Source organism: Eulemur rufifrons, chromosome 19 (assembly GCF_041146395.1).
Source record: "Eulemur rufifrons isolate Redbay chromosome 19, OSU_ERuf_1, whole genome shotgun sequence".
Lineage (NCBI taxonomy): Eukaryota > Metazoa > Chordata > Mammalia > Primates > Lemuridae > Eulemur > Eulemur rufifrons.
In genome coordinates, this window is record NC_091001.1 from 99,823,968 (window position 1) to 99,968,146 (window position 144,179).

The following is a 144,179-nucleotide window of genomic DNA, read 5'->3' on the forward strand; positions in this document are numbered from 1 at the left end:
TTGTTATTTCTCTATGCCTTATAGTTTTTTATTCCTTATTTCTTATGTTACTCTTGTCCCTTTTCTTTTGTGTTTAGCTGATGTTTTGCAGGGAAATATTTTAATTCTTTTCTCATTTCCTTTTGGGTGTATTTTTATAGCTATTTCCTTTGTAGTTACTATGGGTACGACACTTAATATTTTAAAGTTATAACACTTTAATTTGAATTTATACCACCTTACCATATACAAACTCTTTACAGCTCTGTCCCCACACTTTTTGGTTGTTGATAACACAGCGTTGCATCTTTATATATTACATTTCTATAAATAAATTGAAAATTGCAACTTTATAAACACTTATTTTTTAATGCATTAATCTCCTAAATTATGTGGAAAACAAAATGTGGAGTTATAAGCCCAAGGTACCATAGTACTAGCTTTTATAATTACCCATGTATTTGCCTTTACTGAGATCTTTACTTATTCATACAGTACTATCTCGTGTCCTTTCATTTCACCCTGAAGAACTCCCATGACAATACTTTACAGAGTAGGACAAGTGGTAACAAACTCTCTCAGCTTTTGTTTACCTGGGAATATCTCAATTTCTCCCTCAGTTTTGAAGGATGGTTTTGCCTTGGGTTTTTCTTTTTCTCTTTCCTTTTAGCACTTTGAATATATGATTCCACTCCCTTCTGGCAACCTTCAAAATTTCTGAGGAGAAATCTGTTAATAATCTTAATGTGGATCCCCTGTATGTGATGAGTCATTTCTCTCTTGGTGCTTTCAAGATACCCTTTTGGTCTCTGCCTTTGACAATTTGACTATACTGTGTCTAAGTGTAAGTTGCTGTGATTTCATCTTAGCTGAAGTTTGTTGAGCTTGATATTTACATTCGTATCGTTCAATAAATTTGGGAAATTTGGGGTCATTATTTCATTAAATATTCTATCTACTCCTTTCTCTTTTTGTTCTCCTTCTGAGGTTCCCACAATGCTTATGTTGGTTGGCTTGATTCTCCCATGGGTCTGTTAGGCTCTGTTCACTTTTCACCAATCTTTTTTATTTTTTTCCTGTTCCTCAACTTGATAATTTCCATTATCCTCTCTTGACATTTACTGATTAGTTCTTCTTCCTGATCAAATTTCCCTTTGAGAACCTCTAGTGATTTTTTAAAATTTCTGTTATTATACTTTATAGCTTGAGAAACTTTTTTTTTTTTTTTAGGTTTTCTCTGTATATTTCTTCTTTTTGTTCACATATTGCTTCTTTTTGTTCATTTTTTTCACACATTGCTTTATTAACTTTCTCTATGTATTTCCTTAGTTCTATGAACATCTTTAAGACAGTTTTTTTAATGTCTTTGTCTACTAGATCTGCCATCAGTTCTTTCTCAGGGACAGTTTGTTTGTTTACTTTTGAATGGGACATACTTTTCTGTTTCTTTGTATGTCTTGTGATTTTTTTTTTGTTGAAACTGGAATTTTGATTTAATAATGTGTTAACGCTGGAAATAAGATTCTTCCCCTTCCCGGGGGTTTGCTGGGTTTTTTTTGTTTTTTTTTTTAATTTTTGTTTGCTTGATTTAGGCTGGTTTTGATTGATGTGGGATGTATCTGAGCCAAGAATAAACTGTAGGTGTAAACTCAAGGTCTTTTCAGGCATTTTCTGACCCTGCACTAGTCCTTGGATATGCATGGTAGCTTTTTAATGTGCCCCATATATTCAGTTGCTTTGAATAGCTTAGTCTTTAATGTCTGACTCCAAAAAGGGAAAACATAAATAAATGAAGGGGGGATAACAAAAGGTGGCCATCCTTCAAATTTCTTGGAATTTACATCAACTGTAGGGAGAGGCTTGCAACAATGGGAGGAAGTGTATCAACAGTGTCTCCCCAACTCTGTGTCTGTGTCTGTAACTATGATTAGAGGCAAAAGGTGATCAGAACATACATCCCCCATGTTGCTCACTCTGGCTACCACAGGCTATGTGCAAACTGCTCTGGGAACACATGCACAACTGCCTGTCACAATGCTGGGGAGTGAGGGATCAGTAGGCACTACCTAGCTAAGAACTGAAATTGACTAAGCATAACCACAATTTACCAAGCCTTTCTCCTAGAAATTGTAAGACTTCTAATAGTCTCCAACATTCCAGAAGAGTACATCAGATAGATTCTGCCAACATTATTGTTGTCTGGTTGAAGAGACAGACGATTCCTAGTGCTTTCTGCTTTGCCATTTTCCCAGAATGTTCCTGAAATGACCTTTTGAAAACTTAGGGTACCAGCTGGGGTAATGGCCTCCAGAATGCAGTATAGAACCAAATCAGTGAGCAATAAATGGTGTGTTTCTCTCATTGCCGGTATGTACAGGTTCCAGAATCAAGGTGTAGAAATTAAAGTTTTTCACTATTATTCCTAGTGATGTACAGTAAAAAAGTTTTTCTTCCTTTCCTCACAACATTGGGTTCTGCTATTCTAGATGTCTAGAAGTCTTTGAAATGGTGATTATTTCCAAGAGGGAGATTCGAAGTCTTTTTATTAAACTGGAAATTAACGTTGCCATCTGGCCCTTATGGGGTCCCCATTCTAGTGAGTCAGTAGGCAAAGAAGGGAGTTATATATAACCCTGAATGATTAATCCTATCAAGAGGACAGTGAATAACTACTCCACAATGGGGTGAGGGAAGACTATGTACAGAATGCAGACTGGGGTCCTCTTAGTACTTTCATGTCCTTTGATTAAAGTAAAAGAAAAGTATTGTTAAAAAAAAATCTTCAATAGGCAGAACTACTAATGACCCAGGCTCTTTAGTTACGAATATTTGGGTCACCTCACTAGGCAAAGAATGAAAAATAGCCAAGGAGCTTCCTGAAGGCAAAATGAATATGCCATAGGTAGGAGAGGAAGGTAATTATAAATACTATGATCATGTGATGAATTGTAGTAATGAGACTTGCAACAGTTATGGTTAATTTATTCTGTGTTTTGATATCAATATATTTGTTTTTGTGTCCTATATTGCCTTTCCTTCTCCCATTTTTCTACCATTTAACATGATATATGTTAATAGCAGCCAATAAGAAATAACTGTGCTTTTTCCTTTTACTCACACTCAATGCAGAACAGTTCTGTGACAAGAGTTGTGGGATTTTTTTTTTTTTTGCCACACATTCTTCAACACTAGCTGGATGTCACAATTCAATTCTGGTTGTTATCAAGTTAGCATAGACCCCAGCGGTTAAGGGATCAGTCACACAGGACTGTTCCCCATTTCAGATGCCAATTGTCAATAGTAGGTCCCCCCAGGTAACCCCCAGCATCTGTCTGACTTCACTACAAATTCTCTTCTCAGGCTCAACAATATGCTAGAAGGACTCACAGAACCCAGGAAAACAGTTTATTTACTACTGTCAATGTATTACAAAGGATACAAATGAACGGTCACATAAAAAGACACATAGGGCAAGGTTCAGAAGGTTCCCAAGGAGAGGATTTTCTGTTCCCATGGAGATGGAGCTGGAACATTCCTACCTCCTGGCCTGTGGATATGTTTATTCACCAACCCATACCCTGTACTTTAGGGATTTTTATGGGGACTTCATCATGTAAGTATGATTGATTATAGACACATTATCCAGCTCCCCTCCCCTTCCTAGAGGGTGCCTGAAAGTGCCAAGCTTCTAATCAGAGCTTGGTCTTTCTGATGATCAGCCCCCATCCAGAAGTCCATTCATAGTCACCTTGTCAGAAAAAAATAAATGTGTTCCTATCACCTGGAAAATTCCAAGGAGTTAGTTGTGTGCTCCGTGTAGAAACCAAGGTCAAAGACCAAAGATTAGAACACTGATGCACCCAGCACAAGGGTTTTAGAGGTCTGTGCCAGGAATTGGGGACAGAGACCAAATTCATATTTTTTTGTTATGTCACAAGTAGTAAACCTTATATCTCACTATTTAAGCTAGAGGATTGCAAAAGTGTAATTACGACTAAGTTAAAACATGAATATATTACAGATTTTGTATCCTCCTTTGGGGGAAAGAATCAGCTTGTTTTAGGTTGTACAAAATGTATTTGTGTCTTGATCAGTGGAAACATGATTTTGTTATTGTATTTATTTGTAAATTATATATACATTTCCTAGAATTCCCTACCCTGCATAAGTCTATGACAGTATATGCAACTAGAGATATTTTGCATTAGGTTTGGAAACCAGAAATGGAGCGGCTGTCATATTCTTCTCAGTTTCCAAAGGTCAGTGCAGGGCACCTGTTGCCAGGTAGGCACTTTCCTGCTGGGCTCACCTGGTTGACATAGAATAATAGCCAGACTTGCTGCTCTTCCAGCTTCTGATCATGCCTTCCTTCAACTACTCTGACTTCTGGGCCATGTGTGCTTAACATCATAATTCAGGGGCCAGCTTCCCCTGTAGGACACCCACATCACTGAAATTAAAGGTTTGGAGATAGCGAGAGCCTTGTATGGGTTCCAGTTTGTCTTCATGAGTTCTGGTTCATCCTCACAGGCTTCAGTTTTTTCTTGCTCTGCTGTACTTTATATCAATCTTTCCTTTTTAACTTTCTGCCATGCTGATTTCAGACCCCTTTGCTAGACACGGGAGCAATAACCTTTCGAATACTGTTCAACTAGCTTCTATAATTGTAGAAGGTCAAAACCCCCTAATAAATCCCTTTTTATGTATTGCTCCTATTGGTTCTGCACTTCTCTGATCAAGCCCAACTGATACATCTATACTGCAACTATGGCACTGAGAGCAGAGCCCACACCACTGGACTCCTGACCTCCACCTGGACATCAGTGAGCTCAAAGGGCTCACGGGAAGAAAGGGACTGGGCCTGTGGATAAGACTTCCTATTAACCTCAAAAGGTAAGGATTACAGCCTTGATTCTGCTATTGAAAGAAGCATAAAGTACCCCCAAACTGGAAGGAAAGATAACCCAGTTACATTTAGAATTGCTTTATCATGACCTTTATAATCAATACCTAAGAATGAAAAGGTGAGAGGAACTCCTCTATCAATCCATCTGTTACTCCAAACTGTAGGAATCCATCTTGGATAGATGAATATTAAGGTCCATGCAACCAGGCTTCAGGTCAGAGGGCCCTAAAGACAAAGCACAAAGACAAACAGTATTAGCTGGGAGTAATTTGAAACTGCGTGTTGGGCTCACTGCCTCTGAACCAGCTACAACTCCCTGGGAATGGGAGTTCTGTTCCAGGCCTACAGCTATTCCGCACTGTGAGCCACAGGTAGCTTCTTCCAGCAGTTTTCTGGTAGCTGAAGAACATGTTGAGGATAACACAGGCTGGCTAAATCTGTGAAAGGCTCCTGATGCATCCATTAAGGGAGAATCCTGGGATGGTGTCCTGGCCACCTTTTCTAGATTCCATACTGTGTATTTCTCTGGCAGAGAAGTCGTTCACCTCCAATGGCTGTGAATGTAAGAGGGGCCCACAGAACATGCTAAGTGCCTCTTGTTTGAGATCACTATGAGAGGGCTGAGATGATTTACTGAAGCCAGACTCCTAGAAACCACAGAAGGTTGTTTGTGCCAGTCTACCCTGGTATCATGCAGTCTGGCTGCAAAAGCCTGAAGGTACAAGACAGGGCTAAATGGTGCAGGGGAGACCCTGGCAAATTCAAGGGCAAACGGTCCTGGCTAAAGTTCAAGAATAGACAGATTTATAGCCAGCGAGAATAAACAGGCAGAATAACCAGCACTAAATGCTAATACCTCTGCACAAACATTTTCTATTTTAAAAGGCCCTTCCAATATTAATTGAGCCCTAATAATGCAGACACAGTTCTATACACTAGAGTATGATAGCGAGGGAAAAAGATAAAGACCCTCCTTTCATAAAACTCACTTTCTTCCTGTGACAGACAGACAATAAACAGATAAACAAACAGACAATCAGTATTATGGGCTATGAAATACAGGACAAAGGAGTACAGGGTATTGATGGGAGTTCTGTTTCATAGAAGAGGCTCAGGTGAGGGCTGTCTCATAAAGCGGCATTTCTGCTAGATCCTGAAAGAAATGAGAGTTAACTATGCAACTCTCTGTGGAAGAAGAGGGAAAAGTTTTTATAAGAAACATGTGGCAGAGTTGAGATTTGGTCTCAAGGTATTTGATTTATAAACTTAGTTTTTGTTCTTTCTGGTACTTTTGTTGACATGCTTATTCTTCATTGATTCAACTAATGGCAGATATTTCCAGTACATTAAATTAGTATTTGGTGATATGGACAAAGCTACACATTATGTTTATGCTTCCTCCCTGCTAGCCCTCAAGGTAACTAAGATTCCTTTTAAAGAGTCCAGGGGTAGCAGATGCAGTGGGTCTCAACACAGGTCCCCTGGACATAAACCAGTGTATGAAAGGCTATGAAGCATTCTGTAACAGGGCCTTTCACACATTAAATTGTCTCTGGAACCCTTTTGTCTGTGGCATCTATTGTCATCCTATGGCACTAGTGTTTTAAGAAAAACACACTTTTGAAAACACGGAAGTAAAGGATAGAAGCCACTTCTGAACTGAGTGAGTGACCTTGGCCTAATGTCTTTTTGCAAATCCAAACTTTCTAGGTTTCCAGAAGATGGACACAGAAATACTGTCCTGGAATCCTGGGCACTGCAAGGGACCTCTGAGTGCTGTCTTGGTTGCCGGATGTTTGAACACACTCCAGTAAGCAGCCTTTTGATTGTTAGTGTATGTAAAAGAGTAATAGTGTAGCAAAATTCCAGTCCTTTCTTCGTTTTGTCAGAGCCTACCTGCTTGGAGAATGCACTTGCAGAAACTTATAGGGGAGGGAGAAAGATGCTAGTGAGGATAAAGATACACATCTGCTCCTATGTCCTACTCAGTGAAATCACTGGCTTTTCTAGAACTTGGAGCAGAGGTTTGGGTGTGGTCTTTTCCAAGTAAGTTTTTGGTAAACTCTTTATTGAAATATAGTCTTCATAAAGAAAAGTGAAAAAAATAATTGTAAATGTTTGGCTTGATGAAATTTTAAATCATGGTTATAGAAAAATAAAAATCATCACCAATGCCCCAGATTCCTACTGGGATCCCATGGATACCCACTGCACAAATGTAGCTATCCTTCTGGCTTAACCACCATATTTTTGCTTTTTATAGATGGAACTGTACATTTTGTGGCTGGCTTCTTTTGTTCAACATTATTTCTTGAGACTCATCCACATTGTTACATATAGCAACAGTTCATTCTCACTGTCATGAAATAGTATATTGTGTGGATTTCCTGCCAATTCTCAAACCAACCTGCTATGTTTTACAGAGTAATGCCTTGACATAGTTTTAAATGCAAAGACCTCAAGTTCTAATGATTTGGTTTATTTGTGGAAATGAGATATTAGAAATCCACTCTAGGTTATCCTTGACACAAAAAACCAGGATGATTTTTTTACTGACATGAGGGAGCAATCATTTCAGTAGAATATTCCGCTGTCTACTGAATATGGGCCATCTGACACACTGCCTTGAAATTGCCATTTCAATTGAAACTAGTCATGGACACTAAACAACCTTTCATTAAGGAGGAAATCAAGATGGAATCAAAAGATTCTTTGAACTAAAGGACAAAGGAAACAGAAGTTATCAAAATCTGTGGGACACAGCTAAAGCAGTCCTGAGAGGAAAATTTATATCCCTAAATGCCTACACCTAAAAAACAGAAAGATCACAAAGAATCTAATGAATCACCTCAAAGAACTGGAAAAGGAGAAGAAAACCCACCCCAAACCCAGCAGAAGAAAAGAAATAGCAAAAATCAGAGTAGAAGTAAATGAAATTGATAATCAAAAAAAACTATACAGAAGATTAATAAAACAAAAAGTTGATTCTTTAAAAAAATAAAATTGACACACCTCTGGCTAGATTAACAAGAAGCAGAAAAGAAAGAACTCTAATACTCTCCATCAGGAATGAAAAAGGAGAAATTACAACTGATGCCATGAAAATAAAAATTACCATCTATAAATACTATAAAAACCTCTATGCACATCAACTAGAAAATGTGGAGGAAATGGACAAATTCTTAGAAACACGCAGCCTTACTAGGCTCAATCAGGAAGAAATAGAATTCCTGAACAGACCAATATCAAGTACCAAAATTGAAATAGCAATAAAAACCTTCCTAAAAAGAAAAGTCCCACACCAGATAGGCCTGAAACTAACAAAGAACTGGTGCTTATCCTACAGAAATTATTCCAAAACATTGAGAAGGAAGGAATTCTCCCCAACACATTTTATGAAGCAAACATCACCCTGATACCAAAACCAGAAAAGAATGCAACAAAAAAAAGAAAACTATAGACCAATATTCCTTATGAATATAGATGCAAAAATTCTCAACAAAATCCTAGCAAACAGAATTCAGGTGCTTATCAAAAAATAATCCATCATAACCAAGTGGGCTTCATCCCAGAGATGCAGGGATGGTTCAACATATGCAAATCTATAAATGTAATTCACCACATAAATAGAAGCAAAAACAAAGATCATATGATCCTCTCAATAGACTCAGAAAAAGCATTCAACAAAATTCAACACTGTTTTATGATAAGAATGCTAATAAAATAGGCATAGACCAGACTTACCTAAAAATGATACAAGCCATATATGACAACCTCAGGAAACATCATACTGAATGGGGAAAACTTGAAAGCATTCCCACTTAGAACTGCAATCAGACAAGGTTGTCTGCTATTACCACTTCTGTTCAACATAGTGCTGGAAGTCCAAGCCAGAGCAATCAGCCAAGGGAATCCAAATGAGGGCAGAAGAGGTTAAACTATCACTTTTTCCTGATGATATGATCTTATATCTAGAAAACCCCAAAGATTCTGCCATGAGACTACTGGAATTGATAAACAAATTCAGCAAAGTCTCAGGTTACAAAATCAATGTACAGAAATCAGTAGCAATCCTATATGCCAACAGTAGTTAAACTGAGAACCAAATCAAAGACTCAATACTCTTCACAATAGCAACAAAGAAAATAAAGTATCTAGGAATATATTTAACTAAGGAGTTAAAAGACCTCTACATCCTTTGCTATTTCCTTCCTCAGTGTTTCATAGTTCCCCCTGTAAACAGGTGGAAAACCATAACATGCTTGTGGGTTGGCAGAATCAACATTGTTAAAATGTGTATAGTACCCAAAGTGATCTACATATTAAATGCAATCCCTATTAAAATACCAACATAATTTTTCACAGATCTAGAAAAAATAATTCTACTCTTTGGATGGAACCAGAGAAGACCCCATATAGCAAAAACAATCTTAAGCAAAAAGAATCAACTGGGAGGCATAAATTTACCAGACTTCAAACTATACTACAAGGCTACAGTAACTAAAACAGCATGGTGTACTGGCACAAGGACAGAGACATAGACCCATGGAACAGAACTGAGTATCCAGATATAAAACCATCCTCATATAGCCATCTAATCTTTGACAAAGCAGACAAAACCATACACTGGGGAAAAGAATCATTATTCAATAAATGGTTCTGGGAAAATTGGATACCCACAGGTAGAGACTGAAAGAGGCTCCGCACCTTTCACCTCTCACCAAAATCCACTCACGGTGGATAAAAGGCTTAAACCTACAGTGTGAAACCATAAGAATTCTAGAATAAAATGTTGGGAAAACTCTTACAGACATTGGCCTTGGGAAAAAATTTATGAGGAAGATCCCAAAGGCAATCACAGCCACAACAAAACTAAGTAAATGGGACCTGATCAAATTAAAAAGTTTCTGCACAACCAAGGAAACTATTATGAAAACAAACAGACAACCTACAGAATGGGAGAAAAATATTCGCATCTTACACATGTGATAAAGGCCTGATAACTAGAATCTACATAGAGCTCAGGAAAATCAGCAAGAAAAAAATCAAACAACCCTATCAAAAAAGTGGGCAAAGGACATTAACAGAAACTTTTCAAAAGAAGATAGACTAATGGCTAACAAACATATGAAATAATGCACAGCATCTCTAATCATCAAATCAAAACCACAATGATATATCACTTATCTCCAATGAGAATGCCCTTTATCAAAAAGTCCCAAAACAATAAATGTTGGCATGGATGCGGAGATATAGGAACACTCATACACTGCTGGTGGGATTGCAAACTAGTACAACCTTGGTGGAAAGCAATATGGAGATACCTCAAAGAGATACAAGTAGAACTACCATTTGACTCAGCAATACCATTACTGGACATCTATCCAAAAGAACAGAAGACATTCTATAAAAGAGACATTTGCACACCAATGTTTATAGCAGCACAATTCATAATTTCATAGATATGGAAACAACCCAAGTACCCATCAATCCATGAGTGGATTAATAAAATGTGGTATATGTATACCATGGAGTTCTATTCAGCCACAAAAACAATGGTGATATAGCACCTCCTGTATTATCCTGGATAGAGCTAGAACCCATTCTACTAAGTGAAGTATCCCAAGAATGGAAAAGCAAGTACCACATGTACTCACTTTCAAATTGGTATTAACTGATCTACATTTAAGTGCACATATTGTAGTAACATTCATCAGATGTCAGGCAGGTGGGAGGGTGGAGGAGGGGATAGTATACACACACCTAATGTGTGCAGTGCACACCATCTAGGGGATGGACACGCTTGAAGCTCTGACTCATGTGGGACAATGGCAATATACATAACCTAAACATTTGTACCCCCATAATAAAGAAAAATAAAGAAACTGGTCAAATTTGTAATTCTGTGGGTGCTTCTATTGGCCCAGACCAGCAGCTGAGATATTGAGGGTCTCAGCAGGAATTGAGACCAAGGAACCACTGGATCAAGAGAATGATTGGGAAGGAAAGCTAAGACTAAAACTGTGAATCCCAACATCTGGAATGTGTACACCTGAGAAGCCATTCCTACAGATGGAGACATGTCACATATTGCTTTATGCAGTAAATTTTCACATTCTTTTTATCAAAGAAACATTTCATCCTTTCACTGCGGTAGTATTTATGCCTTGTTCTCTAAGATTTAGTTTCTTCATCTTTAAAATGAAGATAATACCTATTTTCCATGATATTGTTGAGGGGATTAAATAGTCAATTTATACACAATGACTGGTATTGTAAATACTTATTTAAAAAATAGCCGTTTACATCTTTAGACAACTTTTCCAGCAGTCATTGTTCATTTGATATGCAAACATTAAAGTAAAAATTATCAATGAGAGCATGAGCTACTGATTTTCTACTTGATTAATTTGTGCACAGACTTAAACATTGACATTTCTGCATCAGACAGAAACTAGAAAGGCATTGAGATGTCATCTCTGCCATCATTCATGTCCTGAGAGACCCAGGCAGAGCCCCTTTCACTCTGAGTTATGGAGTGTTTGGTCTGGCAGCTCTGTGGTCCACTGAGCAGGCTGAGGGTCACCATAGTCCTGGCTTCTTTATGAAATTTCAAACCCCGCAGGCTGTGAGGGACTTTACAGGACATGTGACCCAATAGCCTCCCAGGGCCCATGTCTATGGCGTCCTTGACAGGGGTCTTTCACCTTCTGTTTAAACACCCTCAGTGACAGGGAGTGCTGTGCCCTACAAGGCAGCCTACCCTGTTGTCGGGTTTCCCCGATTGTCACCTGCTTCCTTCTCACAATAAACTGAAATCATGTCTCCTATACGTTCCATCTATTTGTCTAGATTGTGCCTTTTGGAGGCCACACAGTCTGTACCCTCTTACACATGACAGCCCTTCAGAAAGATTTCCTTCCTGTTTGGAAACACATCACTTACCAAAAAGATGCCTGGCAAGTGATCTTCAATCAACCCCCAGGGAAGTTATATAGTGTCTCTTGAATAGTTTATAGAGTAAGAGTGTGTGTGTGCATGTGCGTGCACGTGGTTTTGAATTTTATATGTACTTGAGGTGAGATATTCTCTAATGAGCTCCACCAAAAAAACTTTCATTTATATGAATACAGCTTAATAAGGGAACAGTCCAAAATTCGAATTCATCAACATGTTGAGTCCCTACTGCTAGAAAGTCTGGATGTAGTGAGAGTTTTGTAAGAAATGGGGAAAAGGTAATTAAGAATATGGTCTATGGAGTCAAACTACCTGAGTGAAAACAGTGATTTTCTCTACCCTTGAAAAACTGTCATCCTGGGCAAACTTCTTATCTCTTGGAGCTTAAGTTTCCTTACCTATAAATTATTTTTGAGAATTACATGATAAAATTATTATGAATATTTTAGCTCAGTTTAGCACATAATAGACATTCAATAAAAATAAATTTTATAACAGTTATTTTGTAATGAGTATCACCATTCTTGAACATTTATGACCTCATTTTAGCACAATAACCTGAAATCCATTTCCCCCCCAAGTCAGTCACTTGTCCAAGGCCATATAAGTGGCATGAGTCAGGGCAAGAAATCAAGTTTAAATCATTTGACTTTAAAATTTGTTCTTTTATTACTAAGCCCATGCTGCCTCCATGTCACAGGCCTGATTAAATAAGCAAGCCAGTTCATCAGCAAAAATTGAGAGCCATTCTTCCAAACAGTCCCAACAGGTGATAATACATATGTCTCAAAGATGTTGCCTGCCCAGAATATATCTGAATTCCTCTTTAAGCATGAATTTCAGAGCTGGTGAACTTTTTTGTTGTTTAATTCTCAGTGATAGAAAATTGTGTCTTTTGTTGCCAAAAATAAAATTCACCCTCATCAGAAGTCATTCACAGTCAAGTCTGATGAATAAGCTGGGTGATGAAGGTAAGAGTTCATTTGTGTCACACACAGCCATGTGCCTATGAAACTGAGCCCAATTTCCTTGCAAGACTTGTATGTAAATGGGATCCAAAAGCTGTCCCCAAAGAGGAGTTTCCATGAAGTTTTGGATTTTCTCACTAGATGCACCCTACACTTCCAAGAAAATGCTCTCAGAAAAGACAACATTTATTTGAAGTCATGAGTTCCCATTTATTTGTTAAAAACATAAGTCAACCTCATTAATTTGCCTAAAGACATCAATTTGGTAAAAGAAGTCCTACAGACATGTTAAATCCTGAGGATGCAAACACAGCCTCTTCCCACAAGGAATTTTAAATGCAGCCAGAGAAAAAGAAAGGAAAGTACTGATGTCTTCAGGATTGGCGTATACATAGGGCATTGAAAATGCTAAGGGAAGAATGTAGTCTCAGGGAAGATGTTAGTGGCCTTGCCGGAAATGATGACAACTGATCACTTTGGATTGACAACTGGGAGTTAACCAGCAAAACAGTGAAAAGGAAGGAATTCCAGACAAATGAAATAGAGTGAACGGAAGTCCAGAAACACGAAACACAATGGAGCATTTGAGCAACTACAAGATTATAGCAAAGGCTGAAGGGGGGGTGTGTCTATAGGGCTGTGTTGCCAAACAGCTTTGCAGAACTAGGCAAGAGCAGCATCACAGAAGTTTGTGTTTGAAATACTTAGAAGTTTAGCTTTAACCTTAGAAAAGTAAATAGGAATATAAAAGCCTGATTTTACAGAATAGAAAAATTATTCTGACAGCAGCAACGGAGAGACTTGGAGTTAGACTGTAGCAGAAATTCACTTGAGAAGTCTGAGGATCTGGATGGAGGTGATGATAGGATGAAGATAGGGTATGGATTTCAGGTAGGATGGATAAGAGGATCAATTAAGAGGACTTGGTAAACAACTCCAAGTGGCAAATCAAGGAAAAAAGGGAGACAAAGGCATTTTTGTTACAATTTGGCTCACTGAGGGGACCTTGCATTTTTGCAAAGCCTCAGTATTATCAAAGGGGATATCCATGCACTAACATTTGGAAGAGTCTGAGAAACACACATACACACACAAACTCTGCATAATGAATACATTTCATTATTTTTAGTCAATCTCAGGGCCATTACAACCTAAGTGATGCATGAGGCCAGAAATAATTTTAGACCTCTGTGTTTGGCATTTATTTAAGGTTTATTATCAAGAGATAATAGACTATGTGCTCCTTATAATAGAGCTGTAGAGTTTTTAGAAATTAAAGTAGCAAATCGTGAAATGCCTTGTGCATGGCAATGATATTTAGCTGCTGCTTCTTTTAGTTTCTTTCTGAGACACAGGGTCCAAGGTGATTTTAAAAAGAGTCCTTGGAGGCTGCTGTGAGTTTTCCATTGATTTCATATGCACACAGGCTTCAGGTGTGCTCTTAGTGCTGCCTATTGTTAACCAATTTTAAAAGAGGAATGCTTTACTGGGAAAAAAAAAAAAAAGGCATTGAGATGAATTTCAGGCCAAGGGAAAAAAGCAACCACCAAAGTCCTATGTTTTGTCACTTTTACAACCACCTTATTGCAGGCAGAAATGTCTTAGACAAAGACCCCTATGTACCAAAAAAACAACAACAAAAAAATCATTTGGAATGTTTGAGCTACTTCCCTAAACCCCTTTGGTAAAAACAATAAGGATCAGCCCCTTCCCATAAAAGATAATCCATAGAGAGAAGAGCCCAAGTAGGGTTGAGAGGTGATCTGGGAGCAAGTCTGGCTGGGCTGGAGGTGAGATCACTGGGGCACCAGTCACTGCAGAGGGAAGAAAAAGTACCACGAAGAGCTGCCTCCTTCCTAAGTTCAAGGCCTGGCCTCACAGAAGGCTCTGGCACTGAGCACCCCGAGAGAACATCCGTGCAAGTGGTCTCCTCTCCAAACAAGCTACACTGGCCACTGACTTTAGCAAAGTTATGTTTGACCCTTCATTGCTTCAGGCAATTTGCTAAGAAATTTGGAAAATCAATGGGAATTGGGCACGTTCCTTGCCCAAACTCATCATTTAGTAATGAGTTCCTGCCATATCTCTAACCCATTACATTTTCAAGATAGGCCTAAGTCTCACAAAATCAGTACCAGTAATAAGCTGAAGGAACCAAAAAGAGAGAACCAGTGTGGGCTTCCTGAAAGAGGGAGCATTTGTTCAGGACCTTGAAGGCTATTCACAAGTTTCATAGGCAGACACAGGGCAGAGTATTTCACCCAAGTGGGCATTGTGCTGAGAGAGGTGTATATAGCACTTGCTTTTGCCCACAGTGAAGACATCATTCTTTGCCTTCATAATCAAGTGGTCTCCTATGTGTCATAACTGAGTAAGCAACAAGACCTCCAGCACTCTTAAAATATCTCTCCATCTGCTGAAAGAACATCACTGAATCTAGCCTTAGAAAATTAAATGGACACTTACTGATTCATACCAGTCTGCGATCTGCCAGAGAATGAAATTATCGAAGGGGGTGAGAAGGGAGAAGTATTTTGGGAACCCAGAGAACTTATATTTAGAGCAGACATGTATTGAGAAGCAAATCTGCCAAGTGACAAACTGGAAGTAATTTACAGCACTCTGGGTTAAATCACAGCACGTCTTAATCCCTTTTTTAGCCCCTCTATTTCCTCTTTTCCTCCCTTCTCACCATAACACCAATGTGCCCGGATTTGGTTTAAAACTACCCTGCTTCAGTCTCCCCTGAAAATCACAGGAGGGAAAAACTGTACCATAATTTGGAGATGGACTGAAAGAGGCCCATAAGGAATAGTAAAGAAAAAGAGCCACATCTAATCTTGGGACAGAAGTGTTTCCTCTTTACTGTGGGCACTCTGTCAATAAACAAACAAAAACCAGATCCAGGCACGTGGAGGTTTCATTATATGAAATCTTTAAGAGACACGGATCATCCAAATCTATGTGTTTTAAAGAGTGGAGAGGGTCTGTGTATTGCAGGGGCCGTGCGTGAGTGTGCCACAGAGTGGGAGTGTGAGGTAGGACAGGGCTGAGGGTGATGGAACTCAGCCTTTGCAACAGAGGACACTGTGATTCCCATTGGCTCCCAAGTCTGTCGTATAAGGGTCTGCCGTGTGGCTTCATCCTGGTAGTCTGAGACCACAGGATAAATATGGCACATACTTCTGGAGCAACCTGAATATTGACTACTGGAGGAAAAGTAATCTAAATATTTTTATTTAAATAGTAGCTAATATTTTTGAGCATTTCCTAACTGCTTAGCATGGTTTAGACTGTTCTGTGTGAATTAAAGAATTTATTTGCTTACCTGAACAGTAAGATAGGAACAACTGTAATCCTTGTTTACAGAGAAGCTGAGTAATTGGTTCAAGGCTGTACACTATTAAGTGGTGGAGTCAAATCTGGGACTCAGTCTATTGACACAGGTATGTCATGGTTTAAAATGCAAAATTCAGAGAAAAAAAAAGATGCTATACCTGAATTTGAGGAAATGGTGAACTTTCCAAGTGTGTCTGTCAGAGTAAGGTCCTTATTGTTCTTTGCTTAAAGATATTATTTACAGAAAAGCTTAAACCATACTAGTTCATGTACGCCAAGTCATGTGCCCAGCACAACGAAGAGTTTGAGAGAAATGTTAGATTTAATCCCTACCTTCAAAGAGCTTGAGGGAAAAAATGCACACAAGGAAAAGAGCAAACAACACACAAGCGACTTTGAGACATCGAGCTCCAAAGTCTTGATAGTCACAGAAAGATAGGGGTTGTGTAGCCTGGATCAGTCCGGGCTGGTTTCCAGGAGCAGTTAAAGTAGATCCTTGAGGAAATGTAGATCTATGTGGGGAGGGAAAAAGCCTTAAAGGAGGTAACACAGGGACAGAAGCAGGAGGAGGATTTACATTGGAAATGCGGGGTTGGCAGCGTATCGTGACAGGCAGGAAGGATCCATGTTATTCAGGCAGAGAAAACTGTTGTTAGATAAGGCAAAAGGCTCTGATAGAGTCCTTGAATGTCATCCAGCTCCTCCTTTTATGGACATTTATTGAATGCTCTCTATATTCAAGTGATGATAGTTCATTCTAAACTTGATCCAAAAAGGGGGGAGTAATATAAATACTTGATCCAAATGAGGGGAGATTGATGAAGCCCTATATATATGTAGCAAGACGGTATCGTGGTGAGAGTGGTCTTCAGGAAGATTGAATAGAATGGAAAATAAGAAGTGGGGAATAGGTGATCAGAACTTATCAATAGGTTGTTTTACAATAATCCTGTTTAGAGATAATGAGAGCCTAGCCTAGGAAGAAAGAAAAGAATAGGGTCAGGAAGGGCATATTTGAAAGATGTCATAAAGAAGAGAATCAATATGCCTTACTAATAGATTAAATCTGAGAAACAAATTGGAAATGTAGTAGAACAGTTTGAGGATCAGGAAAATGGTGGCACCCGTGGCTACAAGGGTAGGCCAGAAAGAAGCACTGGTTTGGAAGGAATGTTTTGGCATTTTCCAGTTGGGTTTTAGCTACAGTCCGGCAGGATAGCCAGGTAGTTTTCCTGCAGGGAGTTGACCATTTAAAAGTAGACCATGAATGGGTTGGCGTATCTAGAAACTTGGATCTTGATATCAGCAACAACAAAATAAAAATGTTGAACTCTTAGCATCTATGAAGACTTCCAGTTAAAGACAGCTCATTGACCATACAAGTTGGATTCAGTTATCACCAAAAAGAAACGAGCAACAGTGATTGTAAAAGGTCATATACATAATAGCAAAGAGAGCAGAAGTGGAGACAACAGAAACAAAATCTTGAAACTTGAAAATAGTCAACGTTACCTGCCTTAGCAGACAGAATGTTAAATCCTAATCTGGGGAAGGCAAGCAACATCTTCATTTACATCCCTAAGTCCCCAAAGGCCTGGAATTGGAAGAACAGGGTACCCAGGAAAGGAGTTTGTTTGGAGGGTGGGAATATAGGGTCAAAAGCAGGAGGGTTCACGGGAAGACTTTTTATGAAGCAATAGACCACAGGCCCCTCCTCCCACTCTTCACCGCAGGAGAAACAGAAAGGGTTTTTCTGTGTAGAGAACAAAACAGAATGTCTCTAGACTAGAAGATAAGGACAAGAATTATGAAGGCCCAGTAAACAGAGTGGATTTGATATGAAGACCTTTTGGTCTGAGGGAAAATTCTGAGGGAAAATAATATCCATCTAAAATTCTAAACCAAACTGTATCCTAAGCATGAGAACAGGAAAAAGACATTTCCATGCATGTAAATGTATATATATGTGTGTGTGTGTGTGTGTGTGTGTGTGTGTCTAAAATATATTACCTCCCATACTTCCTTTATCAAGCAGTTCTTGAAGAATGTGCTCAATTGAAATGAGAGGGAACAAACACAGAGACTAAGAGGTGAAAGGAACCTGCAGGCTGGAAGTCACAGGGAGATCCCGTTGATGCAGTTGGGCAGCACGCTTAGAAATCAACAAGTTCAGACTGGAACAGGTCAGAACATTCTCGGAGAGAGCTCTTCGGGAAGATGAGGGAAAGTTTACATTACTGAGAGAGAGTATGGGATAACCGAGATGGATATAATAGAAATTTAACAAACAAAAATATTTTGCCAGAAAAAAAAAAAAAAAAAGAAAGTTACAGCATAACACACAATTCATTTATGGACAGTGTATACATAATAGTAGCATTATACGAACTGTATTTGATCTAATTTTAATGTGACCATATTAGGAGGACAAAGGGACAAGAAATGGACATATTTTATGGGAGATTGTATGTAAAAGGTAGTTAAATCATTATCGTCTATAATTGTAAGAAAAAAATAATTATAAAAACTAAAAAACATCAAATTCTAATTCAGAATGCTATTTAGAGATAGTGGAGTAAATACCAAATAAATATCTAAAAGAGCTGAATCTGTGTACCATAGTGTGGTAGGTAGAATAACGCCCCTTCCCTGAAAGATGCCCAAGCCCTACTTCCTGGAGCCTGTGAACGTTATTTTACATGGCAAAAGGACTTTGCAAGTGTGACTTTGCAGATTTGACGAAGGTTAAAAACTTGAAACAGGGGCATTATCAGGCTGAGCCGAGAGCAATCGCTTGAATTCTTAAAAGTAGAAGAGAAAGGCAGAAGATGATGTCAAAGAGATGGCCCCGTGAGAAAACGCCAGTGTCCTGTTGCTGGTTCTGAGTGACAGGAGACTATACAAAGACCAGGGCTCAGGGCAGCCCTGGGCCGACAGCCAGCAATAGTCCTACAACCACACGCAACCGAATTCTGTCAACACCCGAATGAGTAAGGAAACAGATTCTCCCCTAGAGAGGATCAGCCCTGCCGACACCTTGATTTTAGCTCAGACCCATGTTGCACTTCTGACCTACAGAACTATAAGATAATAAATTTATGTTCTTTTAAGCCACTGAGTTTGTGCTAATTTGTTATGACAACAATGGAATAGTAACACACATGAAAAATGGGAAATAATGGCAGGAGAGGAGAGACTATAATTTTTCGTAAGAAACTTTGAAGAAATATTTAACTCAGGTTATGTTCATGTATAACCTTAACAAACATTTTAAAAAATACAAAATCTATATAAGATATTAGGAGCTACTAAACCCACTACCATAACTCAAATTTTAAAAACTTAGGATGAGCTGAAAAATGACAAGAAGCATGAAGGGAAAGCTGAGATTATATTATTGGAAATAGTTATAAATGTGTAGAAGTCATACTTTATTGTAACTACAGATTTGTGTTTCAGTTTTGTTTAAATTGTAATAAATATTTATAAGCATTTATATAAGTTTTATAAATATGTATGTTTGTGGTTTGCTATTTTTAAATAAGCTTTGTGGGAAACCCTGTTTCTAGGGAATGACACTCAAAGAAGTACCTAGGAGAAATAAGATCTTGAGTTCGGGCTTCACAAAGACGAACTTACTAAAATAAAAAAGACAAGAAACACTATGGCATGTACTGCTTTTTTTCTTTGATGATCTATCCACTGCCTTGAAATGAACTATTTTTCTTTTCTAAAAGAAAAAAAAAAACAGAAAAGAAAAGAAAAGGGAAAGGGAAGTAAGAAAGGGGGGAAAACAAAGTCGGACAAGGGAAGGACAAGATGAAACCCTCACGATCTGGAGCTGGAGCGTGAGGGAACAAGAGCCAGAAAAGCGGACAGAGGAGGGACAGTGGAGGCAGGGGCAGGTGCGTGGACTCCGTATGAAGGAAGGCGAGCGTGTGACAGTTCTTTCATTCTTGGCACTGACAATGAGCTAAGCACTTTACTAGGCACTGAAGACGCAGAAAAAATAAACAGATGTCAAAACAAACATTAGAGAAAAGAGGAAGACAGACAACATCTGAGAACAAAATTTCAGTGGTGCCATCCACAACCAGCCAAGCACAGCTAATTAATGACATCAGAAAGAACATTAGTATCTACCTTGGTTTGGTAACTGGGAAGAAAGAGGTCGTTAGGGACACTGAATCCTTCAGTCCAACTGTTCATCCAACTGTGTGCTCAGCAGGTGTATCTGAAGACTGACTGCATGGACAGATTACTCATTAGTGTCAGAAATTGGGAGGGGGAAGCCAGAAAAGTCACGGCTAAAAACATTCCCTCTGGCTCTGAAGGAAGCCGAGAGTGAACGCCGGAGCTCAGAGAAGGCAGAGGCATTCTGCAAGTCCCCGTCAGTTATGCCAAAACTGTGCCACGACACCAAGCCCACAGAGCCCTTCTGCCCCCACTCAAGGGTTTTAACATCTACAAAGCCGGTGACATCACCTGTGGAGTGGTCACCTACAAAAATGAGGGCACATGGCTTAGAGATTACACAGGCGACTCTGATGGAGTACACACGGCTTTGAAGCATTTGCTTTGCAATTTGAATCATAATCATGTTTTTTAAGTTTTTTCCCCCTAATATTTCATGTAAAGGCAGATTAGTAGTGAAAGGCACATGTTTCTCTTGGTTCTTTTATGTTGTCTTGTAAATGTTGGATCTTCAGAAGTTGTATTATTTTTGTCCCTACTCTGGAGGCCTGCTGTTTCCTTAATTGATGTGGTAGCATTTGACTGGCTTTATTCCCATCATCACATAATCATTATTTTCCATATCTCAGTTGTTGCTCCATTTCATTAACTTTTTTCAGAAAATTGCTCCCCATTTATCTATTTATAGGTTTTGAATGCGTGTAGTCTTTGTCCAAAACCAGTATGATTTCCTTTATCTTCTTGCTTTTGATCTTTAATTTTTCTTTGTTCAGAATCAATCATTTTTCCCCTCGATACTTCCTTTGATATTCCCTTTTTCTACTGCTGCCACAGTAATTGGAATTTTCGTGAATTTGTACTTTTATTTAAAATCTTTTGCTCGTGGGTGGTCAGTCTGGGAGCTAGCTGTTCACAAATCCGAGGCTCCTAATCTAGTACGCCAGGCTCTCTTAGGCCCCTTCCTCCACCAAAATCAATCCCCTACAAGCCTTCCTGAGTTTTTTCTTCTCTCCAAGTAGGTTTCATACCCTTTTGTTCGGTTTTTCTGCTTTTATTTGCCCATCATTCCCCTTTAACCATACAATCACCAAAATTTATAATCCTGGTCCTTTCGCTACATTTCAGTTTTATTCATTTGAACTCATTTTTCACATTTTTTTTTTTTAACTCCCAGTACCATTATTTACCCATGGACCTAAATTCTTTAGGTTGTCTATTTCTGTAGTGTCAACTCGTATATAAAGATGGCCTTTCATTAGCTCCGTGTCCTCGTTGGTTTAATGTAATCTTTGTTGTGTAGATCATTAAATCCGTTTTAGCTGATTGATTCTTTTGGCATCTTTTATCCTCAGACTCAAGCCAAGAGGAAACTGTGCGGTGGAATTCAGTGTGTTTACATCTGTGGAGTGAATGAACGAACGGGAGCTGCGTCTCGGCTCGGGGGAGCACAGCGAGTATCTCGCCATCGCCTCTGTGCCGCGCCCAGTGATGTACATTTAGATCCAGTCGAGCAAGGGAAGGCTGTGAATCTCCGGTTTCTCTGATTTCAAGATTTCACTAACTGTTTATGAAACCTTTTATCTAGTTAACTCAGCTGCTTGCTATTAAGATGTGTTATCTTCTTGGCTCAGAAATAAAAGTCCCAGGGTAAAGGAATAAAGAGGCCTGGTGTTCCCTGTTACTGAAACCCTGCTTGACTGTCCCTGGCTTAAGCTTCCCGGGGCTAAATTATCTATAACAGATCTTGTTTTAACATTGCGAAATGTAAATTCTGAGGGATGAGGAGGAGGTGCTTGCCTGAGCTCAGGATGGCTGTGAATCTGGGGAATGGTAAATGGAAGAACAAGGAAAGCGTTCTCTCATCCTCTACAGCTGAGGATAATTTTCCCCGAGGCGCGAAAGGCTCCAGCATTCCTTATTAGCATTTATTGCACACTAGCTACATATAGGTCCCCCTACTTAATTTGGAACCATGGATGCTGCTGGAGTTACACTGGCCAGTGGCCAATAGGCCTTTCCTATTTAAAGCAATGAGAATTGAACACCACTCAATTCTTCCTGGTTCTGTTATCTGTTCTCACTACCACATGTACCATAACAAGTAGCTTCCTTCAGTTTTCTGTAATTGATATTCCTGGTATTTTTCCATTAGTTCGTGGGATTTTTTCCAATGTTTGCAGTGCTACACCAATCCTCTTAGATGATGTCATTGTCACTCTTCCAAGTCCCTGTCAATTATGCCAAAACTACTCCATAATACTAAGCCCGCAGTGCACTAGTGCCTCTCATTCAGCGGCACCACCTTGATGCCTGCTGTCTTCAGGGAGGGTGCAATAATGTCCCAGGCAAAGCCTTTGGCTCCCATTGCTCCCACAGTTATTGACGTGTGCTGCTTCCAGAGGCATGGGCCACAGCTGCTGTGACAGGTTCTGGGCCCCGCTGCTCAAACTGGAGTGTGAGACTCTCAATGTGACCAAACCAGGTTCTGTCTTCCGGAACTCTCGCTGTATTCCAGCTCATTCTGTAACCCACGCTGAAGCAGGAAAGGGCCTCCAGTCTCCCTGGAGTTATGCTCTATTACACGAGAATCGGGACAGAGCTGCCTCACCACACAGTCTTACAGAGATTTCAGGGAAATTATTTTCCTTTGTTCATTATTTATTCCTTGTCTTTGTTGTGGTTTCTTCTTCCCAAAGAGTCCTGGGGTCAGGAGGTTACAGCAAAAGGTGGAGACCAAAAGCTGGATATGTCACCCACTTACAATTGCCCCTCCCCCTTGGGAACTCCTGGGTAATTTGTACAACTAGATCTTCTTTGGCCCTGCCTACTGCACTTGCCATTCTCACTTATGTGCATTTGAATCCTCCAGTGAACATGACCTCCTGTTTTGTTATATAGGATGAAGAGACATTAGCACTTCTAGTCTTTCCCATTTATTTCCTATAATCCCTTTATTGTATACACAGCTCTGCAGGTTAGAAGGTACTTTGACACCAATCATTTCATTAGTTTTATTATAACTCTATGAGACACACATCACAGGTATCAATGTGTTTTAATCATGAAGCAACTAAGACCCATGAAGCTGCCCCTTGCCCAGAGCTGTATGATGTTTGAGTGGCACAATCTGAACGGAGCTCAGCTATCTGTTAGTTCTTAAGACTTTACTATATGACACTGACCCTGAAAACTCTGAGTTATAGTTAGCAGTGAAGTTTAGATGAGGATATTCTATGTTTAATTATAAGTATAATTTATTAAAGAGTTTGAAATATTTGCAAAATTTGGCAAATATAAAATTTATTTGTAAACTAAGTTGAAAATCTGGCAAGAGATTATTTTCCTAGAATTCACTAATAACTAATAAGCATGCTATGGTTTGAGCTTAACATGAAAAAAACAAAAAAGTAAAAATTGATTAAGTCCTGAACAGATTTTTATCCAGAGGAACAGTCCTGCTTGCAGGTAGAAGAGAATTCAGTTCCCCGAGCACAACTCTAGTCACCTCTTTACCAGGCTCAGTGCTAAGGTGTGAGGAGGGATTACAAAGATGATTACAAAGTGGACCTTCATATCGAAAGGGTCACAGTCTGCTGGGAAAAATAAACCTCAGGCACAAATAACTATGAGATAGGTTGAATGTGATAAGAAACAGATAAAAAGCCATGTTAATCCAGGGGAGTAAGAAATGCCAGCAGTGTAAACATCCTTTAAAATGTAAATAACTTTCCTTTGCTAAGGAATAGGAACAAGGACCAAATCTACTTTATAAATCAGATATACAGGAGGGGTCAAGTGGCTACCAGGACCCCACCCAAGAGGCGCCCAGGCAAGCCACCCAGGGTCAGGAGGAGCAGTCAGTCTTCCCTGATGTCAGCACAGATGGAAGCTTGGTTCTCCCTCCGACATGAGTGTTTTGAAGGGATTGTATTGCATTGTTCTTAATCGGGGGCAGAATTTAGAATCTTTGGTATTGACTGCTGGAAATCAGGCCACTGGGCTGCGTGGGTGGCCTGACTCAGCCAGGTCCCTTCTGTCACAATTGATGTTTTCTCGTTTCATTAGGGGGTATTAGATTTCCACCGGGCAGACTCGTATTACACCAAGGTGCACACAACCCGCTAATGATGATTGCAAATAAGAAAGCCGTGTGCTTCCATACAAATGGAGATTACACCTTCATCCTTGGAATATAGTTGTGATTACATTAAAGACACATTACAAGTCTGTCTCCTCTCATTTCATTTATTGTGTGTGTGAGCCGTGTTGGATCCCTTTATCTCCTATTAAATTGCTAGCATTTCCTTTGGACTCAGATATGCCTTCTCTAGTACAAAACAGCAGCACACCCAACAGTTCCAGTGAGGAAGTGAAAGGGAAAACCACATCCAGTTAAGCAAGTTTGTATATGGTGTAATAAGCACAAACATGCCTTTCCCAATTCCAAATTGTGAATTATGAACATTATGCCTAGGATTTGCCTTCAATTTTCTTTTAAAAGGACCAAGCCTGGCTGGCTCCTATCTGCTGCATCTCATATTCACTCTCCCTTTTCCATGAAGTGGCCAGGAACACCCTCACTTCCACTTCACATGCAGAGATGTGACAATGGTGACCACCAGCACTCAGGGCTTCAGGGGCTACATAGATTTGTGTCAAACAAAGGCTACAGGGATCACTCTCTTAAAATCATTGACGTCCTTTTCTGGGAATCATAATCCATTTTATTTTTGTATATAATTATTTTTAAATATCGAACAGTGTGTATTTTCTTTTTTCATTATACCACACTTTCCATATATGTCTATTGTTATAACTCCTGAGTAGAGAGAGCTCATCGTATTTCCCTCACTTTATAGGAGAGAAATAAAACCCCACACATGTTTTAAAAGGTGGAGGGAGGGGCAATGTCACACAGTTGCTTAGCGGCAGAACTAGAGTCCACTTGGCCTCCTGTGTAGTTCTGTCCTCTCTGCCCTGGTTCTTTAAGCATCAGGAACACTGACTTAATACCAGGCATTGTGCTGGGTAATAGAATACCCATGCGGGTGAGAGATCTCAGTGTGTATTTGGTTTTGCTATTCATACGGCAGGAAAAACACTGGCCTGGAGATTGGGGAATGTGAGCTGTAGTCCAGGCTCTGCCTCTGACAACCATGATCACCTTGAGCAAGTACTTTAATATACCTGAGCAACAATAACCCAGCCTCTGCCCATCTCTGGGTAATTATGAGATTCAAAGGAGAAAACACACAGAATGGAGCCTGGAAAGCAGAAATCACTCTAAAAGTGAGTATCTGTTTATGCTATAGAGTATCCCTATAATCTGCAGTTACAGGGATATTTAGAGCTGCCAGAAATCCAAACATGAGGCTGAACACAGAACATACAAGGCTTAGAAAGGACTCCACCAACACATACGGCTTGAAGCATGGATTCATTCATCACAAATGGTGGTTCCTGAAACCTTTGTGTGAGCTGATGACTGTAATGAGTAGGTGGAGAAAATAATTCATCATGCAAATGCAGACAGGCATTAACGGAAAACATCCTGGGCAAATTGGGTCCTACTGTCTGTGGGGCTCTAGATGTCTCCGATTCAGACCAGGAAATTTGTTCTCTGTCATATCCCCGACAATCAATGTGCTTTCTCCCCAAGGCCACACACCCTGTCACCTCTGCCAGGAACAACCTCGACCCTTCTCTGACCCCCTCTGCCCTCCCCAACCCTCCTGCCAGGGGCATTCGCAGGGACTCAGATCATCCTCAAGGTTTATGTGTCAATCCGTTTTGAGAAGAGGATGTTCGTGGGAGTTCGCAAACGCCGAATTGCCAGGCACCATCCTATTTTCCTGCATGATTGTAGTCATTCTTATAAAATAAATATCTGCTCCATGGTCTAAATTAAATTCTGGATTTCAAAGTGCTTTATTTTTTCAGCTTTATTCATAGTCAGTTTGCAAAGCCATAGACATACCGTCATTTCTATTTTCTGCCCAACCATAACCTGCTTTGCTTAGCTCTACCGCACCCTCCGTCGTACCGAGCAGACTAGTTTCTAGTCTGCCAACCTCACTGGATCCCAAACTCATGAGCACCAGACTGAGGGTCACTGTAGTTTCCTTCCTGCCTGCCTGCGGGAGACCCACCAGCAACCCCAGGGAACAGAAAAATAAATGCAATTAAATTTGACTCCTCTGCCTGTCTTTTAAGACCATCATAAATTGTCATTGGTTAGTTACTAAGAAATAGGATCTAAAATATTTAAAGTAATTGATTTTTTTTTCCTGTGTAAACAACTTTAGAGATAAGCTAAGGGTTAGCATATTATCCTTACATTTCCCTTCATATACGCTGGGGAGAGAAGGGAGGGATGTTTGGGAAGATGTAGTTATAATCTTTCCCAGCCGAAATGCTTAATTACACTCAGGTCTTGAATCCCTAACTTAGCATATTTGGCCCATTCACTGCTCAATAAATATTAATTGGTGGAGATGGGTTATAATTTAGCGTGTGGATAATATATAATTTACCTGTAGCCTATAATTATCTTAAATGTTCGAATAAAGAAATTGATTGGAGTGAAAAGAAAATAACTTATTTAACTTTAAAAATGTTGTTATGATCTAATTCTTCCTAAAATCACCCACCTTCAGACGGCGTTTCATTTAGATTGGCAAAGCACCATATGCCATCTCCCAACTCCGGGAAGACAAGATTGCAGTTGGTACTGAGCTCAGATTTATGCATGCTGCAATGTTCTCTCATGTATTAGAAATATTTTGTGGTATCTTCCCAGCTTAAAATGGCTGCTTTCCATGAAAAAACTGTCTCCTCCATACACAAAATCAAGCCCCCAAGAGCTCACATTTGTGGTTTTTCTTTGTTTGCTTATTTATTTGTTTTTTTGACCTTATCTTCTTGACAATGATTGGACCAAGAGTACATTATTTTTTCATTATCTTTTTAAAAATGTTTACTATTACTATTTACCAAAGGGGAGATGCAGTTAATCTACACCAGGAGCCATTAGGAGCAAGAGGAAGGAACAGAGTTAGTCAGCTCTTAGAGGTACACTCCTGACTTAACCAAATCCATCTGACTTCCCCTCCTAGGGGTATGGAATTAGGATTCAGATTTAGCCAGTGCATTTTCTTTGCTTGGCTGGAATGCACAGGATATACCTCGGGAAGTTGTTGAGCATCCATCTTTTTCCCAATGCATATCTAGAGAAACAGAAGAAGCCAGTCTCAGAGAGAGGAAGAATGAAAAAGAGAAAATGAACAGAGAGACAGAGACAAAGGACAGAGAATGAGTCCCTACCGCATGATGTCTATTCCTTCCTTCCATGCCCTTGAGAAGCTCGGCGGCTCTATGTCCTATGAGGTACACCAGCATCCACTTCCTTTCTACCCATCTCTGTTTTTCTTAATTTAGTTTTACCTAGTTTCTATTTCCTGCAATCAAAAGAATCTTCTCCGTCATCCTTGAGAACCCTTAGCTCATTCAGATAAAGGCTACTAAATTCCTCAGCCCTCACCATATTTTCCCTAAGGAGACTCTGCAGTCTTTGCCCGTTGCCTGCCCTCTAAACCCCATTTTTCAATGAACAAGCATCAAACCTTATGTCTAACACTGACAGCGCCCCTACTGGTGAAGATGAGAACAAAATATGGTCTTCATTCTCAGAGAGCCAAACGCTGCTCCAGCCAAGTAAGAGAGCAGGGTCAACTGAGTGACAGCTGCCTCAGGACTCATAGACCCCGATTTGCTGCTGGGAGGAGAGTTAAATAGTACAGTCAAGGGGAAAGAGACCGTTTCCCCTTGAGCTCACTCACTTGCAAACATACACCTGCTGAGACATCTGTGTACACGTGAGCACACATACACAAACAGGCGCACAACAGAAAAGAAAAAGAAGATCAGGGGCCAGCCCAGTGCTCTTTCTCTGTGACATCCTTATTCTCCACATCCCTAGAGTCTTTCACACGCCTCAGGAAACATTCAACCCAACCAGCCCTCCCAGGGAGCTTGTAATCAGAATCGCCTTTCAGATCTATCTTTCAGGGCTCCTTGCTTTGCAGTTCTATTATTGTTTCATGAAACTTTAAAACTTTCCACCCTTCCTTCATTGTAGTCAACTTTAAATAAATTCAGAGTGTCACTTGTTAAAATAAATGACATTTAAACAACCTCAGCATGGTAACTCATTCCTCATTATCATAGAGAGCTTTTCTGAAAGGTCTATAGTACATTATCTCTACGAAATGGATTTTACCTTCAATATTAACCTCATTGCTCAGAGAGGACAGGTGCTAAGCACTCTGGTGAGAGGTGGCATAGAAATGCATAGGTAGATTGATAGAACCGAGCAAGTGATGATGAACTAAAACAAAAGCAGGGAAAAGGTTTAGGTTAAATATTAGGTAGCAAATCTGAGCTGCGAGAGAGCTGTAATGATAGAGCAAGCTGCCACGGGAGACTGAAGAACATTTCTATTATTTTAGCTACTCAAAGCTCACTATGCCTGTGCCTCTGGCAGAAGAGAAGCCACCCGCGGGGTGGGGCTCATAAGCCCAGTGCACCTCATCCAAGCCCGAGGCTCCTGCTAGCCCAACACCTTCATTTTAGAATTTGAGAAACTGAGGCCCAAAACAGAACTTGCCTGACTTCGGGTCACACAAGGAGTAAGTAACATCCCTCTGGCTAGAGCTGAGGGCAGCACACACAGTGCCTGGAGTCTGCCCTGGGAACCACAGAGGTCTTGTTGTTCTTTTGCTCATTCTCTCTGCCTCTCCAGCCATTTCTTTCTTTTCTTCCTCCTTTGGAGTGTGGACCCAACTGAACCAACTACCTGTGCTCTTGCCTGCCAAGGTGTTTTCTCTGCCTGCATATTCCCAGAATCATGTGCAACCAGTACAAAAGAAGTTTTCTTGCTAATAACCCAGCGAACTAAGAGGCCCTCTGTTTTGTAGAGGGCTGCAAAACCGTGGCCCAGGGATGAGGTCGCTACATTACCACATCCACATCTCGCAGAGGCCCGGGAATGCTGGGGATCATCTCAGTGCTAACCCACCACCTCTCTGGAATCCACATGCCAACCCGTAGGACCCTCATGAGGAGCAGTGTCTCCTACATGCTGGTCAGGTGTGTGAGCTTGATGATACTTCTAAATAAGTCTTCCTAGCACCTGTGCTATGTGCCCAACCCTGAGCAGGAGCTGGTTAAGGCAGGAGACTAAAAGAGAACTTAGCCTTTGATTTATTCCCAGACTTGGAGTAGATGGGGGAGGAGGCAAGTTTTACATGCATGAGGCAAAGCAAGAACACATGACAGTGCTCATGGGCTATTTAATCTGCAGCAAAAATGAAATAAAGGAGTCAGTGTGGGCTTGGGACAGAAGGCAGTAGGAAAGAGCGTTGGATATGAATAGGTATTACTTTTATAACATGAAAAACAAGCTTATATTTTTAAAAGGAAGTGAGAACATAGGAATGAGAGTCCAGGGATGAGAACGATGACCTTGGCTCGTGATCTCCCGAGTGGCCTGGTGGTTGCTCTCCCTCCCTGGACTCCCTCATCCGCACAGCGGTGCTACCTGGACTCCCTCTGAGCAGTGGGCGGGACCCTCTGCAGCCCCTCTCTGGCTGTGTCACGTCAAACAACAAGTGAGTTCCCTGAACGTGGCCATCTGCTGCCTCAAAACTTCCCTGGGGCCACGGTGACTTCTGTGTCCTACAAATTTTCTCTCAGATTAAAAACATTTTTATAAGGTCCAAAAACCAGTCCGAAGTTTATCTTTGGAACTCATACCAGTAAGTGTTTAAAATAACTATTTACTGGCAATAATGAAAATATTTGAGGTGCTCTTACAAAGTTCTACTTGTGAAATATCAATAAAATAATTGCCTAATTCCAAACCGTGTACTGTTCTAATTAATTCTGCATGAGACATTTTTCCAGCTTCAAAGATTGCTTTACTTGTATTGCATAACAAAATAATGGTATAATTAGGAATAAATTTGTCACTTTTATAAGTAATTCTTTTTTATTATGTGTTTGGAAGCAAAGCACAAGCATGATTAAAGCCCCCTTTAAAAGGTTTTATTAATTATTATGATTATTATGGATAATAAGCGTCCACGAGCTGCAGAATGCACCCCGGGCAAGACGCACAAAGCCACAAAGCACGGCAGGAACGGGGATGGATCCCAGACTCAGGTTTCTTTATTCTCTGCAGTGCAAGTCTCGCTGCTTGTCTTGTCGGTTGTGTAAGGCAGGGGAGTTGAGGGGGGAGTGTCTCATGTTTCCCCTCCTTCTGTCTTGGCTCCAGCACCCTCCCGGTGGGGCAATCAAATATGCAGGACCCTTTGTCTTCAGCATCCTCCTTCCCTACTGCCCTCCCCACAGTCATCCACATCCTTGTCAAAGTCCAACCGGTCCTCAAAGGTTAGCTCTGAAAATCCATGGCCAAGAGGCTTCACTGGCCACCACCCTGGGCTGGGCCCCTCCTGAGTTTTCACTCCTGCTCTGCTCATGTGGCAAAGAGCTCCTTGAGCAAGGACCGTGTCTTATGTTGGCTTTTATTTCTCTTCCATCCCCAGCATGGAGCAAGTGGTAGGAGGTATTCAAGGACATTTCAGGAACAGATGAGTCAATGGATGAAATACACATGCCCATCTCCCCACTGATGTGCAGGGCCTAAGACCAGTGGATGGGACCCCACCAGGAGCCTCGTGTCCAGCCAGCTGTCCTGACAAGAAGCTGGAGTAGCTGTTGCTTAGAAGTCTCTCTCTCCATAGTGTCTGGGCTACCCTGATGGAGAATCCACACTTAAAACTAAAATACACCTCACCAGAATGCTCTCCTCAACGACTTAATGCGATGCCATCAATTCACAGATCACCATAGCTACAAAGTTCCTCGGAGGCCACTTTCTTCAAGACTCTAATTTTGCATATGAAAAAAGCCAAGACTCAGCAGATGAGAATGGAGCCCACTCAATGTCACACTGAGATGGGTCATTTGGGCCCCAGGGTTGCTGACTTCTAGACAGGAGCTCTTATTGTGAATTACCAGATCATTCCCTTCTTGTAAACGACAAGGAGACCACTGTCCCCTTCTCCCCGGACGAGGGGAGAGTGAGGAGGCCCCTCTCTGGAGGGGGATCAGCCCCATGGCAGGACTTCCTCTGCTGCATCTTCGTTTTGGGGGGCTGTCCCTTGTGTTCACAAGCATTGCACAGACATTCCTGGGGCCATAATACTGTCAGGGCCATCAGTTCCCTTCCTGTCCTGAGGACTTTTCTTCTGCCTCTGTCCTTTTCCTCTCAAGCCCGCTGTCCTCATGCTCACTCAGCTAAAAGACAGTGGTATCTGCTGGTGATGACCGATGTCATCCTACTCATGAGGTCATCCCACTCATGATGCCATCCATATCATGATGCCATCCAATGCATGATAAGCCCCACAGAAACCACATAAAAATGACCATAAAACAGAAGCCATATATCTTATTTTAGGTCCACAGCCAGCTTTTCTAAACTCACCCTTCCTGACTTCCTTTAACCCAGCCCTCATTCCTGCAAGTGCCTGTCCAAGTACACAGTTGGAATATAGGGCAGCCCGGAAAAAAAGCTTGGGCCAGGCAGTGTGAAGAGAGACTTACCTCTTCTGGTTAAAAAGCAATGCAAAATTAGAAAGTTTGTTCTTTCCCACAAGTCTGAGAACCACACCTCGTGGTGGGGTGGCCGTTCTGGCTGCCAGTCTGTGAGTCACCCTCACATGGCAACTTGGAAAGTGCCGGCTGCAGCAGGAGCAGCCAGCAGAGGACGGTCCTCTGCATCCTTCCTGGTCCCTCAAGTCATCCGCAGGAGTCCCATGGAAGGCAGCCATGAGTAGTAGCAAGAAATAAGTCTGTTGTCTTTTAATCAGTTCTTTGTGAGTTTCTTTAAGTTTTCTCAAGTTCCTTTCTTTAAGGATTTCTACAAATGTCTCACCCATAGGACCCATCATAAGTCTAAAAGAAAGACAAGAGGCGATTTTCTCTGGGTGACACCAGGCCTGGGTGAGTGATAGGGTTCTAGGCATGGCTGACGTGGCCTGTTTTATACCACAAACTCCCTGGGCCAGGGGGACAGAGCTGGGTCTAGTCCTCATATGAGGAAAAATAGAAGGGAACCGTCATGGGGCAGGCCGGCCACTGCCCCAGATGTAAGACAGAAGGGAGCACAGGAAACCCTGGCTCTGAGTGGACATCTCAGAGGGGAGGATTTTTGGAACACTTTAAGTGTCATCCCCAGGAGGAAGGAGAACACAGCAGGAGCAGCTGAGAAGGAAAAACCTAAGGCTTGGACTCCACTGAAATCATGGACTGTCTGCCACATTTTCCATTTGTAATGTCTTTTCTGCTCCCACCCTCAGGGCTTCCATGTGCACATGGTTATGTTTCTGAGCATGTCTGGCCAGAGGCACCCTCAGTGTCTCCCCAGCCCAGTGATGTGGGAAAGGGACAAGGACAGCAGGTTCTGCCAGGGAATTGGAGCAGCTATGCCTGGGACTCCCCCTGCCTGGAGCAGGCAGTAGCTACTCCAGCTCCTTGTCCAGACAGCTGGCTGGTCTAAGGAGGGGGCCAGAGCCTGGAAATGCTCTGAGAACATTTGTGGGGACTTAGCGGCTATCTTCTTTTAGCAGATGAGAGGGGACAACTTTCCCTAATAGAATTTACAGTTTCATTCTTTCTCTGACCTTCCTCAATCCAAAAGATTGCATATCACTAAAAAGAACATCACAAATTTTTCATTTCAGATATAAGCTCTGCATTTCTGATTGCTTTGGAGGAATGCCCAGAAAGGTGGGAGGGCTGGGAGTCCTTATCTTCTAGGAATACAACTCTGTAATCTCCAATTTCCAAACACAAGTCAAGTCCCACCACCCTGTGCACCTTGCCTGATTTCTCTAGTATGTCCTGATCACCCCCTCTAAACCCCTGTAATACTTACTACACGAATCTATTTAGTAATTCATTGTCTGCTATATTTATTCTCATTGGGCTCATACCTCAGTCTAGGTAGTCCCTCAAGAAGTCAAGGCTTGTACTTTTCTTATGTCTGTCACAGTGCCAAGGTGCCGAGAACCATCCACGTATCCATCATTCATTTATTCCTTAAGCATTTATGGAGCACCCACTCTGTGCTAGGACTTACTCTAGGCATTAGACTTACAGAGATGAATGAAATGAGGTTGCTGACTTTGAGAGCTCTCAGCCCTGGGAGAGAATCAGCCACGTGGGTGTGGCACGATCATGCAGTGCAGTGAATTTGCCTCAAAAGTGCAGGTACAGTGAGCTCTCTGAGAGCACCGCGGAGAGAAGGACAGACTCCGAGAGGATGGCAGCGGGATTGTGTGCCAAAGCTACTCAATAAATATTTGTTGATTAATTAGGAGAGGAGTACACTTCTTTAGGGATTACAGGGACAAAATGTCCTCATTAGCTGATGATGAGAGAAACGTTTTCCTTATAGTCAGGAAGCCCATGGGAGTTGGCAAGTGATAATCTGTGTATTAATGATAACAAAAGGAAGAAACACTGGCAGAAGCACAAGGCTCATGGGCGTCTGGAGCATCAGATAAGCTCATTACATTTCTGGGCCTGTAGTGCCCAGTCCTGCCCATGGGATGATCCCCTGCTTGTCTCCCTCCCCAGCCCAGGGAGATGCTTTTGCCCAGAGAGAGCCGCATGCCAATCCTCCAGCTGCAGGAACCCTTGTGGGCTCAGACCAGCAGCTGCCAGCCCAACAGATGTGTGGGTCTCTCTTCAAGACCCCTGCCTGGCCAGGGCTGGGAGCCTCTGTGTGGCCTGGGCTTTGCCTGTGCAGTTTATTTATTCTACAACATATGCTGGCTCAGCAAATTAAGGCAGCTCCAATTTTCCATGTTTGTTTTAGTCCTCCCTTAACTCTCGTAAGTTGCATTTTGCAGCGATCTCGCCTTTACAATTTATAAAGGAAGCAGCTGTGGTTTTTCATCTTTTGAACTCTTGAGCCATATGGCTTAACACTGGCCACCAGTTACCCTCTCCCCTGGACCCGGTGACCAGCAACGTGGTGCTTAGTAACAAGCACTTTCTGCAAGGCTGGTGATGTATGTATTCTCACAGCCCACTTCTCACCATCAGGGTGCTTGTATGTCCTCGATCTGCCAATAAATCAATGTCTAGGTGTAAGAAAACACTGACTAGGAAGCAAGGGAAATTGCTTTGCTTAGGTGGGAGGAGAGATCTACTCACATATGTAATGTGAGGAGTACTTAGGACCTCTTCCAGATCCCATTCTATCACTTATGATGAGTTTTTGTACTTGGTCAACTTCACAATTTTTATGAGGACCACTCACTCTTTTTTTCTGTGTTGGCAACAGTAACTTAGGCTTTGCCGCTGTCCATACTAAACAGCAAAAGACAGAAGTAGGTCTTGTCAAGCAATCAATCAGAAGAAAGGGCTTGTATTTCTAATTCTATTTATGCCAAACAACAGCAATGTTAAAGGAAAACTTTACATCAAAACTTACGTTATTAAAGCAATTAAATTCTAAGATGATCAATGGCCTATCTCTGGCAATAGTAAGAAATTTTAGAAATCAATATTTAAAGCTAAAAATGAAGTTATCTAGTATCAACAATCCTCCAATCTTTGGGAGTTCAAATTTCAAGAACAACATATCCGGAACTTCAAAGTTTGTACTTGGTTTGAACACTGGAACTCTTTATAGTACTTCATTGTAATATTTTGTCACTCTGAAGTTTGCCATCTGGAAATCTAAGTAACTCATGAAAATGTGTCTCTTAGAGTTTCAGCTCTTGTCTCAAGAATCCCATCTGGGTTGGAAATCCAAAGGGAGAGAAATTAATTTAAAGAATTTAGAGTATAAGAAAATGACAAGGCTACAGCATAGCATAGACCAAGCTACAGAACTTTCATTTTACCTGTAGTCTTTGTTGGGTCTGACATTTGCGCCTTTTTTTTTTTTTTTTTTTTTTTTTTTTTTTTTTTTTTTTTTTTTTTTGAGACAGAATCTCACTCTGTTGTCCGGGCTAGAGTGAGTGCCCTGGCATCAGCCTAGCTCACAGCAACCTCAAACTCCTGGGCTTAAGCAATCCTTCTGGCTTAGCCTCCCAAGTAGCTGGGACTACAGGAATGCGCCACCATGCCCGGCTAATTTTTTCTATATATATTTTAGTTGGCCAGATAATTTCTTTCTATTTTTAGTAGAGATGGGGTCTCGCTCTTGCTCAGGCTGGTCTCGAACTCCTGACCTCGAGCTATCCACCCGCCTCGGCCTCCCAGAGTGCTAGGATTACAGGTGTGAGCCACCGCGCCCGGCCGACATTTGCTCTTGAATAAAAATTTTGGTCACTGGCTAAGATAGTGAGCTTAAGAAGAAAGCCAAGTGCAAACTGGAGTGTTGGAGACATTGGGAAAACAGTCTGCTGAAAGGGAGAAATAAAAACATGAATTAAGAGCAAGAGAGCAATTCACAAAGGATGATCTCAGCTCCATAAAATGAAGCTGGTTTGCCTCTCTGTTTTGTGCCTGGCCTTCTAGTGGTCCAGACTACGGGCATCCTGAGAGCTGGTAGCTGGTGCTGCTGCCAAGGAGCTCAGAGACACTGTCACACTTCATCAGAGTGATGGAGCTGACCCCAGCACTTGCTGGGGAAGGCAGGCAGGACACCCACCAAAAGCTTCTGGCTGAGAATGACAATTGCAGAAGAGTTGGATATAAAGAGGAGGGATGGCAGGATTTGTGTTTAGCAAGTGATTAAGAGTTTAGAACTTTGCTCCACTCTGTCTTTGACAAAAAGCACTTTAGGAGGCTTGTATTCACCTGCGTGCAATTGTGGACCTAGACGTTGGAAGAAAATGCCAGAATCTTGGTTTTGAATGGTCTTAGTAAAGGCGGATCAGTTAGAACAATTGCAGGAGGTTTATATTCAACCTCTTGCAACACTTCCTAAATCCAGTGCTGTTGGAATATGGCTTTTTTACCCTACACTCTACTCCACACATGATTGCCTCCGCACTTAGGTGAGTTCTGCATAGTCTGAATGGAGCAGAGGAGATCCCAAGATCCAGGGATGCAGTCAAAGCTGAGATGTCATGAAACCAGCACAACTCCACTGCAGACAGGCTTGGCCCCAGCACAGGGCAGTACAGATGGGGCAGTCTCACTGCTATTTGCCTACAATGAATTCTGGGAGAAAAAATTAAGCTCAGGATTTTTTTTTTTTTTCATTTAAAAGTTTTTAAATATGTAACCACTTCTATCTTGACTCTGTTAGGCCAAAGCACATAACTTCACATCAGGTAACTGCCCACCTGTCTGTCAATAGACCAAAGGCAACCAGGCTCAGAAATGCTACAGCTAAGAGCCCACATCAGAGATTTTGGACAGCAGTTATCCAGGTGTCTAGACACACCTGTCTCCCCTGATAATTATCACTTCTATAGTGGAGTGGTTCTCAACTGAAGTGACTGCTCTCCATCCAAGGGATATTTGACAATGTTTGGAGTTATTTTGATTGTCACTACTGCGAAGTTGCTACTGGTATCCAGTAGGCGAGACCAGGCATGCTGTTAAACATCCAACAGTGCACAAAACACCCTCCACTACCAAGAATTATCCAGCCCAAAATATTGATAGTGTCAAAGTTGAGAAACCCTGACCTAGCATCACTAGAATATTGTAGAACTGAGATTTTCAAGATATAGCTGGGAGGCATAACACAACACTTAGCATGACCTATCTAACATGGCAGGTTTTTATCCTTTTTCCAGTCTTCTCCCTCACTGACACATCACCCTTAGGACAAAGGTCCCCATTTCATCCTGTAATATGTACTTGCACTACACATGTATTCTAGGTATGCTCAACTTCCCATAATATTGTTGATGGGGCAGGAGGGCCAGTTGCATAGGAGAGTAAAGATCAGGACTTGCGTTTAAAGTATTACAGTTACTAATTTGAACTTAGCACATAATTCAGCACTGGGCTTCCTCTCTGAAACCTTCAGATAATTTTTTTTTTTTTTTTTTTTTTTTTGAGACAGAGTCTCACTCTGTTGCCCAGGCTAGAGTGAGTGCCGTGGCGTCAGCCTACCTCACAGCAACCTCAAACTCCTGGGCTCAAGCGATCCTCCTGTCTCAGCCTCCTGAGTAGCTGGGACTACAGGCATGCACCACCATGCCCGGCTAATTTTTTCTCTATATATTTTTTAGCTGTCCATATAATTTCTTTCTATTTTTAGTAGAGATGGGGTCTCGCTCTTGCTCAGGCTGGTGTCGAACTCCTGAGCTCAAACGATCCGCCCACCTCGGCCTCCCAGAGTGCTAGGATTACAGGCGTGAGCCACCGCGCCCGGCCAACCTTCAGATAATTTATGGACAGGTTCTAGAGATGATACCGTCTCTGGCCTCTTGATCAGTGCAGATGTCTTATCCTTAGAATTAAGTATGCTTCACTCATGAAGTACTTTCTCTTGACTTGGCACAAAGCATTAGTCCTTTATGTTCTAAGGAGTTTCATGTTCACAGCCCACCTTTGCTACTTGTTTCACACCCCACCTCTGCAAGGAAGCCTTTCTAACTCTTCCATTTGCATTCCTCTCCTTTTTCTGAGAACCATCCTCCCCACACTCCCACCTTGCCTTAGCTGGTTTTTGACTAAATTTTATCTCAGCGATGAATGGTCATTAAGAACACTGGGTATATAAAAAGAAAAGTAAGACATTGCCTTGTGTTGTTGTTGTTATTATTATTACTAATAGCTTTGGAGCTTACTATGGGGCCAGAACTGTGCTAAGCATTTTATACGTACCCTCTCAATTTTGCAAGGAACATATTATTCTTCTCATTTTATAGATGAGTAAATTGGGGTCAAGAGAATTTAAATAAGTCGTTCAATATCACCAGCTTTTAAATTTCAGACCTTCCATTCAAACTTAGATCTGTATGAATCCAATAACCCATGATCCTAACTGGTCCACTTCACAGCCTCCCTTAAGGTGTTCCCAGTCTAATAGAGAGACACATGTGTTCATTTAGGGGAACGACATCTCCGGGAGCCAAGTCAGGCTAATGAGCTTTTTGGTGACTCAGCACTGGCAGGCTCCAGGCGTACATCCCACTTATAACTTTTAATGCACCTTCTCCAAAACCAGCCTTGAGGACCCTGTGAACACGTGGCTCGGCACTGCACAGTCTTATGAATAGTAATGAAATCCAATCAGGAGCAGAGGCCTTGGATTTTAATTGAGCTATCCTTTAAAGGACTGCTTTTCTCAGTGTCAAGGTCATGTTCTCCTAGCTAAGGCAGTTTTTTATGTGTGCAGCAGAGATAATAGGCACTGGAGACACATTGAGGACAAGTGGCATACGGCATGAAAGAAAGGAGGAAATATACGAAAAGCAATCATTGAAGTATACACTGTAGACCTTCCCATTGATAATTGGTTTAAATTATTAAAGCACATAAGAGGTTATTAACTAGAGAGAGTATAAATTACTTTTTTTTTTTTTTTTTGCTGAGCATGACTTTTCAAAGTCTCCCAAACTTCCACATAAAAAAAAGGTTTAAATTTAGAGTCACTAGAAAAAAAAAAATCTTTTAAAAATTATCTCCAGAGTAGATGGATGAGGAGAGAGCAGATGCTTCATGAATTTGAGATCATGTTACCTGCCATGAGAGTATAAAATGTGAAATGGTGTTTAAATAATGCCAATGGCGCTCAGTGGGTGGTTGGTATTGCCCAAATCCGAAGAGTCAGGGTTGCAGGGCGCTGGGGGAGAAAGCGTCCCTGAGAGATTGGCACAGGCAGCTGAGAACAGACACTCAGAACTTCTAGAAAACTCTGTGATGAACAGCTCTGGGAGCACAGCTGCATCAGGTTGAGACCTGATCCCGGAAGAGACCTGACTCCATCACCTCCACCTGGGTGCGGGAGCAGAGAGCCCGGGAGATTTTAGGAAGCGGCCAGGCCAGAGAAAAATGAGTGACGTACATCTTTCTTCTCCTGCTCCAGATACTGATTTCTCTACCTGTTCTCCAGGCCCTCCTGACTTTCCTGCAAATAGGGCTGAGGAGTCTGTTCTTATCTGCCATTGCTCCGATCGTCTGGGGCTCTGAATTAGCATTTTTAGGATGTACAGTTCTGGCAAGAGACCCTATATCTAGTAAGGCCAATTATCTCCTTAGATTCCTAGTTCTATCTTTATTCATTAACTTCCATTTCCTCTCTCAGAAATGAGCTCATTTGGGCTGCTTGCCTTTTCTTTGAATGACATTTCCTCCTTGTGGCCTAAATCCAGGATCTTTTTGCTCAGCCTCCCTCTAGGCCTCTCCCTTTGCCCTGTGGTTTCCTCATCTCCACCTTTTATTCCTCTTTATTGATGCTCCCACTGAAAGAATGAAAATGACGAGCAAAACCGCTTTCCCCTGCCCAGCCCAGGCCAAGCTCCGCTTTTGTCTGGGCTGTCAGGAGGACAGAAATGCCACAACGTCAGAGCCGTCCTTTTCAAGGTGCTCGTGTCATGTCATTATTTGAGGTCAGAGGCTCGGAAACAATGAGCCTCACACACACAGACTCTGCACACATGTTGTAGCGGGTACCTCTCCCGACCTTCCTCAGAACTTTTCTATTTGTAATTGTCCCTCCCCCAGGTCCAACCATGTTCTCATATGATGCCAACACCCTCGTTCAGAATCTGACTCAAGATAATAACACCACTCAGAATTTTTTTTTTTCCCAGATTCAGAATTCTTTTCAAACTGGAAATTGAAAAGTCTTTTCTCATCCAGAATCAGAATACACCCCGATGGAGGAAGCCGAACTGCAGAAAGGAATAATGACATTGGGCAGCCAGATAGAAGGGACAGTTAGAGATTCAAAGAGCAAGACTGCTAATGGAGTTTGAAACCTGGGTTCCAATTACTCTCCTGGCCTTCCTATAATTGGAATATTAGCCTCTCCTTTGATTATGTGACCTGACTAGACGTCCTTCTAATAAATCCACTTCTTATCCAACCTCTATTTAGTTCACTTGCTGTTGCTTGTATCCAAAGGACTACTGAATAACCAGAAATATATTCTTGAATAATGTACACCAATATAGTAACTTTGCATTAACTCATCTCCCTGCCCCAATTACATCTCTGAATTTTTTTCTTTGACTAACCTGTGTTTACCACTACTTTATAATGAACCTGAACTATTTAAGTAGTTTTATAAAAACTTACTCCTCTTTGTCATGATGATTTGTCTACCTGTCTGATTAAAATGGAAACACTTGAATAAAAAATGCAATTGTGGAGAAATTCAGTAGGTATGAGGCATCCATTACAACTGGGTTAGGATCGTATGTTTGTCCGGTGAATACTTATTGAGTGCCCAGTACTACCTGGTGCTCGTGGCACAAGAGTGAGCAAGTCTGGATGCCATGTTTATGGGGCTTGGGAGCTGGTGGAGGATGTAGCTATATCAATAATTACCCAATAAATGTGAACTTGCAAGTATGAAAGTGCTCTGAAGAGAAGAAATTGGGAAATAAAGAGATATGAAGAGTTATAAAAGTCAGGGATAGTTCCTGGAGAAAAATGACACTTCAGTTGAGATCCGGAGATAAGCAGGAATTAACTGAGGAAGAGCAAGGAGGAAAGAACATTCCGGGGAGTGGAGGCTGCACATCCAAGCCTCCATGTCAGGAGGGAACATGGAGCATCTGGGACATTGAAAGACAGCCTGTGTCACTGAAGTGGAAAAAGTAAGGAGCCAGAGTACAGAAGAAACGGGAAAAGCAGGTGATGACTAGACCATGAGACACCTTGTGAGACAAGGTGAGGAGTTTTGTCTTTTTTCCCAGGCCATGGAAGGACTTCTGGCAGACATGTGTATGCCATCCCTGTTTAGGATGCGAGTGGTGGAGTATGGTCAGATTTGTACTTTGTAGACATCGCTCTGTCCCAGTGTGGAGAACAGATTTGAGAAGATCCAGAGAGGATGCAGGTAAGTTAGTGAGAAAAGTCTTTGGCATGGACATGAGCCAGGTGAGAGATGATGGCAGCCTATCCTAGGGTGGAGGTGATAAAGATAGTGAACAGAGATATTTAGGTCCATAAATGAGCTCTGTTTTCATAAAATTCCTTTGTCACAGGGAGGGTAATTTGAACATATAAAAATGTGACATGGCCAAATACAATTGAGCTGACATTTGTTGAGCCTCATTTCTAACAGAAGTTATCAGAGACAGTTGGAGAGGAAGGGAAGGCCCCAAGCTATGTACCAATGAATGGGTCAGGTTCTACGAAAAGGGAGGGAGTTTGTGTGAGATTTAGCAGGAAACAGGAGGCACCTTCAAATTGGGTAATTTGAATAGAGTTCAATAAAGAGACTATTTACAAAGGTATGAGCAATGAGTATAGAAATCCCAAGGAATGGTGAAGTACTACAGGTCAAGTAACCACCCTTAAGCTAGAAGGATTCAGGGGACCCTGGAACCCAGAGGAAGGGTGCTATGTAGGGAAATCCCCTGATGAGAGCTGAGGCTTTACCACCAAAGGTGAAGCAAAATCATGATGGCCCCGCATACTCTGCCCTCACTTTCCTTCCTCCCACCAGTTCCTCAATTCATGCTCCTCCTCAGCTCCACCCCAGCCAGGATGAAGGAGAGCTCCTTGATAAAGTGCATGCATATCAGTCTCCCAGGGCACAAAGCAAGATAAATAAAGAAGGATGCAGAATGTATGTACAGGAGAAACAAAACTAGTTCTGTAAAACAAATCCATTTACTAAACATGCACCATCTCCAAGGAATGGCACCAAGAATCCTAGTGGACACTGAAGGAAGTACAAGCCTGTAGTGCAACTATAGGAGCTTAGAGTCAAATGACAGAAAGACTATGTGGGCATTGAAAACATGAAATGAAAATACAAGTTATAAATCGTAGGACAAGAGAGTAACACGGGGTGTTACTCGGCAGTGTGTTAGCAATTACCAGGGACATACAGAGTTAAAATGCACTGCTGATCTTCAGAGGTGAGGGACTCCATGGTCTAGAATGACCATAAAAGACTTCTTAAAAGCAGGGGCATGATTGGAGCCTTGTAGGGTAAAGAGATATTGATATTTAGCGAGCAGAGGGACAGGTAAAGCATTGTAGGCTAGGAAATGGGTGACTGCAAAATGGCAGAACAGAGAAAAACAAGTTTTGTTTGAGAAATTTGACTTTTTGGTTATTACGAAGACTGTGTAAGCAAGCAGAGATCAATTGTGCTGGAAATGTTATTTTATTCATTGATTTGTTTTTCAAGTTGAGCATCTGGTGTGTGTTAGGCACTGCTCGTGGCATTCACTGTACAGACAGCTGTGAACATGATGGATAAGGACCCTGCAATCATGGAGATTACATACTAGTGAGGCTGACAGAATGTAAGTAAATAGACACATTAGGTGAGCACCAGAAGCTTCAGGTCTTATGGAGAGAGTTAATGTTGGAGGAGGTAGAAATCACTGCATGGTAACTATATGGGATGTTCAAAGAAGATCCCAGGGAGGAGTCGCTAAACTCAGATGAGACCTAAATAGCAAGAAAGATTCTTTTCCTATATTATGATCAAGTGAAAAGTACTTAAGAGAGAGAAATGGGATCCAAGACCTAAAACAGGCTCCTTATGCGCCAAGTTCATGGCACAGATTTCTAACATCACATCTGGAATAATTTCCAACACTTATTTCCCCTTATTGATTCAAGCTGCTTGAGGAATGAGACCCTATTTTGTTCTTGTTCCAAGTCCCAGGTGCCAGCCTAATTTCAGGTACACAGTAAGCCTTAATAAATATTTGACAAATATGTGTTGAATGAGACTAAAAAGTTTTCATTTAACTTTATTTGAGCATTTAATTTAATCATAGACAGCATCGAGGAAATAGACATCACTAGCAAAAATAGACAACTTCAATTACAGCATTTTTTTTTTCTTGCTTTAAATTTGACTTAGATTGACAGAGAATAAGGTTAGGGCCAGATGGATGTGGGAGTTGGGGAAGAGATAGCTTCCTCCATAAGTCACCAATGAAAGAGAATGACTGCACTCTTACATATAATCAAGTTTATTTTAATTCTTGGCATCAACTAATTGTACATGTAACCCTCATGGACCTGCACTGAATATTCAGTCCCAGCTCTTTAGTGTATTGTCTTAGTGTGTCTTCTCTACAGTCTTAATCTACCAGGCCTCTCTGAAAGCACATTTCACTTCGCCATTATGCTCAAGACTAGTGAAGCCAACTCCAGTCACTTCTAATCCCAGCCCCAGCCGTCGCCAATATATCATGCCCAGTCCTACATCATGTTCTCTCCCTCTTCCTTCTTTTGTTATTGAAATTTTCCTTTCTTTCACAATCCAAGTCCCACCAATGTTGATAAACCTTTCCCAGGAAAAGAAATCTATTCATTTGCTTAAGTTATATCATATTTAGTGAGTCAGTTATATAGCAATTGTCAAATAACACCTTATTCATGTGTGTGTATGTGTGTGTGCACAAACATGTGTGTATGAGAAAGAGGGGAGAAAGTTTTTTATATGTCTACAAGAATTTAACCTGATCAGGTAGATGAATGTCTGATCCATCAGACGAGAACTTGGTGTTAACATCTCTTTTACTTCTCAGCAACCCATAGAGCAAGATAGAGGACTGTCTGTAACAAAGCACCATTAAGGCTGATATAATACAATACCTCAGGCTCACTCTCTGCCTCAAGCAAGTGTCCTTCTAGCTGTGTCCCCACATGGAGGAAGGGACAAACAAGCTCCCTAGGCCTCTTTCATAAGGACATTAATCCCATTCTTGAAGATGACATGCTCATGACCTAATCATCTCCCACAGGATGTACCACCCAACACTTCACTGGGGATTAGGTTTTAATATATGAATTTGGGGGGAACACAGACATTCAGACCATAACAAGGACTGAGTGGTCTTGGGAAACTCAGCAGTAAGTGCAGATGGAACATTTTAAATGGTTTGTACTCCGTAACTGCTATATCAACCACATCCTCCTAAGTAGTAAGTTATTGGCTTTATTCTTTTTTTCCCCAAAACATATATATATATATATATATATATGCACATTTTGTATTTTTGAAAGCTTTTCTAAACTATATATATATATATATATATATATAGTTTAGAAAAGAAACAGTTTTTCAACCAGCCTTGATCATTAAGTCACATCTAAGAAACAAACCAAAGCCACCTGAAAGGGGGAGGAAAAGCAACGGGGTTAAGCGGAGATCTCACAAGACTATGTTTCAGAAGACCTGGAACATTCTTAAATCTTCCTAACAGCTGTGTGATCTTGGGAGAGTCACTTCCCTTTTCTAGGCTCTCGATTTCCAAAACAAAAGGTTTTGAATAAATGATCTCCAAGGTCTTTCCAGTTCTGTCAGGCCATGATGCTAGGGTTGTAAATGAGCTGTGAGCTTTATCGCTGTCCTTTGATCAAGGCTGCAGCCCGTGCTCTCTCCTGACATGCTGTGCTTCCTGAACATAATTGAAATAATGTGGGTGTCATATCCCCTTTGATTCCCCAAGCACGAGCGGCGTCATCAATTCTCCTCATTTAACCTTTCAACAAATAGCTCTGTTTGTTTCAGCTAGGGGCAGTATAAATAATTATAATAAAATGTCTTAATATAAAGATGAACAGTTAATATTCAAGCCACTAAATTAGAAAATATCCATGGGCCCATATGGTACCCAGAAATCACTCTCCCTTCAGCGACTAGCTTTCAGTTAGCAGAAATGGAAATCAATTTACCAAACGTCACATCCATGCTGGAAGCAGAGCTGTCCTAATATCCCCTACAGTGGTGTCCTCCTTGCAGGAGCCAGCGCGGGCAGCGAGCAGCGCACCCCACATTGCAGGCAGAGTCGGCTTTGTTGTTAGCCACGGCAGATGCCCTCTGGCAATCCTCACTGGCGCCTGCCTCGCAACAGAATTGGCTGCCTCTTCCTATTTGTCTCTTTGCTCCTATAGGCATAATGTGGGTATTTGTTTTACTAAAGGGTTTGCTTCGCTCACTTGGTATTAGACCTAGGGATCAGACATGAAATAATTATTCAGCCTAGAGCAGCTTTTTTTCTGGGGCTGCCATTTCTAAGCCATCAGTCTGTTTCTGCAGGGATCTGTGTTAGAGGAGAAAAGCCACTCACAGCTTAGAGTTTTGTATAGATGGAGAGAGGCCTATTAAACCCTTCATCTGCTGTTACCTTGGAAATAAGATGAGATTCTCCAGCTTTTCCCTTAAGTGCTGAACCCCAGTAATCAAGCAGGTGACTCTGCCACTAGTGTCTGTGAAACTCAGTTTACCTCTTAAACCTCTGGTGATGGGACCTTAACCTGTGCCCTCAGAACTCACACACTCTCTCTCTCCCTTGTGTGTATTTATTAAGTCAGGACCTGTACCTTCGAGAAGGCCCAGGTCACTGCCTGTGGATAATTTCAACATCAGTGTCACATGCGTGATTTTTGGCCTGTTCTCTAATCGCTGCTTATAAGAAGTGATTCAAAGAATGAGCATCCAAAACTCTTCCACATACAACTAAATTCATTCAGTTTCATTGTTGAGTAATGCCACAAACCTCATTTTTTTAAATCTATTTTTGAAAGTCGCTCATGCATTTGCCATCCCTGAGTCTCAGGATTGTGCTTTTAGTTCATCCAGTTCAAATGACTCATGCAGAGTCTTTGGCATCTGAAGGTGTAGATAACCACAGATAAGCATTTTCCGTCACTCCTCAAATACGTAATAAGCAACCATATGTCGAGTTCTATGGATAAATGGTATTTGCCTTCCTAGAGATCAGAGTCCAGCAAGAAAGACAGAAAATTGAACAGACACAATTACTGTAAAATGCACTTTGAGGGGTACTAGGGACTTTGAGAGGCAAATACAGAGTGATGTGGAAGAACGTGGCAGACCACACACTCCACCTGAGCAAGTCACACATTCCAAGCCATGCCTCAGTCTCATGTTGATGTCTTCTTTCTTAATGTTTCTATTGATGACATTGACTCAATGATGTATTATACTATAATATGTTAAATATATTATACTATATTTTATATTTACATATATATATACTATATATATATATATATATATATATATATAAAAAACAAGGTTATCCCTGCTCAAATAACTTAGTTGGAAAATGAAGCAAAAAAAAAAAAAACTCCCTCCTGCTAGAGAGCTTACAATCTACAAGAGAAAACACTTATACAGAAAGCACAAATACAGGACAGGATCTAGGTAATCAGAGTCAAAAGAGCAGAATGTATTCTAAAAATTATTTTGTTCATAAATACATATCAGGTAAATCAGGGAAAGCTTCATTGGAAAGGGCCAATCTGTCCAATTTGTCGACATTGTTGTCTTTCTGAGGATCTCCAAACAAGGTCAACAGATGAAATATAAAGAGAGCAAAATTCACCACAGCAAGCTTCTTCAGTTAAAGCATTCACAAACAGGTACACAGAACTCAACTCAATGGAGGAAAGACCTTGAAGTGGAGGCCAAATCAAAACTTTAGGGGTGGGAAAAGTGGTGAGCAGCTCCAGAGAGGAAAGCAGGAGAGAGAAGTGTGTTGCTGTCCACCTTTATCCACTGCATGAAGTGGGGAGCTGTAGAAAAGTCCTTGGGGAAAAATAGTTCCACTAGGGCACTTCCTTTCTCTGTTTTCCTTTAGGAAGCTCTTTGGAAACCAATGGCTGAAAAGTTTACTTTCTGTGAGAAGCATAAATCAGAGTCATATTTCTGTTTCCAGAAACAGAAGAGAGAGAGATAAACTTGATGGACTCAAACAGGTAAAGCAGGTCCACAGATGACTCTGGGGCTTGCAGGAAAATCAATTGCTGTAAGATCTGTTTCCTTCCAGGACAAGGCATGGCAGCTCACGCTTCCACATCAGCTCCTGGGCCTGGTCCGTAGCATCTCCGCTCTCAGTGGATTAATTGCAGACATCTGAAGGACAACCTCAGCCAGGAGGCTGCTGTCCTCAGGCTCAAGCACCATCTATGGTCATGTCAGGGAAACTATCTACTTTCCAGCTGGGACTAAACTCTCCCCTTGCCAAAGTTCCTACCCCAATTATCTTTGTGTTCCCTGGAAATACAGGTAAGGAATAGGCCACATCACAACTAGCTTTGTTTTGACTTTCTAAAGAGAAAAAGAAAAGCTACCCATGATGGGGTGAATATGGGCATCTCAGTCTCCCTGGTTTCAAATTCCAGTCCCAGCACTTCCTACCTGCATGACCCCAGAAGTTGTCTAATCTCTCTGAGCCTCAAAATGGAGGTAATAATGGCAGCAACTGCATAGGGCTAGTGGAGGAAATAAATACTAACATACAAAAAGTGCCCAGAATCATAGCTGACACGTAACACAATACTGTCATTATTATCAAGATTTGCTCTATTTCCCGCCTAATTTGGACTTGAGAAAATGAAAACTGGGTCCTCTTCTGCAGGCCTTTGTATAATCAGACTCCCAAGAAGGCTTTGTTATGTGTAGGAAAAAGAGCCTTGGAGACAGCATTTCCTTGCTCAAGGTTTTTCTGCTCATTTTAGTCCCCTGGATCCATATTAAAGGGATGTACATGGAAACCAAAGAGATAAGACTATGTGCTTTACCAAACTCCACATCCCTGGGAGTCTTCCACCTGGGACACTGTGGCCCTGAAGGAAGAAGCTGAAGGAGATATTGATTCCATTAGATCACCATCCACGGAGGAGCCGTCCTTCAGGGCCTCCCAGTCTCTGACCACAGTGGCACCTGTAATGCTTTTCAGCAAGTCTCTACCTAGGCCTTGATCTGTGTGAAACTTAGCACTGGCTCTTCCTACGGGAAAGAATATATTCCCCTCTCAAAGCTCTCAGTTTGGCTTAGGCAAAATGCCCCATTCACAGAAAACAATTAGAGATCTCTCTGAGGTCCTCCTTGGTTGTTCCTCTCTCTTAAAAGTGTATAGACACAGGACCAGAGGGGTCTTCTGCAAGAGCTAAAGGCTCCTTCCTCCAGACACACAAATGCTGAGGATTCCCAGCTTCTGGCCTGTGACAGAGAACCTGTGCCCTCCCATAAGCACCCAGAACCTATCAGCACCTTCCCTTGTCATGCAGAGATCAATTAGTTCCTACTGCTGCTTCCTCTGCTCAAAACCTTTCTGTTAATTATGGCTCCAGTTCCACCATGCCCATTAACTAGGATGCCTGAAGGGGACTGTGGCACTGGCTCACTTTAAAAACCAAAGGTGTCATTTTTGGACATTTTTTATGTATCATGATTTAGTAGAAAAGATACTGGTTTGGAAGTCAGAATGTTAGGGTTTAGCCATGGTCGGCATCCCACTAACTTCTGTGACTTTTGGTACTTCCATTCAACTCTCTGGGATAAATGAATCATATTTTGAGAAAAATGAAGATAAATAACCTAGATGCTTTCCATTTTCATGATTCTTTGATCACGTGGGGCTACCATGACTATACCATTAAAGCAGAAAGTGATGAGATACATTAGCGAGAATCTGCAGTTTCCAAAACTGTGGTTAAGGTGTTTCGCATCCAGAGGTCATTGGTTGATAAGTTAATTCTATGAAAACTCTGTGATATTTGACAATTGAAGACTGGTATTAATAAAACTATATAGTTATCAAAAGAAAAGAAAAAAGGAGACTACCAATATATCCATATACTTTCGTTATGGGAAATGTATCAAAATTACTTTTCCATTGGCCTCTGTCAAAAAATAATAACTCAATTATGAAAAAAAATCTTAAAGTTTTTGTGACTAACTGAGCAGTGGAAACATGAACTTCTGAAATATTTAACTTCATACTATTTCTGAATCTTCCCAAATAAATAATTTCTTCCATCTCTCCCTAGAAAGGATCACATATCTGGGCTCTATGCATTGACTAGCATGTACTGATGGACTGTGATGTTACATTTACTAAAATGTTCCACTGCCAGACAAATGCCAAACTCCAAACAGACTACCAGACTGGATAACAGAGAGTGACCCTGGCTTTATGAACAGTACATTCGACTTTGGATTATCAAGTGTCTGTGGAAAAGAGAAACCTGCAAATAGAAACCTTCAAGTGCATCCAAGAAGGAATCATACATCACCATTCTTTTCCTTGAATCATCACTCAGTTGATTTTGTACATTACCACCAACTATATCCTGTGTATTATTTTAAAATGAGTCATTTGAATCTTTACAGTTATGTGTCATCCACACCTAATCTTAGGTCCGGGCAATTTACAGCTACGTGACTGTTTGACAATAGGTGATTATGAAAAGGATTCATACTTCAACTTTTACTCTATGTTCTCAGCACTTCTTTAGGAAAAGAAGAAATCTTAGTTCTCCATCAAGGAATATATAGTTGCTGAATGATGGATGGAATGCTGCCATCTCTTGGTAATCTAGCACAGAGGAAAACAGTTTCCAGAAAAGTGATTTTGCATTTTATTGGCTGAAGGCAATGCAGTTAAGAAGTATAATTCTGCTCTTCTGGTGTCAGAACAATCTATAACTGCTGTTATTATTTTTAGCATTTAATGCTTACGGTGCATATTGAAGCTATTCCCTGACAATAACACCATATTAAAAAGAATTCATCACATGGTTTCACTGGCTTAGCTTTTACAAGAAGGTCTAAATTAGGTTGGCCTAGCATCTCTTCTTACACCTCTGCTTTTTTGGATGTGTGCTGAGCGTTGCTTAGTAAGTTCCCAAGCTATGTGCGACCTCCTTTGAGCATCATCTAAATGGTCTCTCTTCCAACATACGCACCAGGCAGAGACAGGGAAAGGGCTCTCTAGTCAGACTGGCTCTTGATAAAATGAAAAAAACAAAACAAAACTGAGATTCAGAAGCCTGTTACTCTGTCACATACTGGTCCTACAACTTTAGCCAAGCAAGACGTATCTCCTCAGTTTTCTCATCTGCAAAGTGGTGACACCAATCTTTTTTCTACCTACCTCACAGTGTTATTTTCAGGATCCAATAGAATTGCATATGTGAAAATGGTTTGCAAGAATCAAATTATTGTACTTCAGTGAAGGATTATCAGAAAGAGAATGGCATTATTCTTTTTTATTTTTTTTCCTGAGAAGATGTACTAATAAATATAAATAACTTACACTTGGTTTTGTTCACAGTGGATTACTATTTTTCTCAGACTCGAGTGTCTGTTACTAATAAAACAATATAAATAAGCCAATAGACTTACTGATGTGGCATTATCATTCACAATCTGCCATGCCAGGCAAAGTTATCAATTCATGGTCCTGCAGCATAATTTTGGCCACCACAAAACACAGCACATCCAGAATAGCCTGGGAGGTAGGGGAATCATTCTGCCTCACTGTCATTGTGTTACACCTACACTGTACCTTCCCACAGCAGTTGTCAGTCTGTTAGAGCTATTTGTTTATATTCTATCTTTCCCCCCAAAATAGGATCCTACTTGGTTTACAAATATGTGCCTCAGCAAAGCTTAACTCAGTACCTGAGGCCGGATTTGTCCCATAAATATTTATTTCATGGATAAATTGAAATGGATTAAGTATTATTAACCATTTACCATATTCTAGGTGCCAAAGAGAAAAGAGGAGTGACTCAAAATAAAATGCTAAGTGCAATCTGCCTGTTGGAAAAGCATATCCATTTTAAGAAGAAATGTGATTTGGGGAGAGAAAATAAATTGAAAATATTACAAAGCAGTATGTTGTTTGTAGTTTTCTAAAATATGAAAATATATTGATTAGAAATAGGTAACTCGTGCTTATTCTGGAGCAATCTGTGGGTAAGTTGAGGGAACAGGGAAGATTCTGTGCTTCATATAAGTCAATACAATGGAAAGCTGCTGCTAACATGACCAGTGGCACAAGGTTTGCACCAAGAAGTATAATGATCATAATAATAAATTTAAGGGTATTATAATGGACACTGGAGATTCACAAGGGGGAGTGGGGAGGGATGAAACATTATCTATGGGTACAACATACACTGTTTGGGTGATGAGTACACTAAAAGCCCAGACTTCACCACTACACCATATATACATATAACAGAATTCAACTTGTACCCCCTAAATCTATTAAAATAGAAAAAGGAAAAAAAGACACCTTTAATAGGTTCACTCTGATCTGTGTAGTCATACATCTGGTGTATTATATTGTTGTAAACTCTTCATTTGGAGGAGCATGACAAACTGTCCAGATAATGGCAACTGACATAAAGAAGATTCTGGAAAAAAGTGACAAGTAGAAACAAAGAAATTGAGTAGGGGTACAAAAGAGAAAACAGTACTTTCAAGAGATATGTTCACTATATCCAAGGTTGACAGAGATGTGTAAGTCCAGAATGCAAGAATTAATACCAGTGGAAGAGTTACAAGGATGAATTTTCTGAATCTACTATAAAACTAAATGAAACAACAGCAACCAGAATTTTTTAATGGGACTCTCAAATGGCTCAACAGGCTGTCCAAGGTGGAGGTGACCTTCTTGCTACCAGATAGGTTTCAGGACAGAACAGGAGAGGACAGGGCTACAAGCAGGATGTTGACAAAGGATTTCATCATGGGGTGAAGATCCTTCCTAAGTGAAATGACAAATTCTCACCATTTAAAACTAAATATAAGCAACTGACACAGTCCTTTTTTTCCATTATGTATTTATAAATACCAGGTGAGAGACTTGCTATTGAAAACTATGACTTGAGAAGGAAACAGAGAAAGCAGAACCCTTAGCAGTAAAAGAATAAGGCAAATTTGCAAATATCCAGAAACTCTAGATACGAGTCATAGCTAATTCACAGGGTCAGCATTTATGTACCAGTTCTTTTGTGTAAAATTTAACTAGGTGACATCTGCAATCTATAGGTGGGGAGGTAGCCTTATATATAATCCTAAATGCACTCCTTCATCAAGGTAAGTTTGTCTTATATTTAGATAAAATGATTGTAAGTGTTTGCTTTTGAGATTGTAACATCCTCTGTACTCACTCTCCTGCCTAGTACATAATTAACCTGTCAACCCACCCTGCAGTAATAAGTGTGATAGACAGGAAATATATTAGGAAGGAACTTTTGTGTGATGTGCTTTCAAGCTCTCCTTTATCCTTCAACTATCTTTCCTTTTAATTAGCACTTGGGTAACAGCATACCGTAATGAATTACCATATTACTGTTATCAATAAAAATTATTTTGGGTCTGAAGTAGTCATTAAGATGAAATGTGTGAGACCTGTTCTGGATAGTTTGAGGGGAGATAGAAATTGGAAATCAAGTCTTGTTTCCTATATTAATTTTAAAAGATTCAGAGGATTCTCAGATTTATAAATTCATATTTACTAAACATAGAGAGATGAACGTATGGAAGATAAAGGAAAAAGAAAATGCTTATATCTGGAGTGAATACAGCCCAGATATGTTAAAAGAAGATATTTTTATGAGATGGCATATTTAGGAAACAATATTTTCCTCTGCTACCTCTCTGGAAACCTGGCCAAAGCAAGAGGACTGTTGGTATCACAAACACAAAGGAATGGGAGAAAGGATCATAGTAACCAAATGTTGCAGGCAAGATAGCAGAAGAGTGAGTGAATCTGACTTATCAGATGTGAGCATTTTGAACACTCAGCTGGTAGTAGCGAAAACAGTTGAGCAGCCCAACTTACCCCCTCGTCCCCAATTGTCCTATGAGCTTAATAGTTGGTACTATCAGGTATGTAGAGCAGTGGATGTGAAGTTGCTACTAGACAGAAAAGGATCAAGCAAAAGTGTGTTTATGAAGCTACATCAGAGATTCCCTTCTCCTCTTGGATCAAATGGGCAACTTTTGTCTCACACCATGTTAGAAGATTGGAGCAAGAGGTATCATCTGAGGACAGAGTAAAAGACTGTGCACAGTTGAGAGCACAGATATTGTACCCTTCTTCCACAATGCTCTAAGAGTGTTGGCAGCCAGAATTATACCCTACAGGCAGAAAATTTGCAATCCAACAGCAAAGAACTTAAAGCTCACAGTAAAAATCCTAACCAGTTCCAAATGCAATATTAATAAAACCTACTAATATACACAGAACATCTAATCACTGTTTTTATGTCATTGTCTTAAATGATCAGGCAGAAAAAAAAAAAACCCACAAAGAAAGAAAGAGAATCACAAGAAATCCAAGGAAGATAGCATGCAAAAGACACAGAACAAAACAAACAGAAGAAACATCTTGGACAAAACAAAAATATCATCTAGGAAAAGAAAACTTAGAAAAAAAAGCTTTAATAATATCCTTAGTGAAATAAACACAGTGTAATGAAAAGAGAATAATTGTAGGAAAAATAATGTTTAGAAATGAACACAAAAAGGTAAAAATGAAAAAGCTCAATAAGTGATTATTTGATCATATGGTTGTGAATAGTTGCACATATCTTCCAGAAAAGTACAAAAGAGAATGGAGGTCAGAGAATAGAAATGAAAATAAAAACAAAAAATTAACATTACTAATAGTTCAGGAGGTTTAATATATAAATAATAAAAATAAAATAATCAAAACAATCTTTGAAAGGTTCCCAGAAATGATTACACAAGTTCTCAAAATTAACAGTGCCATCAAGTTCCTTGAAAACTGAAAAAATATACTACAAGGTACAACATCATGAAATTTGAGACCACTGGAATAAAAAGAAAAACCTAAAACTAAAAATTGCAGAGATTAAAGGGAAAAAAAGCAAGCCACTTAAAAAGTGGAAAATGAGAATGGCTTTAGACTTCTCAATAGTACTATCTGAATTTAGAAGATAGAGGAACAATGACTTTAAAACTTTAAGGAAGAATTTTCTCCAATTTAGAATTATTTACTCAGGCAAACACTCGATAAAAGCATTTGTAAACATGTAGTTATCACAAAAGATCTGCCTCTCAGGCACCTTTTCCCAGAAAAGTAATGGAAGAACTGTTACACCAAAATAAGGAAGTAAACCAGAGAATCAAAACATTAGGGATCTGGGAATCAAGGTAGACCCAGGAGATCTCCTAACTTGACAATGGAAGGAGATACTAGACAAAAAACTATTAACACGTAAGAGTCCTAGAAACAAACCAGTTCAGAGCTGAGCAGGTCAGAAAGACCCAAAAAAGATTCTTCAAGAAGATGTAATTGATCAAATATATGGCAGGTTTTAATATATTGAGAAAAGATTTTAGGCATCAGAGATAAGAATCTGGAGGTGAATTGGTGGTAATTCATGGAACACAAAACATAGAGAAGAAAAGAGTATTTTTAATTCCAAGGAAACCAAGAAGGTTTACAAGAAAGAAAAATTTGTCATGATATGATGCATTATACTTCTGATCTAACCAAAATTATGTCCTGGTTATTGTGGTAGGATGGGGGATGAGAAGTGTACATGTAGCAGGTGAACAGCAAATAGAACTAGCTTTTTCTCTTCCATAATGGTAAGTCGATAGATAATGCCTTAAATAGAAAAATTGAAAAGTGTCAACATAAGCATAATATTGAGAAACATGAAGGTAGATACCATAGGAAAGCAAAACCATTTTCAGATTGCCATTTTCTAGTGCAGCAATTAAAGGGCTGTAGGAAAGCAATCATTCTTTTCTATAATTAGTCTTGTAGAATTATTTTGTCTTTATGTGCTACATGGAAAAAGAAAAGTATTGCATGTCTGTGAAGTTCAGAATCATAGCTACACAGTCTCTCTTTAGAAGCCTAAAGCTAGCCTCAGGGACAAAAGGACCTTGTTAGAAGATGCCAATGAACATAGCATCTTCTTTTGAGCTTTTCTGAGGACACAAAGCCTCTCAGGAAGACCAAAAGTAGCCAGAGGAAGTAACAGAATTAAGCAGGAATGCTTAAATCCCACTTCTCATTTTTACAGAACGAAAAATTTTCTCATTTTCTACTCCCTGTGAGATAAAGCCAGGAAAACACTTTCTGTGCTCTCCCGTGACCTCTGATAAAATTAGCAGAAGGAACTGAGTGTATGAGACTCAGTTACTTCTGGGAAAGCTGCTGCTTTCTACATGCCTCGCCCTCAGGACACAGGCCCCCTCTGCTTGTCCAAGGGCTGTGTTCCAGACAGTGTCCAGCCCTGATCCTGCAGAGCGAGGCCTTCAGATCGAGGGATATGTTCAATTCCAGAGGGAAGGTGTAGTGCATAGGGGTGATTATGGAATGAGTTCAATTCACACTCCAATTCAGTTTCATCAATAAGAAAATTGACATTATAACTCCATGTGTATGATTCTTATATTACTTCTCAACTGGCTTCAAACTCAGGAGAAAAGAAATAGGATGTTTTTATTGGATCACCCCCTAACTCAAAACCCAAGAGGCATTATTGCCTTCCTGGGTGCCGAGAGCTCCTTGACAAGTGATAATACCACTCGGGTCATGGTTGAGTGTAGTAGGTGCTGCCATGAGCTTCCCAGTGCTCCTTTCAGAAGTGAAGAGCTTAATTCCCAGCTACTGAGAGTGCTGCTCTCAAACTGCTGTCTTCATGAATTGCCTTGACCAAGGACACATCCTTCCCCAAAACAAACCACAACCACTGACTGGTTAACATAGGGATGTCAAGTCCCAGCCCCTCACTCTAACTACAGACAATTCTGAAAAACCATTCTAGCTTCAGAGTTCCCTATGGAGTCAGCAGAAATCTGGATTGAAACTACATCCCAACATAACTTCTCCCTCTGGCAAATCCTGCTTCCTTTCCAATCCTGCCCAATTCTGCTTCCTAAAGCAAGAGCTGATTGCAACAATTCTCAGTAATAAAACTGAATGAAGAGTTCCCTCCATTTCAGAATTTGCTTCCCAAATAACTCAGCCTTCAACAGTGAGTAATATGTTATTACAAAGCCAAATCCTCATAAGACCTTGAGGTTTATAACAGTTAACGCTTAGCATTTACTGTGTCAGTTATTCTCTTAGGCATTTTACATGTATCAACTATTTTGTGTATACATGGTAACAATATTATAGGTAGACTCCATTATCATGTCCAAGATGAGGATACTAAATTTTAGAGAGGTTAAGTAACTTGCCATGGTCAAACTGCTCACAAGTAGCTAACCTGATACATTCATCAAGTTAATCTGTCTACAACTGTCTTCTTCACTCCCTCACTAGAGCGCTCAAAGAAAATAGCAATTTCTATAGCTCTGGGACATTAAGATGGTGACAAGTTTGCCACAAGAGAGCTCTCTCCAGGTAAAATGTTCTCTGCTCTATACATTTTAGCAAGCAGACAGTCTGGACCTTACAAGCAAAATCTCAAGTCTACCTTTGTCTTCTTTATGTGAACTAAGGAAAGTTAATCTTTAAGACTGTTTCCTCAACCATTAGCCTGGGATAACTAAATTGTTCTGTGATATCCCCATAGAAGTGTAACAGAAATTAGACATAAGTGGGGGAAAAACTATTTCCTCTTTTCTCCCCTTTTTATAGTCTCCCTATTTTTTTTTAACTTGAATTGTGACGAGATTTTTTAAGAGTAGCTCTTTCTGGAAGGGATCTCTGCCTCTTATCCCCATCCTGCTCCCAGCGATCTCTCCATAATGCCATCTGCAGCCCAGCACAAAGGAAATGGACCAGAGGTTACTGGAACTAGAAATAAGTTCAGAAATGATCTGTTCCAGTGTATGAAATGCTTTCGGCTTTTCAGTGAATCAAGAGATACAAAAGATCTCAATTCATGATACAAGAAGGTTTAACTGTTATAAATTCATTTAGCTCAGCATAACTTGGGTGTGGGTTGGGATGGGAGTAGGTCATCCTGTCTGCATTCTATCTGCATCTGATAGTGAAACCACTCACTAATCTGCCATCTCAGTTATGCCAGTTATACTTTTGAAATATAGCACTGCATGTTGACACAAATCCATCATTCCATCATCTATATCTTAATCCCCCTTTGCCAACAGACACCTTGAGTGTGCTTGGTTTCTGCTCTCTTTTCCCACTTCCAAGACTATATTTAAAAAAAAAAAAAAGTGTTATTGCTATGCTATCCACTTTACTACTCCTTACTTCTTTCCCTACCTCTTTTTCACCATCTCTTTTTTTCCTCTTTCTTGCTTTTATCTACTACCAGTATTCCTTATGTTACAGTTGGAAAAACACGTTCCTACAAGAGCAGTGGCATGCTAGTGGTAGACTTACTACCTATTTTTTGAGGCTGGCACTGTCCAGAACACACTATCTTATACAAGCGTAATGTGACTCACATATGTAATTTTAGACTTTTTAGTAACCACATTAAAATGTAAAAAGAAACAAGTAAAATTAATTTTAATAATTTACCTAGTAGCCCTAGACATTCAAAATATCACCATGTCAGTAACCAATAGAAAAACTAATATGATATTGTATATCCTTTTTTAATACTAAATCTTTGAAATCAGATGTGTATTTTACACTTTCAGATACATCCATTCAGAGTAGCCACACTTTAAGTGCTGAATGGCACATGTGGCTACTATATCGGAGCGTGCAGGTACAGACTGGACTGAAAACATGACTGAGCCTTTTCTTTACACAAATCTGCCAATGACATGAGGACCACTGCCTGTGCTGAGCACACCAATAATGCGAAATTTCCAGTAACTTAACTAATCCTGACCTCTCTGTCTTGACACTGAAGCCCAAATTTACTTTTATCTCACCCTGACCTCTAACCTTAGGAAAGTTCTCCATTAATTTGATTCTGCAACATGCAGCCTAAAATCATCTAGCTCAAAAAACAGGAATGTTATGTACCCTCCAAAGAAAAAATAATCAATCAGTCAGCTATATATCAGAGTGAAGCACATAGAACAGGTAAACCCTCTACATCCTGTTTCCATCCTGGGTTTACCCTCTTAGAAGTTGTCTGACTCTCAGAAGTTGCCTGAATCCTGTCTACTACCTTAGAATAGCAATTTAGGTGATGCTCCCTTCCCCAGAACCTGATGTGATAGTTACTCTCCCATGCCATGTCTTAAGTAACTGCCAAAATCTAAAAGAAGAACTCTGATGGCCTCCAGGCTTTAGAATTTCAGGCAGGAAGCACAGTAAAAGTGCCTCTCTTCAATCATTGTTTGCAGAAAATCAACAAAACTCACGAGTAAACAAAGTTTCCAGGCTCCTTCTTTTTACATTTTTTGAGACTGTGACGATTTCATGTGTGTGCATGTGTATGTGAGTATGTTTGTTTCCATTTTTGATATATCCTTTTTCATGGAGCTGAGATATGAGCTGAATCTATTCATCTTGTATGCATATCATTGGTATGGTGGCAATAGCACCTTCCTGCCATGTTTTACAGAAAATGCAAAAGTGTACATGTATAGAGTGATGGCTTATTTTTCCAGTGTTATTAGGAAATTACCTATTTCATATACATGACTTTCCGTGTAATTTAGGTGCAATTTGATTTGTTATGTTTCATGGCACTATGCTATGTGATGTAAGGACTTCCAGCAACCCTACAGAGTATCCACCCCCATTCTGCACATAAGGAAATTGAGTCCAGGGAGGTGAAGCAAATTAGATTTTGAACTGCTGCTTACGCATTGTGTTACCTTAGACGTTTGCATATAGACGACATTGTCTATATGCAAAAATCCTCACTGTTCCTCTACCTCTAATTTTCTCTCCTAAAAAGCTCAACTTTACAAACCATGGTAAGTCTTCTCTGTTCTAATGGTAGTGTCATATCTCACCAAAGAGCAAAAGGGTACAGGATTTGTGAGAGCTCTTTTCCTTAGAAATCTCTTTAACTAATTTCAACGACTTTGTGTGGATAGGGTGGCTGGAAATATGGCCCATGGGCAAATGAGGCATTTCTTTATGACTTAGGAAGAGAGATGGATCTAGAGCTCAATGCTCTAATTCTTGAATCAGAGGTTAATTGCCTTCTTTGTGATATGAGTTAGCGGAAGGCAAATGAGTAGCTCAGTACAGATAACAAATATTTCCTGGGTTATCATTATCTTCAAGGCATTATGTAAATATCTATCTATTGATCAGTATATATACATATATGAGTATATATTTATTTGAATATGCATATATTCCTTTGAATACAAATATGACAGAAGCATTCCACTGTGACATTTTGAGGCTTTCCAGAAAATACCAGGATCTTTGTTTAGCCAGGGATTCATTTCTTACCAGACTCCCCTTTTAACCAATACTACAGCTTTGGGTCAATGGTTACAGTTACAGTAATAACTCACAATAGCTATCAAAAACCAGATGTCATATCCAAGCAAAACAAACTGAACTTGTACCTAAACAGAATTGAAATTTTGACATTATTTCTACCATGGATTTTATATGCACCTTGAGACTGTATTGTCATAAATAATCAGAGACATCACAATAACTAAAGAAAGGCAAAAACTGCTCTCAGATTTAAGAGGATACATTTATTCAATCAATCTAAAAGTATTGATTAAACTCTCACAGTATACAAGGTTTTAGGCAAGGACTAGTATTATGAAGAATTGGGAACATGGTCTTCACATGTAATAAAGAATTAAACATAGAAAGAACTAAAATTAGGAAAAAGAGAATTGAGATATTTATTTCAAGTTTTGTGTATGGCCTGTGCTAGAATCACCATTATACTCTATAGATACCCTATAGATGATGGAGACATTGCCTAGGGCTTTGGCATGGAAGAAAGGCTGGAGGAGGACCCACAGCCCCGAGAGCCCCCAACCACAGTCCACATGCACTGAGGGATAGGATACTCTGGCCTTCTCTGAAAATGGAGCCTACATGACTTTGATTTTGTCTACACGGACCACTGACCTCTCACTGCCTTTAAAATTTCCCATGAAATACATAAGATGTTTAAAAAATACAACTCGCACCCCACACACATATGTATACAAAATCAAACACATTTATATACAAAATCAAACACTGATCAGTGATTTACTGATAAGCCTACTTTCTTTTCTAAAGCTCATTCTAGATATATTCCTTCCTGCACATTGTGGATTAAATATAGCCATATTTTATTTAATTTCATTTTGTTTTTTTTTTTACCTCTGCTCATGCACAAAATGTAATCTATTTCCCTTCACCTTGAATCTTAGCTGGTCCTGGGATTCCCTTTGACTAACAGGATGCATCAGAAGTGACACTGTGTAATTTCCAAGGCTGACCTCTTCATGTTTCACTTTCTCAAAGTTGGAATTCTACTCTTGGAACCCAGCCACTGTACTATGTGAAGCTGAATCCACGTAGAAGGCCACGAGGATATTCAGGGAGCTCTGGCTGACAGCCCAGCCGAGTGCTACCCTATAGCCAGCACGGACTGCTAGCTTTGTAATTGAGCCATCTTGGACATTACAGGCTCGTTGTGCCTTCAGAAGACTGCAGCCCCCGCCAGTACCCCATAGAGCAGAAGAACTGCCCAGCTGACACTGGCCCCACACAGAATTGCGAGAGATTATAAATGGTCATCATTCTAGGCCATTAAGCTTTGGGAGTGGTTTGTTATACAGTGATATATAACTGAACCACTCTCCACCTCCATTCAGCTTTTGGCCTCAACTTGGACCCTCAATATCCTCAGTTTTTGGAAATACGTTCCCAAGCATTTAGCACATAATAACTGCTCAGCGAATATGAAATGTGTGTGTGTTTACAAACCACTTCTGTACACCACAAGAAAGTTGTTTTAGAAAATTAACTGGTAACTGCATGTCCTGGTAACTGCATGTCCCTAGTGTCTTTACACCACTCAGGGGACATCACTGTTCTTCTTGGCATGACAATACCAATTTAGAGGGACAGTGGCAGGACAATGTTGCCACTCTTGCTACTTACATCTCTCAACCATGTCTCCTGAACTCTCTCTAGGTTCAATATGTGCAGCTGAGTTCCTTGTGGGTTTCCAATGATCAGGACTAGGAAAGGATATTTTCTTTCCTGAAACTAGATTGTCTCTATGACCTGAACTTCAGGATTCAAAAACAAAGGACTCTGATAGTGGAGGCTGCCAAAGGCACTTGTCAAAGACTACAGAGAATATTAGTCCATTTTAGAGATGTGTTCAATATGCAGAACATTCCAAAGATAATCACAGATTAGCATATATCAGTCAATGCAATTTTTTCTCCTATTTTAATAGGTCTCAGGTCTTCCCTGTACATGTTAAACTACAGGCATCTTTCTTCATGTTTTCACCATTCTACAAGTACTAAAGACCCTTTCTAGTAAGTCTTTTGATGAATTGTTTAAACAATATGTCTCACATCTGGACAGTTCTTCATAATATTCAAAGTACTTTAAATATACCATCTCCTTTGTATCAGTCTCTGCATGAATAAAATTCTGGCTTTGGGTCTTTTAAGGTCTGCATTCCATGGAGGGTAATTGTGGAAGGGCTATTGATCTAGCAGATGTTTGCCTGCTTCTCTCAGATGTTTCTCCAGCCCATTGTCTTTGCTCCCAGGCATTTGTAAAGGCAGGAAATATACAGATGTATTTTATTCTGGGACTTGTAGTAGCTAATTATTTTCAAAACAATCATTTTGAAACAGCAAAAAAAAAAAGAAAAAGCAAGAAAAGAAAAAGCAATGGCATCATTGATGCATTGACGCTTTACAATTACTCACATCTGCGAGAGGCGACATACTGCTGTGAACGCACAAGGGTATCAAGTAGGTCCAGGTGAGTAACCTGATTCATCAGCATCAACAAACTCCATAGTCTCTTGCTCCTCTTGTGGTACTGAGAGTGAAAACTCCACTTTTGATTCCCCTGTTATGTTTCAGAAATACTACCATCATTATGAAAATAAATCACTTGGAATTCAAGGATCTTAGCTAACAGTGTAATTGACGGTGATTTATTTACTCCTTGTCCCTAACATCACTTTCCTATAAGTCCTTCCTCGGAGAATTTCTGGCCACTCACACATCTCTTCCTTTAACCATACCACTCTCTCTCCCCTCACCCCCTCTGGGGGGTGATGATGGGGAGAAGAAACTGAGAATAAATGAAGGAATAAATCACAAAGTGAAGCCCTGGAGAGAAAGCTCCTCACATCATAGTTCATCTGCTCCGAGATAAGACTCTCACTTCAAATCTCAGCTCTGACACTTAGTGTACTATTTAAACCATCCAACTTCTCAATTTCGTTATTTATAAATTGGAATACTAATTGTATTTAACACATAGAGTTATTATGAGATAGCATGTATAATGTGCTTAGCACATAAGTGTTCAACTAAACTGTTATTATTCATCTTACATCCCACAAATATTGCTTAAGCAACTGGCCTGTGCCATACTCTGTGCCAGGCACTGACAATGAGGACAGGACACAGTTTAGCCACGCAGGGACAGATAGTCTACTGGGGAGCCTGATGGTTATTGTATGTGTCAACTTGACTGGGCTAACAAATGCCCAGGATAGCTGGTGAAATACTATTTGGGGGTGGGTCTGTGAAGGTGTTTCCAGAAGAGATTTTATTTGAATCAATAGACTGAGTAAAGAAAAACTGTCCTTAGCAATGTGGGTGAGCATCATTCAATCAGTTGAGGGCCCAGACAGAACAAAAAGGCAGGGGAAGAGTGACTTCATTCTTTCTGTTTGAGCTGGGATATCCATCTTCTCTTGCCCTCAGACATCACATTGGTGCTCCTGCTTCTCAGGACTTAGGACTCCGATCAGGAATGAAACCACCGGATTTTCTGATTCTCCAGCTTTCAAATGGCAAATCTTAGGACTTCTTAGCCTCCATCAGTGCATGAGACAATTCTCAAAGTATTTACTGAACACATGACATAGCATGAGAAGCAAATGGGAACACAAGGGAAGTGTGCACTACTGGGAATGTACATGGTCAGAGAAGTCTTCCTGAAGGTGGCAGACCTGAAGAAAGGACAGATTTTTCATAAGTGGTGGAGGGAAAGAGGAGTGAAATGCATGAAAGTAGAGTTGGGTGAGCATGAAGATAGACAAAGGGTCTCACTTAGAGCAAAGATTTGGATATGTTCAATGTATTTGGAACAAAGTGGATCAGCTTCTTGCATTCCACGCACCCATAAAATAAGCCTCTGTAGCTCCAATGGATCATTGTGTTCTCTTCCAACTTCTATGTCCACACAGGTATGAGTAAACCCAAGTGGCTAATACCAAAAAGAAAGAAAGAAAGAAAAAGAAAGAAAGAAAGAAAAAAGAAAAGAAAGAAAAGGGAAGGGAAGGGAAGGGAAGGGAAGCTATTTTAAAAGTAAGGGGAGACAAAAGAAAGGGCTAGGAAAGCACACAATAAGGAAGTCACAGGTAAACGTTGAGATGCATCACAGAGGAGATAGCAAATAATTACCTGAGTGTGGGCATTTCTACCATCACATGGGGGTCTTGGACATGAATGAGAAGAATTATGTCATGGATGTGCATGAATAAGTTTTAGAACTCTACATTCTTACACTGAACTGCACATCTTTATTTTGTGAATATTTGCTCATTTCACCACCCTTAATATACTTGGTGGCTGCTTTTATATTGAATCCTAGGTAAGAGAAAGGAGAATGGAATCAGCAACTAAATGAAATCGTACCTCTGGCAAATATGATGCTAACAAGGATTGTTATTAGAAATAAGTTCTCATTTGTGTTCAGAGGCCAAACCAGTTTGGGAACAGGATGAGTGTTACCTTTCCATGCTGAGAAGATTCCAAAGGCCAACATCCCTAACATTTGCATGGCTACATGCTATCGCTTGTTTCACCTAAACCACAGCAAAAATTTAGCAACCGAAGGCAAAACAATCTTAGGCAAAGCATTAAGCATATGATGCAACAATAGAAAATAAAATATTTTAAGGCTAAGGAGATAACAAGCATTTTGATGATGGAAGAATCAATTTAAACTTATTTCTAAGTCATTTTGGCTGGATGGTGTTTATCAAGAGACCATGGATAAAAGTGGATTGGGTGTTGAGGGAAAACGAGTGCTTCTTGCAGCCAAAAGACTCAAGACACATTTTCCTCAATACTATTTTGGACTTTATTCCCCCCATAAGCTTTCAAATTTCAATCACTACCCCACTGAGTCTGGGGAGAAATTGATAAAGAAAATAATATAGCAGGCAATCACAAGTGAATTGAATTTGAGCACAATTGAGATGAACTGCAGTGTTTAAAAATAGAACCATTTCAGAAATGGGCTTAAGGGAGAGCTTTTTTCTCTTATGTGTTGCTTAAATGTTTGAGACCAGAAAGAAGAGGAGGAATTAGAAGGGTGGGCAGATGGGGGGCAGACTAGGAGGAGGTTATGCACTAAGTTGGCTAAATGTTGACTTAATTCTTCTCAGATTTTTCATTTTTCAGACACTTCTTCCAACTACATGAGCTGCATTAGAAGGGGAAATTGTTAAAATAAAATGATGTCACATACAATCACAGGTGAATTGGATTTTTCCACATGGGCTGTGGTGCGTAAAGTCTTTTCAAGACTTTTATATATCTAAAAGCATATATATCTATACATACACACACACACACACACACACACACACATATATATATAAATAAAATCACTGAAGTTTTGAGGAGGGATGACAGAATCACAAACTAATAGAATGTTAGAATTGAAAAGGAACCGAGAAATTATCTAACCTATTTCTCAAATTGGACTGTACCATCAGGATCCTCGAGAGAACTTGAAAAATACAATTTCCTGATCCTACTCAAGATCCACTGAATCAGACTCCCTGAGGCGAAGACTGCAGCATGGGTAGTTTAAAAGCTCTCCAAAAAACTTTAAAGAAGCCAGACTCATGTCTGAAACTACCGATTTAATGCACCTCTCATGATTTATAGAAGAGGAAACTAAATCTCAGAAAAGAGAATTCATATGGATATTAACTGACAAAGCAAAGAACCGAACCCGGCGTTCCCGTATCCTGGTACATTGTACTTCCTAGTGCTCCAAAAAGAAAGAAATATAGAATTGTAAATGGCCCCAGAAAAATTTAGAGTAATAGAATCTCCTCAGGAAAGTGAGGATGTCCCCAGCTGATATGATGTGTAATTCCTGATCACAGATTGCCATGGCCGGGTAAGAAGCACCCCTTTTTCAAGGCTGCCACTAGGAAAACCAGCACTGCCTGAGTTAGAAATTACAGTGCTCCATCTCTGGCTTTGTTCTTTTGGAATATAGGCTTATTGGACAACAATCATTTACTTAATTACTGGATAATACAATTTGTAGGCTTCAGTCCTGAAATGAGCTCAAGCCAGACAATATGAAGATACAGGTGCAAGGCCTTACCCAGAAGGCATTGCTAGGCTTATGTCAGAAAAAGCTAATGCCTCTAAATATCTAGAGAACAAGCCAAATCAACATTTCCTGTAAGCATCTTTTCCTAATTTAGGAAGCTGCTCATGCCAATAACAGATTCTCAGAATTTGGAGTGACCTTAAAATTCATTTAGTCCAACCTTTTACCAAGGCAGGAATCTTGCTCACAACAGCCATGCAGGGTGGGGGGCTGGACTCTCTCTGGACACATGCAGTGAGGCGGAGCTCACTCTTTTTTTAAGGTAACCTATTTTGTTGTCTCATCTTTTACTGCTAGAAAAAATTTTCATCTATTAATAAAACATTTTTTTCCCTGCAATTTCAAAACTTTATGGTTCCTCCAGAGGTCTTCCTTAAAAAAAAAACAAAAAGTTTCCCATACCAAATAGCAGCTCCTAAAATATTATCAGAAAGCTATCAAATGACTCCCTTTCACGCCTTTACCCAAACAAAAGCACTTTTGCTGACTTCCCTTGTGCTGTGCCCCATAGCGTGTTCTTCTATTCTGTATATTACTAGCACAGTCACATGTGTGCTGCGAAACCATGCTTCAGTCAGCCACGAACTGCTTATTTGACTGTGGTCCTATAAGATTTTAACACCATATTTTTAGAGTACCTTTCTATGTTTAGTTATGTTTAGATACACAACTACTTACCATTGTGTTATAATTGCCTACAGTATTCAGCATGGTCCAGGTTTGTAGCCTAGGAGCAATAGGTTATATACCCTATAGCCTAGTTGGGTAGTAGACTATACCATCTAGATTGTGTAAGTACACACTGATATTCTCACAATGACAAAATCACCTAATGACACATTTCTCAGAATATATCCCCATTGTCAGGTGACACGTGGCTGTATAACACTCATCGGACCACAGTTCACTGTACAGGACCTCTCTTGCCCCTAGACCGTGGTCTTCTTGAGAGTAGACACTGTGATGTAGTTATTCATCCCTATATCCCTAGTCCCCAGCATAATGCGTGACATAGAACAGGTATTTAAATGTTTTTGATAATTGAATTATACCTGATCCTACTCTCAAGCTACCTCTTCTATATAGTAATATCTATCACAGAGTACTCAATTAATGTCAATTACTTTGATGATGTTTTTCAGATCCTTCATGAATCTTACTATTGTCTTCTTCTGGACACAATGCATCTTTAAAGGATCTTTTAAAAAAAATCAATATCACCCCAAATGGGGGCTTGATACATAGTGAGATTATTGCTTCCCTTGAGCTGGACATTATGCAGCTCAGATTTATATTTGGTTTTTCAAATAGTTACCTTATGTCTTTAGTTCAAGCTGACCTTATAGTTACTAAAATCTGAAGTCCTTTTCTCATAGTAATGTTTTTTCCAATCTTGAAAAACAAAAACTAGTTCTAATACAGACATAAACACTTAAAATAGCATAAGGGCTAACTGCTCAGGTTCAAATCCTGGTTCTGCCACCTATTAGCTTGGGCAAGTTACATTTCTTTTCTTAACATCAGGGGTCTCCTTATCTACAGATTAGGCATAATTATAGTACCTATTTTATAGGTATCTTTATACATAATAAATGAGATTGTGCATTAAAAACCTTTCTTCTGTGTCTAGCACGGAGTAGACACTAAATAAATGTTTATATGTTTGGGCCTATTATTCCAGTTTGGAAAGATTCTTTGAGCCCTATCTGTCAAACAGCTTATTAAACTGACCCTCCTAAATGTGGACCAAATAAAAATGTAATTAGTCTGCCTCTAGTGTTTTCAGACATGGCATTGATTGAAGAGAGAGAAAAGACAAGGGCTCGGATCCAAGTTATCTTAGACATATTGATTCACACTTTTTGATGCATTTGCTCAATCACTTATATAAATGAATCTACAACATATACCTTAAAGCTTCATTCTCTCCTTCCCTACAAATTTATTCTCAGTGGGTCAACTAATGTGCTAGTGGGCCATTGTGCAGAGATACAATCTTGTTCTGCCACCAGACATATATCCTGTGTCTAGCGTTGCTACAGGAAGGCAAAACTATCTGTCTTCCAATCGATAGAGGGGATATTTAAAAATTTAGATCAAGGGAGCCATCTGCTGCTCTGCTATACCCAGACAAGCCTCTGGGCAGGTCACGGCTTATCACGGTAAGCTTTGCATTTCAGGCATAAGCTTATATGCTAGATGCAGAGCCACCATGTTTTACTTTAATTCCAGAATGTCTTGTGTCAGTCTCTAAATAATTCAAGCATGAATCTCAGCTTCCCAAGAACACCGTGAGCAACATGAGGGCAAGCACTGTGTTTCCCTTCAACATCATCCTCATTCTAACCCCTGCAAGGGAAGAAAGTAGTGACAGGAGACCATCCTAGAGGCTGGTGAAATTCAAGTGGAAGTTGGCCCTTGGAGCCAACTGTATCCTTGGGCTTTGCTCCCCACCTTGCTTTTAGGTCCATTGTCCTAGAATGCAAGTGAGGGACCCAAAATATGGAATCTTTGCACATGTGAAAATCTGAAATATTATTTTAGAGTCACATCCTTAAAGCTTCCTGTTAGATGACATGTTACTGAGAACAATACAAGGAAACACACACACACACATACACACACAACTTATAAGCATTAGTGGAGTCATCATTAGAAGATAAACAACAAAACCACTCACAGCTTCCAGACCCTACCTTAGAATTCTCTTTTCAAAGATTTCCACATATCTATGTCTGCTACCCAAGCCTCTCCTGGTATACATTCTGAAAAAAGTCAGTTAGAAAATGTATACTGAATATTTATGTTGTACCTAGTCATGCATAAAGCTCTGTGCCAGCTTCAGTAAGTTAAAAAAATAAAATAAAATAAAATAAAAGCTCCAGCCCTGCCTTCAATGAGCCCAATGTCATCCAAGAGAGAAGGGAACTGCCTGAAAAGGTGGTACACCTTTCTGCCAAGCATCCAACAAAGGAAAATTGTGGGTTATAGGCTGTAAGTGCCATAGGACTTCAGAGGAGAAACAGTAGAGTACCAGAGGAGTGATTAAGGAAGGCTTCCTGGAAGAGGTGGCACTTCAACACTTTGTAAAAAGATGACCAGGGACAGATATGGTGGCTCATGCCTGTAACCTTAGCACTTTGGGAGGCTGAGGTGGGAGGATCACTTGAGGCCAGAAGTTTGAGACCAGCCTGGACAACAGCAGGACCCTATCTCTACAAAAAAGAAAAAAGAAAATTATCTGGGCAAGGTGGCACTTGCCTGTAGTCCCAGCTACTCGGGAGGTTGGGGCAGGAGGATCACTTGAGCCCAGGAGTTTGAGGTTGCTGTGAGCTATTAAAATGCCACGGTACTCTAGCCCAGGCAACAGAGCGAGACCCTGTCTCAAAACAAACAAACAAAAAAAAATGATGAACAGGATTGTATAGAGGCAATGTGACATTTCCAATGTTTTTCAATCATTAAACTACACTGCAGCCTCCATACATCCTGTTGCTTCTATTTATTCAGAAAAAGAAATTTCTAATTCAAAGCCAAAAGTTAATCATGGGCCCCAGGCCTGTGCCTTTAGAAAGCTGCCTCCTCTGTCCCTGAGGTTTCCCGGGGAGCACAGTCTGACAGAGGTCACCAGGGAAACAGGGTGAACACTAATTAATTTTGCGTGCCAGTTTTATCACAAGATTATTTCCTAAATCGCAGGCAAGATTTTACGTACTGTGAAAGCATTTCTATGGACAGAATTGTATTTTTCACTTATGCTGAAATTTTATAAAGATTTTGAAATCCATTTATAGCAAAAAAAAAAAAAAAAGAGAGAGAGAGAGAGAGAAATTATAATTATTTAAGCAAAGTGATAACGTTACCCCTCAGGTGATGAAGCTTGAGATCCTTGGCTTTAAAGAAAGGAAAGGAAGAAAGAAGAGTTTAGAAGCTTAGTAGAATTGACTGGCTTAAACACTTGCTCGTTTTCCTAGAAATTAGCTCAAACAACAATACCTTCCAGGTACTTGATAGGATGAAAATAGTCTCAAAGCAAAGAATGAAGTAACACGGTGGCAGTGACTGACCAGAAATGGCCGGGAGATATACGCTGGGGTCTGACTCATCGGCAGTTTTTCAGCCAACAAATGCTCGTTGACAGCGGCCACATGCCAGGCACAGTATGGACACCAAGATTCCCGGGAGAGGAGATACTGAAGCGAGGCAGAAACTGCCAGGAACGAGTTCAGACTTTGGAAGAGCTGTGTTCAGGAGTCAGTCCTCAGCAAGCAGGGGAAGCCATGACGAAAAAAGCTGAGTCAGAGCCCACAGGAAATGTTAAAATATCCACCTGTGGGGCATTCTTAATTCACCTCAATAACCAAACGGGGAAGAAAGGAAACTGTTGTGACTTCAAACTATTGCTTTATTGGAATCTTTTTAACACTTTAAGGTTAGTGCATTTCCAACTATTTTCTGTGCTAGATATGCCACTTGATAATGATGTTTTTTCTCATCGTGCTGTGATCCTTCAATGATTTCTACCAAGAAATGATCACTTTGTGGAACAGACAGTCGTAGATATAGATATATACATACCTGTCTGTGTGTATGTGTCTCTCTGTGTGTGTGTGTGTACGTATGTAATGGGTTGACAAATTTTTTGGTTTATTTTTAAATGCTATAATATAGAGTCACAAAAGTTATTTAAATAGATGAAAATGAGACATGAAAATTATTGAAAATGAAATAAATTTTGTTTTCACTCTTTCACTTACAATTATCTATAATTATATAAATATATATAAATTTGTTTTATATTATATTATCTATAATTACCTATATATTAGGAACCAAAAGATATATCAAGTAGTCCTTTTCTTTCTAAGACTGTCAGAAGGTTTAAGCAATTCCAGTAAAGCTAAAGACAGCAAAACAAAGGGCTGCAGCTCCACCCAGAAATGTAGTTTCTGAGGTGCAGGGGTGTGTAGGGGGGGAGTGGCAGGTGGGGTGAGGTAGGAAGCACAGGGGTTAAAATCCAGGCGAGAATGTCTGCTTATTGTAGTTCAGGTCCTTCGTCCTGACTGGGCTCTGTCAGGAAAAAAAAAGGAAGATGACCAAGCTCCTCTCCAAGGAACTGGGGCTGGATCTGAGACATTCTCCAAGGCAGACATAGCAACACGCAGGTGTTGGTCTGCTACTCACATTCCAGATGTGGCACCAGGAGCAAGCAACGGTGAGGTGTCACTGAGTCCCTCTCTCAACTGCCTGAAAGTAAAGGCTGTGTCCCTCTTGCCAGCCAGGCACGTGGCACAGATGGCAGTAGCCATAGGGTCTGCCTGAGGAGCCAGGAGAGGCCCCTGAGCTCCTGTGTTTGGGAAAACTTAGTATGTGTCCTCAGTCTCTCATGCTGTCCAAGGGGAGGGAGGCATAGGATGGAATATCACTTGCCTTTCTTCTTTAGCAAGTGCAAAGAAAACCAAAAACAATGAAATTAAATGCTGTTGATTTCCCTCAGAATGGCACAAGAGTAGCAATTGTTAATGAAAAAAGGCAAAGAAATCTAATTCCATTATCTAATTTTCCAGTTGGAGACAATAATTTTCTTTTTTTTTTTCCCTCGCAGTGTTTGGATAACAATTACTCTAATCTAATATCACTTCTACACCCAAAACAAGTGAAAGGTAAAATAGAGAATACAAAATCAAGATGTAAACTGTGGAGAAATTCTGAAATGAAACATTTGTTGGGAAAAGATGTTGGATAATAAATGCATAAGCTCTAATTTGGAGTAATCCTCCCTGAAGAGGACATCCCGGCTCGATTTCCTTTCAGTCTTGGTGATAGTGGTCTCTGCACTGTACTGACACACGAGATGGACAACTGTGTTACTGAGGAGCCTCTTCTCTCTATTTAAGGGATGACCATTGACTTTTTGATAAATTCATGAAAATCATGATTCTCATGAGACCATCAGATGCTACAAAAATCAAATGCATGTTTTAGCCTGGAGAATAACCTAAAGGACTTAAATTTGAACTCTGATCCTAGAAGGAGAAAGACAGCAAAGGCAGAGCCTCTGTCCTTTGACACCTCCAAACCACCAGGTGGACAGTGAGATGGCAGGATGTGGTGTGGTGCTAGGGGAGTATGTGGAGTAGAGCAGTGTGGTGTGTGAGTCTGGTGAAACCTTGAGGGGACCATCCCCATCATCACAAAAGACACTTTACTGAAATATGCATTGTTTATAAAGATGCATCTGTATGGCTCCTTGACTCACTCATTTGTCTTTTTTTTTTTAATATGCACAATGATGGCTCACACCATTCAAGGAACCTCCAGTATGGACTAAAACCAATAGATTCACATAGCTTCCTTTCCAAAATCTGTACTTTTGCTGTGATCAGAAAATAACTGACAGGCAGTGTTTGTGCCAGACTCCCAGATGTGTGTTAAAATGACTCATTAGTAATGGTTTCTCACCAGAGCATATCTGAAGTCCTAGGAAAGTCCAAAAAAAAGAATCACAGTCAGATGTGGTGTTCCACGTAGCCCTGGCTGGAGGCAGAGGAGAGGCATTCAAGGGCTTGGCCCTACTTTGGTGTTGGTTATGATGAACAAGCCATGACCAGATTGTTTCCCCCAGGGTATGGCTCAGGGTTCTGTGCCCACAGGAGGTCAATAAATATTTGTTAACTGACAGAAAAAAACAACAGTTGAGGGAGAGAGGGTCTCTCTTGAACTTAGTGCAGAAAGGAAGAAACGTATAGCAAAACACTGCTCACACAAAGATACAAGCTCAAAGCAATAACAAATTTGCTTCCATGACAAGTGACAGTATATACATCCATAGAAATTTCCACCCATTCTCACACCCTGACACCTTCCCGCATGTCAATGTAATGACATTTCACCCATAGTACATGGTGATTAATCATCAAGGTCTCTATTACATAATCATGATATATTCTCACCATCTGAATACAGATGATGAGCGACTAACAGAATTTGGACCAAAGCCAGAGAAAATTCCAAAAGAAAACTAATAGACTTATAGAATTTTTTTCTAAATTTTTGGCTAGGCTACTGTTGTCATTTATAAGCTTTATGTGGTCAGGAGAACAGAAAAGACGATGAATGCAACCCACTGCATGATACCCTGTCATTTTACCTAAAATAGGATGTGAGATGCCTTCTCTCTCTCCACCTCACTCAACTAGTTTTGCCTTTGTAAGGTCAAATCCTCAAGCACTGCTGCACATAGCTCTGAAGTGGTTCCTGGCTTGCATAGGCAGAATGGGGATTATCTTTTATTTGTGAACATATTATTATTACTAACCATTAATAATATGGAAATATTGGAAACTTTAAGTATTAAGATATTAAGAAAAGGGGCAACACATATAAAGGGTCTATCTAAAAATGGGTAAAAAAGAAAAGTCTAAAAAACCTCAGGGCCGATCCCCACTAGGGTACTCAGAAAAGAAGTGAATTTGTAGAGTTTTTGATCCCAACTAAATCAATAAAGTGGTGTGACTACCAAAGAAACTACTTTAGAAGAATTAACAGAACTATAATTTCTAGATCCATGAAGGTGGTAGCCAGCTCGCTCATGTACTAGAGTAATATATCCCATTCCGGATATAAGACTGGAAAAAAAAAGAAATAACGATGGTCCATCTTGAGGTTCTGGACTAAAGTATTGAAGGGTCTAGCAATGTACTATGTAGGGTACAACTGAAAGCTGAGAGGACATTTAACCAGGGGAATAATGTTGAGAGTTACCTGAAATTGTATTAAAATATTTGAAAGTGATCTGGTAGAGGAGAGAATGGGCATATTGGATGGCTCCAAGAGGCCAAAGTCCAGCTGGTAGACACTGTAGGATGTAAATTCTTGACTCCATAAAAGGGACCATTTTGACCATTGTAGAGAGGTCGTCAACACCTCATTACAGCGGTGCTCAAGTAAACACTGAACATCCTCCCAGGGAGGACATAGTGTCAGATGGAATGAAATTGAAGGTTCCCCAATACAGCAATTATTCCCATGTAATTTCCCCAAGTCCCCACTTCTCACTGAAGGTCACCAAATAGGGCAGGTCTTCTTGTGTAACTTTTCATCTCTAGTTCATTTTCTTTTCATTTTCCAAAACTGCCGCTCTCATCCCGGGGTGCAATAGCATACTGTCTTCTCATGCTTTCTTGCTCCCTTGAGGAATGTGTTCCAGTTTGGGTAATTACATTCTGCCAGCCTAAATTATCTCTGCAGTTTACATTGAGTAAGGCATTTTTCTTTAATATCTATCCTAAATTGTTACATAGTGTTTCTGTGTACCAGTAAATATTACATACATGCCAAAGTAATAGTCAGATCCTTGGAAACAGCCCACCCTATTTATGGGAGAACAAGGAAGGATTAAAACTAATTAAAATTTACTTCGATTCTTCATGTTCCTTCTGCATGTTGGCCCTTGATGCTGGCAGTTAAGGGAAATTGGCTTCATATAATCTGCTCTTATTTTCCTGCATTTGTGAACTTTTTTAGCTCCCATACCTTTCTAATTCCTGCTTCACCCAAAGAGCACCCCAAGATAGGTTTGTGAGTGGCAAGAAGGAGACATGGGTCAATAATGTAAAGGTGGGGTGAAGAGGCAGAGGTTTGGCCTGGACCTCTTCATCATGAAGATAATTTTTAAATTCAGCTCTGCAAATTCTATCACAGACACAGCTGCTTGAGTCAAAGGCTATATCGCTTTTATATTTTTTTTTCTTTCGCTTGTCTGCCTCCTTATTAAGAGTATTTATTCTAGTTACTTTCATTGCTGACCTTGGAATATTATTTCTCTTGCTTGCTTGCTTTCATTCTCATTCTTGTTTTTATTTTCTATCTCTCTGGCCTCTGACCTCATTCATTTAATGGTCTCAGTATCTCAAGATAACATTTTTTTCCATCTATGCATCATTTTTTTCCACCACTATTTGTGTTAGATAAGAAGCAGTAGTTGTGCCATAGTTGATCATGGCTTGGCTCTGAGGTCCTGGAGAGCAGGACCTGAGAGTCAGGACATGAGTCTGCTTATCCTCGTCTCCCAAGGGCTCATGGGTCTAAACTAAATAGTTGCCCAGGAAATGCTGTTTGAACTGATGTGAATTGAATGGAGGAAGCGAATCAGATATGGTAGACTCTGAAGCTCAACATGCCAACGCTCTCTTAGGCATCTTTCTGTCCAAGGTCTGGGAGCTCTTTTCTTTACTTTCTAATCCCACCTTTCCTTTCCTCCTTCAAGACGGACCTTTATTATTCTATTTCTCTCTTCTCCAAAGTAGAGAAGCCTCTCTCATAGGAGTATTCATTAGTGTCCCTTTTAGATTTGGGTCTTTTTCCTCTGCGTTATTGCTAGATCAAGATGTTCCTTTATTTATGCATAGGTTTGTCCTTCCATTTGGCAAGTACGTATGGAAACATGCTATGTGCCTGGAACTGCACTACTTCTAGGGATGCAGAAGTAAGAGCCACACTCATGAAACATGCAGTCTGGAAAAGAAGACAAATATTAAACAAATATTTATACAGGAGATATTTAATTTCACTTCTACAGAGAAAAATACCAGAGTGGAAAAAGAGAATGTAACAGAGGGCACAAAATCCTATAGTGATTCCTGAAAGCCAAAGGCATCTATGAGCAATCTTGGCTGTTGGGTTGAGAAATGTTACATCCAACCCTCCTGTCCTCAGGACTCCTCTCACTTCAAAGACTCTGGGGAGGCAGAGAGAGAAAAGAGTCACAGACTAGGAATCAGGAGACCTTAGTTCCTGCTTAGACTCTGCCACAGATTCCATGCTGGTCTTGAGAAAGCCCCTTCTTCTCCGTGCCTCGAATTCACTAGAAGTGGGGGGAATGGGAAGGTCTAATATTTACCGTGGTTCTTCAGGCTCTGAGATGCATGTTTCTCAGGGCAGATGCCTTAACTTACAGTGAACAGCAGGCATGTTTGACTGTGCTGCCATTTAGGCCGAAAGTCGCTAATTAGTCAAGGAACACTACATACATTTTACTTAATCTGAACTTTAGATAATTTTTGCTTTACAGTTTACTGTTTCCTCCATACAATTTCCTTATCTATTTTAAAACTGATTCACAAATGGTTGCAAGAAATTTGGGGACTTACGTTGGCTGTTTTGCAATTCAGACAAGTGATTAGAATATTCCCAGCACATACACTTAATCAAAACAAGCCCAATTAAGCTCACTACTCCAGATTCCACCTCATTAGCTTTCTGTTCCTAAAATATAACAGATGTCATTGCGGCAGGCCCGGAGGTACAGACACATTTTTCAGCTAAGCACTTACAATGCAACCTAAGTTAGGGGAAGATTTAATTATTACTTTCATTGTCGTGGCTTCCTGTGGAAGCTCATTTTTCACTTAATAGCAAGCTCTTTCTACCTAGTTGCCCATTGCCACCAAAATAATGTGTCTTCCTCCTAAAGTAGTGAGTTCATAAAAAGTGTCATTCTTATCCTCTCCTTTTTTGCCTGGTAAATTGATTTTGGTTGCTCCTGAACTTATCCAACCCTGTACTTTTTATTAAGGGAATGGAATGAGGAAGAAATGGGATGCAATGATTGCCTCACCTCTTTTAGTGATACTCGGGCTTGTTTACTGAACACTCTGCCACCCGTACTCAGAGGAGGGTTCAGGTCTCTGTTTTTTCCCCCACTGCACTTTGACAATGCTGTATTACAGCACTTAGTTTACCCTGACATCCTTTTTATGTGCTGTCTCCTTCTCAAGGCCATTGACTTTTCTAAGCCTGGGCCCTAATCTTATTTGATTTTATTATTTTCATATTCCCAGCTTCAATCATAGACTGACACATGTTAGAAACTTTTTTTTTCTGAAGGGATGAAAGAAAAATAAATAAAAGAAAAAATGGAAATCAAATTATGCTATGGGTAGCAAAAGAAACAAAAATGCTTTATGTGAGAGTTATTGAGTCTTATAAATACAATAATTAGTGACTATTTGTCCAAAAAGCAGATAGCTGTAAATCTCAGTCTTATACATTATTCACTGATTCAATCAATTTTTCTAATCAGTGTCAGTGTTAGTTCATTAGGTCTTACTTTTTTTTATTAGTAGTACATTTGCTCCCAATTACAATGGGAATGCCATATTTTGGGATTCTACACGCAGGGAAGTAACAAATATTCTGGTATGTTATATATGCGAGCATCACCCTGTGCCTCTCTCATAGCCCAACGGGAGAACTGTGTCAGACAGAGCCTCTTATTCAAGGAAAACACAAGTTATTTCAGCTTTGGGTTTTATTCATGGGTACATCTCTTTCTCCTCCTCTTCTCACTTTGTATTTTTAGATAAGCACTTAATCTCTAAAGAAATTTTAGGTAGTTTTTTTCTGGGAGACGTTAAACAAAAAAGACTCCAATATGGCCACACCCCATAGGTGTATCTCTTATTTTCTTAACGTGTGCAGGTGACTATGGGCCTGGAATTTATAGTCTAGTGGGAGGCTAATCAGATATGTACCATATACACACGTACATGCAAACACAATGATGTCTTAAAAATAAGAGTTCTGATTTTAAAAAACTGACAAGAACTTATAGGTGCAAATGAGTACCTCTCTGTTCAGTAGACTTTTATTTTGGTGAGGAGAAAAATCTTTCTAAAAATATCGACATATATTAGAATTTTCCAGGTCCTCCTTTAGGAAATTTCTCAAGAGCCATGTATGATCAGCTCAGGCTGTCATACCAAAATATCATAAACTGGGTGTCTTGAATGACAGAAATTAATTTTTCACAGTTCTAGAGGCTGGAAAGTCCAAGATCAAAGAGCCAGCTGATTCCGTTCTGGTGAGAGCTCTCCTCCCAGCGAGCGGAGAGCTGTCATTTGACTGTGTCATTTGACTGCGTGCACACATGACCTCTTCTTTGCACATGAGCTCTGAGAAGAAAGCCAGAGAGAGCTCAAGGGCACTAATCCTAACAGACCTGGGCCCCATCCTGATAACCTCATTTAACCTCAATTACCTTCATAAAAACCCTATCTGCAAATACAATGAATCACTTTAAAGTTTGGGGCTTCAATATATAACTTTGGGAAGGATACAAACACTCAAGATAAAAATGCAGTTTAAGAAAAATCACATAAGTTTTCCCTGGATTGCCTTTCGGTAAGAGACCTTGTGTTCTGCTTGCCCTCTGTATTCATCCTTCCCTATCTGACTTACTCATCTGACTTGGCTTCAGATAATCTTTGCAGTTTCTAACACCCAAAAAATTGTTAATATAGAAAAAAAAAATTGAAGAATGTGTTATGGAGTCTGAAGACAATTTTCAAGGAGAAATTAAATATTTGTTTTGCATGATTACAGTATTATTGGAATTAGTGCAGAGTCATCCAGGTTGACTTTTATATAGGGAAAAACATTTAATCAGATTTAAAATGTGGGGTAAGTTTAACAAGGCAGTCAGTATAGTAACACCTTGTAGTTGTAACACATCTACAGTATTTAAATAGCACCATGTCCTATAATAGCCAGTAGAGAATATGAAATTAAATACCATGTCTTGATTTCTGTTGACTTAAAAATCATGAAATCTATAAATTTGGAAGGGAGACCTTTATTTCTTATAGGTGGTTCCAACCTGCAGGCTGGGAAGCAAAGCCTCTGGTTGAAACCAAAAACAGGCACTTTGCCAGGGGAAGGGTGGGACGGGAGTTTTATGCTGAACAGGGTGGCTAATATGCACATTTAACAGGTTATGAGAGGAGCTATGCATATTCATGAAGGAGGATTTTGAGCATGCATGGTGGGCAAACATATATGTTACATATATCTCATGTTCACTGCGGGGTGGAGACAAAATGCAGAACTAGGCTCTGTGTATCCAAAGGTGAAACACGTGACACAAAGGTACTTTGTGTGCAGCCTCTGTAAACCAGCCAGAACCAGTTCGTGGTTGGCGGTCACTTATCAGGAAGAAATGCTTTGTAAAACTGGTCAGCAGTCACGTCAAAATTGCAAAAAGGAAGGAGAGTCTGGCAGTGTTGGCAAGTGGTCAGTTGAAGTCAGTGAAGAGACTTCCAGTCTTAGCTTTTCAGGGCTGGTTTCTGTTTAACTTTTAGGAAAGAGTGTCTGGTAATGGTTAGTGAAGAAGGCAAGGGAGATGTACTGAGGCGTGACCAAACTCCTTTCTTGTCATGACTAGGAAACTTAGTTTTTAAAGTTTTTCTAGGGTCTCCTTGGCCAAGAAGTGTCCATTCAGCCTGTCAAAAGGCTTAGGAGTTTATTTTTATTTCACCTTTCTAAATTCCTTGAAAGTAGGACAATATTTGTCTTGTTCACGACTTGATCTCCAAGGCTCTAAAATAATGCTGAGCATAGAGTAGACGCCTTACAAGTGCTTATTGAATTGAATTGATAGGTAATTCTCTAAAAGGCAGATGAATCAGGTTCTGTTAAACCTGAAGTCTCTTTAACATAAAGCAAAGATTTGCAAATTACAGGTCTCAGGTCAAACCCAGCCAGGCTAGGAATGATTTTTACCTTTTTAAAAGGTGGAGAAAAATATTCAAAAGAAAAGTACGATTTTGTGCCAATTCAAAGTTACATAAAATGCAAATTTTAGTGTGTTCTATTGGAACGTAATATCAATATGGGAATTTTTATTAACAAATCCAGACTCAGGAAAGAGAAGGTTTGTTGGATTACTGCAAGGGAGGGAGGAGTGGGGGACCATTACAGTTGGGAGAGGGGAACTACTACAAATAATAATAATAATAATGGCTCTGACCATAGGATTCACAGGAGTCTTAGGGTTAGTCATAAAGGGATTCTCTTTTCTAGAAAGGAATGAGCAGGGCTGGAAAGAACCTGGCGTGGGGAAGTGGGTTAAAAAGGAAGTGTGATCACACAGCAGATGGGACACACTGAGGCCAGCCTACCTTCAGGGAGAAACCTTTAAGGAGGGGCTACATGATGGCCAAGGTTGAGGGTGAGGCCAAATTTCCGGTGTCTGGGGGAAAGGAGAGAATCAACCAAAGCTTCCTTAACACTCATTTTGTTACCAGTCATCCGTGGGGATAAAAGAGTTCAGCTAATTATTTATGAGGCAAAAAAAATGGGAATTTGGAGGGTTTATGTCTGGCCTTATAATGAATAAGCAAGGGTAGAATCCATGAGTCCTATCTAAGTCACAGGTACCAGGTAGGGTGGTTCTTGCAGTTGAGCCATTTCCCAGAACAAAGACAGGAGGGAAGTGTTTCATGGTGTCTCTGGCTGGGCCAGATGCCTGCTCACAGCCTCCCTCCCTGCTCTCCCTGCCCTGTAATGTCTGTCTCCTCCCCAAGCACTTCAGTTCTTGAGGGAAGAATAAGACTTTGCCTTCCTTGAATTCTTAAAACCTAGAACAGTACCTGGAAAGCTGGAGAATGAACGAAACAACATGAGAACAAACAAACTTTGATATTCAAAATCATCACTAATAACGTATTGTCAAAGACAAGTCTGACTCTAGGGAGAAGGTAAGAGCGATCTTTAATCACACGTGTCTATGCAAATAGCTGCTGTTCGAGTGCAGAGAAACACTTTGTTCTCTTTAGTAGGTTAAATATGCCTCTCCACAAATGTGTTAACATCCTTCCTTTGCTTAGCAAATCCTCTTTTCATGAGCTGCTCAAAGGTAAACTTTATCCCCAGGTTGGATTATCATAACCTCCAAATCTGTGTGCATATATTAAGCTTTCTCCCATCTTAAAAAGAAATTACTCCTCAGCCCCCAGATTCACCTCAAATATCAACTAACTTTTCCCTTCCCTTTCATAGTCAAACATCTTTAACAAGTCATTTACATTCTGTCACTGAAAACTTACTTCTACCACTGATAACTTTCCTGATACCAAGTCTCCTTTGGGGGCTCTTTCTCTGCCTAAAAGTGAGTGTTTCTCCAAGCTTTCACCTAAGTTGTCTTCTAGTGCTGTCTATTTTTGAATGAGCTCATTCACTTCCATATCACCTGTAAGATTATCATAGACAAATCAGCATTTCCACGTCTAACATCACTGCTGAGTTCCAGGACTGTAATTATACGTTGCCAAGAGTTACTGGACTAGGCCACAGACATGTAAAGCTTAATACCCCTAAGATCGAATTAATGCCCTTCTTCCCAGCCCCCAGGTCCTTCACATTGCATTTCCGACCTCAGACAACACCATCATCCACCATGTCCTCTGGTTTATCCAGAACGTCTGTCATAGATTTAGACACCAATGCCAATTGATTTTACTTCCTAAGGAGTTCTCAAAGACCTTCACATTTCACAATTGCACCTGCTTCTACCTTGCTTCTCCTAACACTACTTCCACTTGGTTTTATCCCTGCAAAAACCTCTTAACTGATTTCCTAGTCCTCAGTTTTACCCACTGTAGATCATTCTTCATTCTAAAATACAAATTTGATCAAGGAATACACCTGCTTTAAAATACTTTAGCAGAGGTCCAAACTATTCAACACGGTTTCAAAGAAATGTTGTGATCCGGGACTTCCAGACCCATGCCTTGCTTCCTCCTCTCACCACATGCCTCGTTCTCACATCTCATACACACTAGCCTGCAGCCATATAGAAGAATTTTATTTTCTGAATATGTCTTTCTCTCTTTAGCTTCCCTCCTTTTCATGGGCTGTTTTGCCATTCCAGAATACTCTCTTCCCATCCAAGCCCTACCTTTGTTCCCAGTTAGTTTCCCAGACATGTTCATCATTCCTGTCACTGCTTAGACATCCCTTTATCCTAAGAAATGTTCTGGCATTGCCCCTTCCTTGCCACCATCATGTCCTGGTTATGGGTCTTGCTGTTTCTCCCTTGGCACTCTGCATTTCTCCTCTCACAGCGTGGATCACTTTGTGTTTTGATTGCCAACTTCCTTCTCTAAATCCCACATAATTTGCATGTCCTATTGAAGTCAGAACTCATTGGTACTGGTTTGTCATATATCCCCCAAACCCATGACATCTCCTGGCACATGGTTGGCATTCAATAAATACATATAAAATAAATGAAAGAATGAAGTCTTTTTTCCTCTTCTTTTACCAATTGGCACAGCTTAATCAATGTCATAGTTTTTTTAAGTAAGTAACGGATGTACAGTCTCAAATCTTTTGAAATAACTTAAAAAACTAAAAGGTCTGTGATATGTAGGAGATTTTACCAAGAAAGTCACTGTGGTGCAGCTATTGTCATTGCTTTTGTTGCTTTCTAGATTAGTTTAGTGACTTGGAAATATATTTGTCTGGCCAAATGTGGTAACTAAGTGTAACATCTTGAACGTCATCAGAATTGTCACTTTGAGGGATGCTATGAGATGTTCATAGATGTCAATCAATATGTAAGTATACTTGAAAATCTTGGCCCTCTATGAATTCTTGACCCACCCCTGCAGGTGCATCCCTTCTCTTCTACCCTCCTCTGTTTTGTGAAGCCCACCGTGATGAGTGGTAATCTTGCCTCTGCTTCCCTCCCCCTGAACCCACATGGATGTCATGTCCATGTTCATCCACACCTAGCAAATCTCTAGAAAATTGAAAGAGAGCTTTTAAAAGGATACAATCATTGTAGGCTTGGCGTTACTCACATCACCCATTTCAGTTGATTTGCTATTAGCATCTGTGATGAAGCTTAGAGGTGGCTGCCAAACCTCGAATGTCACTGAGATGAAATTTAGCTGGTGGGGCTGGAGCCAGGCTTATCACTGTTCAGAATGTAGAGCTTCATGACTGTCCTCTCTTGTTAGCGTGGCTCCATTTGAGCACAAAAAGCATAGATTGCTTTGCAAAATCTATCTTAATTAATCACAAATACTGCCTGATGGGAAGATTGCTGCTTTCATCTTAGTTAAATAAAACACAATCACTAAATCCTTTTCTTGCTCTAGGCTTTCCTACTATTGTGCAGGTTGCCTCCTTACATATTTGAGATGCTTCGAGGTCTAATCGCATCAGTGTGTTACTGATAGCCTCATTAGGCTGTGCCATCAAGAGCTGTTCCCAGCCCCTTCTCCACCAGCAGAGCCAAGTCCCAATGAGTTAAATGGGGACACTGGAATGGCAAAACAATTTCACTCCTTCCCAGCAGCTAATTAAGAAGGAGGGTAAAGCATTGTGCTAAAAACATCAGCAAGTTTGCCTTGTAGCTCTTCAAGAGTGACCTTGTAGCAAATGGGGAAAGTACAGAAGAGAGTCACTGTTGCGTGGTAAACGATCATCAGGAAAGTTCAAATGCTACTGAATGGGTGGCTGAGTATGCTAGTAGGAGCTGGCTTTGTTCTCTGCCCCTTTGAACTCACAAAATTTCCTTTCTGTACAAATATAGAAAGCAAGTAATGAAGAACTGAAGATTCCACTTAAACGAACAATATATAATCAGCCCCTTGCACCAGTAATATAAATGCTGGGTCTTGGGGCTTGGATGCAGCAGTTTACCATGGGCGCCCATGTAATATAATGGGCCTGTGTATCCGCATAATGAGTAGTGTAATTGTCCTTCTTGCTCACCGGCCTCTACTTAGAGAGCTAAAACAATCTAAAAACACAGTTTCCCATCTTCTTTTGCAGCTTCAGGTGAAGACCCGTGATACAGTTCTGACCAATGAAATAGAAGGAGAAATCACTCTTTCCTCCACCTACTTCCTACCTGGAAATAAAGAAACATAGAAGTACTTGGGACCGGGAAGACAAAACGCACATGCTGAAGATGGCAGGGCAGGAAGATGAAGACGAAGAGGCCGGATTTTTTGATACCGTACTTTGATTCACCTTACAAACCCTGGATGGCCCAGGCCCACCCTCACGGTGCATAGCATAGCCTCCTAAGTCTTTAAGTAACTGTTAGTTAGTTAGATCTTCTATTCCTGACAGCAGAGACATTCCTTCATGATAGAGAACACGAAAGACTTATGAAACCTTTGTCTTTTTTCTAAAAACTTCATATCTCTTTTACTCCATGGTGCAGACTGTTTACCTGAGCATAGACAGCAAGGTGTCATGTGAAAAGAGATCAGACCTAATTCATCTCCTCTTCTGAAAAATGCAACAGGTTCTTCACATTCAGGAGTTAATCAAATTTCCAAATTCACAAACATCAGAGTCCAGTCAGGAAAAGAAGAACTACATTGTGTATTTCAATAAAGGGAATTTAATACAGGAAAAAGGAGAAGAAAAATGAGGTAACCCAGAGCTAATAACAGCAGAAGACATTTACTGCTCTGCAAGCTGCAGGGACAAAAGGAAAGAGGTAGGCAGAGACAGAACCCGGGGCTCAGAGAAGGGTCCTAAATGGTTGGTGGTCAGATCTCGAAAAGGAGACACCGCCTGGGAAGTGAACACATTAACGGTCTCAGAGCAGCCTGGGCGCAGACCTCCCAGGCAGTGGCATCGCTAGGCTGTTGCTGATACATGTAAGGTGATGTGAGGAGGCTCATTCCAGGAGCAGACTAGAAAACAGTTTAGCAAACATTAGAAAATAAAAGCTACCATTAATCTCATCATTCAGACAGGAGTATTGTCAGAAGTTAAGATTCACATCTTTAATAAACATCGATAATATTTCTAGCTGCCAGGTAACCTTTTACATGCTTTATGTGTATTATATATTTTAATCCTCAAAACAACCCTCATAGTTAGATATGAATACACCATCCCCAGTTTGCAAATGTGGAAAGTGAAACCCAGAGAGGTTAAGAAACCACCAGTGTCACACAGCTGTTAACAGTAAGTAGTGGAGCTGGGATCTAAATCCAGGTACTCCAGCTCCGGAAACTGCATCCTTAACCATTATGCAACATGCCTGCTTCCCCTATATTGCCTTTGGTGATCTAAATTTCTCTTTTGCCCTCATATATAATACTTGATAATAATATTTTTACTTAATCATATAAAAGTTATGTGTTTCATCTTTTCTTTAGGCTTAAATGTTAGACATGGATTTCATATGATATAAACCCATGTTTAGAGAAATATATAATTTTGGGAAATATATCATTCTTCTCCAAGGTTAGAATTAGTTATAATCTCACGAGTGTATTGTGGGAAAATCTGTCTCCAGAGCCTCACCAAAATGATATTTTAGCTTTTTACTCTTTGGCAGTCGTGCTTTCTATTATTGTGTCCATCATTGCTTCCCTTCCTGCCGTCCTTTTTCCTTTTCCTAGAATTTCCATTCTACATTTATTAGATATCCTAAATTTGTCTGCATCAATCTCATATTTTCTCTCATTATTTTTGTCTCTTTTCTCTAATTCCTAGGCAACTTCCTCAAATTGATCCTCTAATTCACTGATTTGGTTTTCTTTAGAATTAATGCCACTATTCAAAGGTTTCTTTGCAACTCCCTTAAATGAAGACAATAGAAAGGAAGAGGAAGAGTCTTTGAGGATTTAAATTAAGGAGGCATCACAATGACACCGTGCAAGTTAAATAGAAGCATCCTTTTTTATGTCACAACAACTGAATCTTCTCAACAAACAAAAGACATGTTTGTCTCTAGAACTTTAATAAAGATTACATCATAATAATAAGTTTAGTAACTGTTGGGGGTTTTGCCAACACTGAAGACGCAAAGAGGAAAAAGGCCTGTGATTATATGAATATGAAAACAAAGATGGAGGACAAACTTCAGTAAACAAAAAGTTCAAACTGGGAAAGTCACCTCATGCTGTTAATATAAAAAATGGGCCCATCAAAGAATCTGCCAATGTGTAAATACAGTTCTTCATCAAACCTGCCAAGTCAAATAAGAGCCAAAGTGACAGTCAGATGATGGGTACAAATCCATCTCCATCACCCACCTGGAGGTCTATGAAAAGTGACTTGAAGGAATATCTAATTCACATATGCCAATAAAAGATTGCAAAGAAACTAGATACAGCGTCAAGAACAGGACATCAGCAGAGCTGATGTGAATTCAAACACATTCTCAACTTTGTGCCTCGGACCTGAATTAAGGACCAGGCAAGAAGTATTCTTTTTATTCTATTCTTTGATTTGAATCTCAACACAACCTTTAAACTCCCCTGAGGGCAATGTGCAGAGCAATTGCATTACTACTTTTATTAAATACATGCCATTCTCTGAACGGATTTGGATCTGAATGTGTTTTCAGGTACTTACAGCTAACATTAAGTGATGGGAGAAGCCAGAAGGAGGAACTAGATAGGGGTAAGACAGAGTTTTGCTGGACTGACGTGGCTATGTTAGAATCAGGAACAAAAATCATATCAATTTAGGTTGTAAACTCTATTCACATATCTAATGCCATAGAAACCCACTCACTAATATGCCATCTAGAAAGCATATCATATATTAAATTGATTAAAGCATGCTTTAAATTCAGTATGGGTCACGCTATCTCCGATTGGCATCATATTGGTCACCTCCTTTGAAAGTAGTTGGTTGGTTGGTTGGGTTTACACAGAACAATCCAGGATATGTAAGCCCACTTAAGTTTTCATTCTAAATCAAAATCTTATTTTGGATCTATGCGTGACATCAGTCAACAACTCTTATCCATTTGCCCAAGACCCAGTGCTCAAAGACACATAACGAAGATCTTGGGGAGCTCACAGTCTAATTGATAAAATAATTTTAAAAAATCCTTTTTAAACAAAACAATGAAGACAGGCTATTATAATTCAGCTCCTAACTTTGAAGTAGAAACTGCATATCCTTCAAGAGTTTAGAAGAGGGGATGACAGTGTGGGCTTGAACAGCCAGAAAAAACCTTAATTGAAGTGGTAAAATCTGAATGAAGCCTTGATCAATACAATTTGATTAGGTAGAAGTGGGATATTTCAAGCAAGGGAAATAACACAAGCAAAGCCAGGGAGAGAGGACCAGAGAGAAAAATACTTTTAACTACAGTGCATAAATACTTCCTTGACTCTCCACTTTCCCACATTGTTTCAAAACTATCTCTGAACTAGTTTAGTGATGAATGGTCCTAGAAACAAAGGTGGAACATACAAATTAGTGTTAGATTTTTTTTTTCCAAAAAAAAAAAAAAGCAAATCATCGGGAATTGAAACCATACAAGAAAAATTAAATTGCTAGGACTATATAATGGCTTCAGACTTACAGTCACAAACTGATATATGCAAAAATGTAACTTATTTTTCTGTAGTCAAATATAATTTCTATCATTAAGCTCCTATTCTGCTCAGTAGCAGAAAACTGATATCAAGTTGCTTTCAGGTAAATTTCTTCCCATTTAGGCACTTCTCGGTCAATTCAAGTTTCTAACGCAGCCATATTCTAATTTTAAAATCACTCTCAGATTGTATTTTCTCTCTCCCTTTTCCCCATATGTATTCAAATCTTAGGAAACTAAGACAACCGCCATTACAAAAGCAATAATGGAGAAAGAGAACCTGTGTTTCAATGTCTCATTAGGGTTACGTCCTGAGCTGGCATTCTGTGAGATGCATCTTGTCTGATATGGTCTCCAGGCACATCCCTTCATGGTGACACCCACGCAGGTGACCAGTTGTCGGGTCAAGGATTTTGGTTGATGGTCTCTGTTCCTGCTACTTTATTGAAGTGTCTGAAGTCCTGCCTTCGTCTTCAGGTTATAGCCTAGTAGTCACTTAGGGTCTTCCTGTTCACATCCTCTGGCTTTTCAGGCATTTTCAGCCCTCCCTCAGCCTTTTTATATCTTTTTCATGAGCCCTGGGAAGGTTAACCTATTCTGCTAGCCCATTCTGTGGCCCTAAAAGGCTTTGGGCTGCCAGCAGAAACTCACTTTGCCCCTAACAAGCCTCTGAACATCTCTTCTCTAGAATCCCCACATCACTGTATGCAAGAGACATATCGACTGTCACCTGCCTATCACTGGGACTCAGGCTGGACAAGCAAAGCCCATCTACTCTGCTCCTACTCATATTTGTCCCCCCCATCCCTACCCTCAACATCCTGGGGAGGGAGGAGTCATGCAAACAGTGTCAGAAACCCAATAGCTGTCCTCCCTACTTCTTTCCTCCTTTCCCTGATGAGATTTTTAAATGGTTTTATTTAGGGACCTGGGTGGGAGAAGTAAATTAGATCTACCACTCTATTTTCATTTTCAATTTTTGCTACCTTATACCTAGGAATGCCTTTTGAACTTAAACACTAACAATATAGCATATTTATTATTTCTCCTCTGGATGGTTCAAAGCTGGAAGGGTTATGAGCAGCTAACTAGGAGGGTTGGAAGAGTATAACATAGACCAAAATTATAATTCACCAATCAGTCTACCACAGTCAAGAGTTTTGATGTCAAGAAGCAAAACAGTAAACTGAAATGTAATCAGAACTTAAGACTCGAGCAAACCTTGGCTATAATTTCTGTTACTCTGAAACAGAAATTCCACTCACTGATTTATTCATTCATTTAAAAATATTCATTGCAGGCTTACAAGTGGCAAGGTACTGGGATATATAGCAGGCAAGGTTCTTGCCCTCCTTGAATGTACATTATAATGGGGGATATACACAATAAACAAGTAAACAAATAATTCCTGACAGTTTAAAGCGCCAGGAAGGAATTAGGATGTAGGAATAAACCTCCTGGAAGTGGGGACTACTTTAGATTGGTGGTTGAAGTGATAAGATTCTTTTTCTTTTATAGTTTTTAATCAAATCTGAAACTTTCACAAAAACAAAATAGCACCTGAGAAGGCTGTCTGTTTACAGAGCTAGAAATACTGCTAATGGGAACAGGCTCTGCAGGCCTTCCTTTCCCTGAAATGGAGTTTTAAAATGCTTGGAAACAAGGAGAGTTCCAGACTCCTGTTGTTGTGATGCTTTTGTGAGAGTTTAATTGCTTTTGAATGCATATGAATGTCAATTAGAGCCAGGCTAAATATGTCTTCTTGGAGACAGAGCATTTGGTCTTTCTTTCAAGTTCTTTTGTTTGCTTGAATTAGCTTTGTAGTTTAACAGATGTTTTTGGAGGAAATGGAGACATAAGCTTTTATAATACTGAAAATTAAATGAGAAACAATACTCTTCTCTTCACCTTCCTCCAAAACATGCAACCCTACAAAACTGGCAACCCACCTTACACTGCAGAAAACCTTCACGTTTGGAGGACACATGTTGCTATAATGAAAGATATTTTTTGTGCACCTGGAGTTCATTAAATATTGTTCATTCTTTGGGGAAATACACAATTGAATGCATAAGTGATTATCCCGTTAGCCTTAGAGAAGGAAAGGGTTTTCTAGACTCATAAAATGTCCTCCCTTTAATTAAAAATACAGTAAAATTACCTTAAACAAGTAAATGCCATGATCTTCCGGGCAAATCCTACACCCCCCAACCTGCTCCACCGCACAAAGCAAACTCCTTGTTTAAGCTGAAGGAACCCGCACACACGTCTCTGTCACCTTTCCTGGTATGATGATATTCCTTTCACCAGAACTGCTCTCCTCTCACAACAATGCTTGTATGCTGCCCTTGATTCTACATTATTGTAAGGTCCTTACTGGAAGGTAATAGAATACAAAAAACATCATCTTTGGAATAAAACAAACCTATGCTAATTCTAGCTGTATCACTTAGTGCATATGTAATATTGGACCAATTGATTAACTTTCCTCCACCTAAGTTCTCTATTCTATAAAATGTGGATGATCTATGTAGAAGTATTTTGTTACTCTCACATGATATATCTAAAGTACCTGGTACAAGATAGTCATTTTCCTCTTGAGAATGAGGGATATGGACTTCCAGTATCTGGTTCAACATGTAAAGAGCCTGGAAGTCATAACTTCCATTTTCATAATAAGAAAAAATCAGAACAAACTGAAAATCAACAACTCTTCTTAGATCCATCAGAGGACTGGAGGTTACAGGAGGTTACAGTTGCTGTCCCCTGAACTGGAGAGATAGACAAGCAGATACAGAGAAACACAGCTTACTGGGGGCAGAGCCCAGGAACAGAAGCCCACAGCTAAAGGCAGTGTTAAGGGAGATACTTTAAAACAATAGTAGATGAGTTGTTGAAGCCTTAGTGTGGACTAACATGAGAGTTAAAACCGCTGGGAGGGCTCATTCTTAAAGAAGTCCCTTACTGGAGTTTTACCTACAGGAACTCTACCACGTTCTGACTGTGAAGACTGGAGAAAAATCCCTTCATATATCCAGCAGGGGGAGGGGAAAAGTAACTATCTTAAACTTTGCTGAGCATATTCTGTTCTCTTTAAGAAGCGCTTTAACAAGTCCACTTGAGGGATACTATTTAACCTAAATAGTTTAGTCTAAATAACTAGGGTTTCACCAGAGCCTAACTGACCTGGAGGAAGGAAATATCCAATTCTAGTTCCATCTAGCCTTTGGCACGGAGAAAAGAAACCCAACTCAGGATCACTAAAAGACTGAGACCTAATCGTAGGACTATAGAATGCTCCCTCTCCTATGTAATAACAGAGGATTACAGCTAAGAAAACTGCAAGCCTCAGACACTATTTAAGGGGGAGTCTCTAGGGACACCCAAAGACAACAAAGGAGACAAAAACAAAGACACTGGAGAAAATTTCATCTTCTGACACCACAGCTAAAGCAAATAGTAAACAGGACCTAATCCCTAGCCAGACAAACATAAAACCTCACTCTAAAGGCCTATCTTCCTTAGTTCCATTTACCCAATATATCCTGTCTGACTTCCCACAAAAAATGAAAAGGTATGGTAAAGGACAAAAATCACAGCCTGAGGAGACAGAATGAGCATCAGAACCAGACTCGGATACGTCAGAGATCCTGGTATTATCAGACTGGGAATTTAAAACAACTATGATTAATACGCTACTGACTTTAATAGAGAAAGTGGACAACATGGAAGAACAGATGCATAATGTAAACACACAGATGTAAACTTTAAGAAAAAATCAAAAGGAAATGCTAGAAACTAAAAACAATGTAACAGAAATGAAGCATGTCTTTGATGGGCTCAATGATAGATTGGACAAAGCCAAAGAAAAAAATTGATGATCTTGAAGATATGTCAATAGAAACTTCTCAAACTGAAATGCAAAGAGAGAAGAAAAGAATAAAAAAACACAGAATAGAATATAAAAAATCTGTGGCACAGTTGCAAAAGATGCAGCATGTATGTAATGTGAATATCAGAAGGAAAATGAAAAGACAAAGGAACAGCAAATATATTTGAAGTAATAATGACAGAATTTTCCAACATTAACGACAGATACCAAACCATAGATTCAGGAAACTCAGAGAACATCTAGCAGTGTAAATACTAGAAAAATCTATACCTAGACATATTATATTCAAACTGCAGAAAATCAAAGATAAAGTCTTGAAAAAAGCCAGAGGAGGGAAAAGCACCTTACCTTAGAACGTTTCTTTAGAAACCATGCAAGAATAAAGTGTAGTGAAATATTTAAGGTGTTCAAAGGAAAACACCAACCTAGAATTCTGTATTCAGTGAAATTATCCTTCAAAAGTGAAGGAACAATGAAGATTTTCTCAAACAAAAATTGAGGAGATTCATCACTAGTGTACCCACCTTGTAAGAAACATTAAAAATAAGTTCTTCAGAAGAGAAGAAAAAGTATTAAGGTCAGAAACTCAGATCTGTGTTGAAAAAAAGATAGAGCATTAGAGAAAGAATAAATTAAGGTAAAATAAAATATTTTATTTTTCTTAACCTTAATTTATCTAACAAATATCAATTTGTTCAAAATAATAACAGCAAAAACAATGTATGTGATGAGTGTAGTGTCCATGGTGAGATGAACAGACAATATTATAAGGTGTGGGAGGGAGGAATTGGAAGTACTCTGTTACAAGGTACTTGTACTACCTGTGCAGCAGTATGGTGTTACTCGAAAGTAGACTTGGAGAATGGAGGCCATATCATCTACTCCTCCACTGTCTGGAGGTAATTTAGTTAGGACCCTTTGGACTAAAGCCAAAATGAAATATATTGGTTCTCATAACTGGAAAGTCCAGGAACCAGACTGGCTGGCTTCAGTTATAGTTTGATGCTTGGTTCAATTTCAAGTTGAAGACCAATTTCATCTGTGCTTCAGACAGGCTTTGCTCTTCTCCACCAGTAAGTTTCATTTTCAGACAGATCTCTTTTCTGTGTGAGATCGTGTCCACAGGCCAGACCATATCCTCACCAGCTCAAGTCTAGCACAAAGGAGAGGATGACCTACCACATAACAAAGATTCAGGGCCATAGAAGAGGCTTGAGTCACATTTCCATAGCTGAACATACTCTGTATGCTGGGGAACATTATGTGCTGACTGTGTTACTTCATGTGCTCCACGATTCAATCTAGTTTTGTCAATTACCAGAACCTCATGTGTTGAGCACAGAGAAAAGGATGCTTCTGCAGGGCAATTTTTCAAAAAACTGGGACACACTATTAGTGAATCGTGAAATCAATTTAGTGAGATGCAACCAAGCATTTTTTTTTTATTTTATGTTTTGTTTTTATTTTTACTTATAATAGACAGAATAAGTAGATGGAATAGAAAGCAAAGGTGTGGAAAAGAAAAATGTAAAGAGAATAGAGCATCACAAGTAATGAAGGTAAATATTATGTTATAAATTTTTATTTCGTATTATACAGTGTTTACTAGGCTGCAGGGTAAAATACATTCTTATGGTGGGTTGCTTTTGAAAATGTTAAAAACCAGTGTCCTAGTGGAAAATTAAAATATGATCATCAAAAGAGATATAGATGCTAAGAAACCAAAAACGTATGAAAATTTGCTACATCAGGTAAAATTATTTAGTGGTACTCAAATGATATTCATTGAATAAGTTTTAGAATTTATATGTTCATTGATATGCCTCTTGTCATTAAACAGAGTTTAATCATGTCCTCTAGAAGGAGACAGTTTATACCTGCATGGATTAGAATTTCTGAAGGAATTCTTATAATACTTGAATTATGTGTTGAAATGGTTCAGGGTCTTGAGTGTCCTGGGCTGAGGCTGGCATAAGGAGATGTTCCACAACCAGATGGCTAGAATGCAGAGATGGGTGGGAGTAGGCAGGAGATGAATGAAGTAGGTACAGCTTGTCTCTGACACTTTCTCTCTCCCCAGATTACCCGTATCCTGCCTCTAATAATCTACTATCCTGGTTAACCCAAGCCAGGCACTGCCCTGCAGGTTTTAAAGGCTCCATTTATTTTCATAATAGATATCTTTAGAATAAAAATTGATTCAAAAGCAGAAGAATTTATTGGGTTGGAAGGGACAGGAAAAATGAAAAAATAGAGAAAGGAAGGAAAAAAGTAAAGAACGAAGGAAAGGACAAAATACCTTGTAATTTTTTTCCAGGTTATACATATTAGAATAAAACAATAGATCTTGAAAGAAATTAATTTGACAACATTAAGCACACAGCTAGAATTGTCACGTTATAGTATGAAGACCCAGGCACACAGCCCAAAACAAAAAGCATAAAAGCCAACATTGGCCACAATAGCCTTGTAACGTGGAATAACAATAAAGCTATAGAGAAAAATAAACCCAATGACAACACATCTTTTAACTCTAGTCTCTACTAGGTATTGGATATCTTTTCCCTTTCCTTTCTTTCTCCCTCCCTCCTTCCCTCCCTCCCTCCCTTCCTTCCTTCCCTTCTTTTTGGTAAAGGATGCCAGAAATATCCACACAGGTCTTAAATATATAATAGAAAATGAATAGCATCATAAAACCGGGTAATACAAGATCACTCCCTGATCGCTCCTTCCTCTCAGCAGAAGTACAGTGTGTGGAATCCTGGTCCAATAAATAATTTTGTGGATAAACTGATGCAAAATATCAACCCACCCTCTTATATAATCATCTTCATCTATATCCCTTTTATTCATATGGTGCTTAATTAATATTATTTCATTTGCTCATATAACATCACAGTATGTCAGAGCTGGAAGGGATTTTAGAAAACGTCTTTTGGGCACCTGCATTTTTATAAATAAGAAAACTGAGGCCTTGAGCAGTCAAGCAACTTGGTCAATATCACAAAATATTAGAGCCAGAACTAGAATTGGATGTTACCAATGGCTAACTTGTTGGAAAAGGCAAAATGCAGGTGGCAACATTCATGGAGTGGTTTGATTTCTCCGAAGAGAAGACACTGAAACATGACTTGAGATCGGTCCAGTGGCCAGTGATGGTCCAACAACAGCAGCAAAAAGGTACAAAAGGACTAGAAACCAATTAGATTGCGACAATTGTCAACAAGTGTTTTGATCAATATATTGAATCTCACAGAGACTGATCAGACAATTATGAGTGTAGCTTTTGTTAGGACTGAAATGCCTATCAATGACTCAGAAGTTTGTCCTCCAGTGAAGAAAGAAAGGAACCTGGTCACTCACCAGGCACCAAAGCAACTTTTTTTCACACCTTAAATGCACTTAGTCTTGAGGCTCAGTAAATAAAATGATAATCCTCAAAAATATTACATTTTAAAACAAAGCCATGAAAATTGCATACTACATTCAATTGAGAGAAAATCACATTCATATAGCACCATTAGTGTTTACTTTGCATCATAAAATAGATACTGGCACGTTACCTTGTCTGATTTATGGTTTTAAGATTTATGATCTTAAAATTCTGAGTAACCTAGTCTGTTATCCTAAATACAGCATAAGCTGCAGTCAGTAAAAAGGCACAACTCACAACTCTACATTATTAAAACTGGTCCTTGCCCTTTTAGGAGAATGAGAGCTATTCACAGGGTAGAAGTAGAAAGAGACACTAAGATATACCAATACCAAAGGTACCAGGCAAATTCCCACAAGTTTTATAAAAGGGACCCCACCAGATGAAAATGGCAAAGGCTAGCCAGAAAGCTTAATATGTAACAGCCAGATTAATTTATGAAGCATTCACTGTCTTTGGAAAAGGAAGCAGGTATCAAAAATTCAAAAGAATTGTCACTGAAAGTATTCTTTTTCTTCCAATTTTTTCTTAGTTTTAAGTTGGAAACCCAATATTATTAAATATTTAGGGATGACATTTCTTCTGGAAATTCAAGAAACCACATTTCATCAACACAATGAAAAAGAATAATTCTTAGATATATAAATAGATGGTCATTTTTTTTGTCTCTGTCGGTGGTGTTACAATTATTCAAGACACAATGACTTTTTGCTGAATGTTTCTCTTCATATCTGAAAAGTCTTTCAAACACTACACGCACATCTAAACTCTCTCATAGAGCTTGATAAGCTTCTTCTGAAAAATCCAGTCATCAGAATTCTGTCATCTTGCTTCACTGAGACCTTCTGAGAAAGACCTCAGAGAACTTTTCCTATCTTTTTTTCCATTGGCTGTACATGATTTAAAAACGTTGGGCACAAAATTCAAACCTGAAGAGATACTTGCTTTTGTTTTTCCTTGAGGAACAGATTCAGCACCTTCTAGTAACCCCAGTAGAAAGCATTTAGCCTTTTGTCCCTGAGTCAGCATGCTGTTTAGACTAATATGATATAGGTACTTGGAGTCTCCATAAGCATCCATCCCTTTTTGAGAGTTCACTAAGCTTCTACTATGTGGCAACTCCAGTCTAGAAATTTGAGGGCAACACATAAATATAAGACATCACTTGGCCCTCCTGTTGCATAGAGTGTAGCTCAAAATGCACAAAGTTAGTATAATCTCAATATGAAAAAGCTCATTCTAGTATCTACTGAGCCTTACAATCAGTTAATATTATAAACATTCAATACAAGGAGACCCAAATACATAAAGAGGGGATGGGAGCAAAAGTTGCACCTTTAAACTTAGAAGTAGTATCTCTCTCCTCTGGATTCTTTACGCTCCCTCCCCTGAGAAACCAGTGAAGGAATGAATGAGTGGGATTTGGAAGGGGAAAGATAATCCATAAGAGGAACATAATTTGAGAGCACATAATACAGTCAAGTTTCACCATATTAGAAATATTAGGAAGAGGAATTTTGGGAAAAAAGGCAGAGAGGTTGATTGGGCAAATTGTCTAGAGTTCTGGCTCTCTGATTAGAAGCCTGTTTCTGAAATATCGCTGCTTCCTCCTTATTCTTCTTTTTATTTTCTGTGAATTTGTATTTTATTTTTTAAAAATTTTAATGTTTTTAATGGACAATAATTATACATAATTATGGGGTTTCTATACATACAATGTGTAGTGATCAGAGCAGGGTAATTAGCATATCCATCATCTCAAACATTTATCATTTCTTTGTGTTGGGAACGGTCAATATTCTCTCTTCTAGCTATTTGAAAATTATACTATTGTTAACTGTGGCCGTTCAAAAGTGCTATAGAACACTATAACTTAGCCCTCCTATCTAGCTGTAATTTTGTATTCTTTAATAAATCTCTCCCTATCCCCCCTTCCCTTCCTAGCCTCTAGTAACTTCACTGTATTCTTTACTTCTATGACTTCAACTTCTTTAGCTTCCACAAATGAGTGAGAACATGTGGTATTTATCTTTCTATGCCTGACTTATTTCACTTAATATAATTTCCTCCAGGCTCATCTGTGTTGCCACAAATGGCAGAATTACATTCTTTTTTATGGCTGAACATATTCCATTGTGTATATATGTATGAGTGTATCTATATATACAGACACACATATATATGTATGTGTGTGTGTATATATATATATAGACACACTTATTTTCTTTTTCTATTCATATGTTGATGGACACTTGAGTTGCTTCCATTACTTGGCTATTGTGAATAGTGCTGCAATAAACATGAGGGTGCAGATATCTCTTCACTATACTGATTTCCATTCCTTTGGAAAAATACCAAGTAGTGGGATTGTTGGATCACATTATTCCTGATCTATAAAGCTATTGTAAGATCAGAGTTGAGGAGGCTGGAACTAACCAAGCCTTCTCTCTGTCAAAGCTAATGTTCCTTACAGAGCTCTGACTTCAAGTAAGAGCAGGTCCTTTACCTTACAAGGTGTTTAGAACTGTGGATGAGTACTGAGAAAAAAGTTTGGCAGTCCCTGTACAGAGAAATGGCAGCCACACAGGTATGCACACAGATAATGCACTCATATGGGTGCTTCCTCTCCCCAACCCACACCCCACCACACACACATACTCGTTTATTCTAGGCCAGCTATGGTCCAAGGGATTGTACTTCAGAGCAGAGGATACTAATGTCAGAAGATTAGAGGATGCCTCGGTTCTAATATTTTATATGAGACCAGGAGTGTGGAGATTTCAGTTCTGTATTGCAGCCATCAGGGACTTTCAAGTAGACTCTACATCCCATCTAGCTAGGATTCCATTATAATGAATTAAACCTCCAGGGATAATGTGAATAGCAATTTGCCATGGAAACTACAATGCAGTTGATTGACCAGCATTGCACAGTGGCCAGAGCAGAGTATTTGGAGTCTGACTGCCAGGATTTGGATCCTCACTCAGCCACTTATTTTCTATGATTTTGGGGCATGTTGCCTGATTAATTTGAGCTATTCTATTCATCTGATGCCTCTTAAAAAAAATAAAAAGAATTATAAGCCCCGATTCAGTGGTTATCCTCTAAGTGCTTCCCTTCCTCCTCTCTGGCTTCCTTTAAATTGCCCTGTCCTTGTTTCTAAGTTTTCTCTTATGCAATTCTCTGTGTCTTTTCCTTGTTCCATTTTCCTCTGCCCACTCTTTACATGTTTGTGTAATTTGGGCCTGTGACCTTCTTCTCATCTCTTCAGTTTCCCTGGGGTATCTCATTGTCTTTATTGGCTTAAATACTACTCATAAGAAAGTAAATCCTGAACCTTTAGTTCTCAGCTCAGCCTCTGTTAACTCCAGACTTGGACTGCCTACAGAACATCAGCATCATAACTGATACAGAGCAGAATTTACACTTAGTCCCACTCTTCTTCCAGGCATCATTGCACCACGTAAGACATTAGGAGCAAAAGCTCTCAGAGCAGTACACGGTTCACGTATCATATTTTGTACCCATATTAGACTTAAAGGCAAAAAGGCATCAAGAAACTCAAAAATACCTGAGAGAGAAAATTTTAAAAAATATGAGCATCACTAAGGATAATAATGGCAATCGATGGAAGAATTTCAAATTTGTTTAAATCCATAAAAATCTGTCATAATATTTATTTTTAAAAATTCACAAACAAGGCCATCTTTGAAGGATGCTCATAAACCTAATTATTATGTTGAAAACTGGTAAAGGGAAAAAAATCAGGTATCTGTCTTGCCTTTCTCAAAAGAAATATACCTCAGGGCAAACAAGGAGTTAACGAAGTAAAGTTTCTCCTTATAAGAAATAGTCTAGACATTGAATAAAGAGAGAATGAAAAACAGAATATCATCATATCACATATAATGCAGCATAATGAAATAATAGACCCAGATGCTGATAATCAATAGTTACTAACATCACAGAAAGAAGGAGAAGCAGATATAATATGCCTCCTAGTGGAAATAAACAATTCTACCTCCGAAGTATTCTTGCTAAAGATCAGAATCTGAATCTGACTGTCTAACTTCAACTTACAGGAAATAAAAGGAACAGAGGAAATGCAATCAGCAATATTTATGATAAATGTTAGAAGAAAAATAACCTTGTTTCTTCAACAAATAAATAGAAAGATACAGTGAGGGAACTTAAAACAGACCTAAGAGATATATCAACCAAATTTAATGTATGCTCCTTATTCAGAACCTGATTGTTCAAACTAAAGATAGATAATAGAGTAGATAGATAGATGATAAATAGACATTTGATAAAAATTGAACACTGACCAGAAATTTGGTAATAGAAAGGATTGTTTATTGTATATGTATGATAATGTTATTGTTATTTTTTAAAAAAGATTTATTATCTTTTAGGCAGTAATATTGAAATATTTATGAATAAAATGATATGATATCTGAAATTTGTTTAAAAAAATCAGGAGTGAGGGGAAAATCAGTGAAGTATAGATGAAATAAAATTAGCTATGCATAATTGTTGAAGCTAGCAGTGGACATAGTTTTATTAAACTATTCTCCGTAATTTTGTGTATGTTTATAATTTTCCATAATTAATTTTAAAAATATTTTGGGCATTAGATTGAAGCAAGGTTCTGATATATCTAGAGGCTTATTATAAAACCATTGTTAGAGTAGGAATTAGTAGGACATAAGACACCAAAGACGGCTGCAGGTAAGATGGGTCCCTAGGTGCAGAGTCTAGGATGGTTTTCATGGTGCACTGTGGATGTTAAGGAGGAAGGAGAGAGAGTGCCAAGGAGTAATTGAGAGTTCTCTCAGCCCCTCAAGTCAATCGCACTTTATTAAACATTCTTGTAACATAAGAATCACCTGGAGGACTGATTAAAAATACAAATTCTAGGATCCCATCAAGATCCTCTGGGAAAGGGGCTCGGAAGTTAGAGGTTTAACAAGCTCTCCAAGTGGTGCTCATCATCAAAGTTTAGGAATCAATCAAACCTTAATTTCAAAGTACAACAGGGCATTCAACTGGAAATATCTTGTAAACTGTTGGAAGTTGGAGACAGTTGGACTAGAATTAAATAAACAAGGAGTGATACAGGCTTGGGAGTCATTTTCATATATTTTCAAAAAGAATTCAATAAAGGCACTCCCTGAAGGGGGAGGATGGAGATAGAATCTCTAATAGTTCAAGAGCACCATTGGTGGCCAGATGCAATGGCTCATGCTTGTAACCCCAGCACTTTGGGAGGCCCAGGTGGGAGAATCCCTGGAGGCCAGGAGTTGGAGGCTGGAGCGAGCTATGATCAGGCCACTGCACTGCAGCCTGGGCCATACAGCAAGACTCTATCTCCAAAGATAAATAAATAAAAGAATACTACTGGCAATTCTGGGTGCAGATCGCTCTTGCCCTCCGTATCTCAACTGATTAAGAACTGCACACACAGACACAAAGGACTTAACGTATCAATTGTTTTGAAGGCAATGAATAGAAGAATGCAATTTAGACCTGATGCCGAAGTGGGTATTCTTGCTCCTTCCCTATTAGGGTTGAAGATAATGCAGTGCAGGCAAAGGACTCACCTGACATTAATACACATGCTGCTCATCTGGGCCTTCAAGAGGTTGCCAGGCCTAGTCTTTTTGTCCTTCTGAGAAGGTATGGATAAAGCACTGGCGCTTCTAATCGATCAATAAGTTAGGCGTCTATAGAGAGAAACAGAATGGGGTCTGTTTCCTGTTTTTCTGTCATCATAATTCTAATGGCCCAATGGATGTCAGGTTCTCCCCTAGCAAAGACTGAGTAAGTAATAGCAAAAGGCCAAAAGTAACCCTTCCAACAAGTATTTACTCACAGACCAAGCAGAATTTAGAGATTAACATTGTTTGCTACTGGCATTATTTGCACAAGCCTCTTTGTGCTTCTTTGATGCTCATTGAGAGTTTCCATAAAAAATAACCAGCTCTTAGCATAATGTAGAACAGAAATGGGACTCAAGGTTTATTTCAGTCACTTTGTAAGAATAAAGAATGCTACATGAAGGTGACAAGTTTATTGAAAAAGATCAATTAAAAGTTTTGTCAAAAAGTTTTACTTTTCATATCTTATTAATCGATATAATATGTTTTCTATGCTTAGAAGATGCACATATATTAAGGCTCAGATAAATTGTTGTTGAATAAAACTTGTTCAGGGATGTAGCATTTGTGACAATGTTTTAGGGGAATGAGTTTGCTTTATGAAACCTAAGAATTTCAATATTACTACCATTGTAAAATGCTGAATATGCCCAATTGACCTCAAAAAAGATACAAACTTAGGTATGGGTCTGACACAGTTTTTCAACATACTCTATTTCAGTGGAAAAATCCCAGGGTTTGGAATCTAATATTTGTGAGTTTAAATCTTAGCCACACCATGTACAGCCTATGTCTACTTAAGCTCATTAGCTGACCTCTCTGATGTTCAGAGTCTTCATCAGTAAAATAGATGTATTGGTTCCCATAGCTGGAATATAGAGATGATAGTATTACATCCTTCAAAGTGTTGTTGGAGGAATAAATATGATCACATTTATAAAGTGTTTCTGTTAAAATGCAACATTTATGTAGTGTTTTAACATTTTAAAGTTCTCTTATGTATATTGTCTTCTCATTTTAACTATTAAAAAAACCCCATGGCTAAAGTAGGACAGACATTTCTGTTTACATTTCACAACTAGGAAGACCAATACTCAGTGATGTTAGTTTTCTTATTGCTATTACCAAAATAATACTATAAACTTAGCAGCTTGAAACAGCCCACATTTGTTTTCCCACAGCTTTTGTGAGTCATGAGTCTAGGCAGTTTATCTGGGTTCTCTCTTTAGAGTCTTCCTGTAGGTGTCACCAAGCTATCAGCAAGGGCTGCAGCCTCATTTGAGGGTCAACGATGGCAGACACACCTTCTAATTCATGCAGGCACTGGAATAATCAGTTCCTCGTGGTTGTAGGATTGAGGGATTCCGTTTCCTGCTGGCTGTTGTCTGGAGGCCACCCTCAGTTCCTAAAGGCCATCACAGTCCCTTATCATGTGGTCCCCCAACATGGCAACGTGCTTCCTCACAGTCAACAAGGGAGAAACAGAAACCCCAGCAAGGTGAGCACTACGATGTCATCTAATGTAATCATGTGATCACATACATCTTGTCACCTTGCCGAATTATATTGATTACAAGTATGGGAAATATCTTAGCCAAAGATAGGGATGAGTTTGTTTATCTCGATTTTTTTCTGCCCACACCTGTTGAGGATGACATCAGTGGCTTAAACAGGCCCAATAGACAGAGACTGCTTTTCCCTGGTGATCATGTACTGCCGTCTGTTCTGTTCCAAGCACTCCGGTCCCTACATTCTAAGGGAGGTAATCTCACAAGGGTATGAACATCAGGAAATGGGGATCACAGGGCCACCTTAAGAGTCTGTCTGCCACACTTACCCAAAGGCATATTTTTAGAGGTAGAACCAGAATGCTAACCCAGTGCTTTCAGTCTCTATTAAATGCTCTTTTCATTTATGCACTCAGTCCATTTTCAGGAAATGTTTAATGAGTATCTGTTATATACAAGGCACTGTGCTAAGTATAGGAAGGGCTGCAGTAATGAATATGACATGGAAATTATCCTCAAAAAACAGAGAATATAGGAGGTGCCAAAATATTACTGATTATGCCACACTGATAAGAATGTTAGAGGAAGAGGGGAAAATGAGTCATGACTGATACCTTCAAAGGGCAAAAACTAGAAAAGTAATTATACCAAATGAAGAAAAATATTGGGTTTACAGAAATGGAGTAGACTAGGGAAGATTATAACTTTCAGTAAAAAGGTAAAATGTTTTGAATTTGTTTTATAAGCAAGGAATAATGGAAACATTTTTTGTTTGTTTTTCAATATTTGTTTTTGAAGAAAAGTAGTATGTGCAATGTGAGTCCTTAGTTATTCCAAAAATAATGTTGCTGAAAATATACTGGAAGCGAGTCACAGTTAACTTGGCCACAATTGTCATTTCCTGTTCAAAGACATTTTCTAAATATGAAAACAGAATTTGGTAAATGTTGGTTGTTGATGTCCTCCAAAAGAAAAAAAAATCTCATGATAAACACTGGCAACAACACAGCAGTTATTTCCCCTTACGCGTCTCAGAGCAAGAATGATTTAAACTGTTAGAATGTTAAGCCTTATCAGTGGAGGTATAGAATTGAAAGGCGTTAAAGCTGGGGAAAGAAAAATGATTTAAGGATTCGGATGAATTGCACAGGCCCGTAAAATGGTATTAACTCAGTTCTGAAAAGATTTGAAGAGGACACAACACCCTGTAAGTGGGTTACACTTTGGTATCATTAAAGGATGATTGGACAACAGAGAACAGGGAAATGTGAGATGGAATATTGGAATCGCACAAGACACTTAATGTCTTAAGAGGCATCTGAACCATGATAGTTGACAACTAAGCCATCGCCCCTCATCACGCCAATAATGATCACTGTAAGGAAGCTTGCTCTCAAAGCAGAACTCTCCAAGCCGGGGACTGATAGAGGCACTCACAGGCAAAGTTTTGTTTCTATGTCGTGGATCAACTCAAGAATGCTGTGGCCATGTATGATGGCGACTACGTGGGAAATCAGACTGGAAGGCTTATAAAAGCTAGTTTATCAGCAAGCACAATATTCCACAAAATGAGTTAGGCAATTACTACTTAAATTTCCATATCCAATGCTCTTATGTGGTCCCTTAGCCACCCCATCTATGGTGCTGTTGTCATCCAAAATACTCATTTCCACCCCCTACATAATATGTTTTTCAGTCAAGAAACAGGGAAATATCTTAGCCAAAGATAAGGACAAGTTTGTTTATCTCAATTCCCTTCTTCCCACACCTGGTGAGGGTGACGACAGTCCCATAAATAGGCACGATAGACCAGGACTGATTTTCCTTGGTGATCACGTCCTGCTGTCTGTCTGTTCCAAGTAACTTTCCCTGTCCTGTGTATTTGACCTCGTAAGAATGGCGTGAATCTATTTCCAAATGAGAAAACTGATACACAGAGAGATGATTAAGCAACTTCTTCAAGTTCAAAGAGCAAGTGAGAGTGGAGCCAGAATTGAAACCCAGGCATCCAGCCCAAGGACCCCCACTCTTCTCCACCACACTCCAAGCACAGCTCCTTGATGATGCCACCGAACATCCCTTATTGTTAGCAGTTGGGGGACAATGTGTCATATGCTCCGGTTCCCAACAGATTAGCGGCCAGAATTATTTTAAGTAATTGAATTTCAGGTCCCAAGACTATAAATTTGACCCATTAAAATATTTGAGCCACCCAGTTCAGAGACTACAGCTGTCTGTGTTACCTCAGAGTAGAACCTGTGAACGGCTGCCCTTGGCTGCCTCTTGGAGCCAGAGGCCTGGGTAGCCGTAAAATGCAGAGGATGGGAGAAGGATGCTGACCCATTCCTGCCGATGCATGAGGGATTTCAGTTAAAAACAGTGATATACTCTCATTGAAAAGATAGAGAGCTGATATTATTGCTTTTATTTTTACAGTGCTGTAAGAGCAGAAGTAAACAAATATATTATATGGAGGAGGTGGATTACCAATTACTAATTAGCCCATAAATGAACAGAAATAGGAGCTCAATAAGTTAGGTGCTCCAAAGATAATTCCTTCTCTTCTCATCTTCTTCCTCTAACAGGGACTTATAAAGTAATTGACTAGGGGTCATTTCCGATAGATTTAGTACCTGAAGCTAATATGACACTTTTATAAACTAAGTTGTCAATGACTATAGAGCACCTAAAATATAATATTTCTTCTAAAGTGAACACCTGCTTTATGAGGGCTTATGCCTGCTCATGGCCCCCGATTCTCAGTCTGGGATAACTAGATTGTGTGAAGGAAAGTCAGAGTCAGGTTAGTTATAAGTCAAAACAGGTCTCTAGAAGTCAGCATACCTGTTATTGCAACCAGATAAGAGTGCAAGTGTGTTAGAATGCAACAGAGAGTTATTGGGATGAAGAGGATTCTGGTTGGAAGAGACAACAGGTGCTGGGGGCCCTCTAGTTCAGGAAGGCAAATTTCAGGGTATACCAAACATGCCTCAACATTTAATGTGCATAAGGATCACCTGGAGAGCTGGTTAAGATGCAGATTTTCTTTGGAGGGTGGCCTGGGATTCTGCATTTCTAGTAACTATCCAGGGATACCCACACTGCTGGCCTGTAGATCGTGCTTTGAGCAGCAGAGTTCTAGACCAAATAGAAAAATGGGCCTTTCATGGCACTGGATCAGAGAAAACTGGAGTCATGCCAGTCCGCTAGCAGTAACCAGAATGGCAAATGCTCAGCTTGCTTTTGAAGGGAATACAATCACAGGGCTTAGTCCCCAAAGCCAAAGGGTATACTCAGCTGGTTGTCTTCACCCCATCAATGGTTACTAAAGAAGATCAGAGCTTTTGTGCTGGACCTAGTCCTTGCCTTATGGGACAAGGAGTCAATCCTCTGCCCTCTATGTAGAGGATATATACTATGGAGAATGGCAAAAACAGGGACTCTAGAGTGACACAACCTGAGTTCAAGTGGAGTTTTCATTATCTGCCTGCCATTTTGCATTGGACAAAGTTTTCCTTTATATTAATAATTATTTCCTTAATTGTAAACCTGTTAAAATACCTTTTCAGCTATATTAATGAAGGTAGGTTAATCACTTTAAGAAACAATTCCAAGAATTTAATAGCTTAACACAATAAAACTTTATTTCTTTTTTGCATAACAGTCCAATAATGGTGTTTGGCAGGTGAGTTTTGATACTGCAATTTGGGAAGTCAGGATCCTTCCACTTTGTGGCTCTATACTTCTCTATATCCTCAGAGTCCCCCCTATTTATGCCAGTAAATAGGGAAACTAGATAAAGAAGTATGCAGGGGGTGTTTTATCAGCCAGATGAGAAGTAGCACACATCAGTTCTACAGGTGTTCTGTTCACTGGAACTTAGTCACTTGGCCCCACCTTGCTTCTAGAGAGACTGGAAAATGTAGTCTATCTTTGTGGTCAGGACAAAAAAGTAATATCTTTGGTTAGTGTCTATCCTAGCCCTTCTCAACCAGAGAATTAAGTCTTAATGCCCTAAGACACCCATGCATGTAATGAATTAACTTTTCTCCTATGGATATAGAAAAGTGCAATCTATATACTCTCCTTAGGAAAACTGAGAAAACATCACTCAAATAACTTACTGTAATGTTGGCCAATCTTTGCTATACTTGCATACCACAGAAGGTATCTAGAGATCAAATGAAGAAATATGTGGAAATATTCTTACACTATGGGACTATATGAGTGAAAGCTGCTACAGAATAGAAAAAGAGGTTAGGCAGGCTGGGCTGGAGGAAGGAAGGTAGCCATGGTAAGAGAAGAGGCAGGCACTGTGTGAGGTGGGTTCCTCTTTCTGCATTACTTTTGCAATATTTTAAACTGCCTGTCCACCTAGTGACCTCTTAATGTTTCTAGAAGTCTTGCTCTGAAGTTTCTTTCTTTGTAAAGCTTTACTGAACTGCTTTCTCAAGCCCGATGTGCCACCGATTTCTCAATAAACCTCAAGCAACATAATGTGTTCCTCAAATGGCATATTCCATATGTGCAGTTATTTATTTATATACTTGCCTCCTGCCAAGAACAGAAGTCACTCTCTCATTGCTTGGCACACAGTATTAAGCGTTTAATTCATGTGTTTTGAAAAACTTTTGATTTTTAATTAATTAACTTATTTTTTGGCAGAAAGGCGAGTACTTTTGTCTGTCTGGACCAGCTGGAGGATCTACAAGCATGTTTAGATCCTCTGAGGTTGCAGGGTAGGGTCCCTATTTCTCACCTTAATACAGTTCAGTGGTCGGTGCCATCCCTAAACTGGACCAGGGGAAAATATGATCCATGAGACTTTTGTTCCTAGGATTGACAAACAGTGTGGATGATTTCTGAAACTTGGGTAAGCTGGTGGAAATGATCCTTAGGGTCTAAGAAGGTTTTATGCTCCCCAAATTATGCTTCATAGGCATAATGACATACAGCACTCAATGGACACATGATGGCATGGGTATGATGGAATGATAAAGGACTGCATTCTTCCATTACTCTTCCTTGTCTGAGGAAACAATCTTGTTTTCCTGAATGCTTTGAAGCTATGGTTTGTGTCTCTAGAAGAGCTCTGTTGAAAAGACAAAGACAGAGGACAGCCTACTCTAGCACTCACTGCTGTGTAAAAGAGATGAAAAATCTGTCTTGCATAACCACCTCTCTCAATTTAGTTGCACCAGAAAATCAAATGAATATATGTTTCATCTATTTAATTCCATACAAGCCTAGTCCAATGGCTAAGTGTGACAGGCCATCAAATATCTCTTCTTAATTTTATATTTTCCCATTTTATAATTACCTGATAAACGATTACATCTGACAGTTTTTAATCCAAGCAAGAGTGATCGCTGGCGATGAGGGCTTTGGAAGAACGTGTGTGTCCTCCTCGCACATCCGTTACCTGCTTTTTAATCAACAGATATGCTGCACACTGACAGAGTCCTTCATTACATGCTCTATTCAAGGCTCTAGTATTTTTTTTTAACTGCTGGTACATGATAAACAGTGCACCCCCTACTACAAAAACAGATTTATTAATAAATAGCTGACACTTTGTACTTTTGCAGAATACCAAAGCAATTAGTGACAACAGTAGAATGATTTTCAATACTTACAGAACAAAATACCATATTGATTCAAGCTGAAAGCTTTTTCTAAATAACAGCCAAGGAATTGTCTACTGTATTTGGTCAATTTCTTTAAATAACAGGTTGAAAAAAAAGAAAATACATCAGTACAACTACTTTGAATGTTTTTCACCTTGGTTCAACTGGATATATAAGCCAATTTGCCAATATAGAATAACTGGTAGACTAAGAAAGTAAAAAAACCATTTTGGTTTCTTTTATCATATATATATGACACATATATACGCACACACATATGACACATACATATATACACATATACACACATACATATATACATGTGTGTATATGGAGAGAGAGAGATACTTCCAAGAAAGTTCATCATCTCTAGATCTCATGTAAAATTGAGATATTCACTTGATTTAAGATAGACGATTCACTGTAGGAGAAAATAGAACATTTAGATGATGAAATCTTAGAATTGCAAAGTCATACGACTATCAACCAGAAGAAATTCAAAGAGATGGACTAGTCCAGTTACTTCCCTGGGGAAATATGTTATTCCTATTCCCAACCTCTCCTAATCCACATGATATTACAGATGACACATTGAAGCCCATGAAGAGAACCTGGTTATCCAGCAAAGAATTTGTGTTGGATCCAGAATTTTGCACAGCCCAGTTCTCAGCACATTTCCTCCAGTGAGTGTCCCTTCACTGATTTCCTTCAGTGCCTGCTAAGTCCTGAGCACTGCTTTAGGCACTAGGGAGGCAGCAGGGGACAAACACAGAGAACATTCCGGCCTTTATACACTTGAAAGAGACAGATCATAAGTAAGTAAATAAATGGTATTTTTAGGAAGTTAAAAATGCTATACAGAAAAGCAGGGTAAGCAGAATAGGGTATAAAGAGGGGTGGGGAAATGGACTGCTGTGTCTTGACTATGATGGTCAAGGAAAAATTCATTGATAAAATGATCACTGTGCAGGAACCTGCAGAAAGGGAAGAAGGGAGCCATGCAGCTCTCTAGAGGGAGAGCACACTGGACAGCAACCCAAGGTGGAAGCATGCTTACTATGCTCATGTGTATGCCTGTCTGCATATTTATTTTTCCTTTCTATGATTTATTATATTCTATCCCTTTAAACTTCTTTGCAGAAACTGCCTTCCATGTTTCTGTTGGAGACTAAGATAGCTCCACAAATCATCTCTGCTTCCACCAGGGCTCCTGAATCTTGGATCTGGGCCATTTTCAAATTACTGCCTCTGTTTCTATTCCATCCTCCTAGCAAAATTGTCAATCTGCCCCCCTCCTTTGCCCAGTTCATCTCAGGACACCTCAAGTTTCTCAGCTGGGGGAGTCATACATGTGCTTTCCTGTCACATTCAAAACTTGAGGCTTATTTGACCCAATTTCTTCTCTTGAATTTTAGTTCCATCTTTTGCCTAATGATTCCTTGAAAGAAGGATGAGTGAAAGAGCTGTAAGGATGTAGGTTACAAAGAGAGTTCGTACCTTAAATAGAATTGAAACAAACATGTCTCCTCATTTTGCCAATTATTAGCTGCCCACTCTGTGCTCAGCTGGATGTTGGGGACACTAAGAAGCCCCTGTCCTTCAAGTGTTCATAGAAAAGTGTTCTTCACCAGTCCCCCTGTGTCTGGGTACAGCACTGCGGGGGCCGCCCACCCACCACCCAGCTCCAATCCCATCCTCTCCACATTTGAGAATGTTTTTGTTCATTTGTTTATCTTGTGTATATGTGTGTGTTCTAATGTGACCAACACTGTGCTAAGTGCTATATGTCAGAATAAAAAGTATAACATATTTCTCCTAAGGAGCTGACAGCTTAGTTGGTATAACAATATAAAAGTATACCCAGAAAGTTATATAGCAGTACACCATGAAAACCATAGTTCAAAGCCACTAGAGAATTATAAAACGAAAATCACCAATTCTTGTCCTACAGCCATTTTTGAACATTACACTTCTCTACTCTAAGGTAAATTGCTAACATGCAAAGGAATCAGCAACATAACTGCTCAAGTGGATTTGGATATACTACAGATGATTTTATTTTTTATATATATACATAGCAAAAATTAATCTTCTGTAAATTCTAGTTTGGAAGTATCAAGATATATCCCTTATCCCTCTTTATAAATCCAGAGTCTAATTATATGTCTTCAGATGTATTAGAATCCATTAGTCAATTTTTATTTCTACTAATAGTCCTTAGCAGTTCACCTATGTGTGTGTCTTTTTTTTTAATCCTACATGCTATCTGGCAAAAGTTATGAAAAATGTCTACTATAAGGACTTTTTGCTATTTTTTTAATCCATCTTTAAATACTTTGCTTCTGACCAGCTTCACTGTGGGAGACGCCGGCCCTGCCTTTTCCATGACTTTCCTATACGGGACACTGTCCCCAGCCATCTTATTGCTGTGTCTTCCCCGCCACTCCTCTGCTCAGTCCTGTTAGTATTCCATGCATGCAAACTGCTTCATTGAGCTTCAGTCCTGTTAAGTTTGAAGTAAATATGTAGAATAATATATTCAGATATTAGCTTTTCTGGTTGAAAAGCTCTAATGAAAAAGGAATACCTGTGCCAAAGCAGGAATATTAAAGTTCGAAAGGGAGAGGCAGCTCTGCCTATATGGTGGGCCCAATTTTGCTCAGAAAGATAGGATTCGAATAGGTGCAGTTTTCAAGAGTCATCATTTATTTGCAGGATAACTAGCAAATGTATTATTTATTTATCCTCATGTCAAATTATTCTCTCTGATGTGATTTTGAACATCCTGGGCAACATTAAGTCTGAATTCTTATCTGCTAAAACCCAGGATTCTGTGTGCACAGCCGTTATTCACTTGTCTCTGAAGCAGAAGATGGGATGTGGGAGCGTCAGGGGCCCAGATCCTTCTAAGGATCATCCCAGGCAAATCCCAGTGACTGGCCCAGTAGGACCAGTCAGATCCTGGGGCAGGTGATGACCACTTTCCATCAGGATGTGGAAAAATCCTCATTTCCCTTTCTCATGAGGCTGTATCAATCGGAATTGCTGCTTCCAGAGGGAGCCAGTGTGGTCTCCAGACCTCCGTGTATGGGAAAGGGGAGCCCACGTGAAGGTTTAGTGCCTGAAAATCATCCGGGGTTTATTAAATGGGTAACTTGGCACCATCTTTCTCCCCTTCACGTCCCTTTTAAAAATTGTAGCCTTTCCGGCTTTTTTGAAATGTATCCTCCACTAAATATATTTCAAAGCTTTAGCACAGCAGAGTAAGTACGGAGTTCATCTTCTGGGTCTGAGACGGTGTCCTGGCATTGCCCAAGTGTGGGTCGAAGGCCCGTCTACGTGCTATGAAACGTGCTGTCTCTGTACCAAGCGTTCCTTGTACTCTGCTGACAGTACGTGTGTCTCAGCTCCGAGGCAGCAGCCAAGTAGTCCTTGACTTTTGAGGAAGGTGGGTCAGGCACGAAGCTTGCAGGTCACCCATTCTGTGCAGTGTTATCTGTGTGCTCTACTTTTCAGTTTTCTCTCTCATGAAACTAGAAGCTAATGGGCAAAGGAGGCAGATGGTTAACCAAATGGTGAATTTTGATGACTCAAAGGAGAAAGTAGGAGTGGAGGCATGTTCTTTACCTGTCTGTAAATATCTTTTCTTAATTAGATTGACAAACACGAACTGAGTACGTACTCTTTGCCACACATTGTGTTAAGCTTCACGGGTACTTTCCAAAAGCTTGCAATCTGTTGTAGAAATATGCGTGTCAAGATGCCACACAAGCTCACCCACACCTCTTGTTATTTCAGGTATTTAACCTTGCTTCAAGACATCCTTTTTCAACCACTTCATTATAATTACTTCTCTTTCATAGCCTCTTATATCTCCTAACCTGTGGTTGATATGGTATGCTTACAGACGGCAGAAAAATGCAACAGAAAAGCTGTTTATTACATTCTCTTACTTATCCAAAAAAAAAAAATATGTATTGAGAACCTAGTAGGCTTTGAGGAAAATATAAAGGAAATAAAAAGGTTCCATCTCTTGACTCCAAGTGTTCATAATCTGGTTGTGCAGACAAAAGAGACACACATGAAGCACTGGAAAAATATGTGCAAAAGACTGTAGTAATGGACATGAGTCCTGGAGGAGACCAGACAAGACAGAAAGAGTGTGTGTTAAAAAGGAAAACAAGGCTGCATGGCAGATTTGGAAGTTGAAGCATCTCTTGAAGAAATTTGCAAAGTAGGAGAGAAGCTGCAAATTGTGACACCGGACCCAAGTGTGGTGGCATTTATTGCTGTTGTCTAATGAGATACTGATTGATGGTAACACCCTACAATTGATAGTAGTCATTTCAAAGTATGTGTTTATTTAATGTGATATAAATATAATCATTGTATTCAGGGTATTTAAAATGACCATTTTTAAAATCTTCTAAGTTGTAGCTGTTTCTCTCATCATTTTTCAAGATGTTATATATTTACTAGTTGGGCTAACAGCTCACAACATTAAGCATACTAGTTTTGGGCACATTTTGCGATCCCTAGGAAGAAATATTTATTAATCTGACAAGTACGAGCTTAGAATCTATGCTTTATTCAAGGCCATACTAGTTGTTATTGTATGTATAAGAGTGGAAGACACAGGCCTCGCGGTGCAAGAAAGAGCACCAAACTAGGAGTCCTTGGGGGGAGGGATCAGCCCTGGTTCTTATTACCTCATTGAACAGATCATTTAAACTTTCTCAGCCTCAGTATTCTCATCTATAAAATAGGGTCATTATATTGGCCTCACCTCCATGACAAGGTGGTAAATATAAGATCTATCACAGATATAAAAAGCTCTTGCAAGTATTCAAGTGCTCTCAGAAATCCTTCACATTTCAAAACCTACTTTCATGAGAGTGAAAAAAAATTTTACTATCATTATGGATGAACTCTTCCATTAGAATACACACACACACAGAGACACAAACACACACACACAATACCCTGAGTGCAAGAATGAAATATATGGAAAGAATTATGCCCAGTGTCCTTTATGGCAGAGGCAAAAATCCATGTAGACCTTGAAGGAAGTGAGGGGACACGGCTTGGCCCAGTGTGGAATACATCCCACCTGGACCCCGAGTCCCTGCACTGCATTCCCAGTATCGTCTCCCAGTGCTCTTTGAAAAGATCTTTCAACCTCCCTTTGGATAGAGGAGTTGGCTGCTATCCAAGGGACATCTGTTTTATGTGTTCAAAATGGCTATATTCTTAGATGAACAGGGGGAGAAAAGGCTTACTATAGAGTGATAGTAAGGGCAGAGTCACCTCAGTTACAGAGTCAAGATTTAACTCTCCGAGGTGAATTCATTATAACTCTATTCACTTAGGAAAAAAATGTCATTTCTCATGACCCGATAAATGAAGTGTAATTACTGAAAGCACACAAATGATAGAACTGAAAATTTCTCTTCCTGATCATGCTCATGACAAGAAGGGATTTCACACATCTAAATAACTGAGAACTGGGTAGGAACACCCCAAAACAGACCAAACACTTTGGATACAAAGCCAACATTAAAGATCATGTTAAATAATCAGAAATCTGGGGCTGTCTGACAGCTGCTGAAACCCTGATGTGAGTTTCACTGTCCCTTAGGAAATATTTAACTCACATTGAAATTTATTTGAAGAGACAGAAACCTGGGAAATATGACTGAAAAATGCCTAGCGTAGTTCTTTACCTGCTTGACCAAGAGCATTGATCCTTTCTGCTTTACCAGGGACTTCCTGCCGCTCCTTCCTTTCAGGGATTTCAGTCCTTGGTGGTACAAAGATAATAAACAAACAGTCCCCTGATTGCTTGTAATACAACTCTTATAAAGTTCTCCATATGAGTAAGGTGCAGTGGAGTATACAATTCTATGTTTATCTGAGAACTACCAACTCAACGGTTCCCCTTCTACTTTGGACTACTGAATGCTCTATCTTTAAACATTATTTTTATAGGAAAAAAAATTATTCTGTTGAGCACTTCTCCCAGAGAAAAGCTGCCTAAATGACTTCTTATTCTTGAAATGATGCCGATTCCTTTCCAGAAACTGTATACACCACTCAATGATATATGATTAGAAATTATGAGGCCAATTTTCCAAAGGTGTTTCTTCATTTGCATCAGCAAAAAAAAGGAGTACTTATAATTAATTGTCCATGCAAATCAAGGACTTTCATATGCAAATGCTTATATGTGGATGTAATTATGCTGCTCCAATACATAGATTGAAGTTTTAATCTGTAATACAAATAAGTGTGTAAATATGCATTTGTATTTTTAGTTTCACTTGAAAGAAAATATTGTTCATATGTGTAACTACTGGTAGAAACAGAGATGAAAAAGCTAGCATGAGTCACCTGTTATAGTCCAGTTAATGTTATTTTTTACCAGTCAACAAGTTATAAAGAGAACTGCCTCTCTCTCCTCACCCCCATGCCCTGTTACAGAATCTTGATCCTTCAGCCAAACTTCACCTTCCATTACGATAAATTCACCCTCTCTTTGCATTTTGGTTCCCATTGAGTCTACTTGTCCTCCAGTCTTTCATACATGCCTGAATCTCATTATTGTTTAAGTTCGTTTCCCAGAAGATATTTCAACCCCATATAAATCAGACTATGTAATCATTCCTAGGGAGGGGATGTTTCTAGCGCTAACAAAAGTTTAGTTCTAGCTCCACTAGAATGCCTATTGTATAAATGTTTGCCCAAACCATCTCATCTGCCATATATTTTCTGAGAAATCAGTTACCCCCAGGGAAATAGTTTTTAAAGGGATGATCTTTTGTTCTAGAAATCTAAACTACTCAGCCATCACAAAACTAAAGACTTGTATATGACAATGAATGCTTACTTTTGGGAACCTCTTTCTTTACACAATGAAGCAGTACAAGAGACAGATCTATTTACTGGAGAGGACACTGTGCTAATTGACAACGTGGTTCATTTTATTTCGACCCAGAGAAGATATTTCACTGGATGGGTATATTACGCAGCATTGTCAAACCCTGAGTATTTCTCCCACCTTCCTGATTTCCCCAATGGACAGTGAAAACTAATAACCAAAATAGATTTGCCTTGTTTGACTACAGATCATATCCTATTTTATACAAAATCTGAAAAGGAGAAAGGTTTACAAGTAACAACTAGTGATCCTCCTACTGGAAACCTTGATGGTACAAGCTGTGACAGTATTTCCAATCTGAAAGTACAGCTCATGGTCTGAATATTTATATTTATCTTGCTTCCAAGGGCAAGAAGCAGCTAGGATGATGTGACCTGAATGAAGATGTTAACATTTCTGGAACATTTAAATGGTTTAATTGAGAAATTAAGACTAAATATTAAAATGATAGACATGGTTAGAACAAACCACAACATAGGAGGAAAATGGCTTATTCTATTGAGGTTGGTAAAAACACTAACTGGTCCATGGATCACATAAGAGATTCTGGGGTATCCTAAAATTATTTGGGAGAAGTAAGAAAAAAGACTGGTGAGTATGCAATTGTTTTTTTTAATTTTTATTGAAATGCTATGTTTTGTCTCCATACTAGTATAGCTTGGAGCATGAAAATTACAATAGTGTAATAACAATATTGCAACTTCTACACAATCAGTACAATTAAACCTTCCAAAGCTCTTTCATAGATAAAGCAACATTATTAATTTTGCTGAAATTTAAAGTGGTCATTGGACATTCAGATCTGGTTTCTACTTCAATCAAATTTAACCCTGGGCAACAGGACAGAGTTGTAATTGGTTATTGCTGAAAGAGCCACAGGATTTCATGAAACTCAGTAAATGTAAAAGTTCATAAAAAATATTGGAAAACAAAAAACAGAAAAAGCATTTAAAGTTTTATTGAACTGAGAACTTTCATTGTTGCATCATATCCCTGCAGCAACAGTACCGTTCTATTATCTCATAAATCTTGGCTGGAAGCTATAGGGCCCTGTATGGATAGCAAGGACAGGTTTAGAATAAAATAAAGATCAGATGGTAAATGAAATGCATGTGTTTGTCCTTTCAACAGGGCTATACGGGATAAACACAAACACAGCATTGAATCAGATATAATTCTGCTTAGAAATGTGCAATTTTCCACCGCAGTAAGGAAAGTTTGTATCGTGGTATCTTACAGGTGACTTAGACAAAATAGAAGGAGAATTCTGGGTTCCTGATAGTGTGATATACTTGCTCTCCATGGAACCAGGGAAATCCATCAGCTCCACTTTATTAATTTGAGATGGGGAAATAATGTAATTGTAAAAAGACAGAGCAAAGCCTAATCCCTCGTGTCTAACTATGGAATCCTCCTCTCTTTTTAAAGACAGGGCTGGAGATATAATTTGCCATCTATTCTTATCATTTAAGTAGATGCATTCAGATAATTTCCCAAGATTGTTCTTAATGGAACTATATGAGTATCAGTCACAAATATCACAAAATCCAATGTTAATCCCTTGTCTGATACAAGTTAAAAGAGTTTGATCTTGCATGCTGCCAACCAGCCTCCAGCCTTACAGTGTGCTCTCCCTCTGATTCCCATCATAGACAATTTTATCTGTTAGCAGAGCCTGAAGTATAATCACATTGTAATACAACAGGGGTTGTGTGTACTTGTAAGCAAACACTACTTTTAGGGAAAAACCTCTCTGTCTTATACCCTACTGGGACTGGCAGGCCCACCAGCTCCTGCCACTCAGCACAAATACATCTCAGCATCAAGAAGTTAATAGATACTGACACATGAAGCGCTTTGCCTTAATAGATCTGTATTTATATCTAGCTTGTTTCAAGTTCAATTTGCAAGGGAGCTTTATCTTGGTTGCTATCAAATATGCTACTTACCCTGCCATTTCCACCTGACAGCACCTGATGGTACAGATCTTGTTGCAATGAAACTCACAGCTGCCCTCTTCACTTGCACGTGCCTTCTGGGCTATCACATGGTCATGTCTATACTCACACGGCTTCCTATGCCTTTCCTCTCATCTCCCTAGCTGACCTTATTTATCACCGATGCTCAGCTCAAAGTCGTGTCCTCTACAAAGCTTTTTTGACCTTGAGACTCACTGTGCAATCGACCACATCTTCCCTTGGACCACTTCCTCTAAACTAATCCAAAACCTTGAAGATACTTCAAACATAGCACCTGTGATACTCTTTTTGCCTTTATTTATTTTTAACCTTGGTTCTCCTCCAATTAGGCTTTAAGACCCTTCAGGACAGGAATCAGGCTGCACCCATATTTATATTCCTAGCACTTAGTACCATGCCTGGCACATAATAAATGCTCAGTGCATGCATGTTCAGGAAATAATTCCTCTAAATACGGAGTGTGATCGCATAGTACCACAGGCTAACAATGAAGAATCTTTACAGAAATAAGGTATCTTTGCTTATATCAGAATTTAGTTTTAAAAGAATCTTCAAAACTAAAATTTGTTCACAGTATAACCATTATTCAATACCCTTTCTATCTGCATTTTTGCTACTATCTCCATTTTCATAATATTTGTTCTCAAGGTTTTTCAAGATCCTTAGTTGTTTCCAAACAACACAGTCAGTTTAGCAAGGCAAGAAGATGAGAAGGTGAACTCTGGGATCATAGAGTTAGTCCCCATAACATAGTTTATACTAAAAGTCACTCACCACGTATCCAAGAAGTGCAATTTATCATTTCACTCTACACCAAGTGTCTGAGCATTATTGTGAACCAAGTATGAGTGAGCACATGGTCTCACTTCACTTCCTCTTTCCTTTGTTCTTTCATTAAATCAATACACATTTGAGAGCCATTTATCATACACCTTACTAGGCACTGGAGATTCAAAGACTAATAAAACAGAGGCCCTGTCTTAAAGGAGCTCATTGTTTAGAAAAGGGGTTATTGACATAAAAATGCATACTATGTATGATAAGAGTTACAGATAACACCGAATCCAAAGGGCAAGGAGCAAGGGAAATTAATGGGAGCCTTCCATATATAATCCCCTGTAGAGTACCTATAGTGACTTCTGGGTGGACAGTAGCATCTATTTCCTTTGGCTCTCAAATCTAGTTTTTAATTTATACCAAAATCTCTCTTATTTTCACTAAAATCCTAACGGACATAGCCAAATGAGGAAATAACAAGAGTCTCTTATCCTATTGGATATCAAGACATTTTCTCAGGCCGGGCGCGGTGGCTCACGCCTGTAATCCTAGCACTCTGGGAGGCCGAGGTGGGCGGATCGTTTGAGCTCAGGAGTTCGAGACCAGCCTGAGCAAGAGCGAGACCCCACCTCTACTAAAAATAGAAAGAAATTATATGGACAGCTAAAAATATATATAGAAAAAATTAGCCGGGCATGGTGGCGCATGCCTGTAGTCCCAGCTACTCGGGAGGCTGAGACAGGAGGATCGCTTGAGCTCAGGAGTTTGAGGTTGCTGTGAGCTAGGCTGACGCCACGGCACTCACTCTAGCCTGGGCAACAGAGTGAGACTCTGTCTCAAAAAAAAAAAAAAAAAAAAAAAAAGACATTTTCTCTGTCTTGTTTTAGTTTATGAGGTTGCTTAGTCCATGTTATTTTAGCTGATCAATGATATACTATTAAGCCCTTTGCATTGATTGTCACATTGGATTGATCATGAAGCCAGATGCCCTTATTTTATTTGATTTCACTGTCATATTGGATTGATCTTGGAGCCTTTCAGCTAAATGGTTGATGCTCAGCCACAACATAAATAACTATTTGTTGAATATTTGTCTTCAGAGGCCTTGTGATAGAGATACCATCACTATACTAGTGCCATTCAAAGGTATAAAGCCGACCACAGTCTCATCTGCTCCGGTAGTGAAACTTGGAAGAGCTCCACCAGATGGTTATGCAGGGCTAGAACTTGAATATGGGAGAATCTTGCTCAACGGCACTTATCCTGGGAAAATAAATGAATGCTGCAGTCCATAGAAATGTGTATGCGTCTGTGTGTGTGTCTATGTGGATGAGTTTAAATGAGGGAGAAGATATTTGGGATCAGACTAAAAGGAGAGATTTGAAGAGTTTGGGAAAAAATCAGGACCATACTATATGGTGATTTAAATGAACCACTGACAGTGGTTGGAAGTTATGTTCTCTCTGAAGCTGGAAATGTGAGAAGGAAATGGCTATGCAGACAGTTTTAGTGAGAGCTTCTGAAACTGGTAACTCAGCTTCTGTTCCATGCCTTCTTGAAAAGTTTAAGCATTTTCATTTTGGAAAATTTTCTATAAAATTTAAACTGGTAGCATGGGTAAGCTAAACAAAATACAACTATTTTATTTCTTCTATTTGGTCTTTTATGGGACCAATTATTTATTTCAGCATCTTTTCTTGTTCAGAGACATAAGTATATAAAAATGGTCTGGCTAGGTGTGAGCTCCTGGTATGAAATAAGAGATTTCTGGAATGCTATAAACATCCTGAATTAGTAATCCCTTTCAACTCAATAACTAGCCCTGGGAGCTGAAATCTAAATGGAAATGCTGTCTAAATCATTAACCACAATTCTCTTACTTTGGATAACAACTGGAGTCTGTCATAAGCAACATGAGGTCTATAGATGTTGTATAGAAACTGTCAGAAATAGGCATTTAGATACAACTTGTTCCACTTTATCTCTAGGGACCATTAGTTCTGTTAGTTAATTATTTTGAGTGGAAGACCAATTATCCCCAGATTATGTTTCTTGTACACTCTTGCAAAAACATACCAAAGCCATCAACTTACATTTGGGAATCCCTGAGCTGCATAAGATAACACTCCATTCTTATTCCCTTAGCTTATTTATTAATTCAATAAAATTTAATAGTCTACTATGAGCCAGTGACACTAAGAAAATAAAAACAAATGAATGTCCAGTATGATAAAGTCAGGATAGAGGTTAAAATAAATCTCCTTCTCAATAAGTAATTATGAAGGTGTATAAAACTGTCAAAAAAAAAAAAAAAAAACTTTAGCTATCTAGAAATTGACCAAAATTTGATATGTATTTATTTATGAAAACTATTGAACAGCAAGTAAGAACAATGGGGTTCTGTGATGCTCTTCCCCAGTACTGTTCCCATTATTGCTTCCCTAAGAGTGATAGTTCAACCAGGGTGGAGCAGGCCACGAAAACCAGCAGCCTTTTTGTTATTGCTGGGGGAAGGGGCAGAGCTCACTTGATTTGGAGCACTGTCCATTAAAGTTGTCATCTTTCTGAAAACCAAAATGTGACGGCCAATAGCTCTATAAATCTGAGATCATGGTTCTGTTTATGATAAGCCATTGACCCATGAACTAGCTGGGGTATTAGAAGGGAGTTCCAGAAGATGAGGTAGCAATGTGAGGCATGATAATTTCTCCACATACTCTGGGAAGGCTGTGTTGAGTCTATGATATCATATGTAGTATAGTCTAGAGGGGGCTCAAGCCACTGACATATCCCTACCTGACACACCCAAGTGCATGCTCAGAGGGGACATGAGAAGGAGTATCAGAAAATTAATGCAAGGACGAGTTGAAATTGGTCTAAACTATGATTGTAGTCTTTAGTCCACATACAGATCCATTAACAAAGACCGAAAAACTTAGAGGCATTTGAGTACAACCTCTTAAAATCTCTGCCTATGAAGACATAGGCCAATCCCTATGAATCCAAACTTAAAATAGAAAAAATAAAATTGAGTAGAGACATCAGTACATGCACATTGTGGGGAAAGAGATTTCCCAGATTTAGTCTAGGTAATTTCAATGTTTATTAGTATATAAGCAAATAAAAATTACAACAGCAACTCTCAGGGGGAGGGGTATATCAGAACAGAGTTGATATAACATCTAAAATGCCCAGTATGCAACAAAATACCATGATATGTACAAAGAAAAAAAAAGTATGACACACACTCAAAAGGAAAACAAAGAAAATAAAATACAACTGTCAATAGGAACTTTCTCTGAGTGTCCCCAGATGTTGGATTTTGCAGGCAAAGATTTTAAAGCAACTATGATAATTTCTTTCAAAGAATAACATGGAAATCATGTTTTAATAATTAATGAAAAGTACATCAATAAATTGACAAATAGAGAATCCCAGCAAAATAAGAAATTATTTTTTAAAAATAGAAATTTTGGAGATAAAAAAATAACTGAAATTAAAATTTTACTAGAGGGGCTTAACACTATATCTGATATAAGAAAGATTTAATGAACTTGAATATAGATCAATAAAAATTATCCAATTTGAAGAACAGAGAAGAAGAAAGATTAGGAAAGTAAACCGAGCCTTGGAGTCCTAAGATAACATGAAGCACACCAACAGATGTGTGTAATGGGAGTCACAGAAGTAATAAAGAGGTAGAGAAGGGTAAATAGTTGACAAAATAATAGCCTCAAATTACCTAAATTAGATGAAAAACATTAATTAAAAATCTAAGAAGCTCAACAAAACCAAGTAGAATAATTTACAAAGAGTCACACTAGACATATCTTGGTCAAATTATTGAAAGACAAAGAGAGATCTTGAGAGTAGCAAAAGAAATACAACTCATCACATAAAGAGAGACAACAATGTGATAAATAGCTGACTTCCCATAAAAACATGGGAGACCCAAAGGCATGGGGATTACACATTCGAAGTGCTGAAAAACAAAATGTCAAGTAAGCATACTATATTCGGTAAACTATCTTTCAAATATTCAAATTTCAAATATTGTGAAACAAAAACATTCCGAGAAAAACAAAGGCTGAAAAAATATGTTCTTATTAGATGTGACTTAAAAAAGTATTAAAGGAAATCTAAATTGCAAAGAAGTGACACCAAAAGGTAACTCAATTCCAAATTAAGAATTGAAGAATGCTAGATGGTAAGTGCTTTGGTAAATTAAAAAAACTCTATAAATATATATTTTATCATTTAAAGAAAAATTATAGTTTTCATGTTTATAAAATATAGATGTAACACATATATCAGTCCAAAGGAGCAATAAATAGGAGATATATTAGAACAAAGATGATATTTTACTGTGTTTATAGTAGTACTATTCTGAAGTACATTGGGTTATGTTAAGATACATATTGTCATTCTGAGAGCAACTGCAAAGAAAACACTAAAACTACATAGTAAAGAATCATTAGAGGCATTTAAATGGCATATGTAGAATATTGACTTAACAAAAAAGACAATAAAGAAAGAATAAGGGAAAAAATAAGATAAATAGTAAATAAGCATCAAAACAAGCAATACCAAACACAGTGGTAAGTAAATATGAATGGTCTACACAACCTCATTCAAATAGTACAGATTGTCAGACTGGGTAAAAAAGCAAATGAAATAAGATGTTATAATGACATAAGACATATAATGATATTATATGGCATAAGAAAGAATCAGCTTGAATATAGATGAATAAAAATTATCTAATTTGAAGAATGGAGAAAAAAAGATAAATAAAAATAAACAGAGTCTTGGAGACCTATGAGAAAAAGTAGACCCCACTCAATGCTGTCTACAAGACAAGTATATTAGATTCAAAGCCATACATACATGGAAAATAAAAAGATGGAAAATACAATACATATTATGCAAACAATAACAATAAAAGCTGAATTGACTATATTAATATTATACAAAATAGATTTTAAGATAAGAAAATTATTGCAGTTAAAGATGAACATTTCATAAGGATGAAAACAATACATCAGAAAATATAAAAATTATGAATGCATGTAAACCTAACAAAAATGTTACAAAATACATAAAGTAAAAACTGATAGAATTGAAAGAAGAAATAGGCAGTTTTATAGTAATAGTTGAAAATCTCGATGCTCCACTCCCCAAAATTAATAGAAATACTAGAAATAACATCAACAAGGATACAGAAGATGTAAATAACTCTATCAAAAAATTGGCCCTAACCAACATCAATGAAACACTTCAACCAAAGTCTGCAGAATGCTCATTTTTTTTTTTCAAGCAGACATGGAATATTATCCAGAATAAACCAGTTTCTGGATCATGAAACAATTCTCAATAAATTGAAAGAGTGAAAGTATACAAAGTATTTTCTCTAACTACTCAAAATTAAATTGAAAATGCACAACAGAAGCAAATCTGAGACAACCACCATATTTGTGCATTTAAACAATACATTTTATACAACCAATGGGTCAAAGGAGAAAACATGAAATAGTTTAAACTATTGAAATTATGAAAACATAACATATCAAAATTTACGGAATGCAACTAATATCTCACAGGAAAATCTGTAGCTTTAAATGCCTATATCAGAAAAGAAAAAAATGATCAAAAATCAAATATTCTGTTTACAACCTAGTGAATTAAAAAAGAAAAGCAAACTAAATTTAAAGCAAGAACTACATAAATAATAAAATTTAGAGTAAAAATGTAATAGAGAACAGAATAACACTGAGAAAATCAAACCAAAAATTTATTCTTTTAAACCATCAACAAAATTTATAAACTCTTAGCAAGAATGACTAACAAAATAAAAGCAACAAATTATGAAAATTAGTGATGAAAAAGGGGCATCACTACCTTCTCTACAGAAATTAAAAGGATTATAAGGATATATTAGCCTAACTATTCCAGCAAATTAGAGAAGTTAAGAGTATGTGGACAAATTCCTAGAAAGGTACACATTATCAAAATCCACCTAGAAGAACAAAAATTAGAATCTGAATAGATTTATAACAAGTAAGGAAATTTAATTAGCAATACAAAATACTCTCTTAAATTTCAGGCCAAAGTGGTTTCACTGGCGAATTATTCCAAACGTTTAAAGAACTAATACCATTCCTTCACAAATTCTCCCCAAAAATATGATAGAAACCAACACTTCACAAGTTCTTACACGAAACCATTTTTATCTTGACGCTAAAACCTTACAAAAACTTTATCAGGAAAATACTACTACTAACCTGTAGTCATCATGAATACAAATTCAAAAATCTTTAACAAAATATTAGCAAACTGAATTCAGCCACATATAATAAGGATTATTCATCATGACCAAGTGAAATTTCTACCATGAATGCAAGACTTGTTAAATGTCTGAAATCAAATACTATAGTAGACCAGCCATATTAATGAAATAAAGGGAAAGATACACATAATTATCCCCATAAGTGCAGGATAAGCTTATGAGAAAAAATATGTAACACGCTTTCATAATAAAATTTCACTACAAATTAGGAAAAGTTGGAATTGTCCTTAACCAAACAATATAAAAAATCCTCATCTAACATCATACTTAATGGTGAAAGACTAAATGCTTTCCCCCAAAGATAGAAACAAGGCAAGGATGCTCTGGTCTGCTCGCTCCACTTCTATCCATTGTACTGATAACTCTAATCAGTACATTAAGCCAAAGAGGAGGAAGAAGGAGAAGAAGAAAGAGGAAAAGGAGGAGGACGAAAAGGAAGAAGAAAAACAAAGAGAAAGAGGAAAAGAGGAGGATGAGGAAGAGAATGAGGAGGAAGAGAAGGAAAAGAGAGAGAAAGAGAAAAAGTAAAAAAGGATGAAAAGGAGGAGGAAGCAAAAGAGAAGGGAAAAAAGCAATGGAAGAGCAGGGGAAGGGGACATGATAGAGGGCTAAAGTAAAGAAATTCAGGTATAAAGAGATAAAACTGTCTTGATTTACAGGTGATCAATTTCATATATGGAGAACCCTGAGAAATAGACACACATACACACAACTTGCTAATAGAGTAAATGAGTTTAGCAGATACAAGATTATTAATACTCACAAATTATATATAACATATTTTCTATACAGTAGCAATGAGCAAGCAGGAAATAAAAAGCAATTCCATTCAGAAATCACAAAAAAAGAATAATATACCTAGGAATAAATTTAACACAAGGTGAAAAAGATTCCTATACTAAATACCATAAATTACTGAGAGAGATAAGTTAAATTCAAATAAATGAGGAGATACTCCATACTCATGGATCGGAAGACTTGATATTTTTGAGATACAGTTTTCCCCAAATTGATCTATAGATTTAATGCAATCCTTATCAAAACACTAGCAAGACTTATTTTTGGAGAAAATAGCAAGCTAAATTTATATGAATGTGCAAACACCTAGCATAGTCAAAACAATTTTTCAAAAAAAAAAAAAAAAAAGAGGAAGAAATGTAGAAGACTCACTACCAGATTTTAAAACTTAGGATAAAATGACAGGAATGACAGGATAGCCAATAAGTGTGGTATGGGCTTAAAGACAAGCAGATAGGTCAATGAAACTGAATTAAGACTTCAGAAATAAACCCTTACATTTACGGGCAATTGTTTTAGGTAAAGGCAATTCAGTTGTCTTCCTAATGAATAATACTGCTGTAATCAGATATCCATATGTAAAAAGATAAATTTAAATGCTTAGGTAACATCATACACAAAAATTAACTCAAAGTCAATCATTGACCTATATTTACATTTTACAACTCAAAATTATAAAACTCTTCAAAGAAAACATAGGGGTACAGTTTCAAGACTTAGGCAAAGAGTTCTTAGATACAACACCAGAAGCTGAAGTCATAAAAGAAAATATGATAAACTGTACTTCATTAAATGAAAAACATTTCTACTTCAAAAGATACCATTAAGAAAACAAAAAGACAAGGCATAGATTAGGGAAAAATATTTATAAAACATTTATCTGATAAAGGATTTTAATTCATAATATATATTACAAAACATAATATATAATTTGTAACTTAATAACGTCACATAATACCATAATATGGCATGATATAAAACATATGATAACTCAAAGATAAGAGAACAAATGACTTATTTTTAAAAATTGGCAAAAGCTTGTATATACCAAGGAAGATATACCCATGGTTTCACCAAAGAAGGCACACAAATGGCTAATAGCCATATGAAAAGCTACTGCACATTATAAGTCATTCAGAAAATAAAATTAAACCCATAATAAGATACCATTAAAAACCTAGCAGAATTATTATAATGAAAATGTCTGACCATACTAAATTTTGGCAAGGCTATGAACAAAATAGAACCATCATGCACTGCTAGTAGAAACGTAAAGTGGTGCAGTCACTTTGGAAAACAGGTTGACAGTTTCTTAAAACATAAAATATACACTTACCATCTGACCAAGCAATTCCGCTCTCAGTAATCTGCCCAAGAGAAATGAAAATGTGTCCACACGATGATTTATACACAAATTCTCATAGAAGCATTTTCATAATAGCCAAAAACTAAACAATCCAAATATCTATTAAGGGGTAAATGGATAATATAACAAAATGTGGTCTATATCCATACAATAAACTATTCAGCAATATAAAGGAATGAAATATTGATATACGTTACATACAGTATGTATGAACCTCAGAAACAGTGCGCTAAGTAAAAGAAGCCAGATACCGAAGACTACGTACCGTATAATTTTATTTATAAGAAATCTTCAGGGCCGGGCGCGGTGGCTCACGCCTGTAATCCTAGCACTCTGGGAGGCCGAGGCGGGTGGATTGCTCAAGGTCAGGAGTTCGAGACCAGCCTGAGCGAGACCCCGTCTCTACTAAAAATAGAAAGACATTATATGGACACCTAAAAATCTATATAGAAAAAATTAGCCGGGCATAGTGGCGCATGCCTGTAGTCCCAGCTACTCGGGAGGCTGAGGCAGTAGGATCGCTTGAGCTCAGGAGTTTGAGGTTGCTGTGAGCTAAGCTGACGCCACGGCACTCACTCTAGCCTGGGCAACAAAGTGAGACTCTGTCTCAACAAAAAAAAAAAAAAAAAAAAAAAAAAAAAAAAAAAAAAAAAGAAATCTTCAGAAGAAAGCCCAAATTCATAGAGACAGAAAGCAAACAAGTGGATGCCTCTAGATGAGAGCAGGTGGGGTTGCAGTGTAGACAATCTGCAAACAAGCTCAAGGGAAGTTGATGCAGTGATAGAAAATTCTATAACTGCATTATGGTGACAGTTATGCAACCCTATAAATTCAATAAATATTGATTTGTATAGTTACAAAAAAATAAATAAAAAACAGTCCCTTTCCTCAAGCCCACTGTTAACTCATTTTGATGGATTAAGACTGAAGTACCCAGACGTGAACTTGCACAAAGGCAAAAAGTTAGACTTTTAAAAGGGTGTCTCAGTAACATTGAAATTTAAGTCCAACATTGAAAAAAACAAAGTAGCAGGTGCCAATAAAATCAACCTTATTTGAAACCATGTAAATAAGAGTTTTGCAGATGCCCCTAAATATTTAAATAACATTTTATTTTTTCCTGAAAGAAGGATACAGGGTAATAGAAGGCAGCTAGGTTGGTTCACTTTAGCATCATTCACTGAGAACCTAATGAATGATGAAGACTGTGGACATTCAGAGGGTTTAAATGTACAAAGTTAGGCCTCTTTAAGATGTCCTGCTTCACTATTTGTGAACCTTGGGTAAAACACTTGACCCTTCTGAGTGCCAGTTCCCCTCTCTATAAAGGCGGTATTAAATGAGAAAACATATGAACTCTATAATAGACACTTAAAAAATGTTTCCTCCAAGCCACACTTCTAAAATAGATGGGAAGTTAAGAAGTTGTAGTCTTGTGGTGTAAATAATTGTGTTTTCCAGAGAGTTGCACCTTTATGGTGCCGTCATTACAGGGATTTGGAAAAAGTAACAGATGTTCTTTGAACAGAAACCTGCTGAGATAAACCATCCAAGTGTCCAACCAGGTAAGTAGAATGAATAGTGATTGACATTATTCTTTACCTGTGGAGTTTCACTGTTGCTTTCCAAATTTAGAGCTTTGTTTCTGAAGAGAAGCACAACAGAATGTCAAGGAGCTGGTCCTCCCAAAGCCACAAAGATATCTGGGGTTCCTGGACATTCCTGGGAGTCAGAACTCCCGGGCTGGGAATTGCAATGCATGCAGAAGTGAAAGATCCTAGGAAGGGGAGAGAGAAAAATACCTAGTAATTCAGTAAGGGCACAGTGCAAAATCCTGAGGAGAGACACCAATGCTCAATTAAACCCCAATGAATGAATATTTTTTGGAAACTAATGTTGAGCCCAGATATAACTCTCCCAGGACCCAAAGATACAGAGTCAAAAATATAACCTGCCTTTAAGAAACTCGCAAATGTATAGGGGATATAGATGTTAACAAATAATTACATATGTGAGAAATGCAAAAATGGGAATATGTACAAGGAAATACAATCACTTCTGCTTTCACCATCCAATTTTTACAAATTCCAGCAATCGAAAAGGATTTTTTTTTTTTTTTTTTTTTTTTTTTTGAGACAGAGTCTCCCTCTGTTGCCCGGACGAGAGTACAGTGGTGTCATCACAGGTCAGACTGCAACCTCAGACTCCTGGGCTCAAGCGATCCTCCTGCCTCAACCTCCCAAGTAGCTGGGACTACAGACTACAGGCACCACCACCAGCTAGTTTTTTTCTATTTTTTTGTAGAGAGGGGGTCTTGCTCTTGCTCAGTCTATCAAAAAGGATTTTTATGCATCAAGGAAAATTCTGCAAACCTTGGAATAGTAACAAAAACCTTGGAATAGTAACAAAAACCTTGAGCTGATTTAGCAATGTGGTTTCCAGGGAAAATTTCCTTTTGTGCTAAAAATCAGGACCTTTTTGGCTGAAAGTGCTAGAAATATAAACCAAAATAGTTTCAACAAAATAGACAAGCTTCAAGAGGGGGTTGGGTTGCCTCTGGGCCTCAGAGACGACCAGATGCCTATGTGCTCTCAAATACCACCCAGGCTTTTTCTTCACCTCCCTTTGTCCCTGTATGACAGTTTCTTTCTTCCTTAGGGGCTTCCAGGATACAACTGAAACCATACCTAATGGTAGCTTCAAAGTTTGTATGTTGCAGGTTCTTTACAGAGAAAAGGACTGATGATACTTGCACTCTATGAACCTGATTCAAAATCTAGAGACATATGATTGCAATGTGGGTGGAGTTACCATCCCTGGACCAATCAACTGTGACCAACAGTGTGGAGTCCTTAAAGATATGAAGTCCCCACACTAGCACTGGATCATTGGTCTAGAAGAGAATTTTGTAAAAGTAAGAGGGTACGTTTCTCAGAAGAAGGGCCAGCTCTGTACAAACAGAAAAAATAACACTTTTCCACTGTATTGTTTTTGCTTTCCTTTCTGATCTTTTTGCACATTTCTTGACTCCTACTCTGACCCTATCTCCAGTCAATCCTAATTACAAATCTCCCCTCTCTCTCCACCCACACTACATGAAATTGTTCTTAAAAATCAGGTTCTGAATGCAGATGGCAACATGCCTTCTAGATTCTGTGCACTTTGGGGAGTGTTTATTAAGACAGAGATCACAAAGGGTTGAATTGCCCAGGGAGGCCAAGGAGGCAATTCTGGAGTAGCTAGTTAAACATGGAGGAAATGGAACAAAATGACACGTTTTGTAATTAGAGCAGCATTTACAGTGATCTAGAGAACACAACACTCTCTTGACAGATATTTTGAGTAATCAACTTTCTTTACCAAGTATAGGCTCTGAGTGCTTCTGATAATACATTACATTTAATCATTTTTTTCCCTTTTACACATAATGGCACATTAACCACAAATAAAGAATAGTAGTGATTATCTTCCCAATGAAATATGGAGTAAAAAGCATTTCTGCAATCCCAGAGTCTTGTTTATCTATAATGAGAGGAGCTCATGTGGATGCATGCGTGTTGAGGAGGGGCAACAGGCAATGTCAATCAATTGTATTCATAAACACAGCTTAGAGGCAGACCCTGCATAATTCAGACTCCCCCTGCCTTGCCACTGCCGCAAGCAGGCATGCTTTACGTTGCATTACCATTTTGATTGAACCAACCGGGTCAATAATGTCACTTTTTCTCATCCAAGGAAAGAAAATTATTCTGAATCCAATCATCAATCAATGTATGTAATCAGTCTGTTTAAAATATCTTGGACTCTCACACAAATGACTATTCCTAGGAACACAGTTGAAAAAGCCATAGTTTGGGCTGACTTGTTAATCCTACTACATCCTTACTAAAGTATTAAAAGGCCAACCAGGACTCAACATGTGCTCCACTATTAACAAGATTATGGCAAGGGAATCATTTGAGAAGTTAGAGTCTGCACTCTGAGACCTCTAGTATCTGCATTCATTTGCATATAATTGTTTATCCATTACTTTGCCATACCATACAGCTACACCATTTTTCTATAATTTCTGGAGGTTAATGGCTTTTTTCCCCCCTCTAAATTCAAAGTCAACACAACTGACACTGAAGTCAAGAAAATGTGCTTTTCAGAGTGCTGTAACAACAGTTGGCAGTCTGTACATTGTGAAAAATGTATTTGATCAAGGAACTTTTGCTAGCAGCATGCCAATGGATCCACACTGATTTACTTGAGAAATAAAGGAATTAATCCTCATCTCCCATTTAGGGACAGAAAACAGTCTGAGACATCTTGCACCACACAAATCTCTGACTTCGCCTTCAGTCAGCCTTTTGTACAAGCAAATATAATTACTGAGCCAAAGAGAGGAACAAAAGAGCAGATTTTGAATTTCCCCCTGAATGGCCAGAGCAATCAGCAGGCAGCTGGAGATGAGTGGGTTTTAATTGTAGCCATCCCGTTCTGAATCCTCTGACTATGCATAGTGTTGGGGCATTTGGGCTGCGGGGCCAGATTGAATGACGTTACCAGGCAAACCCACCCAACACTCTTTGGATGTGTGCTCCTGGTGCAAATCATAGATACCTCTTTCCCTTGCTCTCAACACTCTATATGTGCTTTCTGATTTACACAGAGAAATACTATTGCTAAGAAAAATATTCTAACTGAGCACCCCAATACTGGGTAAGATGGACAGGTATTAAAAATTATTTTAAAACATGGTTAAGGCAGAGGTGAACACAGGGCAAAACTCAGAAGCCGTAAGTGTTGGACGCTGTGGGGGAGCCAGCACTGGAGCCAGAGAGTGCCAGGAGGGCACCTGTTTACATGTGGGGACTGAGATTCAGCTTAAATTTTTTTAAAAATTGTGATGAAAATATATATAACATAAAATATATAGCATTGTAAGCATTTTAAGTGTACAATTCAGTGTCATTAATTGCATTCACACTGTTGCGCAACTATCATTTCTATCTACCTCCAAATCTGTTCCATCATCCCAAACAGAAACTCTATGTCCACTAAGCAGTAGCTCCACATTTCCCTCTTTCCCAGGCCCTGATAACCTCTAATCTACTTTGTGTCTCTAAAATTTTGCCTATTTTGAATATTTCATATACATGAAATAATATTTTCCCTTTTGTCACTGGCTTATTTTACTTAATATAATGTTTTCAATGTTCATCTATGTAATGGCATCATAAGAACTTCATTCCTTTTTAAAGCTAAATCATATTCTATTGTATATGTATACCACTTTTTGTTTATCCATTCATCCACTGGCAGATACTTAGGTTGTTTCTATGTTTTGGCTATTGTGAATAATGCTCCCTTAAATATATGATAGATTCAGAGTTTTAATGGGCCACATAAAATCAAGAGAAGTAGACAAGGCCTAGAATTCCAGTATTAAGTCCTAATAAACCTTAGACCACCAAAGGGCAATACTCTCAGTGAACGAAATAGGAACATAAAAACTTCCTCCCTATAGAAGGCTTGCTGCATAGATTTTGGCCATAAATGTGTGGAACAGAGAGAAAAAGAAAAAGTAATTCAGGGAGTTCCTAAACCAGAACCCTGAATTACATGGGTTTGTGGCTATAATTCACATTGCCTAGATGGCCTGAAAAACTCTAACCACATGGTCCTGGATTGATTCGGCCTCCAAGTAACTAGGGAAAGCAAAAACATTCTTTCCCAAACATAAATTTTCAAGAAACATGAACTAACAATAAGAAATCACTAAACAAGTGTAGAAGCAATTCACATACAAATAAAAAACCAACAGAAAAAATATAAACAATATATAAAATCAACCCAAAAGTCTGCAGATAGTAGAATCATCAGGTATTTTTCAGGTCCTGAGAAATACAATTGAAGGAATTATCCAAAAAGCAACAGAAAAATATATAGAAAAAGTATAACATTGATGTGAAGATACAGAGGACATAGAATAACAAAACCCAATATATCTAGTCAAAGAAGTAGGAGAGAATACTCCCCACAAAAGGCAATATTTAGAAATACAATAGCAAAGAATTTTCTGAGTAGATGAAAGACATAATTCTTAAATTCTAGAAAATCAACAAATCTCCAACAGAATAAAGAACAAGAACTAATATCAAATCAAATAAGGACATCCCTTAATAAAACTGTAGAAGCTCCAAATCGACAAAGCATGCAAATGAAAAAATATAGTTTGCTTTTAGAAAAAGGACAATTAGACTGACAGCTAACTTTTCAACAGCAGAAAAATAGAAGCCAGAATTACTGTGAGAAAATAACTTTCAATCTAGACTTGTATTTCTAGCAATATAATCTAAAAAAAAAAAGTGTGAAATAAAGATGTTTCCAGTCTAACAAAAAATTAAGAGGTCAGAAGCAACAAACCCTCACTAATAGAATACGTAAAGGAGAAAAACACAGAAGAAATAATGCCAGAAGGAAGATATGAGATGCAAGAAGGAACTGTTAACAATGAATACTATGTGTTTATACATACATCCACAGTATTCTTCTCTTTAGAAAACATTAACAGTGAATTCTATTTTGGATATGGAAAAAAATCAAGATAGAACTAAAATCTTGAATGATAATTGCATATAAAAGGGGTATGTATAAAAATTAACAAGCATTTGTGACTTGTCTTGTTTGGGAGAAGGGTAAAGGTTAGCATTAGATCTGTTAAGTCAAATATGCATGCCAGGGTGATTGTGGTAGGCAGAATAAAGTCCTTCCGAAGATGTACATGTCCTAATCCCAGGAACCTATGAATATGTTACATTATGTGGAAAAAGGGAATTGGGGTAGCAAGTGGATTCAAGGTTACCAATCTACTACCCTTTATATAGGTTGATTATCATGGATTATCCACATGGGCACAATGTAACCACAAGCATCCTTAAATGTAGAAGAGGTAGAAAGAAAAGTTGGTGTCAGAGTGATGCAATGTGGGAAAGACTCTACCAGCCACTGCTGTCTTTAAAGATGGAAGTAGACTATTACCCAAAGAGTGCAGGCTGCCCCCAGAAGCTAGACAAAGGCAAGAAAACAGATCCTCTCTTAGAGTCTCCAAAATGGGAGACAGCCCTGCTGACAACTTAATTTTAGACCAGTGTGACTCATTTCAGACTTCAGAACTTAAGAACTGTAAGACAATAAATTTCTGTTTTTATTACGTCACTGAGTTTGTGGTCATTTGTCACAGCAGCAATAAAAAACCAAAATAATGACTGCTAGAAAAATATAAAAGAGATTATCAATACCAACTTAGTGGAGGAAAAATAATACAATCAGAAAGAAAATAAAGTAATCTAAAATAAATCATGGAGAGAAACAGAGACCAAAAACAGGAAAGATAAGACAAATAGATACACCAAAATAATATGGTAGAAATAAATCCACATGTATGAAATTCACACTCTATGTAAGAGACAAAACTCATCAAACTGGATTTGAAAAAAATCCAACTATATTTTGTTTTCAAGATACATATTGAAAACACATTCTTTGAGAAAATAAAATTGATAAACCTCTGGCAAAACTGATAATGGAAAAAAGGAGTAAAGACACACAAATAACTAATATTAGGATTCAAATAGGATTCAATTAGGATACAAATGCAACAATATATTTTAATAAGTTAGTCTATTATGAAATCTGGTGCCAAAGAAATTGAAAACCTAGTTAAAATGGAGGCATGCTACGAAAAATACAAATTACAAATCTTACCTAATAAAAAATGGAAAATCTGAATTGTTTCTTAAACATTAACAAAATTCAATCAAGTAAATAAAATATTTTCCCATAAATAAAGCCATCAGGCTTCCATGGTTCTAGAGACAAGTTCCAAAAAATTTAAAAGAACACATAAAAGTAAGAAAGGTCATTCGGTATCTTTACACATTTTTAAAGAACACAAGAAGGTTACTCTCTAACTCTTTTTATGAAGGTAGTAAAATCTTGACATCAAAACCATAAAAAAGACAACATAAGAAAGAAAACATACAAGACAATCTCATTCATGTAATTAGATGCAAAATCCTTAAAAAATACACACACACACATCAAACTCAGCAATGGATTTAAAAATATAAAATATTATGATCAATATGGGAACCTTTAGGAATATAATTTTTAAAAACTATTAATGTAATTACCACATAATCACATCAAAGAAAACATCTGTTTATTAACTCAGTAGTTGCAGAAAATATATTCAGAAAGACTTAACACCTAGTCTTCATAAAAAAATTCATAGCAAACTATGAATAAAAGAAAACTCCCATATCTTGACAAAGAATATCTACAAAAAAATTGAATAGACATAATTATTAACAATGAAATATTGAAGCATTCTCTTTAACATGTAGGAAAAAACAAGAACATCCACACTGCATTTTACTTTCAACGTAGTATTGATTTGTGTAAGACAAAAAGAAGCTAAAAGCATAAGGCAGAAGTATAGTGAGAAGAGAAAAAATAAATTATTATTGCCAATCATATGGCTGTCTACATAGAAAACCCCAAATACTCTATAAATAAGTTATTATTAACAGAGAACATTAATTATGTTCCTGGACACAAGAAAAAAATATACAAAAGTCAATGAATTTTTATGTTCTAGGAACATAAAATGCAAATTTTGATAAAATCTTTTAAATAGGAACAAAAAATAAGGAGTAAATGCAACAAAAGATATTTGAATCCTTTATGTAGGAAAGTATAAAATTTAATTTAAAAAATTTTAGAAGACTTACATAAAGATACATAACATATTCATACATAAAAATTCTAAATAGTACAATTATTCTGTCCAAATAGATCAATATCTTTGTTGCAATTCTAATCAAATTCTCAACAGAGATCCCTGGAACAGAATGCACATACATACAGATACGTATGAAAAGAGGGTATATTAAAGAGCTAGCATTGCCATTCAATAGGGATAAGATGGATTTTTCAATTAATTTTGCTTGAAAAATTGTATATTCACATAGAAAAAGAAAGAAATTGAATCCCCACCTTTTGTCAGACACAAAAACCAATACCTGATCGATTAAAAACTTAAATGTAAATATAAAACCTTAAAATATTTAGGAAAAAATCACTGAAATCATTAGAATTTTAAAGTAGTGAGAACATCTCTGATAAAATATAGAAAGTGTTATCCCTAAAGTAAAAGATAAATTACTTTGCCAGCATTAAAATTTTGTGATAGTTTTTGTTACCAGGCATTCATGAATGAGAAAATGATAGGTGAATGGGCATTAAATCCACACAAGATGCCACTTCAAATCTTCCTCAGCATCTTCAAATATAGCCCATCCACTTGTGCATTTTCATTGCTTATTGCTACGAGAGAATTTTTGAGTCACAGATGTGCACACAATGGTGCCTTCTTGCTATTTCTGGCCTCCAGTTTGGAGGGTGTGGCTAAGGAGTTTTTCAATGTTACAAAAATATACCAGACTGTTTTTTAAAGTAGTATTCCAGTCATGCAAATATCAGCTTGCACCTATGAGCAGTTGTACTGATCTTGTCAATCTAAATAACATAAAATTTTTATAGGACAAAGGAGGAATATTACATGATATTTTGAGATGATTATTCCTGGTTACATAGATCAATAACAAGAGTGACACCCATCCAAGTTTGAGCGGATGTCCTTGCAGAAGTATTTTTTTTTTTTTAGTAAGATTGTGATGGCCTTGGTGAAAATTTATGGTTTTTGAAGAATTCTTTATGATAGTTTTTGTTATCAGACATTCACGCATGAGAACCTGCCTTTCACAGCCTTTCCTGGATCCATTTTTCAGGGTTTTGTTTTTGGTTTTGGTCTTGGTTTTAATACAAGTGACTCCATTTTGAGTCCAACAACTTTCTCATTTCCCCTTTTGATCAAAATCTTTATCCAAAAACATCACTGATCAATCATCCTGTAGTTAGGTTTTGATTGGCTCTCAGTGCCAAGGTGGAATTGTTCTGGTCCCATGTCAGAGGGAGTGACTGTTGACTAGAAGTCAGTGTCAAAACCCTCTTAGCTAGCCACACTGAGCAAAGACTTAACCTGAGAGTCGATTACTAAGTTCAGTTTCGTCTGTTTCATAATATTTTGCCATCATCTCAGTGTGCTGGAAGAGTATTATTCTGTTAAGAGTTGTACTTCTGCAGAAATTTAACTGATAACTAATACAAAGTTTAAAAAAGAAAACACAAAATATAATGATGATCTCAGTTTGCATAATAGTTTTGAGCCATGAACCTGGGCTTAAAGGCAATCCACTGAATGAATCAAATGATTATGGAAATTAAGTAAGATTTGTGTGACCACGTGGCTTGTTTCCTTATCTCATGTATTTGGGTGTCAGTGTTCCCAGTGGAATTTATCCATGTACAGCATGTAGTATTAGCAATAGCACTAATATTTCCTTGTTCAACAAATAGATACTAAAGGATCTCTTAGGTCAGGTTCTGTCAAGTTACTAGCAGAAGATGCTGATCATGAAATTTCAAATTCACCATTATGATACCAAGTTAAAAAGGCAGATATTGGGAGGGGTATGATATAGAATCTTGTTCCACTATCTTGGGAAAAGCTGTCTACAGCACGAAGCTGTCAATTTCTTGTCTTAGTTTGCAGTTTTAATGTCTCTGGTTATGTCATTGAGTGGTTTGGTGAACTTTTTGTGTGATTTATACATCAGGCACAGGACTTGTCCCTTAAATTCATCAAGTTTCAGCTTTGAGGGCTCCAGAAATAGAGCTGTTCCCATGTTTATTAATTTTATGCAAGAAAAGTATGTTGGAGGAATTTAGAATAATTCACAAGCTAGTCTAGTCTACAGGTAGATAATAAAAACTCAAAAATAATGCACAGGGCTACAATCTAATGACAGTGTATTACAGCTGTTTTTTAGAAACATAACTTTTTCTCTGTATATTGATCACATAGCAATCTCAGATTTAAAAATGTCTTTGGGCTAGAAAGCCAAACCAAGGCAGACTTTAGATTTTAACTACAGGCTTATGGTTTCTGGGCCTGCTGGGAAGTGACAATATTTACTAGCTCACTATAAGGTTTGGAACTCTTGAAGCCATGCATTCTATGCACATTCTCAAAGATGCTATTTCATTCAAAGCCTTGCTAATAACCAATGCTTCCAGTTGTATCCTGTTGTAAAGAGAAAATATTCTTACTGAACTTACGCAAAGAACCGTATTACCATAAAAATAAGAATACTCATGGACAGTTTTTGAATTTTAGACAGATCAAGTAAGGAGAAAAAGCAAATGCTTCCACCTTTGATCACAAAAGTACATTTTACCAAATTGTATACTACAGATAGCTTCAGAGAAAAAAAATTCCTTAAATGTGGAAAACAAAGCATTTATTTAGTAAAGTATGTTTTCAAGTAAACATCTTATAAAACATTATCTTCATCAATTACTTACTATCACATAATAAAATTTTGTTCTTGTGAGCAGTTTTATGAATTCATCAGTTTCTCCCTTAGAATTTTGAAAACTTTTCTTTGGTTCATAGATCTTAAAATTTATGAGAAACCTGCATTCAAGAGTACTTGTTAGAGTATTTTCCATGAAATCAGATTGCAGATGTCCTTTAGAGACAAAGGGCTTGACAAAAACTAGGAATGACTATGATTAAAAACCTAATGAAAATTCACTATAACCAAAAATTGAGGAGGAAATTTAGTTATTTTGTGGCATACAACATAATACCCAGAATTATTACTGAAAATATATTAAATTTCTGAAAGTTTTATACAATTTTAGAACATTCATATCAATAGCATATCCATAAATATAACTGAAAGGATATTTATCATCACTGATCATTTGACCATGCACCCTATACAATTCACAGAATATGCCTAATCATTTAATATTTCTAAGAGATGAGAGATGTGTCCTTTTGGGCTCTTTAGGGGCCTGGCTGGAAATTCCCAAAGTTAATTCTAGGTCAAAAAGACTTAATTTAGAATTCTGATACTGGAAAATCCTATCAAAGACACCAAAAGGTTTAACATCTGATCAAAACAGTATCAGAGATCATTGTGAAATAATAGGCATGAATTTAACCACATGATAACCTAAGACTTTAACAGCAATGGAGAAAGTTACATGGAACAGACATTCATGCATGAGAACTGTTCCTTCACGGCCTTCCTTGGCTCAGTTTATCAGGTTTATTGTCTGGCTTTTATTTTTTTAATGCAAGTGACTTCATTTTGATTCTGACAGCATTCAGTTTGTTCCTCACTAATACTGACATATTTTAGGAATGTATAAAACACATTGAAGATGAGTATCTTAGTCCATTTGTGTTACTCTAAAGGAATACCTGAGGCTGGGTAGTTTATAAGGAAAGAGGTTTATTTGACTCACAATTCTGATGGCTGGACAGTTTATGATTGGGCATCTCCTCCTGGTGAGGGCCTCAGGAGGCTTTCCACTCATGAAAGAAGTCACAGGGGAGCTGGTGTGTGCAGAGATCACTTAGCAATGAAGGAACCAAGAGGGGGGAGGCACTAGGCTCTTTTTAACAACCAGCTCTTGCAATAGCTAATAGAGTGAGAACTCACTCAGAGGGACACCTGTAACCCAACTACCTCCCATTAGGCCCCATATCCAACTGGGAATCAAATTTCAACATGGGGTTTCAAAGAGACAAACACCCAAGCCATAGCAGTGAGTCATCACCAATGTTAGCCCTTAAGAGAAACGTGAAAGGAGGCCAACTTGTCTTCTGTTCCCATATCCCCTTAAATATTGACCTTATACTCTTCTCCTCATTCTCTTTCAGTTCATAAGTGGACGTGCATCCTCTCCTCTTAGGTCTTGGAACACTTATTAACAAGAATGAGTGTGCTTACATGATGTAGGGTAATTGTAAGCCTGAATGTCATAGTCTCTGTTTGAATGCAGAAATGAAAGCAATGAATGAGATGTTAGACCTGTTTCAAAAAGCAGCTCCCACATAGCAGAAGAAAAGCTACCTGATGCTTTGCTTGGAGCACAAGTTACTATTCTGAATCCAGGCACAAAGAGTAGGAAAGATGAAGTTTTTTTTTTACCTAGTTTAAACAATCATCAAGTCAAATTGGGGCTTCCATTTTACACTCTAGTTTTATATACCGCAGAGTGTGACAATTCTCCTAGATGCCAGCAATAATGCAACAATCAGTACTAATTCTTGTTGCTTTTGTAATTTTTCTTTTTGGGTATCTCCCTAGGTATACAAATGCAGAATCGGGGGCGTCTGCATCAGAGGCTAAGGCCACAGTACGCATACTCACTCCTGAAAGTGAATCGTCATCTTGGAGATTCCTGGGCCACACAGATTAATCCTATTCTTAAAACTTGTCTTGGGGAACAGCAAAACTACAGGGCCACCTGCCAGCCTACCTCCGTCATCATTGCTCTCAATAACCACATGACGTTATTTACTTGGCCTTGTCAGGAGGCCACAGATGCCACTGATAGCTGTCTTCACACTCTAAAGAACTTTAAATGTTGGGCAGACAATGATAAACAGAGAAGCCTGCTCTGTTTCCCTCATCAGATGAATACCAAAACCCCTGTCAAGGTGACAGAGCTATTAAGTGACTATTCACATGGCAATCAGAAATTTGAGCATCAATCAGTAATCATAAAGTCAGGGGCATTTTCTCACAAAGTCGGGAATTCAGAGGGTTTTCATAAGCTAATCAGCAGGCATCAAATAGACAATCAATCTAATTAGCTGCTCACATTCCGATGGCAATCAAAGCATCACAGTGAGCTTCATTAGTAATGATATTGAAAAATGTGATCTGTGCAGTATTCAGCTAGAAAATGAATATCCATTTTTATAAATAGGTAAGAAACATGTGGCTATACTGTGTATACCATGTGCCAGTTCATAGATACAGGCAACAGAATCTCAATTGATGCCTATTTTTGCTTTTCTCCTGGCCTGAAAGTAAGGTTGGAGGGAGGCAGGGCCATTTATTATAAGCCTGACAATAGCATATCAATGAACTTTGGGTGACGTGCCCATCTTAGAGGAAAAATGAGGCAAAGGGAACTGGAGGAGAAGTCAATAACTCTGAGAATTTACTGTTCTTTATGAAAATGCCATTTTTTATCCCTAAATTCAACACCTATTTGCTTTCAAAATCCATAACTTTTTCACTACGAATCTTCTCCTTGGAGAAAGTGGGCACCAAAGCACTCCATGGTAGGTGTCTGGAAAAAATTTATCTTTCTTCAAGGTAAGACTACTCTTCTCACTGCAAAGCAACCATCCACCAGAAAGCTGTCGGCCACATTGGTGGTAAAAGGCCTTCTCAAGCAGAGACTGAACCTTTTTCACAGCCCAGTGTCAAGTGTGTATCACATATTTTGCCAGGCATGTGGAAGGTAATCTTAGGGGATAAACATGGCCACTGCTCTCCAGAAACTTACCTTAACTCTGAGTAACACTAATAAAAAAAAGCAAATAATAAAACATAATAGCATGTAATTAAGAACTAGATGCTGCATTACAAATCTGCATTTTTTGGATTTCAGAACTGAACAGAAGGAAGATCACTGCTATATGGAATGTCAGAAGAGGCTTCTGGAAACAGCTAGCAGCCAGGAGCTGATTGCTTTCAAAGTGGTGTATTTCTAAACTGCCAGTGTTTCAAGAGAATTGATACTCACTTTTAGTGAAAGGTAGACTATACTTCAGAAAGCTAGCACAAAATTGTCAAATATAACTGAAAGAAAAAACAAATCTACAAATAAATTCACATATTTTGCTCAGCTTAGCACACTTTAAGGACCAAATTTCTTTATCAAATCTTTGTGGGTCAATACATGTTTATAAATGAGAAATATTTAAAAAATATTCAGAGATATCATAAAACATGCCAGCTAGACAGCAAATAAGTTTTCTTAAAGGGAAAAACCTCCTGCCCCACACATCTGAGGGTATCTACAGTAAAGTTGGACAGATTGTCTATCTGGGTTACAAAAGATTGTATTGAGGCAGGAGAGGGGGTCTGCTGTAAACACTGCTATCCTTTGATCAACATTTATAATACTTTTTATTTATAAACACACATTTATTTACATTTTTGAGTCCCTCTGTTAAGTTGAAAACCCCCTCAGACCAAACAGTGTTTCTGATTCAACTTCATAGCCCCATCAACGGATACGTGTCCAATGAATAAATGAGTGAATGACTATTTTTCAGTTAATTTGAGTTATGTGAAAGCTTGTTGAGTTCTATAGAAGGAAGATGCTTTAGACACTGAGGATGTCATTACAGGGATTTATTAAGAACACTTAGTGCCCAGAAGGCTGTGTGTAAGATATAAAACTACGTCTCTGTCTCCAAGGAGTTTCTGTGCTTATGTATGACAGATCACTTACAGAGTCACTCTGCAGGAAGTTTAATATGAGGGTTGGAGAGAACAAGCATTCAAAGAATGAAAAATCTGGTTTATGATCAAAAAAAAAATTCCTAAGAGGTGTTCAAGGGCTTGTTATATAGAAAGAAAAGTTTAAAGGCACAGAAATAAATGAGGACATGGTATCTTAAGAGAGAGCAAGAGCAGACCTTACTTTATACAAAGAATAACACCAGAGTCTTAGAAAATGTGTAATAATTCCATTGAAGATATTTAAACTTCCACGTTTCAAGATAAAATTTTCAGATGAAAGGTGTCATAAATGAACTAGGAAATAAAATCCCCACGAGTGAAGTACGCTGTGAGTTTCATTTGTTTCCTGCTTTTTTATGTCTCACTGTGCAGAGCACTTGCTTATGTGAAGCCAGGGCTCAGCTGCACTTGACCATGGCACCAAGTAGGAGCCTGGAGCCCACAGGTACGATAGGCCCTAACCTCAGAGGGTGCCCCCAATCTCAGTGGGTGCCCCACCATAGCAGGCACTCACAGAGGTGCTGTAGGGTCTGCCGCTGGTTGGGTTTAGATGCTAAGAGGCGTGTCATCGCATTCCACCCTGAGAGGATTGACAGTCTAATGCTGCTCTGGACAGAAAACCTGGGTGCTCTGCAGAGACAGGCACGTCGAGTAGTCGTTGTCCTGGTAGACAGGGAAGTGCTCCTGCAAGAGACCTTCTGTCCCTGGGTGTGAATTAATTTGCTCCAAGCTGCCATAACAAAATACCACCAATGGGGATGAGGCATGGCTTCAACAACAGAAATGCATTTTCTCACCATTCTAGAGGCTGGAAGTTCAAGATCAAGGTTTTGGCTGTGATGTCTCTTCTGAGGCCTCTCTCCTTGGCTTGGAGATGGCCATCTCCTCCCCTTGTCTTCACATGGCCTTTTCTCCATATGTGTACATCCTTGGTGTCTCTGTGTCCTAACCCCCTCTTCTTATACAGACACCAGTCATATTGGATTAGGTGCCGTTCTAATGACCCCATTTTAACTTAATTACTTCTTTAAAGGCCCTGACTTCAAACATAGTCCCATTCTGAGGTGCAGGGGGTTTAGGACTTGAATATATGAATTTGGGGAAGATACAGTTTAGCTCATAACAGGGGGAAGGGGTTGCCCCTCAGTCTCCGCCTGCAATATTGCTTCAAAAAGCACCCTGTCTATTCTTCTCAGAGACAAATTCTTTTAGTAATTCAATAATTTAAAAAATGCTAATATTTAAAGAGGGTTTATTATTGCCAGGTACAATGGTAAACATTCTCTATAGGTTATCTTATTACCTAATCACAATAACCTTATGAAGCAGGTATGGCTATTGGTCTTATTTATTTGGGAGTTGCATAATAGATTTTTTAATGTTTACTTTTTAAAGCAGCTTTTTAAGGTATAACTGATATAAAATTAACAGATATAAAACAAATGCTAATAGAATTACTGTGTAATTTGGTAAGTTGTGACATACATGTACACCTATGATCCATCACCCAGTGGAAACTTCACTCGTGTCCCTTTGTCATCCCTCCCTCCCTCCCGCTCCTTCCCACAACCCACTCACTGCATCACCAGGAAACCATGAACCTGCTTTCTATCACAACAGAGTTGTTTGCATTTTGCAAAATTGTATATGAATGGAATTCACAGTGGGTACTCTTTAATGTCTGACTTCCTTCTCTCAACAGAACTCACTTTGAAGTCATCCATATTCTTGGATATATCAATAGTTCATTTCTTTTATTGCTGAGTAGTATTTCATTATGTGGATATATCACAGTTTGTTTATTCACCTATTAATGTACATTTGGATTATTTCTAGTCTAGGGCTACTACAAATAAAGCTGCTATGAGTATTCATATATAAGTCTTTGCATACATGTATGCTTACATTTTTGTTGGGCAAATTCCTAGGCGTGGAGAGTCTGGATCGTATATACAGTGTATGTTAAGTTTTTAAGAAACTGAAACTATTTGGCAAAGTGGTTGTACCATTTTACATTCTCATCAACATAGCATGAGAGTTCCAATTCCCATACATCCTTGCCAGATCTTAATATTGTCTGTCTTTTTGATTATAGTCATTCTAGTGAGTGAGTAGTGGTATTTCAAAGTGATTCTAATTTTCATTTTTCTAACAACTAATGATGAGCTTTTTTGCCCATCATCGTTCACTTCCTTGGTTAAATGCCTATTAAAAATCTTTTATCTATCTTTTGTTAGGTTGCTTATTTTATTAATATTGAGTTTTATATTCTAGATATAAATCCTTTTTCAGATTTGTGATGTGCAAATTATTTCTCCCACTCTGTAATTTGTCTCTTCATTTTCTTAAGAGTATTTTTCAAAGGCAAGTTTTTAGTTTTTGTCTTTTGGTTTTTTTTTTTTTTTTTTTACAGGCAGGATTTTAGTCTGTCATCCAGGCTGGAGAACAGTGGTGAGATCACAGCTCACTGTAACTCAAACTCCTGGGCTCAAGCCATCCTCCTGCCCCAGCCTCCCGAGTAGCTGCGACTACAGGCATGTGCCACCACACCTGGCTAATTTTTTTCATTTTTTTGTAGAGACAGTGTCTTGCTATGTTGCCTAGGCTGGTCTCGAACTCCTGGCTTCAGACAAATCCTCCCGAAGTGCTGAGATTGCAGTGTGAGCTACCACACCAGCCAAGTTTTTAATTTTGATGAAGTCTAACTTATCAAATTTTTCCTTATACATATTATGCTTTTGGTGTGATATATAAAAAAAATATGTGCCTAACACAAGGGTATGGAGATTTTTTCCTGTGTTTACCTCTAGAAGTTTTATAGCTTTATGTTTTACAAATAGGTCTATTTATCAAGTTTTACTTGATTTCTGTGTATTGTGTGAGGTATAGAGAATTTGTTCTTTGTTTTGTTTTGCACATAGATATCCCATTGTTCTAGCACCATTTCCCCATTTGTTGAAGACTATCCTTTCTCCATTGACATGCCTTTGCTCCTTTGTCAAAAATCAGTTGCCCATATATGTGTGTGACTATTTCTGGGCTCTCTATTCTGTCAAATAATCTATTTGTCAGACAGTGCTAGTCCTCTATGTTCTTTTTCAAAGTTGCAATGTCAGCTAGTAAGAGATGGAACCTGAACTTGAGAATGGGTGGCCTTTCAGACCAGGGTGAGCTGGTTTGATACACTGCCTCGTGGAAAGCATGTCTCCCCTTCACAATTGGTAGAGGCATGGCTACAACAAGAACCACCATCTTCCCCTTCTAACATAATGGAACAATGTCCTCTTCCCGATCTTAAGACGCTATCTCTTATCCTGTTTGCGATCCATTCTATTAATATGTTAACTTCAATTTTTATTGCTTTGTCTTCTTAGAAATTCTAAAGAGCTATTTCTATTCCCAATAATAACATCACAAATCAAAAATTGTTAGGTCCACTTGTGTTAGTTAATGTAGTAACCAGGAATCAAGAG